This window comes from Panulirus ornatus, chromosome 66 (assembly GCF_036320965.1).
Source record: "Panulirus ornatus isolate Po-2019 chromosome 66, ASM3632096v1, whole genome shotgun sequence".
Lineage (NCBI taxonomy): Eukaryota > Metazoa > Arthropoda > Malacostraca > Decapoda > Palinuridae > Panulirus > Panulirus ornatus.
In genome coordinates, this window is record NC_092289.1 from 21,876,001 (window position 1) to 22,020,179 (window position 144,179).

General features: G+C 46.3%; 3 protein-coding genes across 4 annotated transcripts in view; 1 reads left to right on the top strand and 2 right to left on the bottom strand.

Moving 5' to 3' along the window:
- Nucleotides 1-30,650: 30,650 nt before the first annotated feature.
- LOC139746726 (disintegrin and metalloproteinase domain-containing protein 33-like) lies at nucleotides 30,651-45,026 on the bottom strand. The gene is made up of 17 exons (XM_071658212.1): nucleotides 44,170-45,026; nucleotides 43,840-44,015; nucleotides 43,608-43,684; nucleotides 43,165-43,201; nucleotides 41,518-41,606; nucleotides 40,935-41,056; nucleotides 40,609-40,703; nucleotides 39,773-39,943; nucleotides 38,934-39,109; nucleotides 38,374-38,430; nucleotides 37,964-38,128; nucleotides 37,200-37,470; nucleotides 36,759-36,899; nucleotides 36,064-36,236; nucleotides 35,029-35,212; nucleotides 33,631-33,817; nucleotides 30,651-33,517 (listed from the first exon to the last, which is right to left on the bottom strand). The coding sequence occupies exons 1-17, from the start codon at nucleotides 44,645-44,647 to the stop codon at nucleotides 32,244-32,246; spliced, it is 3,873 nt and encodes a 1,290-aa protein (XP_071514313.1). The 5' UTR covers nucleotides 44,648-45,026; the 3' UTR covers nucleotides 30,651-32,243.
- A 4,820-nt stretch (nucleotides 45,027-49,846) lies between these two features.
- LOC139746725 (uncharacterized) lies at nucleotides 49,847-72,711 on the bottom strand. Of its 2 annotated transcripts, none has more exons than XM_071658211.1 (13): nucleotides 72,624-72,711; nucleotides 63,439-63,880; nucleotides 60,586-60,770; nucleotides 59,295-59,450; nucleotides 58,709-58,884; nucleotides 58,189-58,245; nucleotides 57,296-57,475; nucleotides 53,864-54,131; nucleotides 53,541-53,681; nucleotides 52,962-53,137; nucleotides 52,536-52,719; nucleotides 51,813-51,999; nucleotides 49,847-51,340 (listed from the first exon to the last, which is right to left on the bottom strand). In XM_071658211.1, the coding sequence occupies exons 2-13, from the start codon at nucleotides 63,812-63,814 to the stop codon at nucleotides 49,986-49,988; spliced, it is 3,441 nt and encodes a 1,146-aa protein (XP_071514312.1). In that variant the 5' UTR covers nucleotides 63,815-63,880; nucleotides 72,624-72,711; the 3' UTR covers nucleotides 49,847-49,985. The 2 variants fall into 2 exon arrangements, with proteins under 2 accessions (XP_071514312.1, XP_071514311.1); XM_071658210.1 differs by having other exon boundaries at nucleotides 53,864-54,134.
- Nucleotides 72,712-112,005: 39,294 nt separating this feature from the next.
- Nucleotides 112,006-144,179, top strand: part of LOC139746747 (protein Wnt-16-like) — a 187,208-nt gene continuing 155,034 nt past the window's right edge. The window contains exon 1 of the mRNA XM_071658250.1: nucleotides 112,006-112,520. Coding sequence (XP_071514351.1) covers nucleotides 112,414-112,520 — 107 coding nt within the window. The 5' untranslated portion in view covers nucleotides 112,006-112,413. The remainder of the gene's footprint in view (nucleotides 112,521-144,179) is intronic.

A 144,179-nucleotide genomic window follows, 5' to 3' on the forward strand; every position in this document is an offset into this window, starting at 1 on the left:
GGGGAGAGGGTGGCAGCATCGAACAATCATACTCCACTCTCACCAACTTGCCCACTGCTTTCCCATGTGTCTCCCCAAAGTCAAAGAATAAGCTGAAGCTTTTACGCAAGTGCGCTCACGAAAAGACCACAAATTATATATATATATATATATATATATATATATATATATATATATATATATATATATATATATATATATATATATATATATATAAAGAATTGCATATCTTTCTACAAAACGTGAGTCTTTCAATTGCTTTCATAATGAACAGAAGGAACATGAATGAGACAGAATGGTAGGTTGAGAGTCGACATTACCGTTAATAAAATGCTGATCTCGCCACGCTGGAAAGGGCCGATACAGAGCGTTTGAGAATCCTCACAAGCCAGGCAATAAAACTGTCGAGGTCAAAAGTTACGTTCGTCTTTTACAGTCCTTCTTCTTCATAAATCATGTGTAAACACGGACATACGGCGAGCTACCACGGCCAAAGTGATCTTAGCACCTCCAGTGTGTGTGTGTGTGTGTGTGTGGGCGTGGTCACATTCAGCAAAGGGTGGGGCCGTGGGCGTGGTCACAGGCGGGAGAAGGCGGAGCAAGAATATGATCAAATCATGTGCGTAAATCATCGATGGACACACTGTGGTGTACAGAGAGAGAGAGAAGAGAAGAGAAGAGAAGAGAAGAGAAGAGAAGAGAAGAGAAGAGAAGAGAGAGAGAGAGAGAGAGAGAGAGAGAGAGAGAGAGAGAGAGAGAGAGAGAGAGAGAGAGAGAGAGAGAGAGAGAGAGAGAGAGAGAGAGAGAGGTGTTACCATAACACAGAGCAAGCGTCATAACTCTTGTAAGAATACAGTCATCTGCCCGAGCGTCCGGGAGATGGAACACGTCACATAAATCAGCCAAACTCCGGCCTAAGGACACGACGAGGCTCCATTACCACCACGTACATACCAGCGGCTCACCTCCCTCCTCCTCCTCCTCCATCCACAGCCCAGCGAACCAGACACAGATCCATCGTAGGGACGGAGGTGGGGACTTCCTCTCACACACACACACACACACACCTATAGCTTTACTGATACATACTTAATAAGCTACACACACACACACCTATAGCTTTACTGATACATACTTAATAAGCTAAGACTGTGAAACGCTTACACACTAAGTGTTCGCTGGGTATACACACAGTATACCACTATACTGCAAACGTATAATTCATACGTCTGTAAATCTACCAGATGATTCATAGTACCTGGGTGACGTACAATGTATGGGGAGGTGAAGAATGATATCAAGATGGTATGATCCAACTTCCTTCGTCAACAGACTAGTATGTTGCGTGTCTTCCTAAGCTGCTGATGGTGGGAGACCCGTCGCTTCTATGTTGCCTTATGAGCCGTGTGTTGCGCGGACAACTGTAAAGTCAGAGCAACACACAGCAGCAGCTGCCTCCGTATAAGGCGACGGCAGAAGCCAACAATCGCTGGTAATGGAGGTGCAGATAGACCCATGCCTTTTACAGCATGGCAGGGGAGTCAACAGTCATAAATCAATCAGAACCCTGGGCAGGTAACAGAGGCAGCAGCCCTGCAGGGTGAGGATACGGTTTAGAGTTGGCCTGGGTCACACCGGCAACACCAACGGAGGCAAACATCACCCACGGTAAAGAGCTGTGATCCTTCCCTCACTGACCTGCTCTCCAATATTCCACTCTTCTAGCCTCCATACCACGCATGATGGAGCTATAGAGCGTATAACATAACGTTCTACGAGTAATCACACGTGAACAAATACCCCAACATCGAAGTTACCGATGAATGTCTGTAACGTAATCTAAAACCATCGGGCACCTGATTAAAGAAGAGTAGCAGTGCGATAGATATGGCAGGAACCTGAATGAAAACAATGAACAATTCTTAGGTTAGCCAAGGTCCAAAACAAACACACACACACACACACACACACACACAGTATCTAGCACACTCTTCAGTAAAACCTCCAATATATCTACCTTCTATTTCTCAACTATACTTTCCCCCCTGTCCAAACCCTTCCTTTTCTCCCAGAAGAAAAGCAAAAATAAGCATTACGAAGACTTCAATTTCATGGTGGGTGTGGCGGCAGCAGCACTGGAGCAATATGCTGTGAAATGGAAAAACCATAACAGCACTGTAGTGAGACTGGAAAACACAGCACCTCAGTAATGTACTGTGAACAGCAGGCGGCTGACACTGCCTCACAGCGACGACTGGGGTACCAAGCCAGGAGTGTCAAACAGTCCAGCATTGAACACAGGGCCCTCCAGAGGCCTTGTATATCCCACTAAACGGACGCCCACCTTCCTATCCCATCACTGGGATATGGGTATAATGTCACCAACCTCCATCCTCCTGGACACCATGATCGCCTCCAAAATACTGATGTTTTGGAGGCAATACTCAAAGGGGTTGTTTTGGTCCCAGTGGGCTCTCATCCGGGGGTCCCACCTGTCAGGACTCCGGCTGTGGGTTCCAAGGTCTTCCCAGGCGACCCAATGACTTCAAAGTTGCGTCAGGGTATCCGAAATCCTGGTATGGATCAGAGCTTGGTCTGCAGGTGTTCTTTCTCTCTCTCTCTCTCTCTCTCTCTCTCTCTCTCTCTCTCTCTCTCTCTCTCTCTCTCTCTCTCTCTCTCTCTCCACCACCATGACCTTCAGACAGCGTAACGCGACAGCACCGCACTAAGAACTACAGGGGAACGTCAGTGTGATGTTGCTGACTAGTACGTAATGTACAACTGACAGTAAAACACGTTTGATATAAAGAAACACATTTTCCCAGACTGGATGACGGCCTGGACCAGTGGTGAAGGCAAAGGATTGCCTTCCCCAGATCTGTATGACGGGCGGCCAGTGTTGTTTTTGTCTGTGTTTGGCGAGTCTAAAGCAAACAGGAACGTGTGTGTCAAACAGACAGATGTTTGTTCTTGTCATGCGGCTGGTGGGATGTGATTGATGCCTCAAGCCGAGCGGAGAGGCGATCTTGCTGTGTACTGTGTGAGACGTGTGTTCCACACGCCTACTCAGCAACACACACTGTGTGAGACGTGTGTTCCACACCCGTAATGAGCAACACACGGTGTGAGACGTGTTTCTCCTGCATACTGTGTAACATACAGCGAGTGAGACGTGTTTTTCATGCACACTGTGTAACATACAGTGAGTGCGACCTCGATCCTGTAGTCCCGAACTTTGACCTTGTGACTACTTCAAACATCCTGGCATTCTTCGGTACAGCGTAAGGTTGGTTGCAGGTAGATATGCGAGCAAATGGGCAGATAACATAAAGCTCAGCGGAGGCGGAGGTACGAGTGACTGTTGAGTCTGGGGTTCAGGCTGGCCGCCTAAGGAACCTCGAGCCCCACCTTCCTGGCGACTGATTTTCCCAGCGAAGGAATTCGTCCGTTGGTGTGAACTCTTTGCCCGAGACCACGAGTACTCGCTATGGCATTGGTGATCCAACCATTAAGGTGCTCTGTGCATTCCCCATGAAGTGTTTATTGCCTGCAGATGTTTCGCTATGTGGCTGTAGACGTGACTGCCTTGCGGATGCCGATAATACCGGCCTCACCTTTGCGGCGGAGAGGGGGGAAAAAAAAGGTTGTGTACATATTGCACGTGTGAAGCATCTCTGGCATTGTTTATAGTGGGCGTTCGTCTGTCTGGTACGTTTTCCCACACGGCTTCAGCATAACAAGTAGTCCTCTGTCTTCTTCAGCCAACCCGAACATTGATTGTGGTGTACGTTGCACTCGTCAGCCCTTGGCTTCTGGCTCACAACCAGTGATTCTGTTCCCTCCTTCCCAGAAGTGTTTGACATTACGGTAAAAACAATATGTGTTATGATGATCCTTAAGAGTAGATTCTAATTCCAGGACGGGAGGGTCAGACTACCCTGGAGGAACAAATGTGAGACTTCAGGATGGACAAAGGTGATCAGATCTGGCCAACTTGCCGGAAACAGACTCGAGGAACATAGCTAGAGAGCTCTTCAACCACAACAGCCAAGGCTCTCCTCCTAACGGAATGAATGTTGAGGTGGGATCGACTGGGTAATGTGCCACACACACACACACACAGACACACACACACATATATATATATATATATATATATATATATATATATATATATATATATATATATATATATAACCTGGCGTGTGGCAAGATATGGTCTGCGACAGGATGGACCTGCAGACTTTATTATGCCACCTTTATCTTGCTCGTGTACCTTGTGTGTGTCTCTCTCCTCCGTCCTAGTCTTGACCAAGCCCCGCCACCTACCTGCAGTCTAGATGTCCCTTCACAAGGCAACACCTTCCCCGACGTCCTTCCTTCCTCACACACAACCACACGGCGAACCTGTCTGGCTTTCCTCAAACAACTTTGCGTCTGTGTGTCGAGCGGTGGAGGCCAGCCTCGCCACCAGTCATGTCGGAAGGGGTGTGTACAGTTTCAAGCAGCTTTTACTACACGTCTCTGGTTTACCGATAAGTTATCTCTGGAGGGTGAGTTTGTCCCGTCCAGTGGGCCAGGTTGTGCAGGCCACGTCGTGGGTGTGGTATACGGCCCGTCCGTCTCGTCTGTCTGTTTGTCAGAATCATTTCTCATGTATAATGTCAGCTGCTCAGGGTCAAAGGTCACGGCGTTAAATAAGAGTACGGCTAGAATATTAAAGTTGCTTAGTTGTACCGCATCCACGGACGCCCAGAACAATGGCGGTGCAAGTTAGGTATGGTTATTGTAGTGGGGAAAGTAGGAGGGAAGAAAATAATGCACATCGTCGGAACCCAGCGAACAGCTGATCGAATCAGCTGATTGCCATGACGTCAGGAGGAGGAGGAGGAGGGGGGAGGGGGGGGGACCTTTCATACAATAGTTACACAGATGACAGGTTAAGGTAAGAGATCTGTGACTTGGAATAACAACCATTACAAGAGCTTTTGGATATAGTTGATCTTTTTTGAGGACAACGGAACGACCCTTAGGTATAATGGACTGGCCTCTGACCTGAACCTTAAAGGTCACGCAGAAGGTAGCGCCATCGTACCAAAAAGGTCGTAACGTCACGCTCAAGGGCTGTGCGACACAATCAAGGTCGTGCTCTAGCGTCGTACCGTCCACGATAACACAGAGGACAACCACTGCGCAGGTTCTCTTTGGCTCTCCCAGCAACACTGGCTTACCCAGCAGTCAGGCACGACTCTCGCTCTGGGTTCCTGCCCCTTGCCACGACCTGCAGGAGACTCTCCCGTTCAGAAATGTCCATTAATAAGGTCACGTTCTCATACCCGAGATAACTCGGGTCACCTCATGGTTTCTCTCTCTCTCTCTCTCTCTCTCTCTCTCTCTCTCTCTCTCTCTCTCTCTCTCTCTCTCTCTCTCTCTCTCTCTATATATATATATATATATATATATACACACACACCTCGTTAGAGTGAAGTCTCTTCCTTCCATGAAGGAGAGAGGTCGCGGAGCTGGAAGAGACTGATGGAAGAAGTCTGGTCGTTGAAGGAGGGTAAACTGGTCGTGTAATGGAAGGATTCGTCGTAAAACGGGGAAAAGCCGTGATCTAGGGAGGGGGACAACAGGCAGGAGCCGTGGTCTACGGAGGGGGACAACAGCCAGGAGCCTTGGTCTAGGGAGAGGAAGCAACGGGCACTTTGTCCAATAATAAACTCGTAACATTTTCCACTTACTTGTTTCCTCATCTGCTGTGATCCCTTATTTTGTGAGGCCTAGAGTAGGCTGTAAGAGGCTGGGGTATACTGAGAGGCCTGGAGTATGCTGTGAGAGGCTGGGGTATACCGAGAGGCCTGGAGTATGCTGTGAGAAGCTTTGGTGCATGTAGTAAGAATGCTAGGGTATACCGTGAGAGGTTGTGGGTATGCTGTGAAGAGCTGGGGGTATGCTATAAAAGGACTGAAGGTCTTGGAGGCGTACAAAAGGAGAGGGATGTCGAAAGTCTTTGGTGTTGCTGAGGGGGCGTGGGACGCTGAGGGTTCTGGGAGCGTGGTGAGGGGGCGATCTTGGGGTCAGACGGTGGGGATGGAAGACGGCTCTGCGTCGTATCTGGCACTAACGACCCCATCTTGAGTGTTCATGCCCCATCTGTCGTTACATCCCCCATCCCCTACCTACTCCATCCCTGCAAATCATCGTAATCCTTCTAATCCTTATCCTCTGTACTCCACATAATCCCTGAATGCGTCATCGGCTTTTTCCTCTAACAACGGCATTAGTTACGCTTCCTTTTTATGCAAATTATTTCCGGCATTTCAGCGGCATCGCCCGGACTTCCTCCGAGCCAAACATATAATCCTGTTGGTCTGGTCGAGGGGGGTCGGTCGGGGTGACGCCTCATTCTCCTCTCATCATCAAAAACTTTGATACTGGGAACGATATAAACTTTCTTGTCCAGTCGTCTTTTCTACAGATATTTCCGACCTTTCTGCTACAATGAGATCTTCCGAGTCGAGTGGTTTTACTCGTGTAAATTCAGCGAGTCGAACATCTCAATCAAACACTTCAGACTTCGAACTCCAACCTCAGAACTGAAGCAGACGAACCGCCGCGAGAACCTTGTGTTGGTGGTGGTACATACACAGATAACGACAGCAGCAGCAGCAGCAGCAGTGAAGGCAACAGAAATGGCGATGGCAAGTAGACTGTGCCAATAACAGTACAGGAAGCGGCAACAGCAACGGGTAGCGCCAGCAACGGGGACCAGAGGGGGGCCGTTTGTAGTGTGGGGTCCCGACCCTCACACATCGATATTAATCACATCGTAGAGTCGTCCAACAACAAAATGGGACCCGTGACGAATCTGATTTGACGATTTGCCGGCCAATCGTGTATAGTAACACATCCGGCCAATAGTCTACCGGGAGACATCCACCCTAGGCTCGTCGGCCAATAGGACCCCTCGGGACACCCTCGGTGGGCACCGTAGCGCGAAGTTTGAATGCGTTTCACCGTAGGGGGAGGAATTTGTTGATGTGGAGGGGAACGATTATACGTGGTCGAGGCTCAGGATGAATGGTAACACCAGGGCGCCAGCCACGTCCCCTATCCTCCGTCCAACTAGTGAATAATGATTATTGTCATCCTCGAGACGTTTACTTCCACGGTCTCCACGTCCGTGGCTAGTTCATGCGAGAGAAGAAACACTCGCACTGAGCAGGAAGTTTATGAGAGAGAGAGAGAGAGAGAGAGAGAGAGAGAGAGAGAGAGAGAGAGAGAGAGAGAGAGAGGGAGAGAGAGAGAGAGAGAGAGAGAGAGAGTCTCTGCGAATGTTCAGGTCTTAGCCACCGGGAACAGAGGTGTAATGTTCCCGTCCACGAAGACCACTCCCTTGGGCTGGTGCCTGGCAGGTTTAGCAGGGGGGGTTGCCGCTGGCTCCTGGGGAGGGCAGGGGGCAGCAGGAGGGGAGGTGTCGCTGGCCAGGTCCTGAGGGGAACATGTCGGCGTCAGCGTCGCTTCCCCTCGCCCGACGACAACATGGCCTCCTCTCTTCCCTCTCTCTGACCCCAACATTCTGTCTCACTAACTCTCTTTCTTTCTCTACGTCACTTCAACTATCAAGTTCTCTGTCTCTCAAGCTCTTAAAACAAATCATTAAAATACATGAAGCCGTTTATCTGTCTATTTCCCTATCTAGTTATCTCCTTGCCGTCTCTATCTCACAAGCCGTCTTTGCTATCATTATTTTTTTTGTATGTAAATGATTCATCGCGTCTGATGAGTCTCTTTAGACTAAATGACATATGCCAAATATTTACTAATTTCTATATTTCGTATTTCATACACTTTTTACTTTCTCACATTCTTATTTTTCTTTTTTGTATTCATGCGATTACTTTCATGACCACAAGTTTTCTCCGTTGTAATCTGTATTGTCAAAACCCACACACACAAACACGCCCACAAAATCCTTCCTGATTCCTCGTCTTCAGTGTTCTCCACATTCAGTGACAGGCTTGGCACCATGGCCGACCGCCTTGCTTCAGAAGATCTACAGAGACACACACACATAAAGATCTTCGCTAAGTCATAGTTTATCATCAACATGTCGGTAAGTAACGTGGACCTGTGTCTACCTCATCATCCTGCCTTTACATCATAATGTGCTTTATCATCTCAGTCCTGGACTCATTGTCTGAAGTTCCTCTCTTTTCCCTCCCGTCCAGCCATCTCTCTCTCTCTCTCTCTCTCTCTCTCTCTCTCTCTCTCTCTCTTCCTCTCAATTATTCATGAACATCTTATCCGACTGTGCCTCAGATAACAGTTATCTTCGGCAGGGCGTGGCTGCCGCGGCTCTACCCCTAATCAGGAGGCAAGGAAGCAGGCCCCGGCTCACCCTCTACCAAATAATACATAAAAAGCGCTCACCTGACGACACACACACACACACACACACACTAGACCCCTACACTGGCGTGTGTGATTCCACCACCACCCTGAAGGTCAGCTCATGTATGGTTCTTGGCGGGGATGCTCTGAGTGTTCTGTTTATCGACCTATTGCTCTCTCACTGCACGTCGGCTTCACATATCCACGTTCCTCTGGATCTTTGAAGTCTGTTATTGAGAACATCTTCTCTTTATATTAATGTTGTGTCATAAACGTATATAGTGATTAAAAAAAGAGTAATCCAGTGCAGCGCGTATCTCAATGACTGATTAGCATGAGAGATAACAGGCGTGGGTGAGGGAGGTCATGCTGGGGGTGTGGGTGATGGGGAGCCCATGTTAGGGGTGTGGTTGTTTGGGAGGGAAGGGAGAGGGTCGTAGTGAGGGAATGGCGTAAGAGCGAAGGGCAGAAAACAGGAGGGGGAACAATTACAGGGAGAGCCGGGAAGGGGAGATGGGAGGGGAAGGGGGAGACTGAGAGCTGGGAGGCTAGGAATAAAGAGACTAATATAAGCTGGGCGACAACCGTGAGCAGTGGACATGGAGCCTCACAGACCACTACCAGCCCTCTATTCCCCTCCCAGACCCCTTACTATTACTTCTCCTCTCTCCTTCCAGACCCCTTACAGGCCACTATCATCCCTCTGCTTCCCTCACACACCACTGCTATCCTCCTCTCCTCAGAGACCCCCAACACACCACTATCAGTCCTCTCCTCTGATCCTCCCTTTCTTTTACTTCTTTTTTTCACGTTCTTCTTGTCTATTACTCATTCTCACAGACCTTCACCATCTTTTGTCTCGTAATCGTATCTTTATATCTGTTCGGCCTTTGTATGCATCACGCCCTCCTCTCTCTCTCTCTCTCTCTCTCTCTCTCTCTCTCTCTCTCTCTCTCTCTCTCTCTCTCTCTCTCTCTCTCTCTCTCTTCCTTCATTTATTCCCTCACTTCACTGCTTCTAGTACTCTCTCCTCATTCTGACCTCGCTCAGCTCCCCTTCCATTCCCTCCTGAGGTCAGGGAGAGTCAGGACTCCCTCCTCTCCCGACACTCTCACAGCCTGAGGGACCTTAGCCGAGCTAGCGAGGCACTCTGGGACTTGTGGGTTTGTTTACTCGTGACCTGTCGTCCGGCCGGCTGGCATCTGTGAGCCTGCGAGAGCCAAAGATTATTTCCTGGTTTATAGCTATTGCTTCCAGGATACTCTCAGGCTCTCTGGGGAGCCCCGGATTATTATTAATCTTCCGTCGTGGCCCCTTCGTCATCTTATTAATCTTTAATCCGGCAAGACTCAGAAAAATAGGTTTTCCAGTTAATGTTCAATTTCTGCAAAGTCAACCGGAGTTATCTTAAGTCTCATTCCACAAATGATAATCTTTCTTTTTTTTTTGTGACGGCCATTAGAAGTTTTTGGGCCGAGCCTGAGAAAAGTTGGGACCTGCTCACGTTTGTAAGTTGGTTGGCATTAACCTCAATATCTTACGTTCGCTCGTCCATAAAGTATAAAGAAGAACTTGTATACTTTGGAGAGAAAAGTTTTACCAACGCCAGCGGAGCTTTTTTTTTTTTTTCCCCGTTCTCATGACCCGGTTTCTTTCCTGCTGAAGAAGTGGTCCAGGATCCACGACTTCTGGAAACCGCTAGAGACCGGGTTCAGCAGGGTTTCTTGACATATCCCATCCATCCCCACCCCCATCAGGCATGTGTTCAATCCTGGGGCCATTTCCTGAGGGCAGGAAATTTTTCATAAGGTGCTCAGAACACCTCGGCCAGGCAGGGAGGAGAGGGTCGTGAAGGTTCCTCGTAAGGATGATGCCACCATGGTATTCCTCCCTAAGGCCGGATTCCTTTAAGTGGCTCCTCCCTTAAAGAGTGGGTCACTTAAGGACGTTCCTCCCTTAGAATGTGTTCCCTTTAAGAAGTTCCTTCCTCAGTTACAGTCAGTTCCGTTACGGGGTGTTCCTGCTTAGCCGTGGGTTCCCTTAGGGGAGTGATGGAGATCCTGTATGTGTGTATAGGAGTGCGTATTGAGTTAGGAAGTGGGGCGTATAGTGGGGTGGGAGTTGTTGTACCAAGTGGGCGAGGAAAGGAACTGTCATTCAGGATTGAGAATAAGATCTGAGAATTATAGAGAGGAGCTTCGGGACAGACTGTGGAGCAGCTATATGACATAGTTTTTGGAGTGAGAGGAGTTGAGAATTACGTACATCTGAAGAACAGTTTTTGGAGAGGAGTGAGAGGTGTTGAGAAGTACCTTTGAAGAACATATTTTTGGAGAGGAGTGAGGGGTTAAGTACCTTCGGAGAACAGCGTCTGGTGAGACAAATTTAACTTTTGCTTTGAGTAACGAGACGCCAACTTAAAATGAATTTTACTTCGAATAGAAAGCTGTACTTATGGACAGTGTTTAGGAACGCCATTCCTGAAGAAGCCTTTTGTTTGGGTTAGCACGGCCCGTCGTGACGTAATTCGCCCGAAACACCGTGTCATTCTTTCCTTCCCTTCTCCAGTGAGACTTTGCTTCACTCCTCACATGTATCATACTCCTCTCTGAGAAAAATGTACCCACGTTATTCTATCTTTTCCTCCGTCGGGGCATGACAGAGGATGCCTCATCTTTAATACCCTCTCGGCATGGTAATTTATGCTAAGTGTATGCATTGTTTGGACATACACCATGCCTTATCTCACCTTATTTATGTTGAGGAGGGCCTGGGAGGGTGGTGGGGAATGATGGGGTGATGGGTGGGTTGGGGGCAAGGGGGTTCTGAGGTTGGGGGTAAGGATGGAGGTGGAGACATGATCAACTTAACAACTGTCATCGGTAGTTGGTTTATCTTCATAGGCAAAATGACTAGTTGACATATCATAAAAAAGAGATAACCAGCGGTCATATTTTAACAAAAACAAAAACAAAATAAATAAAAACATAGGTATACCTCCACAACCAAAAGAATCAGTAGATACATAAATCTTCAATACAAGAGAAGTGATCACCCTCCTCCAATCTTCACTACAGCCTTGATAATCTCATCTTCACTACAGCCCTGATAAACACACACACACACACACACACACACACACACCCACATATATATATATATATATATAATATATATATATATATATATATATATATATATATATATATATATATATATATATATTATATATATATCGTAAGCCAGTTGAGGTCGTCTAAGAAATCCAAACGTCCCAAAACCATCCAAACAATCCGTCTAAATTGACGAAAGTGTACCAGCAACAGACGACCATTCTCCTCCCCCTACCCGGCCATTGGCGCGCGAAATTGAAAAATAGCAGAGGATTGAAAGGGCTTCCTTGTCGTATTGGAGGGAACTATGGCCGCGGAAAACGAGCTCGACATCCCAAACCGTAAAGACTTGCGGTCCTCATACCCATGACAGGAGTACCGACTGTAAGGTGTGGCTGGGTGTAATACAGAATTGGCCCCAAAGGGGGTGAGTTGGTGGCCATGGTAAGATGGGCGTGTCCGGTACGATGCAGGCTGTGTGTGTGTGTGTGTGTGTGTGTGTGTGTGTGTGTGTAGTGCCACTCCCCGTGATGACGTTTAATGCAATCTTCTACAACCAGTGGGGCGGAAGGGACGAGATGGAACCGAACGAGCTGTCTCATGACACTGTCTGTTACCATTATCTGCATGGTCCATAGTAACCCCGCCCAGGTCACCCTCTACATGCAGAGGCGACGCACTTGGGCGCCCGCGGTGTTGTTATCTGCTCTGCCAACCAGTGAGTGGTGTGTAGAGTTAGCTCTTAGAGGGTGGACGAGAGAGAGAGAGAGAGAGAGAGAGAGAGAGAGAGAGAGAGAGAGAGAGAGAGAGAGAGAGAGAGATCTTATCTTCACCGAGACATAACGATACATTCATAAATTATCTTTTCTTGATGAAAGTTTTTCCATCATACAATCTGGGAATTTATTTCTATAGAATTTATGTCAATATTCTAATGCTATTCTCATACATCTGATCAGTACGATGGCTAGCTCAATATTGTCGAGGTATACCTCCATGAGCTATACAAAATAAGGACTTTGATGGAAGCATACATACTTTCCTTGCATACCAGAGCAATATCAAGCTTCGAGAGGAATCTTGTTGAGGAAGACTTCGATAAAGACCATACAACGAGACTGTGATGATAAATGTACACGAAAAATATCACGAGTCTGTATTAAAGAAGATGTTCCGCTGTCTCCCCCCGCCCTCCTGTGTACAGCACCGTTGGCTTAACATTATCTGCCTCGTTAGGACGCACCCGCGGGGCCTCCAGCCCTTTGCTGGGACCTAAACGTCTGCCACCTGCTGGGGGGAACAGCTCCTCCGGCCACTCTAATACAAACCTACATTATATATATATATATATGTATATATATATATATATATATATATATATATATATATATATATATATATATATATATATATATATATATATATATATATATATATATATCCATACATATATGTACAATTCTTATTGTAGAACCCCAGGGCCTCTTTAATGGACCCCTTGTAACTTCAAGGCTGCGCTAAAGTCAGGAGCAGGGTAAAGATGGACTCCTACGGGACATACAATTCCTCTACCATACAGTATTCCCTGTGATCATCTTCCTTTTCATCTCTTTTCCTCGAGTGTCACTCGTGTCCCTCCCGCGCCAGCACCAACTTGCGCTCCGTCACTAAGCCCGCCGTCTTGTACCACTTCATCAAGTCGCGCCTGAGAGCCAACCATTTCCTTACCCCAACCAGACGCTGTCTGAGTTCTACCTGGCACAAGATCCTGCACTCTGTACCTTCCTCAGCAGATGGGAAGTGACGGGAGATATGATTACGGGGAGTTATCCCTTTAAAGCCAAGGCTGTCGTCGCTTTGTGACCCAAGCTTTGATAGACACCCGCGAGACGCGGGCTAACGCACTAAGAGGTTCCTCTCATCCCACGTCATGAGCTAACTGGGTGTAGTTTAATTCTGAGTGCGTCTTCACGCGTCCCAATGCACAGCCCCGTCTTCATCACGGCAGTGAATGAACAAGTGGCGCCACTCATAAACGTCCAATAAACAATGGTTTGTTCCTCCCAGGCGCCCTTAAGCACGACCTTTCGTGGGCCTGTCATTATGTTGGCAGTGTAGAGGGCCCGCCAACACCTGGCGAGGCCCCTCGCCTCTTATACAGCTAGGTTATGCAAGCCATCCTTCACACCCGGGGGCACACGTCAAATGAGCTCTGTATGTGGTAAGTGAATTAGCTAATGCTGTTAAGGCACAAGGATCAGCCGAGATCCGGTGACCACAGATGAGCGATCCTTTCTTGACCACGACCCAATCAGGATCCGATTCTTCTTTATACTGATAGTAATGGAATCATATAACCTTTGTTAACGTTGACCGTGGGTTACCTGATCACTGCTGACACTGATCTGAGGATCAGATGATCAGTGCAGACAGCAACCTGAGGATGAGCTAGCTGGTCAATGCTGACACTGATCCGAGGGTAAGCTGATATTTCCTGACACAGACAGACTCAAATGACGCCAAAATGAAGAGAGCGATAGACGCAAGGAGTGCGAAAGGAACGGAACGGAGAGAATAAAAACGTAGAAGAGAAGAGGGAAGAGAAAGAGCGAGCATAAAAGGCAAAGAAGGAAAGGAAGTCAAACAGAACTTAAACAACCTAATATAAAACAGAAAAGAAACGAGGGTTTCTTTCTCGATTGTCCCCGAACACACAGCGCCCCAAGCTGCCACTGAGCCACGGGAGCCGAGTCCCGAGACAACCAGGGTTCCACGACATCCCATAAAAAAAAAAAGCATCCGAAGACTGGGTTCCTTCACGAAGACCCTGAGAGCCGGAGTCTCAGAGAGGGACATCTGTGAACGAGGGGCCCTGGGCAACGACCGCGGACGGACCCACAAAGGGCATCACCCAGACAAAAGAACCTCAAGTCGAGACGCACAATATTACGGAGCCATTGGAAAAGATGCCTCTATATGGATACGCAGGGACCTCTTTGGTCAAGGACTCGCGAGGAACGAATCGTTTCCGAGGCCTCCCTCCCAAAAGAGGGATCCTCAGCCAAGGGATCCCAGGAAAAAGCTCTCAACAAGACCTCTAAAAGTGGGATACCCTGCCACGGGATCCCACAGAAAAAGATCCCAGACAAAAGTGATGAAGACTCGCAGGTGAAGACTCCAGGAAAAAGAAAATCCACGGAAAATATCCTCTCCCCACTGACCTAAAATACCCCAGAGACGGTCCTACAGGCACTAATCTATGAATTATCGATACCCTGATAATGACCTCTTGGCTGGAGTTCTAAGGACCACTTGACGAGGAACCTTACACAAGATCCTAACAAATGAACCCTCAGCGAAGGACCCTAGGTAAGGGGTTCCCCTGGAGGATCCTAGAGAAAAAGGGTTCCCCAGAGGACCCTCCCATACATTGGTTCCCCTAGAGAAGGGTTCCCCCAGATAATGATTCCTCCAGAGGACCCCATATAATGGCTCCCAAAGAAAGGGAGGTCCAGGCAAAGTTCCCCAGACAGATATCCTGAACAAAGGACATTCCATCTCGCTTTCCTGCCACGCCAAGATATTTCACCGTCCACAAGTCAGGCAAAATATTACACATTCCTCAAAATTTCTGTGGGTTTTGGGAATGCGTGTGGCAAGATGCTTCATTCGCTTTGCTATTCTGACATAAATTTTAGGAGGTATGTATCTATTCGGTCTCTTTCATGCTTTTCAAATTGTTGATGATTTTAGGGGGAACACTTTCCACGACAGTACAGAAACTACGAATATTTATCCATCTGGAATGGTGGATAAAGTTCTTTGGCTATGTTCTCTCGTATGTGTGTGTGTGTGTGTGTGTGTGTGTGTGTGTGTGTGTGTGTGTGTGTGTGTGTGTGTGTGTGTGTGTGCGTGTGTGTGTGTGTGTGTCACAGTCCAACTACAAATTAGAAAACGCTGCCTAGGACATCAGACTGTCACCACAACAGATCGCCAAGTACAGACATATAAACAAATTATGATATACAGCGACACCACAGTTTCTCCTCAACAGGCGTTAACTTCAACGTGAGTTGAGTGAAAATAAACTACAGGATTACAGAACGTAGCTCTGGGATAAATTGACCATCGTGTAAGTAAGAACATATGGCTTTAAATCGATTCAAATCTTTGAACAACTGGATGAAAAGAAGTGAAACACGGAAACAGGACCCATGAGTTCATCTTTAATTAATCCCTTTTTGTCTGTCCAAGGGTACAGTCACGGACGAAAGTCCGTCTCGAGGCCAGGACTTAAATGAACTAAAAAACGAGGGACACCAAAGATATAGCAAGGAGGAAAAGTAGCCCACGAACCATGGAGGAAGTGGACATCATGCTTTTTAAAAAGGGTCAGTCAGGTGGTAGGTGCTAAGATGGACATGAGGAGGTAAACAGCTCTAAGAGCTTAGCGGTGTAGGGAAATGGTCAAGTCCTAGCTAATGAGAAGGTAAGGAGTTCCAAAGCTTAGCGGCGTAAGGAAAGAAACAGACACGACCATTACATCTGTCATAAGAATTTGTATTCAGGTTATAAGGGCACTTCAGAATATCTTTATTTTCAATGAAAAATGGGAGCCGATCTATTCTCAAATACACGATAAACTATAGTGTACGTATCACTGTCATTTTTTCCTCCATCGTATTTTCTTAATTGCAGTTTCTACTAACCGGGTAATATCTTCACCATTTCTATGTAAACAACGGAAAGGAGCAATATCACGTATAGTAAAGGATGCGAGTAGTGCTCCAGTGGTGCCTACAGTGATGCTCCAGTGGTGCCCCCAGTAGTGCTCCAGTGTTGCCTGCAGTGATACTCCGGTGGTGCCCGCAGTGGTATTCCAGTGATGCCCGCAGTGGTATTCCAGTGGTGCCCGCAGTGGTGTACTCCAGTGGTGCCCGCAGTGGGGCTCCATTGATGCCTGCATGATACTCAAGTGGTTCGCCCCAGTGACGCACCAGTCGCGTTCCAGTGGTGCTCCAGTCGCGTTCCAGCGGTGCCTCTGGCCAAGAATATACTACTCAATTACCATTTGTCGTCTCTCACATTTCCAGGATCCAGCGATGATGCACGGCCCCTGCACCCATCCCGACATCAGCTCCATTAGGGCCAGAACTTACCCCACCCAAACTTCCATCCCACAGAATTAGGGCAATATGACCCTAATTCCGCCCCCTCCGAAGGAGAGATTAGTGCCCTCTCTCAATGGCATAAAATCCTTTCTTCAGGGCTAATTTGTTACTGCACTATTATATGTGAGCAGCCATGGCAGGCAACATCAATTAAAAGCTCCGCGAGATGGAAAACGAAGATATTGGACGTCGTAAATCAGGGGCGGCAAGAGACGGTCGAGCAAGGCGGTCGGAACGCGATCCCGTCCGGCTGTAACTGGGATCAAAACCCCTCGCCCGACGAGACCAGAGAGGATCCGAAAGGGGGGAAGACCTCGTCGTTTATAGAGACATACGATACTTGGGGGACTCAATCGTTTATAGAAACACAGACCAAGTTAAGGGGATCAGGAGCAGATCCAGTCGTTTATAGATATTGATGATGTAAAGAAACTCTTTTTGTTTTATGAGATAAACAGGGTGGAATCCCCTCGCTGGGAGAAATGTAATAGCCACTGTTGTTAACATTAAAGGTTGATGCCGTTAGCATCGAGAGTGGACGTTATCTAGATCAGAAAATGCGACGTTTGTATCAACTCACGACAAATGTGCGAAACTAAGTTTGTACAGTGAATAACGAGTTACGGAAGCCAACCCGTTTCTTAACGAAAAAAAAAGAAGATAACCTATTAAACTATGACGAGGAGACAGTGTGTGAAATAATCCTGAATCTCGAAGCGGTTGAATCAATTACATTCTCACACTGCGCTGGGGTAAGTCCTTTGTTTAAAATTTTTGATACTCTCAACGGATTCTGAAATATGAGAGAGAGAGAGAGAGAGAGAGAGAGAGAGAGAGAGAGAGAGAGAGAGCGTGTGGGGGGGGGGGGGGATGGACGGGTGTGACGTGTTCTTAGTGTTCTCAAGAAGCTCCTCCCCCCGCAGTGTTCTACGCCTGAGCCTCGGTGTTCCGACCGCTGAACACGGAGCCTTAGCGGACAATAGCCGGGTGAGGGGGAGGTGGCGGCCGGCACCCAGGACGTGGAAGAAGGAGTGTGTGGTGAATCGGTGATGGGGTGCGGCTGATCGGGCCGGCATGGGCCCCTCCAGGCTCGTGATGGATCTCTCTCCCTCCATCCCTCCCTCAGGAGGTCTGTCTGTCTGCGTGCTACGCCCTCGGATCTCTCAACCCCGGCCATCACAACTACCCCTCCTCACCAGCGTTCTCCAGGAGTTAAAAGCGAGGAGGACAGTATCTCTGCAGGAGTGACCACCTCCTCCATCTTCTTCCATGAGGAAAAATGGGAAGAGAGGACGGTAGTGCAGCCAAGGTCGGCAGGAGGATCATGGGAGTTACCACCCCTCATCGCACGGAGGCAGACGTAATATCTCTTACCATCCGTTTTCTTGATCATATTTCCACGTCCAACACTGAACAAGACAACGCCCTTTTCAATTTCTTTTTCGGGCAAGACTGACCTGAAACCTGGTAAAGATTGGACCTGGGCTTCAGTACTGAATATTTCTCAGTGGGAGACAGACCTCAGTCAGTCAGCCAAGAGTTACCAGTCAACCTGGTGACAGTCAGTTACGATCTGGAGACAGTTCACAGTTACGAGTGTCGCCCAGAAGATACGGGACAAAAGTAACATATAACTCGTCACACAAGCAGGAGTCATATATATGCCAGTCAGATAACAGTCAGAAGTTACATGACACTCACGAGACACAGTCTAGTTCACAGCAACATACCAATCGGAAGAGAAGGATATGAGCCAATCAGAAGAAACTCATAAATGACTGGCGAGACGAGAGATGGTTTAAAGGCCAATCATGAGACACGAAAGCCAATACAGAAGCACAAACCCATCAGGTGAACACAGTGTGAAACACGAGCCAATCAGATGATAATCCGGAGTGGCAGTCTGAACTGTTCCTGGCTCAATAATTTAGAAAATCATACAATTAGCGATTATCAGCAGCTGGACGACCTGTGCCTACTTAGTGACAAGGTTTTAACTCAACGAGTCACTAACAGGAAAGATGAATACAGTCAAATCTTATACATCCACTGATATTTTGCATTTGTAAAGAAAAATAATTACATAAATTAGAAGACGGCAAGACACTAATTCTACTATAAAAAGGCATCAGGTAACATTCAAGGTCATTCATATAAACTGGCATCAGATAACATTCAAGGTCATTTATATAAACGGCATCAGATAACATTCAAGGTCATTTATACAAACGGTGTCGTTCATTACAATACACGCAGCCCCGTCACCACAGAAGTGCATTGGTCGTTGTCGGGAAAGCAAGAGAACGGTAATTAACCCTCAGTCTACCGTCCTCCTCATTCCTAGGTACGAATCTTGTGGGAATATACTCCTTAATGATGCCTCCAGACCTCCCCCTCGACGGTAGGCCCAGCTGTCGTGCGCCTCCGGTAATTACGGGTGATCGTAGCGACACCTGTGTTTTGTAGCCAGCACGCCATTACCGCCCGCGGGAAGCTGCCGACGCGGGTGGCCTCTGTCGACGGGTCACGCAACCAGACGAGCCCGCCCGAGGGACAGCCACACTCCAACATAAAACTGGCCAATCACATGCATATATATATATATATATATATATATATATATATATATATATATATATATATATATATATAATAAATATTTTTTTTTCAAACTATTTGCCATTTCCCGCGTTAACGAGGTAGCGTTAAGAACAGAGGACTGGGCCTTTGGGGGAATATCCTCACCTAGCCCCCTTCTCTGTTCCTTCTTTTGGAAAATTGAAAAAAAAAATCGAGAGGGGAGGATTTCCAGCCCCCTGCTCCCTCCCATTTTAGTCGCCTTCTACGACACGCAGGGAATACGTGAGAAGTATTCTTTCTCCCCTATCCCCAGGGATATATATATATATATATATATATATATATATATATATATAAACTATATCAATTCCGTTATATCTACCACAAGAAATCTGTTTTCTCATCGACAGTTTGTTTCTAATGCATTTGTTACACTGCCCATAAAAAAAAATAAATGATGTAACGTATAGTACAAATCCTGGATAGAGCGCCAAGGTACAGCCACGACCAACCGTAAAATAGATGCGGTGAATTAGATCGATCGCTGAGGTCAATAACAGGTCAGCTGGAGGATACGTTATCTTATCTATCAAATCAATCAAGGACGACTGACAATACGACTGGGAATATGACTGGGAATATGACTGGGAATACGACTGGGAATACGACTGGGAATACGACTGGGAATACGACTGACAATACGACTGGGAATACGATTTGTATTACGACCGGTAATACGACTGGCAATACGACTGACAATTAGGAGAACTGTAATTGTCATTAACTTATTGCACTGATTTAGTCCAGCACGAACCGTAATCCTGATCATGAAAGCAACAAGAGTACAGAAAAATACGTAATAGGAACAATTTACATTTACGATGCCATCCCTAAAGGCTACGAATTCTGCGGACATCATTAGGCCTAGGAATGAAATCGTTTGGCTCTAGATATAGATTCCCAATCAAAATGAACCACAGCACGAGCGGCCATGGGCTGGAATAGGATGTCATTCATAGAGAAAAGGTCAGCAGTTTTCAGATGAAGACCATTTCCTATCTCCTGCCTAGCATCTCTTCGCCAGCACATAGCAACCCATTGTTTACACATTTCTCTCTTTCTTCTTCTTTCTCTTTTCGCAAAATCTCGTCGTAAGTACTCTCTCTCTCTCTCTCTCTCTATCTCTCTCTCTCTCTCTCTCCCTCGTGAAAAGGGCAATACGATCTATACGTCAACCCGTCCTCAACTTTCTATCCATCACGACTCAACTCCGTCGGACTTGACAGAAAAACAAACTTTATTATGCAAATGTTACATATCTTTTTAAGGACCATGAGTCCCATAGGGCCATCTCTCCCTTATGGCATGGCGAAGTTATACTATCCCTTATGATGTAGTTACAGAAGGCGTGGACTGGAGTGTCACTTGAGATGTGACATATGACCTTCTAGCTGGCGTCAAGTAACCGAGGTTGCATGAAATGTTGGTTGGTCGATGTTGTATGAGTTTACTGGACATATCCAGCCTTATAGTACTCCAGTATAACCTACACAGCTGTGACAAGGTATATCCAATTCTATAGTATACCGTTATAAGAAAACTGCTCAACGCTACACATCATCTTCAGAAATATACTTGTCTGATTTTCATATATTGTGACTGGACATGTTATGTTGCTGGTATAACCAACACGTGAAACACAACCTGGAACTTAATTCCTGTGTTATAACCAACATATCCTACTACATAATGTCTTTCCTGGCTACCACAGTTGCTGTTCCTGGTCTAACCAAATCGCGGGATAACGAAGCTTAATATCATATCCACACACGTACACACACACACACACACACACACACACACACACACACATATATATATATATATATATATATATATATATATATATATATATATATATATATATATATATATATATATATATGCTGAATTACACACACACACACACACACACACACACACACACACACACACGTATATTATCGACAAAGCTTCTGCAAAGGTCAAGCTTGACCTTTGAATGACGACTGTGTTGACCTGAGCAGAAGATGGGTGCCAGATACTGTTTTCCTCACCTACGTATGAACATACCAGATGCTGGAAAACATCTTGACCAACATGACGCTCAGGTAATTAAAGGACAAAGGTAACAGGTTAATGAGTGGAATTGGCCATTTGCTCAAATAATGACCTCCCCCCATCTGACCTGACCCGGGCAAATGACCAATTAAACAGACACAAAGTCAAGTCTTTAAGGTACTCTCGTCCGGTTGCCAGATGACTCTGAACCACAGGGGCAAGAAGAAACTAGGCCACGAAGGCGGTACGTGCAACTTTCAACTTCTCTTCTACCATAAAACTCTCCTTACGACGTGTGTCACATGTTATAAGTGGTTGTCTCTCGTGGGAAGAGGAATTCCCCAATGCTTTCTCAAGTCGCTAAGTACGAGTTTATAGAACTCGTGGATGTGAGAATCGATCTTATTGGTGTGACCAGTCAATACAACTCTTGAAACAGGTGAGGATTTTTGAGAGAGAGAGAGAGAGAGAGAGAGAGAGAGAGAGAGAGAGAGAGAGAGAGAGAGAGAGAGAGAGAGAGAGAGAGAGAACTCCTGTGGCCTTGAGGAAGCGCTACAGTCATACGCAGGGAAATGATAGACTCCTTTGTAGGAATATGTACCTCTATACGACTGTACTACCGTCAGAGATGATATATGTATATATATATATATATATATATATATATATATATATATATATATATATATATATATATATATATATATATAACCTATCATTACCCAATTTCGTTTCTTAAAGTTACTTAGACAAGAAGCTCTTGTTTTTCCGTAAGAGTAAAGTTCTGCATACATCAACCAACATCAACCAAATGCCATGACAGTACTCTCAATACTAACAAATTCACCTTCATCAAAGTAGGGACAGCTGTGTGATGAGCAACCACTGTGTGCAGTAATACCCCACAGCATCTGCTGAAGCTGTTCAGCAAGATGTCTCGAACATCATCTGCAGTCTATTTATGAGAAAAAAAAAATCGAGTAAAATGATTATTTTTAAAATCGAGTTACATCATAGGTTCTGCTGCCAGAGGTATAATGTTCTGTTGTCTGAAGTACACTGTTCTCTTGCCTTATGTACACAATGTTCCGTAAACTGGAGTACAATGTTCTGCTGACCGAAGTACGATGTTCTACTGCCTACGGTATAATGTCTGCTGCCTGAGGTACGGTGTTCTCTTGTCTAGGGTCATAACGTTATGCTTGCTTGAGGTACAACGCCGCGGTGGTTCTGGGTATCCTACCCAACCAAGAGTAGGGTGTCCAGGGGCAGGGCAAGTCAGGTCACGGCTCATTAACCTGTCCTAACTCGAGGAGGGCGAGGGGAGGGGGGGGGGGCTATCGCGCCAGCCTCAAGTCCGACTCATTGAGACAAAGGACAAGGTCCCAGCGCGGAGACGACCCACACCCCACCTTCACCCACTACCTTGGTCCACATCGTAACTTAGAAAAGGGACACAGAAGGGGGGGGGGGGGAGACCCGTTGATGGTTAACAGGCCCAAGTGATAAGAAACAACAACAACAACAACAACAATGTAGCAACGGGGACAACGGTCTGTTGAGAGTTGGGCGACGTCTGGGGAATGATCCGAGAGGTCGCAGACTCAAAGACTCTTACCCAGAGGCGTGGCCAGGGCCACTTACACACACACACACACACACACACACACACACACACACACACACACACACACCGTCAGCGGTGCAAGAAGGTCCCCGTGTGGAGGAGGTGGGTGCGCTAGCGGGACATACAAAGACCCCGGCGGCGGCGGAGGAGGAGGGACAGAGCCCAGGACCCCCCGACCATTACCATGCAGGGCGCGCCTCCCCGCAACCCTCGTTAATTCGATGACACAAGTTCGCCGGGTGTGGAGGAGTTAACAATCATGCCATTTAGCTCGTTACCGGTGTCTGGTGGGGTTGTTTGAGATGCTCAGGGGAGCAGCGGAGCGTTGAATCACGCTCTCTGGGGCCCAAGGCATGCCGACACGCCTGCAGGAGCCGGGAGGTTCCTACGAGTAAGAGATCGGAGTCCTGCCACGAAGCGGTAGGATCTGAGGGAGCGGGGATGCTCTTACTGCGAGGGTGGGGCTGTGTGTGTGTGTGTGTGTGTGTGTGTGTGTGTGTGTGTGTGTGTGTGTGTGTCACGGGGAGAGTGTATGGCATTCGTGTTGTTCAAGTCAACCGTATGTGAGTATCTTATGAGTAAATCTACACACACACACACACACACACACACACACACACACACACACACACACACACACGAGTGTAAGAGTCCCTGTACTTACAGTACAAACAGGTAATTAAGTAATTACACACACACAAACACAGATGCTTGCAAGCACATAAAAGTTCAACAAATGTGCATATGAATGCATGCATGTGTGTGTGTGTGTGTGTGTGTGTGTGTGTGTGTGTGTGTGTGTGTGTGTGTGTGTGTGTGTGTGTGTGTGTATGCATCAGGACTACCGATGACCTGAGATGCTTGGCTAAGTGATCTCGTGGACGGCCGGGAAGGTAGTTATCAAGCGCACCTGATCCCATTAATTAAGGCAGCCGGCCAGGTGCTCCTCTTGGTCCAGACGAGCGTGAGAGACACTGGGTCACACCCGGAACCTTATCGAAGGTGAGTTTTGAGAAGCTCATATCACCTTGCCTAACCTCACCTGGCTTAACCTAGCTTTTAACATACTCTCACCTGGCTTAACCTAGCTTTTAACATAACTTCACCTGGCTTAACCTAGCTTTTAACATAACTTCACCTGGTTTAACCTAGCTTTTAACATAACCTCACCTGACTTAACCTAACTTTTAACATAATCTCACCTGCCTTAACCTAGCTTTTAACATAACCTCACCTGACAACCTAACTTTTAACATAACCTCACCTGCCTTAACCTAGCTTTTAACATAACCTCACCTGCCTTAATCTAGCTCTTAACCTGATCTGGCTTAACCTAGAATATCCTTAATCCAACCTTGCTTTATCTAAGCCACCCTAACTAAACCTGGTTTCACTTAGGCTGGCCTACCCTAACCTGGTTTATCATGAGCTAGCCTAACTTAACCTGGTTTAAACCTATCAAGCTTACGGTGACCTGGCTTACTCTACCTTAACCTACGTGGAAGACCTAGGCTGCCCTTCCTCACCTAACCTAACCTAAACATAAAATATAACCTCACTATCCATGCAACACACCTGATGCATAAATACAACATGTCTCTTCCAGTGTACATTTGTTCGACACCCTGAACATGCATCATAAGGAGAGAAAGAATATGGCACTTTGGTCTGAGTTCGTCAGTAATCAGAAGTAACCAAGGTTCCTAGTACATCAGCCCTGAGGTACCCAATCATTATGACTAACAGTTCCGCTAATCCTGGGGGAAGAAGAGGAAAAATAAAAGTAATTCACATCCTGGAGAGAGTCCAAGCGTACGTGAAATTCTGAGTTACCGTTATTTATTGGGAGCGAGCGGATACAATCATGGGAACCTACATGTGGGAAGGACTTGGGAGGGCTGATGGCAAAGCACCAAGCTTGTCATCATAGCACCACCATGTCGATAGGGCTATAAACCAGGTAAACTAAATTCTCCAACCGTTAAGTCCATGGTTCAGGACCACCACTTTGGTCAACCCTGCTGGAGGTGGTGAACAGATCTGCCAGAGGAGGTCTAGAGGAGGGCAGGGGGGATACCCTCTTGCCCATACTAGAGGAGCGAAGGAGACAATGGGTGACGTGATCAGTTTCAAGCTCTTAAAGCGATCCCATAACGATAGCGTATAAGTCATCCAAAAAAAGAGGAATACTTCAGCTTGTGGACATAACTGAACAAGGGTCGAAGAAAATATGTGAAGAAATAATTGGACATGACCATTATACCGTACACACGAAACAAACTAAACGAAGGAACGGTGGGTATGGAACATGACAGAGTTCGTAATACTGTCGAGGAGGAAAGTCTAATGAGGGGAGTAACGATCGCAAACCACCCCCACCAAGTGATCACACAGACACACACACACACACACACACACACACACACACACACACACACACACACACACACACGAGAGAGAAAAAAAAATATATGAAAATACACTTTCCAATCAGGCACAATAACTTTGTGACCCATAGTGAGAAGAATTAGCAACATGATTCTTAGGAATTCTTCAAAACAATACGTTCTCAACTGACCACTTTATCAGTGCCCTTAACAACTTGCAACTTACCTGAGTCCCGGCGTTCAGGTCCCCGTCCACTGTGACCTGCAAGACGAGGTTGACCTCCGGTGGTGCCCACCTGTTGCCCCAACAAACTGCCAGCTCAAGTTTGTTCCAGCGGAGACCTGCCGAGCGAACAGGTTTGGGGTTAGTAAGAGCACCTACGTTTCTCTCCACTAGCTCGTCGTAAATACATGCAACCCGATGGGACCGTACCAGACGTCCACATGACAATGTTACAACAGCAAAATACGTGAAAAGGATTAATTTAGGTTATTTGCCCTGCTATCCTATTTATCTCACCCTCTGCCCCACCAGCCTTTCTATCTTTCTATACCACAAGAAGTTTCAAGATTTGTCCTGGTAAAATACCACAATGAATCTAAGAATTGCTCTAGTAGAAAACCTGCTACGATAAGGAAAAGTCTTTATGAAGATTGATCACCTATTTTCCAACGAGTACTGATATTTCACAAAGGCTCGACCCGTCCTTGTTGCCTGTTACGGTAGGGGTAATACCTGCTCTTGTCTCCACCACTGGCTATCACCCTTCCTTCTTTCCACCGGGTGAGATGTTTTCCTGGTTATTCTGTTCTCCTAAATCTTCCTAGGTATCCTTCCGTTGTCTGTCGGCTTACCGGTTCTCATTTCTGTGAGTTCATTCTACACAGGCTTTGAATTAAGGTTCCAATAATTCGTCTATTCTATCATAGACTCCATCTATCTCTTCATCTAAGTGGAACTCTAAGTCATTTTACTCTATTCATCATTTTACTCACTCTGAAACTCTTCTTGTCAGATAAGAACTTTAATAGCCCTACTGCACTAAACACAGATTCACATTCCCAATAATATTAGGTATTTGTAGAAAGCCTATATCAACAGATCACTGGGAAAAATCATATTTCATACAAGTTTTCTCGGATAGTCTGCTGTTAGATTCTCCAGAAGGATCTGAAGATATATCAGTTTGAATATGTGTATGCATTTGTTTATTTCTAACTGAACCTAAACGCTGAAGGCATTCCTTTGGATGGGGAGAAAGACTACTGTCCGTATACCTCCTGTCGTATAAATCGATTGAGTGAGGCGGTAGCAAGGGTTGGGAATCCTCCCCTCCTGTAGTATCATTTTCCAAAAGTATGAACAGGACAAGGATCCACGCGAGGATCTTTCCTCGAGGGCTCAGACGACTGTTTCTGACACTACCTAGCTGCGACGGGAGAGGCGAGCAGGCACTGAAGAAAACAAGGAATGCACCAAGACGGTAAAACTACAGAATTCCCAAACCAAACGATGACATACAGCAGAAGCACCTGGAACCAAGTACATAATAGTGAAAGCACAGGGAGAATTCAGACTCAGCGAAGGAGAAAACCATAACCCAAGATGGCCTCAAGAGCAGAGTATTAAACATCTTAATCGGCATCGGGAGGTCGCCGGCCACCCTGCTGGATCCCAGAGAGCAAGCGTCCACCCTACAAATCACCCACTATCACTGCTGCCATCTCGCGGTACCTACTGCTACCACTGCTACTCGCCGGAGACCACAGCTCAGATTACACCCTCACCCCCTTTAGTTCAGGGCTACGGTAAGGACCGGCCAGCATGATGGTGTAAACAAGGCTGTTAATTAGGGTATGAGTGTAACGTACTTAAGGACAAAGGCCGCGGCTCGAGTGGCTGCGTGTACACGTACATGCTCTTGGCTTAAGGAGTGTCCTGTAAACAGAAACCTAAAGAAAAGTCTATCCATATTCATAAATAGAAAACCCTAAGTTGACACCATATCAACAAAAATCATCACACTCACCTCTGTAGATAGTGAGAATTACAGTAGAAAAAAAAAGCTACTCACGAAATCCTATAGAAGAATTGACATTACGAGAAGAATATCATTAAGTGTCACAAGAGATGTCCTTCACAGCAAGAAATTACTAGATGACGAGAGACAGACTTGCTGACACGGAACCTAACACTGATGATAACAGCGACTACATTTCTCAGATAACATGTAAAACAACCGATGCTAAAACATCACAGCAGTACTGTGATAGTTGTTGAGGACCCCCAGCTGACGTAGGTGATAAGCATGACCGAAGTAAAGGAAAGGAAATTAAAAAAAAGTGAAACTGAAAAATGTGCAAACAAGAGTTAACACCTAGAAGTATGGCGTATGTAAAGACTAAATGTAGTCTAGCTCATTCGCTTACTTTTAACGAGGGGAAGAGTAGAATCAACAATCCTGATAAGGAAAGTGTAAGGTGGTTTTGGAATTATTTCAACAGCCTGCATTACAGTCCTGACAAGAGCATCTGACTGTAATCGTATGCCATTGGGTTTACAATATAGTAGTAATACTGGACGTGACAAAGGCTAGTGCTTGAAAGTTAAATGATGCCAACCAAAATAATGAAACTAATTAAGAGCCAAGCTAATCGGTGACTCCAAAAGTTAACCTAACCTAGGTGTTCCTGCACTTACGTTTCAGTAAAGCAACAAGGGTATCCATTAATTGTGGTTATAAAGAAATCTACTATTAAATAACAAAAACGAAATACGATATCAAAATATTCTTTATCATTTATCAGGCCTAGTCTGGTTTGAGAACTTAACGCAAGCGCTTTCATTTACTGTTTTCCCTGAGAAGTTATAAATATGCTCGTTCTAAAGTCATCAGACTCAATTTAAACTAAAAGCATCAATATTCGCGAGCAAATATAGTCTGTTTCACTCCGCTCTATCACTTAACGTCATGTTAACTGCGGAAGACACCACCAAATTATTTCAAGGTCATCCAAAACAAATACATCCTCGCTTCAACCTCACCTGCCTTTACCCTAACTTTACGGGTCAGATCAAAGGCCAAGGTTAGGTTCCTTATCAATAACAGGAAAATATACAGACATTACTTGTTGAGTTAAATATCTTCCTACATCCTCGACACTACTGGCATTTGACCAAAGCAATGGGGTCCAGGTCAAATACCAGAGTCGGGATGCTGAGTTAGAAACACATGTAGCTGAAATGAAAATAAACAGCACAAACAATACTTCCTATCTAAGCGCGGAGACATTACAAAACAGCAAATGAGTAAGTAGTGTTTTTCATGCTTATCAGAGAGATATAACCAGCAAATCACGGAACCACTTCTGAGAGATTTCGTCTACAGCTTGCAATTCTGTGTAGTAAGGTCAGCAGTCATTTCCAACATCCTAAGCTTTCTTAGTTCAACATTTACTTCATTTGTAATGTCTTTAAGCTATCAGAATCAGCTAAAATCTAAACAAACTGTACATCCATCTTATATTACATGTTTGATTTCTTACGCTATGTTGATTCTTAGCAACGTATGGCTACTTTTTTCTGTATGATCCGTTTTTGTTGTAGAACAGCCATGTGCTGAATGCATTTGGCAGACAGATTATACGAATATTGTTTCATTCATAAGAATCACAGAATGACCACCAGATAATAAAAAGGGAGAACAAACTCGCCAACATACCTGCTCCCTCCACCAAATCCCTCCAATTGATATTCTGGCAAGTCCGATGTCTGCAAAGTTTGTGTATCTTCTACGGGGTCACAAGTTTCCACGCGTTATCTTATTATCTTTATCTTTCTATTTACCTATCTATTACGGTGTACAACATGATGATTAGAAGAAAATTCCGTATGTATTAAAACGAACTTGATTATCATAATCAGTAATGACTATAACATAGTGGTAATGTCTACCGAATTCAAAGCGCTAAGCTTATAGCGACAGTCCAGGAAATATTGCATAAATCAATGAATTAAATATATGAATAAAGGATTCGCTTGATGAAATTATTGACGATGATCTATTTCTTACGATATCCCAGTTCCTAATAGAATATGTTGATTTAAGAAACAACCGAACTGTTAAATCGTCGAAGGCAGCAATTATGCAGCAATGGACTATTCCAAACGTGAAACAAGGTAGTTGGGAAGATGGTATATAACATATAAAAGATTATAAAGAAAGCATCGGCTAATCGGCCTGACAGCCAAGAATGAATAGCCGCTTCACTCTTCGGGGGAGCTTGTTACCCCTGCTGCTCAAAGAGGCAAGTGATGCGCATCGTCGTTATGATTCGCTGCATGACATTTTGTCTCTCTGCGTGGTTAAAGTAATAGCAGTTTTCACCCCTCTCTCGCGTATGTATAAAGTGAATGATGTTGAAAGAACCCTGGGGGAGAACAACAGTGGAGGCGTCGACGGACCTCGATGCTCTCATGTTGGTGATGCTTGGCGTCGCTTGGGAGTTAGTAAACAAAGCAAGACGAGTTAGTTAGGAAAAAATCTTCACGCAATCTTTATAGGTATGTATGTTCAGGGATATTTGAGTCCTCTTAGGCTAAGAAGTGAAATGTGAATTTACATACGACTGCATACAGCAGTCTAAGCTATAAACAGTGATATTTGTAATAAGGATCACGGGATTGTACATATTCTGAAGGGAGATTTGTTTGTTACAGGCCAGAGTGAGGAACGAGGACGAGAGGCTCGCCAAGTGGTATCAGGTAACTGATATACTTATCATTGAATTGTATGTAAAACCCACATATTAAGGGAGATCATGTCTTATAAGTAAGAAGTAGAAATCTGTGATAGAAATAGGAAACTGTAAATGAAAGCAACGAGGTCGAGGCTAGTAATGGTTAAGGGCTGCCCTCCACTGGTGTCTGACTCTGGGTGATTGTAGGGTGCAATTAAGTGATACTCATTGTATAAGGTGCTTGAATGAATATCGGCATTTAAAGGTGCCTCGTTATTATCCGGATTTTGCTCTGTGATATCTCCCAGCTCCCTTATATATATATATATATATATATATACACGAACATAGTGCATAGAAACGCGCACCTTCGCAGAACATACAAACCTCCAACAGCCAGGATCGAACCAGGGACCCCTGTGCAAAAGGCGGGAGTGCTAACCGCTAGGCTATGGGCCAACAACACCAGCAATTCATACAAAGTTTAGGGCTTGTGATAATATAGGTGAGGGTTCTAGGCGAATGATATTAGACCGTGTGTAATAGGTTTTAATTGTGAGTGAAGACGTGGACGGAGATGTTCATTCAGTTTGATAAAGGTTAGAATTAGGCAAAAAATGTTTTTATGCGAGATGAAGACACTGTCCACAAATTAAATGAGGCTAAATGCACTTGATCCACTCCATGTAAATGGAAATCAAAGTTGATAGATAGAATGACTGAATACTGGATGTTGACATCTTATCAAGAAGACAATTCGGACATTGAGCAATCATGTTCCAGTACTGTGTCAACTGGTGAGCTCCTCTCACAAGTTGATAGCTTCATTAGCATGTTGAAGTCAGAGGTTGGCCTCATCCCATGGCGTTTCATCTTCATCACTCTGCATCCTGTTTAATTTCATTCAGCTTTAATCTGATCACTGCTGGAGCGCGGTTGCAGGTCTGTAAGTTGTCGCAGTCTTAGATATCACTTCTCTGGCAAGATTAGGACCATCCACAAACATAATTTTGGAATTATTCGAGTCCCTGCAAATGATCCACAAAGGTCAGGTGTAGCAGCTGGATGTTGCATATTACCTCTGCTCAGTTCGTAAAGGCTACATCCTTACGAGTCCTTTGTTCCTCTATGTTTAGGTAATTCTCGACGCACACATACCCTAGTCGGGACTGTTTTTGTTCGTGGTACTCGACACATTGTCTCTGTCACCTTTTCGAGAAAAAGCTACATCATCTGCTCTGTTCTGATCCCTCGGCACCTATCGTTCCTCCATCGACTCCTTAAGCTACATCTCAAGTAGACTCTTGGGTGTTTCTGCGCTCATACCATCTTGACCTTGAGACTTATCAGAATATCAATGATTTCCACCCTTTTTTCCATCCCATTTAATAAACGATGACAGTCGTATGTTTTCTACAGACAACACACTGTCGAACTTAGCGTTTACCTCCTCACAAATGTCTTCGTTTTTCAGTTCAACAACGATTTTTTCCCAGACGCCAGTTTGATTATTCGTCTTTTCCTGTTAATATCCTCCCAACAGATCTACGTATCGGTTTAGGATTTTCATCTTTGTCCACAATGCTCTGTATTTCATAGAAATTTTCTTGCATTGCCTTTCTCGTCATATTGCTCTAGTTCCTCAGCTTTATATATTACAGACTGTGTTCGGTGATGAACCTGAAACAGTAATTCACCTAACATTTATTTTTTGTATGACTATCCTTACAAGCGAAAGATCAATTTAACTGGCATAAAGGAAAACCTCATAAATTAAGTTCAGTTTTGATTGTGCGCCTAGATCATAACAACTCATTTCACACTCAATTTCCTGCAAGCTAAGTTTTCGTAGTCAAACATAATCTCATAAATAATTTCTTACCAGAAGATACACATATTCATCAACAGTACATCATCATTTGGTATCTTGAAAGTATCACTTATATGACTAGAAAATGCTTCAGCAGTCTTCCACAGCTTTGACTTTAAAGTATAGCGTTCGAAACAGTTCAAAGTTCTCAGTTTCTTAAAATCCACCGATAAGCAGATGTTTATTCACTTACACTAGCAGTAAGGAGCAGACAAAGCAAATTGATCACTGGTGCACCGTCAAACTCCCGTACAGATCTTAATAACCGGCCTCAAATTTTTTAGCCATGTTTTTCACAGTTTTCCTCTTGGCTGCCGCTCCAGAGGGCGCGGCAGCAGCAGTATTGGTTGATCCCGTGGCGTGTCCTCCTCCCCGTGGCTGAGTGTTTTCCGGCGTCGTCTGACTGGCCTCGAGGGAATGCGTCTGTCGTTTACTTTTTGGTGTTGTTGTTTGTTTCCCTGCGACTCTTTTGTCCTGCTGAGGTGGAATGTTTGTCTTCGGGGGTCCAGTGGTGTGGTTTTTCTTGGACTCCTTGATTGGTGGGGGAGGCGGCTTGTCTACAGGAGGCAAAACCTTGGGATGCGAAGGAGGGTTTTGGAATGGTATCATTGGTTTCCTTGTTGGCTGGTCGGCAGACTCCTTTACAGCATCCGAAGGGTCTTGACTGTAATTGCTGGATTGAACACTTTTTTTGTAGCTGGAGTTACTTGAATCCTTGATTCTTTCCTTGAAATACACCTTATGAGTGTTTTCCAGTTCAGGGGAACTCTGTAGGTTGCTGTCACTCTTGCAAGGCTTAGGGGCGCTCGGTGGTAGCGGCGGGACCCTACCTGATCGGCTGCTGGCGCTAGGTGTGGCGTCGACTGTGATGGAGCGTCGGAAGGCAGCGCTCATGTATCCTGGGGGAGGCGTACCCTTCCTGGAGCTGCGGTTCCCAGCCAGAGGATCCACAACAATCCGACTGAGAGGCATCGACTTCTTACTACTAGAAGACTTCGATCGTCGACTGTTTTCCTCTGAAGCTTTTCTTGAGGAACGAAAGTCAAACCTATTGAAGGTGCTGATCAAGCTGGTCATAGACATTTGTGAAGTCACGGGTTCCTTCGTAACACCTTCCTCAAAATCAACATCGCAACCAGAATCCGCTGAAATAGATTGGAAATAAGTTGGACGATTGAGTTCCAGCGAGGATTTCTGATGACCAATGTCTGAGGAAATGGTCCGAGGAGGGTAGTCCTTAAAATCGACATCCCTTTGAGGAAGCATCTTGTCTGTTTCCTTTTCCTGACCAGTTTTCCCCTGCACGTTCTCTTGTTTGTCGGGTGGGTCGATGGCGACCATCCACCTGGTGGCTTTGGTCATGAGTGGGCAGCAGCAGGCGTCCATGCAGGTGACGCAGCAGGGCAGAGTGGAGCTTCGCCCTTTCCGTTCCCACCATCCCCGCAGTTGGTCCCACAAGCAACACATGAGGACAGCGATGGCCAGCAGCACCATGGACAAGAAGAACAGGGCATCGAGGAACGGATGTACATCTGGAAAAAAAAGAAAAGAAAAATATATTTTCTCCCTCACTCAGTTTTACACTACAGTCTGTTTTCAGAAAAGTTTAGATCACTACTGTAAAGTTCAGTTTAGCGGGACCTACTTCGCGGTCGTCTCATGGGTCCACTATCGACAGATCCTCCCGGACCATAGCGGGAGCAGTCTGGAGGGGCGTAACCAGCGTCGCAGTGGCAGTGGCCGAGGCTGTTGCAGATCCCTCGGCCAGAGCATCCGTCGCGACAGTGCCCGCCAGGAGGTGGTATCTCCATGCACCTCTGGTTCACACACATCTGGAGTATGAAATTATACTTTAGTGTTTAACCTGCTGTAGAAAATAGGAGGGTGAAGCAAGGAGTAGTGACATCCTGTAGCCGAGGCACTACCATGTACACAAGAGACTTTACTTGACGTGAGTTTGTGTGGTGTAATGTTTTGCGTCACGACCTACGAGTCATAAGTACCTATGTTCGAGTCCCAGATAGAGAGGCCGGCTCACAGATTACTCACTTGTCCTCTCCTCTGGGTTTCATTAATATATGTCCTACTGTGATCTTGGGATACGCTCATACACACCAGATCTCTAGAAAAAAGAAACTGTTTATCATCGTAGTTAGCTGGTGAACCAGTAGATCATGCCTGATATTATCCTGCTGACATATACTGACGGAACCCCGGTCAGCGGTGAGGCCGATGCGACTCATACCAGTGGTCCAGCTTCAGCCAATGTGAACTTTGTAGGATTCTCATGGCAGTGAGATATACAGTGCTCATGCCCTTGAGTGCCTCATGGTCAGGAAGGCTAACCGCTATGCAAGGGGAGTCCACAGAGGTTACACCGAGTTTCACCTTCGGCAAGACTGTATGATCACTTCAGAAGAGTTCGTAATTTCCCTGCAACTGATCATAGCGTAACCCTGGAGCTGAAGAACTCGCCATAAAAGGGATCCTTGGAGTTATGTAATTAGAATCATATGTATGATATTCGGGCACACCGGCTGTGACCAACATCTCGCCATAAGGACACAAATATGTTCAGTGAAGACTGGAACATTATTAGTTTAGACTGACAACTGGACGGGTTGTTAGGAGAGGAAATTATCCAAACTGTATGAAGCATAAGAACCAAAGAACGCATCTAACAGAAGTCAAGATGGACGTAAGAAACAGAAGGTAGATTCTAAGATATCTCTATCTCATTCGCATCATATGGTGACCTGAGGTCACACCTCATACATAGAAACATGAATAGACTCGTTTCATAGTCTTACGCGACCTTGAGAAGAATTCTGTCTCTTAGTCATATTTCAGTTTACTGTCTCGAAGATATGGAGTCTCTTCTGACTTGGAAAGAGTCATCCTTAACGTCGCCACGTCTGTACTGGTCAGCAAGTGCGCGGGAGTCACTGTCATGCTCACATCAGAAGCAGCGGGAAAAGCTTCGTGGTCACCAGTCGTAAGTTTGATACGGGTGTCCCTCACACTCTCGAGGAGCACCACGTACCTTGTTTTCCGTACACGCTGCACCGTTGGGAGAGAGCCAGAAGCTGCTTGGGATGGCGGTGGAGGCCAAGATGTAGCTGCAGGAGGCCTTGGAGGAGAAATAGGTCCTGTATCTGAAGTCCCCACTGAGCCTCGGTGTTGTCGCCTGCAGCCTCAGGCAGTGAAGGGTGCCACATAATGAGTCCCTGTGGAGGAGTAGGAGAGTATCAGGGGCGGCACAGCGGTGACGGTGGGAATCATGAATGAAATTATACTGATCTGCTGCTTCATCATCTGTGTCATGGTTGATACATGAATATTCTGAAAAAGAACAGGCTGAAATTTTAGGCCAAGACTTAGAAAAATAAATCAGATACGTCTGAATTTTACCCATATAATAATCCTCAAGGAATTTATATCATTGGAAGGTATGTAGCTGACAGACAGGTAAAACCAGACTCTATACCATGTTACGCCTTCACGTATCACCAGCAGGAAGCCAAACACCACATTCGTACAGTTACATGAATCTCCAATCATCTGGACTGAGGTCATCTTCAAATCCAGGCCATCACGGGCATATGACTGTATACAAGAAATCGAGAGGAATGGATAAGGAACACGAAAAGTTTTGAGGAGAAGGAAAAAGGAAAAATGTCATTTGAAAAGGATTAGGTCGCTGGTGACGGGAGGAACGTGAGGAGGGGGACAAAAGCTGCTAAGCTTAGCGGTTCGTGGGATGGCATCACGACCACCAGTCCGCGAAGGGATTGCTATCTTCCATAACAGCTTTATTACTGGACGACGTTATAATCACATATGCATTGAGTGGTCCACATGTATGGGCCACACACTTGTGAGAGACCCATGCTTGCCTTCAGATAACATTGGTTATAATGAACCGAGAAATTATCGTCTCACCTCGACATTGACAATTGTAGAGAGTTCACCAAAGCGAGACGATACTGCTTCAGTGTTAACAGAGATATGACTCCACGTATCAACCTTCTAACGGGATACCCGGTCCCTTGGCAGAGCGCCTCCTGCGCGCACTAACCTGGCATGGCAAGGCGAGAGGATGGTCCCATCGGCAAAACCACAGTTTCCCTCGGACCCTCTTTCCGTGTTGATGCTGGTGAAGCAGCTGGGGTCTGCGGCCGTGGTCATCAAACCCCATACTTCCTGGCATCGTCCCTCATGGCTGCCACACTCGCCTCTGTAGCAGTGGCCCTGAAGAGAAAATGTTTATGATATTTTCCAACCCAAAGACACTGGTCTGTTTTATCACGCATGACAATCCAAAGACACTAGTCCTTGTGTCACACCTCACCAGCTTCGTATGACACATCATCCCTTGGTATAATCAACTGATCACACATCATCGTTGGAATTACCTTGATGATCTCGACACTTTGTTATAGATTTCACTGGTGATAAACGGAAATATCCTTGCGAACGTTATCATGATGAGATCTGTGAGGCAGAGTGTGACATATTCATATTTCATAAGAATAAGCAAACCAAATAAGCAAGTGTAGCGTGTTAAGACGCAGAGAAGGATCGCAAGCCATCCATCTCCCGTGCAGGTGACACGTGAATTGTAAAAGCCTCACAGCCATCTGTCCAGGACTTGACTTCTTTGCATGAGAGACTCGGGGCAGGAATCCAGGACTTGCAGTGAGCCAGTACATACCTGTGCTTCATGGTACATCGAGGCAGCGCCCAGGACGCAGTCACTGGTTGAGGACCTACCTTCCCTTCCCTGCAGGACGTTCCATCTCTCTTGTAGACGTCGTCGGGGCAGTACTCGCTTTCTCCGGTGCAGTACTCGGGAAGGTCACAGCTGCCGCGAGGCGCCCGACATTCTCTTCCTCCTGGTTCGATCTGACACGTCTGTCGCAAGAACACAACACAGTGGACCTCTGAGTAAGGCACAAGTCCAGACAGCTGGAAACATTCTCATACATTTGTTATGCTACACCCGGGGAAAGATTTCACATTTAAAAATATGTTCTAATGAATTAGTCTACTTTCCCGTAAGATGTCATGCCAATGTTACTCTCTCTCTCTCTCTCTCTCTCTCTCTCTCTCTCTCTCTCTCTCTCTCTCTCTCTCTCTCTCTTACTGGCTCACATTCTATGTAATTAGACTTCCTACCACCGCGTCAGCATCACCTTTCCCCTGACGACCCACCTCGGTATTGCAGCAGGCGCCATTGGCGCAGGAGGCGTTGGCGGCCAGCTTGCAGGTACTGGCCAGGCAGCAGGGGTTGTCGCAGTATTCCGGAGGGCCACAGTCGCACTGCTCGCCGGCCTCGTGGTCCACCACACCGTCGCCACAGCTGTTGCCGGGGAAGGACTGTGTCGGCACGTTCTTCAGGCAGTCGAAATCGTTAGATTCAAAGCCAGTTATCAATTCCCGCTTGCTGCAGGAGCTCCAGCCGATGTTGGGGTTGTAGAGTGGGCTGCGGGACGACATGACATTACTACAACGGTCCAGTTAGGTCGAGAGGTCGATCGTCACACGAATGGATAGACAAGGTAGAAGACTTGTGATAATATTATCTGCTCTTGTGTTTACTCATGTGTCTCCCTCAGTACTAACGTTGTGACCTGCCAGACGTACGACACTAACATCTGTACAGGTGTTGCCCGTGTGTGTCTTGTGGTTATGGTGGAGTTTGTTGTTCTCGTGAGATCGTTATGGTGTACATTGACGCATGGGGAGGATTACGGAGGGAAAGCAGTCTGCATGTATACTGCTCCAAGTGACTTTGCTAACGGCGCTGAGGTTGGGGCGCCTCACTAACCGTGTCCTGGTCCTGTTGCCCCACTGCCCTCCTGACTCACCTTCCGGTGCCACTAACGTGTCTCCTCCCAGGCGCCACTGACGCACCGACTCACCTTCCAGTGGTACTAACGTGTCTCCTCCCAGGCGCCACTGACGCACTGACTCACCTTCCAGTGGTACTCATGATGCAACTGCGAGTATCACACTGGCACTTGTCGTCCTGACTGTCGTGGTGCATGCCCAGGTTGTGTCCCATCTCGTGCGCCATTGTCTGAGACACCACGCCCACCTCATTGTCCTTGTCCTGGATCACGGCCACCGAGCTCCGCTCGCTGGAGGGGGAAGACAAGTGCGGGTAACTCCTACTGACGTAGAAAGCAAGATTTTTTCTTTTTAAATTTAGAGTATGGCCTCCGCCTGCCTTCAAGTACATCCCAAAGGTGCCTATGGTGCTAGACTGTTGCGTTTATGATACTGGACCTTGACTCTACAGGGAAAACATAGGCGGACATTTCCCCTGGCCATCAGGGTACCCTGACACAAGTTTAGTCATGAGAAACACACACGAGGCACGAACCTGCACATGCCGGAGACTGTGGCGTAACCCACGGTGATGCCTTCGAAGTCCACAACCCTGTCGAGGTTTATGATAATGTTATATATATATATATATATCAGCATTAACTGAATTTTGTCACAAATATATAGATATGCCAATAACTATGGAGTCTGTGTATACATGTCAACATAGACTGGAGGGTATTTTCTTGGTTCCTGTGTTAAGGGATGATGATGTCAATTGGACAACGGTTGCCACAGTGAGCAGGAGTTTGCTTAATCTTCAACAATCTGCTCACAGTACCCTGAGAGGTCTTTTCCCCCCTACCGCGAGAGGAAGCAGCTTCTCTTTTCCTCCCTGCCCTAAGGAACGTGGCTTCCTCTTACCCATAAGATAACGTTTCCCTAAATTCATCTTGCCCCAGGAACCTCACCACCCCGTGAGCTACACCTCCATCCTATGTCCGTACGCGCCTTCTGCCCTCTTTCCACCCATCTCCCAGCCTCCCTCCCTACCACTATCCCTGGGCCAAGCACGTTCAGGACAGGTCAAGCCAGGTCAGGACGCGAGGCACTCACGTCAGGAGCACAGTGTTGTCGTGGGGCAGGTTAGGGCGTTCCTTCAACAGCTTCTGCCTGTATGGGCGGAGGTTCTCCAGGGTCTGCTTATAGTCTGGGAGCACCAACACCTGGTCTGTCGTCTTCCACACCTCCACGTGGCTTAGCACCACGACCACGCCCAGTGGACGGTAGATCTGTAACTTGGCACGAGGACAGATTATGCACTGTACCAAAGCCAGTGGAGGATACAGGAGTGACCGTGGTACAGGGAATCAGTGTAGGTGCTGAAAACACGTGACATTTCAAGCCTCCAAAATTATCAGTTGTAAGACATTCATCAACACTACGTAGTTAACCTTCCCTAAAAACACAGGAGAAAAAAAACTCCTGAGGGTATCACTAATCTCATAACTTAAAGGTTTTAAAATGACAAGATGTCTTACGTTATCTGGGCTCTCCTGAGGAAGATATAGAGCTATGAAGGGTCTCTCGAAGCTTGAAAGAGTGCTGTTTTCAAAGAGGACCTCTCTCTCTCTCTCTCTCTCTCTCTCTCTCTCTCTCTCTCTCTCTCTCTCTCTCTCTCTCTCTCTCTCTCTCTCTCTCTCTCTCTCTCTCTCTCTCGAGACCCTACTTTACACCATCCATCCTCCTGTCTTAAAAAAACAGATGATCCAAGCCTATACAAGTGATCGTACGAGTGTGTGTGTGCATGCCTCTTTTTCCGTCAGTGACGCTTGCTCTAAGCACATGTGCGTGTGTGTTCCAGAGAGAGAGAGAGAGAGAGAGAGAGAGAGAGAGAGAGAGAGAGAGAGAGAGAGAGAGAGAGAGAGAGAGAAATGTGAGTACGTTGTGCTCACCGCGTTGACGATGTTGACGATGGCTCTGCAGCGGGCCCAAGTGCGGTCTCCGTGCTTGCGGTAGTAGCTCCGGTCCGCCACAAGGACCAGCTCCACGAATCTGGTGGTGCTCAGTGTCCACAGTCGACCACCGCGCAGCAGCGCCGCCGCCGCCGCCCCTCTGCGACGACCCTGCCGACGCGACACGCATCCAGATTCCAGAAGTTTTATTCTCTAGTGAAAACAGCACGACTGGCTGGCTCTCCCAGAGGCCCGGGAACCCAGGGAGGGTGCGGGGGGGATGGGGTCGTAGGAGGAGGGGAAGAGAATAGAGTGGGAGGAACCGGAAGTAGTTGAAAGAGATTAGGATGAGGATGAGGGACACAGGATGATGGTAAGACGGCCATGGATGAGGAAGGTGGGTGAAGACCCTCGTAAGGATCAGGAAACCTTATCAAGGCCAGACTGTGGATGGTCGTGAGGAAGACTAGGGAGCAGTGGCACACACGACCCAGCTAAGAAGGACTCATGTGATCGACATTAGTACATCGGCTCTCTATGTCCTTGTGGCAACAGTGTCTCGTCCAGAGGACTCCCAGACAGTAGATCTGTGACACTTGCATGTCTAAACATAAGACGGTGTTTAAAAGAAAATTGTGTTACGTTACGTTACTTGGATGAAGTGAAAAACATAGTCGTGTGCAAGAGTAGAAGGCTACGATATGCTAACTGTTTTTAGATATGAAACGATAGAAATATCATCTTTAAAGTTTAAATAAAAACAGGCGTGAGTTCTAAGCACGCTTAGACAGCCAGAGGAGAGCCATGGGTCAGAGGAAGAAAGTGTGCAAAAGTACCTTGCGGGTAGCGGTCGCAAGCCTTCGTCTGCCACTCCCGCTGCTGCTGACGTCTGGAACATCGCTGGTCTGGTTCAGGCTAGACTCCGTCACTCCTGGCGGGAACCTTAAGTTACTACTGAAGGTGCTGAATTGTCATTATTGTGACCATTATTATCATAATCATTACTCATCTCTGGGGACAAGGGAAGAAGAATACTACCCACGTAGCTCATGCGTGTCGTTAAAGGCGTCTGAAAGGGGCGTGAGCGGGGAACTGGAAATTTTTCCCATAATGATGAACGATAATGAAAGTTCACAGAAGACCATTAAGAACTGAAACCTACCACAGGCTCCGGGCGGGTCCTGAAGGAGGCTGGCGGAGAAGACCCGATGGGGTTCCTCGAGCGTCGAGGCTCCTTCGGCGGGTTCCACCAGCAGCTCCTGGTTCCCGACCACTACCACGCCCCTGTGGAAGGCATGACGTATGTAGGGGCGTCTTCCTATCGTCAACCTCACCAAAACCGCAAAGATTATAAAGGTCATTCAAAAGCATGTGCTTATTGCCCGACTAACTTTTATAGCTATTAAACGGTGAATCTGAAAACATAATTTCAGATTGGATAGATATAGTTAAAATGAAAGACATTGAGGATTAAAAGGTTAAGATTGAATATATAAGCAAACATTGCCAGACATTTGCTGGGCACAATGTTACCTTAGACACTCATATCACACCTCAAGATATGTATTTAAAAAGACACAGACATATAGACAGCACAGACTTACAGACAGCATAAGAAAAGAGACACACCTCAGGAGCTCACTCCCGTACCATCACAGACAGACAGACACACATTACCAGCCGTACAGATCAACACCCACATGTGCTAGAATCCTGGGCAGATAGGTCGGGGAAGTTGGGCTCACCTGACGCCGTTGCAGACGGAAAGGGCCGCCCAGGACCCTGCCACACTCCTGACCTTGCCCTGGTACTCGCACACCGTCACTAGCCCCTCCTGCAGCAGCCACAGATGTGGGGGGAAAATTGATGGAATCATTGTGAAATTTTTTTTTTCCTAATGTTGTTGGACGTGATTTTAATGACACGTGAGACTTATCAGTTCTTTGTGTATCCTGACAATAAAACAATAAGTCGCCATTACACAACAACACTAGAGGGACGAGATGCTTGATATTTGAAAATATCTCTGCTGAATATAACACAAAATAGGATTAAAAAAAATGAAACATTACAATTTGATGGAAACAAATCAAAATATTTCACATTTTGTCACATCTCACATGTTACAACAGGTCACCACCTCGCTTGACAATGTATTCTGGTAATTTGTTTTCCATTCTCGAATATCATACTTAGACTACATTTCTATGTTGTGGCTGGTCTTTCTTCAGCTGTTATACAGTTTTCGAAAAGAATAACGACTCGTATACCTGGACACATAGTTCGAAAATAACACGCTACGGTCTTGTGTCTTGTGCGCGTGATGAATACATTGCTCTAAATTGCGTCTTGGAACGCTACATCTTCCTCCTTGTCCAGGGGTGGTGAGTCGCCTTTTGTTTATTGTGTCACTGGCGTCACATGACTGAGCAGCAGCCATCAAAATAAACAGCGTACCTCACCAGGCGAGGAGGTGGTGTATTATGGTCAGCAGCCACGTCTCATGGGGTCCTAGTTCTCTTGGGAATAAACTTTTGAAACCTGAACTTGAGTTCAGGAGTTTCTCTCAAAGAGAATTGAATATTTTTCTTTCGAACATTTCGAAAGTCCGGTGACACTAGATTTGTTACTCCTTTTTCATATCTGATGACAGACGCTTCATCTTTGATTAGGCCAGAGCTTTTACTCTGTCAACAGTCCCAAGTGAGCAAAGATATATTTATATAGTCACGTCTTCGTTATCGCCCAGTTGAACATGAGCGTCTTGTGGTGTGTCATCCCCGTGGCAGACGTCATCTCCATGTCTGGACTGAAAAGGTTAGTGATAAGGCGGGAAAAGTAGGGTGAACGTGGGGTGTCCGCCACACTGGTAGCAGGGCTAAGGTTAACTAGCCAGGGGATCTAGATAGCCAGAAAGTTTGGCTGGTAATTGAACGTTCGTTTGGTGTGTGTGTGTGTGTGTGTGTGTGTGTGTGTGTGTGTGTGTGTGTGTGTGTGAGTCAGAATGCTAACTCGAGTCTGATATACAATGATAGCCATCCAGTGATGTGATACAAAGTCATCGATCACTAGTTCACTATGACTCCGTGTCGACCTTAAGACCAGGACTGTCTAGCGTTCCAGTACCAAATACAGATGAAAAGATCTGATCTTAAGATTCAGTGCAAAAGTAATAATGATTCACTTCTCAGGAGTCACTTAAGAATCCTAGATTCTCTGATCATTTACAATGGTAATTTGTTTTGAGAAAACAAACCCAATAAGCATCGTGTTGTGTTCTGTAGATTTACTTAAACCAGATTATTTACGTCTTCGTTTATCTTTAGGAACTTTACAAAAAGTGTGGTTGGTCTTGTGAACAGGGTGTTGGCACTTCCCAAGCAAGACGTTACCTTCTCTGGTTCCTCGTAGGTAGCAGCTAGAAGGTCCCTGGGAAGAGAGAGAACAGTGTTAGCAAGTTGCTACTCCTCACTGTATGGAGGGAATAAGATTGATTAATCTAACTTCAGTCTTGAGGGTTAACCAATACATGGTGAGTTTATGGTGAAGAGGTAATGGACGAAGGAGTAGCATTAATCATATCAAGATATTGGTCAGTATCATAATCTACAGAAACAATGAGGAATATGATATCTGCATCTGTAGGAATAAGGAATATGAGAAGTTACTTTGGGAAAAGAGCAAATGGGAAAGGCTGTTAGTAGGGGTTGATGGAACAAATAGCAGTCACGTTGAGGACACTGGAATAGGAACAGTTGTCTGAGACACTTGGAAAAGAGGACATACGGGAGAGTAAAACTAGGATGTGCTAGGCTGAAGCAGTAAGAACACTGACCTGGTGGGATGGAGGTCGAGCATTAGATGTTGCTCCTGCACACGGAACTCTATCGTCAGCAATGTCCCCCAACTCTCCTGGGACACAACGAAAGGATATATCATCGTCACTACAGTATCTATAGATTCAAACCAACACCTAAGCAACCAGTTAAACTTAAGGAGACAAAGCATGATATACATATATTGTATTCTTTTTTTCAACGGTAGGAAACGGTGATGAATTAGCGTACCGGACGTTTGGAAGGCGGGTTGTGGGTGTTCCTCTGGTCAAAGGCCATGTCCCCGTGGCCAGTTGAACGTACGTTCCCCTGGTCCGAGGAGTGTGTGTCCTCCTGGACACGGTGATGTTGCCAGGTGACGACGGGAACGGCCGTGATGTTGACAGCCACCGTGTCCAGAAACCATCCTAGGAGACAATAGTTGATGAAATCAGTGGCAAGAAAGTGGGCAATATATGTTTTGGTATAGCTATCGAGAAGATGTGGTAGAATAACTAGTCAGACTCTTAGACAGTGATAAGACTTTGGATATTTCGAGTGAACGTGTGACTGTTGGCTTACCTAAGCTGTGTGTCTCATGGTGAGTCATTGTGGTGGTGGTTTCGTCTCTTTGGTCGTCGTTTGTTCTAACTCTCTCAGCTCTGTCCTTCAATCGATCTTTGCTGTATTTCTTTGTCGCGTCGTTTACAGTGACATTCCATCCATCATCATTATCAATAGCATTTACTTCCTTCTTCCTCGTAGATTCATCTCTTCTCATCTTGGTTGCTCGGTCAGTCTCTCTGTCACTACCATGTAAGTGTTGCTGGCTACCAACCATAACTCCTCCGTCAATTGTTCGCTTATAGTCTCCAGTACCTCTGCTAGCATTCCATAATGCCTGAACACCTGACCCTCCTGTAGGAGGGGAGGTCGAGGTCGTATGGCGTTGGTGGTGGTCTGGAAGCATCCAGGTTGTGTCCAGGAGTCCAAGAAACAGGAGAGGCACCAGCATCATCCTGGCAGACGCCGCTGTGGAAAGTCGGTATAGGTTCGCCATGGTCGCTGGGTCCTGTGCTTACACTCACATAACGTTACATGTCCAGGACAGTCTCCTTCTATGTTCACTTTTTCTAATTCTATTTCTTAAAGTCCACTGGAAATCAAATGATCTAAACACTTTAAAGGTCCAGAAACAGCGTTTGAGGAGTCAGGCTCCTACTATCACAGTCTCGTCGAAGTACTTCATCAGTTTTCTTTTTTTCTTTCTTTATGGCAGATGATGAGGACCAGTAACTACTCTCAAACACTGATATCCACAGCTCACCAGCACCACCACAGCACGACCTGCAGGACCTCAACACCCACAGACGCACATGGACTGGAAGAACGTGAGCGACGCAGAAGGAGGAGAAAGGGGCGGACCCGAGCACTAGCACTCTGACACTGGCACTGACGCAGCGCTCGGACGTCTTGTCTTACTAGTATCGTAACCAACATCCGGCACACCGAGGTACGTCACCACCGCCGCCACCTGACGACCGCTGAGACCATCAGCTGTACAGTTTGAGGTAGGATTCTTGTTTACGTACGACAGTACGACCATTGAGCGTGACGATAACACGAACGGACGACCCCTGGCGCACAGCTGTAGGACCCTTGAGCACGACGGTACGACCCTGGCGCACAGCTGTAGGACCCTTGAGCACGACGGTACGACCCTGGCGCACAGCTGTAGGACCCTTGAGCACGACGGTACGACCTATAGGCACAAAAGTACAACCCTTGAGCGCGATGGTACGACTGTTGGGTATGATGGTCGTCAGAGAATAGGTCTACAATACCCAAGGATCGTAACGACGTGCCCAAGGGCTGCGCCATCGTGCTCAAGGGCAGTACCGTGGCAGTCAGTGTGCTCACGGATACAGAGCTCCAAGGTGGGAGTTTAGGGAAACTGTACGTAAACAAGAAATGATGTAAGAAGGAAAAATAACCTATCCATGGATCAGTAGATATATGTGCGGTATGATTAAACGATAGTTGAGTTATGGGGGGTTAAACCTTAGCGTTATCTTTTCCTTGATTAAAGTGGGTCTGAATCATACAGGAGGTCCGTGTTGTCATACCGGACTTGTGTTTCCTAATTCAAGTACTGATAGGAATCCCTCACGAAGCTTTTTGAGATTCTCTTATCTCTATACCGGGGTGAAAACTGTCGCTCTCTCTCTCTCTCTCTCTCTCTCTCTCTCTCTCTCTCTCTCTCTCTCTCTCTCTCTCTCTCTCTCTCTCTCTCTCTCTCTCTCTCTCTCTCTCTCTCACATAGTACTGTAAAACCGCTTGATGGAAGCTATGGGGATATAGAAGTTGCAGAGATGGCGAAATGTTTTGAAATAGAGGCATGACGCATGACACACACACACACACACACACACACACACGAGTGTAGAACTTCCTCCTCATGTTGTACAAATAGGTAATTACGAACACACCTACACACATATGACTTGAGAGAAGGGATGGACTTCTACCTGACTATCTTTGCAATAGTACTACCACCGCTACTCCTATACTACTACTACTACTACTACCACTACTACTACTACTACTACTACTACTACTACTACTACTACTACTACTACTACTACTACTACTACTACGCTACTACTACTACTAGTAATAATGATAATAATAATAATAATTTTGTTAATCATTATGTTAATAATGATAATGATAGAACATGTTTGATATCCATTATATCAAATTTGCTTCTTAATCGCTACGTCACCGTCCGTGCAGACTTACATCTTGCCTTCACATATTCCCTGGTCTGGTTCATGCTGGCACCGCCGCTGCCCACCCATGGGAGTTCATGATGTCGCTGCACGTTGCCATGGAGGGGAGGATTATGGCTACCACACACAGTTGTAATGTGACAGTGGAGTGAGCCAGAGGACCGGATGCATCATTATCATGTGCTGGGAACGGTGGGTCACACTTGAGGGATTTACGTTTGGTCCTGTTTCTCGAACCGACGTTAGTTTGTGTACACACGGGGTCTCAGACTACGTGAACACAAGTACGTGTAGTACGTGGTGATGGTTGAGACTGTAAGCACGTGGTTACTTGATACACTATGGAATCTATGACGGTTTTAAGATTCTTGGCGAAGATCCCTCCCGTACAAGCGATAATGATCCTTGATAGTGATACACTTTCTCCAACCCTCTGAGAGAAAGGATTATATTAGACATGTGAATATTGAGAACGAAAAACATTTACACGTTATACTAAAACTTTGAGAAGAGAGATGGAATGAGGTGTGTGATAATCCTAACTCAGTAACAGGTGCAACGGATGTTGAACACTTGATGGCCGTGTTTGAGCCGTGGTGATAAAGTATACGAGCTCAGGGTCGCCACTGTAAGCACTATGTAGGGTAGCCTGCCTTGTGATGAATATGGGTGTTACCGGACCCCCACCTGCCTCTGGTTACGCTGCGAAGTGGCGAGCTTGTATCGCTGGAAGGATAGTCTCTTCAAAGTGCTTCTCCTTCCAAAGGGATCCCTCATTTCCCTGCTACTGGGAGTAGCTCAGCCTTAGGCTGGAAAGGACTCCTAGGTAACAAAAGGACTCTTTTAAGAAAGGAGTTCTGAGGTAAAATAGACACATACATGTACGTCTGTGTGTGTAACTGTATGATTACATAATACAGAACACGCGAGTGGTATACTAATGTATCCCATTAATGCTCACGAACCTTTTTATGAGAAAGGAGATTCATATTGATCCAGTGTCTCTACTAGACACTTTGCTACAGGGTAGAGACAGCAAGGATAATTATTATATATATTACACATGTAATGTTTATTATTTAGTACATATACAGGGTCATATATAGAGCCTCACGTACCGCTTACACACAGTGTGAGAGGTTGTGAGACTAATTTAATCACTGCCATATGAGACATCACTTTCTGAGTAAACACACACATGATCAAACTGATTTACTTACCCCTGGCGTCAGCGGAACTGGGAGAAAAAAATAAATAAATCACCAGCGAACTTATCATTTATCCGCCTGTAGTGCCCAAAATACACTCATGAAAACATGTGTCTTGATATATCAGCGTACTGATATATGATAATGACAGGAAAAGTCTCACAAGCTCATATTTCTTATCACTAATCATAAAGAGTATGTTTTGAGCAGTATCCTAATGCAAAATTGATGAGTATCTGGTATAGGCTATATATATATATATATATATATATATATATATATATATATATATATATATATATATATATATATATATATATATATATATATTTATTTATTTATATATATGTTCTGACGGTGCGCCTTCATATGCACTTTGTTCGTATTCATATACCTCCGCGTTGTGCAGTTAGGTTCGGTAAAATGCTATCTGCTGGCTGTGTGAACCTGATGGGAAATGACTGGTGTAGACCCCGTTGCTCACCAACGTAAGACGAAGGGTATTCGAGTACATAGTATTCGAATAGTCATTTTCTATTAGGGGCGATCATAGCCTAGCGGTAGCGCTCCCACCTGTTGCACAGGGGTCCCGGGTTCGATCCTGGCTGTAGGAGGTTTGTAAGTTCTATGAAAGTGCGCGTTCATATGCACTTTGTTCATATATATATATATATATATATATATATATATATATATATATATATATATATATACGCACGTCTTAGTATATGGTTTTATATGCGTTTGTGTATGTATGTGTGTCTGTGTGTTTGGCACACCGAAAGTATCTAATAAGTCTTGCCCTTTGAGCTTATTTGACATAGATATACGCTATACGTCCTATGAGAATCATGCCACTGAGTATTCGTATCATACTCACTCCCAAACATCATACCCCCACCCCCCCACCCTAATATCATACCCTGCCCCTAAATCAAACCCCCCAACTTCCCGCCGAGGTCAGAGGTCAATAAAGAGGACATAAAACCACAGTATATACATCAAGAACTTAAAATGTTAGAGAAAATGGATATCTATACATTCACCTGTCTTCAAACTCTGATTATGATGAATGACTTTTAGTGCAGTGTTACAACTATGCATGTCGGGAAATACCTGGGTCTCCACTAACTAGAGAACTGATGCACCTGAAAACGGTATGTATGCATTACAGATTTCCGTTTTCACGTCTCACTAGCGAAGATGTGGATTACGCAGTTGTTGGCGTCCCTCAAGGAGGTCATTCCTTGTTGTGGTACCTTTCGTGTTTTGACATTTCTGCCAATTCCTACCGATGGTAAGTTTGGAATGCTGGTCGTACGGATGAGCTACTTGTCTACCCAAAGTCGAGGTGAAATAAGACAGATTGATTACAGGATCGTGTTGGACGAGGGTCGACCAGCCAACAGCCTGATTATAGCGAGGGGTAGTTAGTGGAATAAAGAGATATTAATCATAGACATTAATCCCTTCGTATGCATTATGCTCTGCGTACTATAGATCTACAAAAACATATATTGTGACGCACACAACAATGGCTCTGTCAATAGCCCTCTTTGGCTTAGCTAAAGGGTAAGGAAAATACAGGAAATACATATAGGACTTATACACATCAAGTTTTTGAAGAAGACGTCTCTAGGAAGGACGTCGTGCGTGAATGGACTTCACAAACTCTTATTCTTGAAATATCTGGGATGACTTTGTCATCCCGTGACCCCACAACGCTTATGGAACCACCTGAATGTGAAGGTCGCTTAGCAAAAAAGTCGAGATCCGAGATCAGAATTTTGCTGAGTAATTCATGTGGCAGCCGTGTGGGAGAGACCGTGCCTCAACTTGACAGCGGGAGTGAAAGCGTCTTAACCTGACGGCAGTGGTGGAGATCACAAGAATTTTGACGTTGCTCTTGAAACAAAAAAAAAAAAGAAATCCTTAACTTGTAAGTACCATTGGCAGCGTCTATCCAAGACGCTCATTCTTTGGCTTCATTACACAGACTAACTAATAAATAGATGTGTTGACACATGTATCACTGTAATGTTATGGTCGCTGCTGACCGACTCATGACTACGTGCATAATGATAAGAAACACAAGGATTATAAAGCTGACTTGGAGAACAGTGTGTCTTGCAGCGGGTCTGCATCACTTAGCTATCGTCCTCAGCGAGAGGGAACTATAGCTCAGATACTGTAGGTCACCTGTGGTGATGCCATAGGTTTTGGCTTAATATATCATTCTCCTGGAAACTTGAGAACATTGTGTATATGACTAGAAAATATTTTGAGATTGCCCCTCACCTTCTGAGTCCCAGAAATCCGATGCCTGGAGGTTTCAGAGTCTGTTATTAAGGAGTTATCAACCTGACGATCTATGCCTCACCAAACTCCTTCATGAATATCAATTCATGGCCTCAAATTTCTGAGTGATGCTCTTCACATTTTTCTTCGGGTTATCGCGGGTGGTGGCCGTAGTCTTGACCGGATCTTTCTCCTTTTGGCCGCCTCCTGAATGCCGGTTTGTCTTGAGGGACTTGATTGATTTACCGTTTGTCGCTGGACCTTTTCCAGTGAAGGCGGTGTTGCTGTGTTGAGGCACAATATTTGTTGTGGGAGATCCACTGGCGTTGCTCGACCGAGACTGTTTCGATGGCGGGGGAGGTGGCGACTCTTTAGGAGGAGAGACTTTCAGCGGCGAGAGGGATTTGCGGTGTGGCATCATTGGTCTCTTAGTCGGCTGGTTTACAGGTTCTTTCTTGATATCAGGAGGACTGTGTCTGTTGACTCCATTACTTTTTCTCTTTCCGGAGTTATGTGAGTTGCCGTTCCTCGTTTCGGCCGGAGTGACTGGATTCTTTTTCGCTTTGGAGACGTTCTTTAGGTTGTCCTCACTCTTGTGAGGCTTGAGGTTTGCTGGTGGTGGCTGTGGGAGCCCTGACCACCGAACTTTGGCGCTGGGTGTGGCGTCGACGGTGACGGAGCGTCGGAAGGCTGGTCTCATGTGGTCTGGGGGAGGCGTACCCTGTCTGGAGCTGCGGTTCCCAGCCAGAGGATCTACAACAAACCGACTCAAAGGCATGGACTTCTGGCTGCCGAAAGTCCTCGGTGGTTGATTATCTTTCTCTGGCGAATCCCTTTGGGTCGTGGTGCCAATTCTCCTCAGCGTACTGATAAGGCTTCTCATAGACATGTGGAGCGACGACCGTATGCTGGAGGTGCCGTCCTCTCCGTCTGAGACACAGCCCGAGTCAACCGACATGGACTGGAAATACTTCGGACGGTCGAGGACTTCCACAGATTTGTGATGAAGGACGGGTGACGAGGAAGGCAGGTGGACTTTCCTTCGGAGATCAGGAGAGTTCTTTGGAGTGACTGTGATCACATCCGTCACCAACTTCTCGTCAGCCACACCCCACGAGTTGGTCTGCGGTTCTTGCTTTATATCGACATCGACGGCGCAAAGCATGGCCTCGTCCGCTCCTCCTTCCAAGTCCACCGGATGAAACTCCTTCTTGGAATCCTGCTTCTTCTTTCGGGACGAGCCGACCGTGATGACCCAGTGGGTTGCCTTGTTCACGACTGGGCAACAACAGGCGTCGAGGCAGGTGACGCAACACGGCAATATCGGGGATACATAGCTACGTCCTCGTCGCTTCCACCAGCTCCGCAGGTAACCCCACACGCAGCAGATGACAACGAGGAGAGCCAGCAATGACACCAGCAGCACCCACCCCGTTGTAATGATATGGGTGTTGTCTGGAAGGAAAACGAAAGATATTGAAATGATTTCACCATGATCACCCTTCATGATCTTTGCTAGAATACTGGACCTGCCATGATAGCCACGATGGGGTAGGTCAGTCAGAATAGTTCTTTACGTTTATGATTGACTTCCATGTCACATAGACAACTTAGTAAAGCATTAGGACGTCTCCAGCTGATACAGGGTAACTCATGTTGCTCAGTAAAACTCCAATAACTAATCATAAATTGTAATTTTATGGTAAAACGAAAGTGAAGGTAGAAAAGCTAACTTTGTTGAGTGAATGCAACACGTTAGCTAGTTATCTGACGAAGTATAAACTAAATAATATAGATATAAGTATAAACTAAAAAAATATTCCAGTTCATAAGAGACATAATCTATTCACTCGCAAATGTTGGCTTTTCTAGTTAACATTTATCAGGATCCCCCCCACTCTTTTTGAGCTTCCGTCTCATGACTCACCTGTAACACCAATCATTACCCCGCTGTCGATGGAGCCCCCAAGCCCAGGGCGGGAGCAATTTGGAGGGGCGTAACCAGCGTCGCAGTGGCAGTGGCCGAGGCTGTTGCAGACCCCTCGGCCAGAGCATCCGTCGCGACAGTGCCCGCCAGGAGGTGGTACTTCCACGCACCTCTGGTTCACACACATCTGGCGGGGGAGGAGGGAGGTGTTGCTCAGGGTGGTGATGTAAGCCTCGATAATTAGGCAGATAGATAGATAGATAGATAGAGAGAGAGAGATAGATAGAGAGAGATAGATAGATAGATAGATAGATAGATAGATAGAGAGAGAGAGAGAGAGAGAGAGAGAGAGAGAGAGAGAGAGAGAGAGAGAGAGAGAGAGTAATAAGCGTGGAGAAGCAAGTAGGTAAAAGAGGTCGAAGATATGAAAAAAAAAAATCAAAGGATTTCATCCCAAATATTACGTGGGGTATTGTGTTCCCTCATGTGTTTAGCAGCAGACACAAGGACGTGTGATGAGTTATGTAACCAAACGTATGACGTAAGAAGGCATACCTCGGGGTAGAGTGTTGGGGCTATTTTTGTTTCCTACTCTAAACATTGATTGTTTCCAAGGTACAGCACGTGTCCTTCCCTCCTCTCTCTCTCTCTCTCTCTCTCTCTCTCTCTCTCTCTCTCTCTCTCTCTCTCTCTCTCTCTCTCTCTCTCATAAATGTCGCTTACCTTGCCCTGGCCGCAGGTTGCGCCGTCGGGGGAGAGCCAGTCTTTGCTGGGATACTTAGAGGAGGCGGTGATGAAGGCGCAGGAGTGAGGGCCCACCTGCTTCGTCCCGTTGTAGTGGTGAGCGTGGAAGCTCGTCGCCTGCACGGAGGGCGGCAGGCAGTGCAGGGTCCCGCACCGGCTGGACCTGCGGGGCAATGTGGGGTGACTATGAGAGGAAGAACACCAGGGTAACTGTGAGGAGACACGCACACCATAGCTTCGTGAGGCAGGAGGATCGGAATGGGTGGTGTGGGGTGGTGAAGATGGTAGAGACCGAGTGGTGAGTGGTCAGTGAAAGAGATCCAGGCATTCGCGTACTGAATAATAATGCATGATAATGATTATATCATCTTTTAGTGAATAGGCTTTGATGTGCGCGGAACGTACTCGGGAGTGCAACGCAGCAGCTGGTCTAAATTGCGGTATTTGCCACAGTTGCCTTCTCCGGTGCCCTCTGTGTTGAGGTCGGAGTAGCAGGTTGGGGATGCCTCGGTAGCTTCAGGCCCCCACACGTATTGGCACCGCCCCTCGTGGCTCGCACATTCGCCTCGATAACAGCGGCCCTGGTGGTGGCGGAGAGAAGGAAGCAACATCATTATCATCATCAACGAGACTCACACTGATATCTTCAGGAAGTGTCCAAATACAAGGAAAAAATCTGATACCTATGTGTAGTGGACCTGAGTTAGATTCTTATAGGATAGATAAGAGACAAGGAACATTGTAGTGGTGCGACATTTTTAGTCAAATGAGCCCCTACGGGAAATACCAGAACACCGCTTCGGTACAGAACCAAACGAGTTCCTGCAGAACACCGGGGCACTAATTCAGAACACAGGAACACTGAAAACACAACCATGTTCTCTGAAGGAGGCGTCGCAGCGGTGACCCAAGACATGACCCGGAGAACAGAACTCACCCCACCATGAGGGTTCTTCCAACATAAACCCTGGGATCAGCACTCACCTTTCCTTCCCTGCATGGGGTCCCGTCTATCTTGGAGAGGTCTGTAGGGCAGTACTCGGAGTGGCCGGAGCAGTACTCGGGTAGGTCACAGTCGTCCAGCGGCAGCCGACACACCGTCCCTACAGCCTGGGGCTGGCACGTCTGTCGAACACAACATCCACGTGTATAACACTTCCCCAGCAGGCAGTAAGACCACACATCTCTACCAACCTTACATATAGCATTTAAACTTAGTTCTTCAGACATGTCTGAGCTGAGGTATAGCCTCTAGATGCTCTCTTTCCTTGCTTAGGCTTTGAACTGCTTCGGAGAAAATGACCCACCTCGGTGTCACAGCAGGAGCCAGAGGCGCAGGAGGCGTTGGCGGCCAGCTTGCAGGTACTGGCCAGGCAGCAGGGGTTGTCGCAGTATTCCGGAGGGCCACAGTCGCACTGCTCGCCGGCCTCGTGGTCCACCACACCGTCGCCACAGCTGTTGCCGGGGAAGGACTGTGTCGGCACGTTCTTCAGGCAGTCCAGAGCTGAGGTCTTGAGCATTCTCTTGAGGAATCCCCTACTGCACGAGCTCCACTCAGAGCTGGGATCGTACTCGCTGCTGTGGACGGTTATAACTAACTTAATCTGAATGCTATCATGTTGTAACTAACTCTTAATCTGAATGCTATCATGTTGTAACTAACTCTTAATCTGAATGCTATCATGTTGTAACTAACTCTTAATCTGAATGCTATCATGTTATAACTAACTCTTAATCTGAATGCTATCATGTTATAGCTAACTCTTAATCTGAATGCTATCATGTTTATCAGTGGCTGTGTGAAGGTTCAATCGTCTATCTCTGGTTGTGTGCTTGTTAACAAGTCTATCGCTGGCACTATGAATGATAAAGCTATACTCTTTCCCTAATCTTACAGCCGCTGTGTAGACAAGACAGCAACATACTGAAGAACTCTTAGAAAACGAGCACCTTTCAGCACGGAACGATTATAATTCAACTTCTTAAAAATTTCTCAGTGGGCCTCCTCACTCACAACAGTGTTATTTGATCTCGCTTCATATTGTAGTCCAGCTTTACATAGTCATAAGTAGAATTTCAGAAAATGGTGCGATATTTTCAACTGATTCTCAACTTGTTCAGTGAATTCTAAGAGAAAATGTAAAGCTCCTAGTAAAAGTGCCTCCTTTGTTCACCACTGGTTAGAGTTCGCTAACGTGACGTGGTGTTCAGATAATACAGTCGTCGCTGTTTCTTTCATTTTCACATTCATTTCACAAATCATGAAAAATCTTTTTAGGAAAGAGTGTCTCGTGTGTGGATATTATCCAAACTTGAAGCATCATAACCTAAAGTGTTTGGTTAAGGTGGGCGTCGTCATATCAGTTTCTTTCCTTCGCGAGGAAATAATCACTTTAATTTTCTTTGCTAGACCAGTAAACAGAAAGCTGTTTCTCGCTTATTTGTCCACGAAATGCAATTCATTTATTCCTGTTAATTTTAGACGGAGCCGTATCATCCCTCACTTTCAGAGTAATCCTATATTCGGTCAAATTAACTCAGTCTGCACAATTAACTGAAAGGCATCAGATAACTAGTACAATATAGATACGGTTTCTTTATTATTTCTCATTATTATGGTTTTCATTGATACATACATGGAGAAAGCACTGAATATCAAACTTGCAGTTCTTCATTTCCTAGTGGAAATGCAATCTAATTCTTAATCATGCATGGGTCATAAAATGGTAAAGATCTTGCCAAGGTTTTCTAAGTTGTAGCATTAGTTAATACTGTATCATTCTTTAAACGGCAGAATTTTTCAGAAATAACCTTCTCAGATACACTCTATCTTCGAATATTTTCAGTCTTCTCATATCTATGAATAGATACATGTGGTGTTGCAACGCATCACACTCTTATCAAAATTAGATGTAAGAGCAGCGTAGAATTACTACTTGGTAATTGACAATTACACCAGATCCAGCGACAAGTGGCATCTCCCATCCCAAGTGTAGGAAAATATGTACGTTAGACAAAGTGTGAAAACGAATCCTGAAAAAAATTTCTTTCATTAAATTCATGCTTAAAAAATCAATAAAAAATATTAAGACTAATTATTTTTATAAAATTTACAATATGATTTAAGGAAAAATCTGTTAAAAAATCTTTGTTGACGCAATCGCCATTAAAGATCTGTTAAATCTTTGTTGATGTCGCCATTTAAATGTGCTTTAACACAGAGTGAAGTGGTGTAACTTTTGATTTTCCGCAGTCTGCAGGCTTTTTCTGGGTTGTACAGTGACCTTAGCAGCTCTCCTTTTGTATGAGGTTAGTAAGAATAATATATGAACGTTCTATCATCACACAAGTATATATTAACCCAAGAATTCGTGATTGATATGGGTGGTCCAAATTTCATAGCGTCTCAATGAACGAAGCGACTAATGTTCGTAATTCAAACGTATTATTGCTTTCAAAGTGGTAATACAGTCAGGATATGATCCAAGGATTTTTCAGTTATGAACTAGTATGTGTACAGCTCATTATCATGCTGATGCTGTGTTAGGAAGTCGCCATTGCCTTCGTTTACATTGTGTCCTGGTTAGACAGAGATGTGAACTGTTTTAACGACATTTTCAAAGTTGTATTGCCATGATTTCCCCTTTGCAATTATGAATAAACATTTGTTTGAGTTATAGAAACTTATAAGCTAGGACTTTCTTGGGATATTTTTTGCATTCTGTTCAATTATATTTGATTTCATTATTGTTCAACACTCTCATTGTAATATTTAGTGTTTGAATACAACATATGGTAATTATTTACTTTGTAATTTTTTGTGAATTTGTCGACATGTGGAAAGTTATTTCACTTATCAAGAGACGTCTGTGTTCGTGACGGGAATTTGAAAAAAACGAAAGATATTAAATGAAGGCAAGTTAAGCGTGTCGTGTCTGGAAATGATGGCTAGGAAATACGATTCAAGGAAATTATGGGAACCTGTATCTGATATCCCTAGCAGACGTAACCAAACCTAGCCTAATCTAACCAGCCTAATCAAATTAAACCTAAACTAACCAACTTAACTAATATGTACTTTAACTTGCAATTTCTAAGGAGCGATACCTAAGTCGGTAGTGGACGATAATTCAAAAGTTCATATTGTCGTCATTTCCCAGACAAAGTTGCGAAACTATTCGAAGTGTAAAGCAAATCTTGTTATTTATCATCTTGTTGTACTGTTAATAAAACTTGAAAAGAAAATTAAAATAGCTATCAGTTAAATTCGTGACAAAAAAACATAATTCATAACAAACTATAAAAGTTATTCGTGCTGGAAAGCCTATTATTCATAGAAACTCGGTATATAACTTTTCTATCCTATTTTTTGTTCCTCTTCTCGTTAATTACAACAAGATTGCTCTGGGAAAAAGTTGACACAAGTGTTTATAAAGTGGTGCGAGGAAAGTGGATGATTACTGGTATTTTCATCATTATTCCAGATACCTTGTTTTGTATTTCATAAGGTTGGCCGGTTTGGAGGCTTTGATTGTCAGTTAGTTGGTAATTTATGTTTTAGGTTTATCGACTGCTAGGGTCATTAAAGCCGTTAATATCAAGAAATAACAACCAGTTGTGGGGATTCATCGATTTCAGTTTTCACATCGATATTTTTGATTTGCCACAATGTTGAGAACTTAAAAAGAGTCCTTAGATTCTTAGGGTATTTGGGATGTGAATGGTAGGGTGGTACTAACCTGACTGAAGCTTGCATGACACAAGTCTTGGTGGAACAGGAGCACGGGTGACCTAGGATGGTGCTAGCATTCTCGTCATGCTTCATGCCCAGGTTGTGACCCATCTCGTGGGCCAAGATGTACCCCACCGTCGCCGGGTCTTCCTTCACGTCCTGCACCACGCTCACCGACAGGCGTTCACTGACGAGACAGACGCCAGTGAGTTCAATAAGTTAAGCTCATTGTGAGGCTGCAGTGTGATGGATGTTTGTGGTATAGTGATGTAATAAAGTGATACAAGGATACAGTAATTATATATATATATATATATATATATATATATATATATATATATATATATATATATATATATATATTTTTTTTTTTTTTTTTTTTTTTTTTCATACTATTCGCCATATCCCGCGTTAGCGAGGTAGCGTTAAGAACAGAGGACTGAGCCTTTGAGGGAATATCCTCACTTGGCCCCCTTCTCTGTTCCTTCTTTTGGAAAATTAAAAACGAGAGGGTATATGTTTTATATGTTTTATACCTATGACAGTGATGGGTACCGTATGTATAGGGTTGTGATGCCATTCGCAGATAAGTTGGTATAAGACATGATGGTGCGGTATTGATAAAAATCAGGCTTTGGTGATGGAGATGTGGTGCTGTGATACAATGATAAAGATGTTCGGTGATGTGATTCGATGCTGTGAAGTCTAATCCATGTTAATATTATCTTGTGTTAAAGATGATGATTTAACCCATCGCTCTAAGTCATATTAATACGACATTATCCACATAGCACAGCGACGGTAGAAGTGTCAGACTGATGTAGCAGAAGTATGATTTCTTAGGAAATGATAATAATTATAGAAACTGGAAAGAAAGGTCTGAAGAGGTTGTGTTCTTACTCGCACATGGTTCCGGTGTAAGCCATTCCCACATGGTCTGCTTTCATCTGCACCCGTCTGGAACAGAAGATAAAGTCATTAGCAAAACATGCCTCATGTTGGGAATGATTAAACTACCAAGAAATCACACCAGACAGGGGAACATTGTTCGTGGTAATGGTCAGGATACGGAAAAATTACAAATTACTGCTGAGGATATATATATATATATATATATGATTACTCCAAGACCATTTTCTATGAAAGAGTTCTGATGTGACTCATGACCTTTCTAAAGACGGCGCTACGTTCTGCAGAAGGGAAATGCAGACTCCAACAGAGTGAGAAATTCTTTAACGAGACTGGACTGCTTATGATGCAGCTACACGAGAAGTTACTTTTACTCGCGGTGTAACCTCGAGCAGGCGGAGTTTGATAACACACATATCATGGGGCTTCACGAGTGTAGACCTCCCTCCCAGTACAATGAAAATAGGTAAATACACTTTGGTGATTCCAAATGGGAAATTGTGGGACTCACGTGAGGAGGACGGTGTTATCATTGGCGAGACGACGTTCATCCTTCTTCAGCCTCTCACGGTAGTCTCTCAGGGGCTCCAAGTCTTTCAGGAGGTCGCTACTGACCCTGAACTTGTCGCCGTCTCTCCATACCTTCACCTCCGTCAGTATCACCACCACGCCTACTCGGTTCAGGATCTGTGGAGGACAGAAGGAGTTTAGCTAAGGTGACGAGGAAGATGGAAGGAGTGAGGTGCCTTGTGTTCATGCAGGAGGTCTGGGGTGAGGCTGAAGGTGGAGTGAGGAGATACAGGGAGACGTAAAGGTTTTCAGAAATAGGAGGTAAACTAACCATAACCGACATATTTGTTTCCTGGCAAACCGTTCACCTCTCCTCGTCCGAGTTTTGGATTACATGCCTTGTACAGTATCCAGTCTGAAGATGCACTCATTACCATCTGAAGATGTACTGCGCGAGACGCATCATACCCACGTACATTATCGAGGCTGTCAGCCTTCGAACCAGCTGGGACGGCCTTAGTGGGAAGAGCTCAGACATGACAAGTGTGTCACTACCTGAAGAGAGACGACAGGAGATGGCGACTCACCGCGTTGGCAACATTGACGACCTCCCTGACGCGGTTCTGGACGGCGGGCCCGCTGCTGTATTTCCGCCACATGCTCCAGTCCGCCAGCACCACCAGCTCCACGAAGAGCGTCCGCTTGTCCGTCCACAGGGGTCCGTGTAGCGCCCCGCGCCGCACCTGCAGGCCGGGAGGAGCACAGGGGTCAGATCATGGGTTGTTGGTCGTAGTACATGGAGGGACATGATTGTCCAGGACGAGCTTATCTGCTCACTTCATCAACCGCTTTACTTACCAGCTCATGCTTGTGATGGTCCAAAGGGAGGGTGTATGGGGCGGATATCTGGGTAAGAAGCTGAGGGAGAAGTAAGTGTGGCCAAGTGGGAGGGAAGGATTGGTGGGTTAGTACGTGGGTAGGTTAGGTAGCTAGGCCACCTACTACAGTAGGTGGGGAGAAGAGGTGGCAAGACAGGTGTGGAGAACAGGTGATTGAGGCGAGGTAAACGAAAGTGGGGAATCACAAGTCATTATACTTCACACAGACTTGACCTTACACACACACACACACACACACACACACACACACACAATTACCGTTGGTGGCGTTGTTACTGCTTGTTTACCTCTGAATTACACTCGAACGTGCGTTGAAAGTGCATAAAATGTTCTCGTTTTTACATATGGAAGTTCCAACACTGTGCAAACCCAGGAAACTCGTACATTGGTTGTTTGAATGAGAGGAGTAAGGCACTTGTGGTTGGTGGCAGTCCAGACCCCACGTGGGACCACAGTGATGTAGTATGTTCTGTATGGATGAACACAACTTGTACTTCTAGTATCTCGTTCTGTAGCTTCGCAGGAGTCACATGGCTACAGTAACCGCATACCTACAGGCGGAGGGAGTCCTGGTCAGGTAGTGACGGTATGACCTTGTGTGTGTGTGTGTGTGTGTGTGTGTGTGTGTGTGTGATCTTAAAGCTTATTAGTATACACACACACACACACACACACACACACACACACACACACACACACACACACACACACACACTTGCATGTACTCTTGGCGTGTTCAGCAGGGAGCCACACTCACCAAATATGGTAGGTGGGAGAGCACACAGCAAGCACTGTCCAGGAAGGTAGACGCCTCACCAAGCACCAGGGTTGTCTGAGGGGACGTCTGGTGATGTCATGTGGTGAATCACCCACGCCTTCCTCCTCACCTCCCCCCCCCCTGGCTGCACAGACATGGCTCAAGCCTTCACCACCCCCACACCCACACCCACCACCACCACCACCCACTATCAGCACCTACCCTGTGGGACTGGTGCCCGGCCCACTGCTCCAGTTCACTTGATACAGGGGAGTCCAGTTCCTCGCGTGCCGCCCGTTGGTATGGTGTGTGTGTGACCGAGGGGTCAAGGTCCTTGCTTCCTGCCTTGGTGACTGCCCCATGACTCGCCAGGGTCACCACAGGCGCCGTGCCGTTCATCCTAGACCCTGGGGACATGTGTACAATGTATACCATACATGGCGGCTGTGAATTCACAAGAGAGAATACAGGATTGTATGTATTTTCAAGAGACTTCGGCCTTCCAAGCTGTTACCTTCAAGGCCAGCATGGTTGATTCATTGTACTGCAAGGATGGGGAAAAGATGATAGATGATTTTGAGTTATATATAAATTTTCGTGATTTTTGTCCACCTAATTATTTTGAAAACTTTGAATGAAATTCAGTGATTTGATGTTACACCTTTGAAGACTTTGAAATTTTCCTTGGCTAATTATTATCATTGTTATTATCGCGCTTGTTATTATCATTAGCATGTAAAAGATCTTTTAATTTACCCTTCTCTAATTACTGCTCGGCACCAGGCCAACAGAGAGACCACAAGATCCATTCTATGTTATGACCGGTTGATGTAATCTGGCGTGACCCAATTCGGCATTACTACAAATATCTACATACATGTTATCCATGCGGAAGTGATCATGCAAAGTCTGTGCATCCCTCGACATGACGAAGATCACAATTCCATGCTCAGGCAGGTAAGAGCAGAGGACACGAGAGATGATGCTAGTATTTACTGACTGGCAACGTTTCGTTTGTTAACAGTGGATTTTATTTTCAGCTGAACAAGACCTAAAAACGAGTGGGAGGGTTGGCTGCCAGGGGCCATATTGTATGGTGAGAGTATGGATGGTCTGAGAATTGTCACGAACACTTGAACGGGAGTTTATATGAGTGTTCAAGATGAATCACCTGGTGGGTATTGAAAGCCTCGTCGACCTTGGCATTGGAGAGGTCTAATCAACCAACCAACCGTCGTCGCCGCTTTCATTATTCTAGATAGAAATTTTACCTTGAAGTTATGCACACGAGCGTCATCCTTCTCCCTATCTCATCCCACATGCGTGAACTTTTGCAAGTGTGATGACGTCTGCCGCATCTGGTAACACTTAACCAAGGCGACCGACCGACCCTGGGATGACCAGCAGCAAGTCTTAAGGTTTTGCTTTTCGTTCCTACTGGCTCAGCTCAGGTCTGTTCCCCTCACCCCCATCCTCTGCTTCATGTTCTCACGAGATATGCGTAAAACCTCCTCTCACGGTAATCCCTCCCTGCTCGTAGGTACGACGTAGGTACTCTATTTAAAGAAGCATACGTCATATTTTTGTTTACAGATTTAGTGTCTAAAATAGACGCGACACCGTGAAGGTCTAACGCAAAGTTCAGGGTTGTGTTTGGGTGATAAGAGAGGTCGTCTGCCACTCGGAGGGTACATTGGCAAGTGGACCTCAAATTTGCATCGATTTTACTTTGTGGATACCGTCGTGAGTCGACATGGATGGATTTTTCTCTGAGGGACACACTATTTTTGGTGTATGATTCCCTTCAAATCGGGGTCCTGGTCTGTGTATATACCAGACTCCTGTCAGTTGAGAGCTACGTTGCTCCTGGCCGTAAACTGTCTGACTGACTGACAATACATGAAGTGGCTCGCTTTAGCCCAAAGCTTTTTATTGTCTTCCTGCTTTTCTTCTGTTTTCCAAATACATTCTACTGATCTTCCAAGACCACCTGAGGAAGAGTACTTCTAAATTCCTCCTCGCCCCCTCTAAACCCCCGGCCGTACAGTCTGCCGTCAAGAAAGTTATATATAGCTTTACCCCCGTCTGCCTAGCCTGGCCTGGCCTGGCCTGGCCTCGGCTCCTGCCGTCTGTAGTCCCTAAGGCAGGGGTCACCATCCACACCCGTCTGATCGGTTGCTACTTTTGGTCATCGACATTGTTTGATGGTAATCTTAAGACTGGATATCAGTTAGCAACTCACAGGCATATTATGCTGCTTTTTATGGCTCTTAGATATCGGAAGCATGAATTCGTTTTTTTTTTTTCATCCTCGGGTCAAGAAATTAGATACAGTGAGCTGGTAATGGATGATTAGAGCTTACTTCTCCAGTGGAGTTCATGGGAACGGATTTCATGTGAAGATGAAATTTCCAGTTTAACAATTACGTATGTTGCACACATAAACTACTGTTGAAACCCTCACCAGCCAGTGCTTAGCTGCCACATGAAAGCCTATCTCCAGTGATAGACTAAGATGTCAACATCTGCCCCCAGATGTGTGATGTTTCAACAATTGGTATTGAGCCAAATGCGTGAGGTATTGCTGTTGTGTTTGCTTATTCTGTGTTAGGTTAAAGTACTTGAGGTAGCCGAGAAAGTCGTGTGGGGAACTGGCCCGGGGTTCGGAGATACGTACAGTCATTCAAATTTTCTTTGGGGAAACTTTGATGTGTAAAAGGGAAGGCAGTTGACGCGGTTCCATGAAAGAAGTGTGAACGCAGTGCTCATGAAAGAAGGGATCCATGCCAAGGGTGAACGCAGTGTTCAAAAAGTCTAAGCGTTAGAAGGAAGAGCACTGATCTCATCTCATCATGGTGTGAAGTGAGTTGCTTGTGTGTATGACATGACCCAGACATAGGTTTGACGACACTAACATCTTATTATATGTACTCAACATGTCGTAGCTATGACGTGTGCAGCGTCGCCTCGACCTAAGGGGTCTTGTTTGATAATAACCCAGTCGACGGCAGCCTTGCTAAGGCATGACTGCCACTAGTATAATGTGTGGAGCAAGAGCACAGTCCAGAGTCTTACCTGATGTGTTGCTGTGTTCCGACAGATGTCGTCCTCCACGTTGTTCCGACCTCTGTGTTCCCTTCGTCAGCACCTTCCCCTTTGTCCTCTCCGTAACGGAGGCTTCTGCTGCCTGATCACTGTTGACTGCCAGGAGCGGGTCCCCTGGCGTGGTGCCGACTCCCTCCCTCAGGAAGGTCTGGTGGTCGGCCGGGCCGGGGTGGACCTCGTACCCACCGTGAGGAGTGTGGTATCGGTGGTGGCTGGGTGTCAGGAGGGTGGGGGATGACGTCACTCGCTGTAGCAGGCATAACAAGAGCGCCAGTGTCCGCCACACTGGTGCTGCTGCTGGCGACGCTGAGGGTCGGCGAACGGCTGCTCCGTGACGCGGGGGCATGGCGCTGCTACTGCTGCTGCCGGTGGTACTGCTGGCGTGGGCGGCTGTGGTGGTTAGTGGTGGTTCCTGTCGGTGTGCCAGTATGTATAATCACTCCCATTATCATAGTCATCATACCAGTGAATACCGTCACTTGATTATTGGAACAGCATCGTAGAGAGAGAGAGAGAGAGAGAGAGAGAGAGAGAGAGAGAGAGAGAGAGAGAGAGAGAGAGAGAGAGAGAGCTGCTAACACTGTTCCACAGTGGAGACTGATTAAAGATCAAAAGCTACAGAAAGACATGTGGACGGTGCACCACTTCCCTTAATGGAGACATTACCAGTAGTGGAAGGGACCAAAGGTTACATACAGGTTTGAGGAACATTGTTGAAATTGGCTGATGTGTGGGTGATTAACTTGCCAGTTGGACTGGACCCTTACCTGAACATGCAGATGATGCTAAGGTCATGAATGAAGCAAAGAATGAAATTGCATCAACATAACAAGTATACCCGGACAACGGAGACGCCTGGTGGGGGGGTGGGGAAATATGGTGAGTGGGGGGTAGAATGGGGGTGAACGCTGAGAAAGGATGGTGGGGTGGAAATTGCTAAGCCTGCCTCTAAATAACTACAAGTCTTGTTTAGACGTCGAAATTTCTTTTCTTCCGAACTGTTGCTCCGTTTACGCAAGGGGATTGATCCGTCCTTGTATGGAGTACTGCTCTCGTATCTGGGATGGTTTTAGCTCTGCATCCTTACTTGACAGAGTTTAACGAAAATGGTCCGACTTACAAACTCTCCCAGGCTGACTTCAAAATTTGACCCCCTTGCTCAACGCCGCAATGTTGGTTTACTTCCCCGCTTCTGTAGGTATTACTTTAGTTTTTGCTCCCGAGAGCTGGCTGCTTGTGTACCCCCACCACTAGCTAAACCAAGCGATACTCGACAAGCTGCTGCGTTACATGATTACTGTGTGGCCGCTGGCAACTGAGGTTGGGCGGCGTTTTGATAACTGTTACTTTCTGTACACGTCGAAGCCTTGGAAACTCTCTACCTTCTCGTGCGTTTCCCAATAACTATAACCTGGCACATTTTGAAAGACAGGTCGTTCACTTCCTCCAAAATTCGTAGATACTTTTCCTTGTTTAGTCGTCTTCTCTTTCACAATCCTCTCTATATATCACTTAAGGCCCAGCCTCGAGGTGGACTTCTGATTGTGACCGCAGTGTCCAAAATGTGTATAAAAAAAGTTAGAGAAGGATTGACCTCTTAGGCAGATGATAGGATTTCTGTTTACTATGAAAACAGAATGTGATATGAGAAAGACCTCTGGCCTTTGTGTGTAAGAGGGTAATTCTGGAGTCTCGTCTCGGCGTGGGCTGACTCACTCGAGGCACCTAAACAAATCATCAACAGCTCCTTATAAGCTTCAGGCAAACCAGGGCGAACACACGAACGTACATTCATAGTGTGTGTGTGTGTGTGTGTGTGTGTTAGCCCGACACTCAACATGTAATTAAGGTAGAAATTTGTTTGAGATACAAGGAAGTACGACTGTAGTATAAGAGTAGCGGATGAATGGTATAAACTTAAGTAACGAATAGTGAATGGACAGCATTCCCAAGTTTGAAAAGTTGTATACGTTAGAGGGAGTTAAAGAAATGGGATCCCACGAGTGCAGAACTTACTCCCCATACACTCAGATAGGTAATTGCTATTATATAAAGACAGCGTGGGACACAATCGTATGTACACGCAGCATTGGACACCGTCTGATACAACTAAGGACACAGATTGAGACACAGCTTAACGCGGAAAAACAACACGCAGGAACCTCATTGGATCGTCAGGAACACAGCACGTAGGAGCCTAACGCAGCATACGGCACAGCAAACCAGGGGACGAATCAGGCTTAAACAAGCACGGACCATAGAACTCGACAGCACAGAATACAGCTTGACACGGCACGTATAAAAGCCTCACACAGCACAGGTCACAGCCTCACTTGGCACGGGTAACAACCACTCACGACATAGATCACAGCCTCAGACAGCACGGAACACAGCCTCACACAGCACGGGACAAGCAGAGACTGGTCTGTTCCTCCAACAGGACATCGCAACAGCTATCGACAATTTCCTGTTGAGTCCGGAAATGTTTGACAACAACAGCATCTTACACCAGAGGAGGAGCTAAGTGTCTTGCATATTATTTTACGTAATCAAGGAGCCAGGGTGGCGATCAACAACGAACTCACTAATTACAACGAAGGTACAGTTTTATAAGTCTCTCGTGTTTGATGATCTAACATGATTAGATATATGGCACCCGGGAATCAGCTTTCAAATCCCAGATTTAGAAGCTAAAAGCTAATGTGAGAGAGAGGGACAGTTTAGGCTTTACAATGGTTGAGATGGTCCAGGGGCTTTGAATAACACTTCTGTCACCTCTCAAGTCGGAGGGTATGGCGAATGCTCGGTGGATGGTCGCATTTTAAAAATTACTGCGAGTTTGCCTTCTTATGGAACGGTCATACGAGTGCCATACCAGATTAGTGCCTTCGGAGAGGTCACTTCAGTACACGTGACCCTTGACCATATACCATACAGTTGCAACAAATGGCAGGATGGAATATGCACAGGATAGTACCGACAGAAAACGTTGGAGATAACGTGTTACTTTACATTACTAACCTTGGCATGCGAAGGCTTATTCTAGGGTGATGACCAACCCTGAAAGAAAATGGGATGCCCAGGGAAATGGATAGCAAGCCTAATTTTGGTTAAATAATGATTTATAACTACTAAAAGATCCCAGAACTGTCCTTTGCTCCCATGAATTATGATAATCAAGATTTGATCCAGTTAATAAGTGTTGCATAAGCTGGAAGAAGAACTCAGTACTCTGAGGTTGTAGAGGTGTTCGGTGCTTGCTTTTCTCTATAATGTCAGGACTCCTTCGACATTATCTTTTTTTCCACAGCGCCTCTGTGAAAGCGCCATGACGCGCACGGCCGTGGCCGCGCAGATGCGCGAGCAGGAAGAGTATATTTATTTACATTGGTAAGTGCTGGGCGCACGATTCACATTGCCTGGGTGCAGAGGGCCTGATGCCGACCTCCCTCCCTACCTACCTAGACAGCGTACCTCAGATGTTCATTTATATGTGCGATGAGTGTTGTGAGGGGGAACAATAAGGATACGTCATATGGAAATAACTGCATCAGTTTCTAAAGCGTCAGTTGATTCAGAAAAAAATGGTGGACAGTCATGTACTACTAGATTTTATCAGTAATTCACTGGGATATTTAGAACCTAGCATGGATAGATTTAGTTTTAAAAACGATTAAAGTCCCACAGAGGCACGGAACTATATGTTAACAGAACCACACAGCTAAATTAAGATTTGATGACTGTGGTGACAGTATCATAAAAAGGGAATCACGTATCTTATGATAACTGTCTCTGAAGATTTAATGCATCACTGAAGAAGCGTTAGCCTCCAAAAGCCATGCAAAAAGCGGCTTCGCTCACTCAGTCTCGTGCCTTTTGTTCACGCTATACACACTACAAGATCATAGGTGCTCTGGTGTGGGCGTTTGAGAGGCGTGATGTGCAGGGGTTTGCCCTGCGTTGCTTAAGAGAAGTGGGGAGAGAGGGGAATCATCCTTCTGGCTCGGGAACGCCAGCAACTCTCTGGATTCCCCAGGTGCCCAAACCAAGTGGTTTGTTGACATCATCCTTTGTCGAGGTCCGTGGAACTCCGGATGTTGCTCTCTCTCTCTCTCTCTCTCTCTCTCTCTCTCTCTCTCTCTCTCTCTCTCTCTCTCTCTCTCTCTCTCTCTCTCCTGTGCTGCGGTGTACGTCCGTGAGCGCAACGCTGGCTCAGGACGAGTTCCGGAAGCCCTTGCGCTACTCGCGTGCGCGCGGGCGGGCGATCTCGCATTGCCATCTGACGGAGAGAATTTACGAACTAAGAGAACCTTGTGATTCACGCATTCTCGTGACGGATACAGATTGAACACGTATGGGATTATGAGGTAATGAGAGGCACAGGATCATCTTGGTTAAAGCATGTTATTTTTTGTCATTATAGCACGAGTGGACATATAATTATGGATTCTGGCTTGGCGACCCATTGTAAAAAGCCAAAATGGCCCGTTTCATTTGGACCAGGTAGGAAACAACATGACGTGTGTGTTTTCTGTATATGGATAGATTATTTATCAACCTGTTTCATTTGTTTATGGAATTGTAGTTGAATATTGTATCAAGCTGTTTTCTTAGCTATCAAGCTGTTGTCTTGGCTATCAAGATGATGTCTTAGCTATCAAGCTGTTGTCTCGACTATCAAGCTGTTGTCTTGGCTATCAAGATGATGTCTTAGCTATCAAGCTGTTGTCTCGACTATCAAGCTGTTGTCTTGGCTATCAAGCTGTTGTCTTGGCTATCAAGCTGTTTTCTTAGCTATCAAGCTGTTGTCTCGACTATCAAGCTGTTGTCTTGGCTATCAAGCTGTTTTCTTAGCTATCAAGCTGTTGTCTCGGCTATCAAGCTATTGTCTCGGCTATCAAGCTGTTTCTTAGCTATCTAGCTGTTGTCTTGGCTATCAAGCAGTTGTTTTATCTGGGCGTGGTCCTCTGTAGGTGTTGTCTTATACCGTAACAGGTGTGGGATGGTGGTCAGTACAGTGAGTGGCATGATGTCTAGTAACGTTGCCGACGCGTTTGACCACAGACCATCGCTGGATCGTCACGCGCCCATCGCTTTCTTGTGTTCGACCCAGACGGCCGGCTAGCCGGGCGACGGTGGCACCGCCGATATGCCTCTGTCTCTCTGCCAACTATCCGGTCTTTGTTATTTCCACAGCTCTGGGCCTCAGTACAGCCACTCCCATTCCACGTAAAGCAAGCAGAGGAAATCCTGATGGAAGCAGAAGGCACTCGAAATGAAAAATGTATTGGACGATATTTTCATGACGCTTACACATTTGCCACTCCGTGATCGCATTCCGTCAGTTGCTGTAGTACCACACTTCCTACACCACTCTTCCGTCAGTTGCTGTAGTACCACACTTCCCTACACCACTCTTCCGTCAGTTGCTGTAGTACCACACTTCCTACACCACTCTTCCGTCAGTTGCTGTAGTACCACACTTCCTACACCACTCTTCCGTCAGTTGCTGTAGTACCACACTTCCTACACCACTCTTCCGTCAGTTGCTGTAGTACCACACTTCCTACACCACTCTTCCGTCAGTTGCTGTAGTACCACACTTCCTACACCACTCTTCCGTCAGTTGCTGTAGTACCACACTTCCCTACACCACTCTTCCGTCAGTTGCTGTAGTACCACACTTCCTACACCACTCTTCCGTCAGTTGCTGTAGTACCACACTTCCCTACACCACTCTTCCGTCAGTTGCTGTAGTACCACACTTCCTACACCACTCTTCCGTCAGTTGCTGTAGTACCACACTTCCTACACCACTCTTCCGTCAGTTGCTGTAGTACCACACTTCCCTACACCACTCTTCCGTCAGTTGCTGTAGTACCACACTTCCTACACCACTCTTCCGTCAGTTGCTGTAGTACCACACTTCCTACACCACTCTTCCGTCAGTTGCTGTAGTACCACACTTCCTACACCACTCTTCCGTCAGTTGCTGTAGTACCACACTTCCCTACACCACTCTTCCGTCAGTTGCTGTAGTACCACACTTCCCTACACCACTCTTCCGTCAGTTGCTGTAGTACCACACTTCCTACACCACTCTTCCGTCAGTTGCTGTAGTACCACACTTCCTACACCACTCTTCCGTCAGTTGCTGTAGTACCACACTTCCTACACCACTCTTCCGTCAGTTGCTGTAGTACCACACTTCCCTACACCACTCTTCCGTCAGTTGCTGTAGTACCACACTTCCTACACCACTCTTCCGTCAGTTGCTGTAGTACCACACTTCCTACACCACTCTTCCGTCAGTTGCTGTAGTACCACACTTCCCTACACCACTCTTCCGTCAGTTGCTGTAGTACCACACTTCCCTACACCACTCTTCCGTCAGTTGCTGTAGTACCACACTTCCTACACCACTCTTCCGTCAGTTGCTGTAGTACCACACTTCCCTACACCACTCTTCCGTCAGTTGCTGTAGTACCACACTTCCTACACCACTCTTCCGTCAGTTGCTGTAGTACCACACTTCCCTACACCACTCTTCCGTCAGTTGCTGTAGTACCACACTTCCCTACACCACTCTTCCGTCAGTTGCTGTAGTACCACACTTCCCTACACCACTCTTCCGTCAGTTGCTGTAGTACCACACTTCCCTACACCACTCTTCCGTCAGTTGCTGTAGTACCACACTTCCCTACACCACTCTTCCGTCAGTTGCTGTAGTACCACACTTCCCTACACCACTCTTCCGTCAGTTGCTGTAGTACCACACTTCCCTACACCACTCTTCCGTCAGTTGCTGTAGTACCACACTTCCTACACCACTCTTCCGTCAGTTGCTGTAGTACCACACTTCCTACACCACTCTTCCGTCAGTTGCTGTAGTACCACACTTCCTACACCACTCTTCCGTCAGTTGCTGTAGTACCACACTTCCTACACCACTCTTCCGTCAGTTGCTGTAGTACCACACTTCCTACACCACTCTTCCGTCAGTTGCTGTAGTACCACACTTCCTACACCACTCTTCCGTCAGTTGCTGTAGTACCACACTTCCTACACCACTCTTCCGTCAGTTGCTGTAGTACCACACTTCCTACACCACTCTTCCGTCAGTTGCTGTAGTACCACACTTCCTACACCACTCTTCCGTCAGTTGCTGTAGTACCACACTTCCTACACCACTCTTCCGTCAGTTGCTGTAGTACCACACTTCCTACACCACTCTTCCGTCAGTTGCTGTAGTACCACACTTCCTACACCACTCTTCCGTCAGTTGCTGTAGTACCACACTTCCCTACACCACTCTTCCGTCAGTTGCTGTAGTACCACACTTCCTACACCACTCTTCCGTCAGTTGCTGTAGTACCACACTTCCCTACACCACTCTTCCGTCAGTTGCTGTAGTACCACACTTCCTACACCACTCTTCCGTCAGTTGCTGTAGTACCACACTTCCCTACACCACTCTTCCGTCAGTTGCTGTAGTACCACACTTCCTACACCACTCTTCCGTCAGTTGCTGTAGTACCACACTTCCTACACCACTCTTCCGTCAGTTGCTGTAGTACCACACTTCCTACACCACTCTTCCGTCAGTTGCTGTAGTACCACACTTCCTACACCACTCTTCCGTCAGTTGCTGTAGTACCACACTTCCTACACCACTCTTCCGTCAGTTGCTGTAGTACCACACTTCCCTACACCACTCTTCCGTCAGTTGCTGTAGTACCACACTTCCTACACCACTCTTCCGTCAGTTGCTGTAGTACCACACTTCCTACACCACTCTTCCGTCAGTTGCTGTAGTACCACACTTCCCTACACCACTCTTCCGTCAGTTGCTGTAGTACCACACTTCCCTACACCACTCTTCCGTCAGTTGCTGTAGTACCACACTTCCTACACCACTCTTCCGTCAGTTGCTGTAGTACCACACTTCCCTACACCACTCTTCCGTCAGTTGCTGTAGTACCACACTTCCTACACCACTCTTCCGTCAGTTGCTGTAGTACCACACTTCCCTACACCACTCTTCCGTCAGTTGCTGTAGTACCACACTTCCTACACCACTCTTCCGTCAGTTGCTGTAGTACCACACTTCCTACACCACTCTTCCGTCAGTTGCTGTAGTACCACACTTCCTACACCACTCTTCCGTCAGTTGCTGTAGTACCACACTTCCTACACCACTCTTCCGTCAGTTGCTGTAGTACCACACTTCCTACACCACTCTTCCGTCAGTTGCTGTAGTACCACACTTCCTACACCACTCTTCCGTCAGTTGCTGTAGTACCACACTTCCTACACCACTCTTCCGTCAGTTGCTGTAGTACCACACTTCCTACACCACTCTTCCGTCAGTTGCTGTAGTACCACACTTCCCTACACCACTCTTCCGTCAGTTGCTGTAGTACCACACTTCCTACACCACTCTTCCGTCAGTTGCTGTAGTACCACACTTCCTACACCACTCTTCCGTCAGTTGCTGTAGTACCACACTTCCCTACACCACTCTTCCGTCAGTTGCTGTAGTACCACACTTCCTACACCACTCTTCCGTCAGTTGCTGTAGTACCACACTTCCTACACCACTCTTCCGTCAGTTGCTGTAGTACCACACTTCCTACACCACTCTTCCGTCAGTTGCTGTAGTACCACACTTCCTACACCACTCTTCCGTCAGTTGCTGTAGTACCACACTTCCTACACCACTCTTCCGTCAGTTGCTGTAGTACCACACACCACTCCCGTCACTTGCTGTAGTACCACACTTCCCTACACCACTCTTCCGTCACTTGCTGCAGTACCACACACCACTCCCGTCACTTGCTGTAGTACCACACTTCCCTACACCACTCTTCCGTCAGTTGCTGTAGTACCACACTTCCCTACACCACTCTTCCGTCAGTTGCTGTAGTACCACACTTCCCTACACCACTCTTCCGTCAGTTGCTGTAGTACCACACTTCACTACACCACTCCCTTCACTTGCTGTAGTACCACACTTCACTTTAACCCTCCATTCAGTTGCTGTAACGGCCCACTTCACTACGCCACACTATTCGCTTCGTACTGTACATCAGCCAGTACTCCAGTGTACATTATCACACTCGCTCAGTACATTATTCTCATGATAATACACTGACCTTCAGCACTGCACTGTCCACAGCGACCCTGGCCAGGTAGCAGGCTCCGTCACCTTTCGACTGACGCGTGGCACACCGTTAACAGCCAGGCTGGTGCCGCTGGAAATGTCCCCAGGCGTCCGAAGCCGGGAAATCCTGGCTGATAAGGTCCCTCTCTAGCTACGCTTAGGAGGCATGGACCCCCACACCGCTGGTTCAAGGTGTGAGTCGGGCCCGCCCCGTGGATAAGAGGTGACTAACGGAAGGATCAGAGGCGATTTACGTGATAGACTTGAGTGACCGGGAGAGGCTGTGTTGTTGTGGGTTATCAAACTGACGAGACGTGTAGGAAATATGATGAATAAAATGTGAATATCACGAGGTTTGGACGCAGTGAGGATGAGCTGTGGGGACACCAAGGACGCACGTCCTCGACTACACACACACACACACACACACACACACACACACACACACACACACACACACACACACACACACACATATACCTTTATAGCAGTCGTACCATTAAAGATAGCAGAGACAGCGCCGGAATTAGAAATGTGAAATCATTTTATTTTCACATTGACAGTATCAGCAGATCTTAGTTTCGTTGTTGAAGCTTTTCCTCTTTGGTAACTTGTGACGCATCACAGAAAGTAGATCCCAAGTCAGGATCTCATCAAACTCCCATTTCGACAGGCAGACCTCGCACTGAGGGCAAGGCAACTATTCCGGTCGTCCCTTGGATGAGTTCCTGCTGCCTCGTGTGTTGCTGTTTGCTGTCATCCGAGTAAAATGGCTGAGATTCTCCGAGGCCATCACCATACCACGTCTGGCAGGCAGGTAGGTAAGTACTGACATATAATTCCTGGTCTTATCTTCTGACTCACTCTTACAGCCTCATATTTTCAGACCAGGACACGTGAGGGACGACAGAGGCACACTAAGTGGTACAGACACGTCGTAGGGATGTCCTATAGTGTCATACTCGGGCGTCCTGATTCCCTGCGGAGAGAATATGTCTCAAAGATGGTGACGCCCTACGTGGCAGACTGTGGGCGAGGATGCAGGGTGGAGCCACTGGGGGAAAATGTGGAGTGGGAGTCATAGGGAAAGGTGGTGGAGGAGGAGCATGGCAGGCTGTGGGCGAGGATGCGGGGTGGAGCCACTGGGGGAAGATGTGGAGTGGGAGTCATGGGAAAGGTGGACGAGGAGTGGACTTTCAGGAGCGGGTTTTAAGAAAGGGAAGAGTTGTGAAATAGCGATTCATGGTATTAAGGAAACTGTGATGGTGAAACAAGTACGGGAAGAAAGGGGAGAGGTGTGGTGTTAATGGGTCATGTATAGGGGAAGGTACAACGTGTGTGTGTGTGTGTGTGTGTGTGTGGCAGGTATAGGGGTGTTTATGGAGCCCGGGTATGGGTGGGTGGTGACGCCTCTCACCACCCAAGGTGTTGGCATGTCCCGGGCCCAAGATGGCCGCAGGTACGAGCGGCCGGGGTCTCGGAGACTCCCAGCTTCTCCGACGTCAATTAAACTAATTTATCCTTGGCTCCTCATTATCCGGAATTACTTTATGGCCGGTTATTAACCGGGAGTCGTCAGGTCCACATTCTCCGCCTCTCTAAAGCTTTCTCAGAGCTCTTGTTTGGGGTCAACGCATGAAACGCAAATGTCTGTGTACTGAAGGGCAATTAACTAATGGGGATCCCTGATAGCCTCCTGCCTTGTTTGGTATGCATGGGCCAACAGGTTTTCTCTGGATGGAAATGCCTCTAAAAAAAAAAAAAGAAAAGAGTCAAGAGAAAAATCTCTCGAGTTTATAATTCCGCAATCAAACGTAATCAGATGTAATGGGGACAGTTCTGACGTGTCTAGAAAGATTAGATGACAGTGATACATAGGGACGAAATCCTGGGCGGCCATTCCTTGTGCCCATCTCGGCTTCCAGCCTCCAGACCAAATCTCAGTACCTTCTACGTCTTCTTCTCTCCCCCTGTCTTCTACAAAACCTTATTTTTATTCTGTTTTATCAGTTCCAAGCTTCGTAAGTGCCTGAGAAGCGATCTCTCCCCGCTTTTCTATATTTGAATGTGTTATTGTCGGTTTGAACTAACGCAGTTATGGCGCACATGAGCAGGATAGGCATCAGGCGAGCCGATGGTCCATGACGAAGTTGTCGGCGGCCACAATCTTATCTGTGGCAGAGGCAGGATAGTTAAGCAGAAGGTTCCTCCCTACACCCACCACTCCCTCCGGCTCAACAGCAGGCAGGAGATGAGCTGGGTCGTAAGACCATTTTTTTTTTTTTCTTGAGAAAGTTGAGAAAGTTTACAGCCATGGAAATTGTGGAGGAATGATAATAGCTGGGATTGATAATGATCACCTGGGATGGAAGATCGGGGACGGAGGTTGAAGATAGAGCAGAACGAAGGAGACAAGTAGGAGATGATGTTCTAAAGTGCCACAGAAAATGTGGATGTGTACTGTATATCTTGAAGGTGGAACTGTGGTCAAGAGTTAGTAGATCGAGAGGAACATACAGTATTTTGTATTCATTTTCACTCTGTGAATTTCAGCATTCAGTTTAGTCTTTGGAATAGAAAGTTGTAGATAAATGGAACATTGTCTTCCTCCTCCTCACCGTCTCCAGACGCTGTCTTGTGGTTCCCGGTGTGTCCCAGACGGCGCCTGACCAGAATGCATCAGGACTTTGATATGGGATGTGGGATGTTATTATCTGAGGTTGATGTGTATACGGGTTGAGGAACTGGTCACGAAATGTGGCTAGTCTGTTACGATTACTCTGATCTCCATGCAAAGTCGACCGTTGTATGACTGGATTTATTTAATGATCAGTCGATTTATTGAGTTATTCAATACTTTGCTTTATATTTGCCTGACTTTTGGCTCTGCTTTGTGTGGTCTTTATACCACACAAGAATCTCATCCGTGTGAATGAGTCAGTGATTTATAATCGTCGTTTATCACACTTTCTTTTCAGACTCCTCTCAGGAGTTTCGTCTTGTGCAGCACAACGCCTCACACTCATCCTTGTGTTGTGTGCCCACCTCCTGCGAGGCGTTGTACCTGCGGATATCAGTCTTCCAGGAAGGTATGTAATATTTTGGGTTGGTTGATCCATGACTCTTGTGGGCCAACCAGTAGCCGACCCTTTTGACACGTATCATCAGCTCAAACTTTATTTGAACACATTTGCTTACGGTATTTAGGTAGGTAGGTAGGTAGGTAGAGAGAGAGAGAGAGAGAGAGAGAGAGAGAGAGAGAGAGAGAGAGAGAGAGAGAGAGAGAGAGAGAGAGAGAGAGAGACTTCATGAATGCGGGCCCGAGTCGCGTCCTTGGGCCTACCTGAACTCCCACAATGATATCTTATCTTCCCCCCCCCCCCCCTACCCCCTCCCTCCAGCCCACTGCACTCAATGACGTGGTGTGACGCGCCCGTGACGTGATACTGACGTGGTAATGGACTCCCAGGTGGCCATGATTGGCACATGTCGTACCGTAATAGACGGGATTGGTAGATTTCTTTTTTTCTTTGACCACGTTCCTTCGTGTGGGGTGACGGGTTAGTTGGTTGTGTAGGGGAGGATGCGTCGTAGGTATGTGGGTCGCCCGGAGGACGTAGCCAGCTTCCTGTGCGCTGCAGACGCTCCATACAAGAGATTTCCGGCGCGGTAAAGTAAAACTCAATAGTTTAATGAGAATCACTTTGTACTTTGGCTCCAAATACTTGTCAAGTCTCCCGATAGTGTGTATGTGTACACACGTTAAGTGACTGTTACACTTCACATCTGGTAGATAATAGATGTGAAGCGGGATAGTTTGTTAACACACACACACACACACACACACACACACACACACACACACACACACACACTCTCTCTCTGTGGTTCGTCCACTAAACCCTACGGATGTGACCACGCCTGTTTCGCTGGGGTTGGGTGGAGTACACTCAGCAGGTCGCGGGGAACATACTGATTATTGTGTTGTATGTCTTTTGATGTATTTCAATTTTGATTAACCTATTGTAACGTAATCTTATACATAATGTATTTACTTATTTATTTGATGATTTATTAATTCATCTTTATTTTTATTATTATTCTCTGTGGAGTTAAAACGTTTGTCCACGAGTTTGTATCCATGACCACGAGTGGAATCATCACTTAACACACCTCGCTCTTCGCCAGTGGTGCTCGTAAATGAATACTTGTAAGCTCTCGTGAGATGAAGTCACATCACATCAGGCCTTCAACACACGGGGAGCCGTGATGTGGCACAGTCAGGGAGGGGAACTGAGGGGACGCCAGTGGTTTGCATGAATCGGTTTTCTTTATGTAATACTGAGGAGGAGGAGGAGGTTGGCTTGGTGTGTCTGGCTGAAGTTAGGTCGAAGAAGGTTAGGGATATGTGGGTTTTTGAAATAGAGTTTCATAGGCTGGTTCTCAGGGCTGGTCATAAGGGGTATTCTCAGGGCTGGTTGTGAGGGATGGTTTCCGGTGCTGGTCATTAGGGATCCCACCCAACTACCTCACACTAAGTGATCGTATACTTAAAATGATCGATCGGTGGCCCTTAGGAACGTGTGTGTGTGTGTTGTGTGTGTCAGTGTGTGTGTGTGTGTTAGATTACTCTTGTATGCATATAGGGAGGATCTTTTATGCTTGAAGGGCCCCCATGTCGAAACCTGTCTTATCTATGATATATTCTTTTTTGTTTAGGCTGGTTACTTCATCAGCCAGACGTCTCTCCCTTCTTCGCCGCATTACAATTAAGTGGATGATTGTCAAACACCATTTATATGTTAACATTACAATTAAGTGGATGATTGTCTTAACACCATTTATATGTGAACAATGCTGGGGAAATTGCTAGGTCATATTGTAGGTTTTTCCACGTCTTGAGAACACTTATTTCTCTCGTAGGATCAGCACTATGGACAAACATACTTAAATAGCCGAGTTCCAGCAAGTCATATATATAGATGAAGAACAGAGTCGGGCCCAACACTGTGTCCTACGGAACACCACCGGATGAATTTCCCCAGTATATAATGTCTGTGGCAGCTTGCCTTCCCTTCTGTCAAGGTGATTTTTCGATCCACCGAAGGAACCCTACACTTATCTTGACCTCGATTATTATCTTTATTTTTTTGGCATCTGTTGAGAGTTGGTTCCAGACGCCTTCTGTCCTTCTTGTAACACATATATTCAGTTCGTGAGATCAGCTTAGCGATTGCATGTGTGTGCATGTTTGTTAGAATATGTATGTATGTATATACTATTACGTATGCTTTTGTGTATGTCTCTCTGTCTGTTTGTATGTACGTTCCTTCTTTTAGTATCTAATGTGCATATGTATGTTTTGGTTGTGTGAGTACATAAGAGAATACTAATTTTCCCTGTGTTCAGCCATACTCCATTTTTTCGCGTTTGAATTTATGAATGCATCTGTGTACGTGTGTGTGTGTGTGTGTGTGTGTGTGTGTGTGTGTGTGTGTGTGTGTGTGTGTGTATGGTGCGTCTCTCCCTGCCCCTAGGAAGAACCCCCAGGCAGCGGCAGAGCCTCATATTAGTTGTAAATACACACGTTAGTTCCACATTCCCCAGACTTCACAGTCCGACCGCCTGCCATTACACGCGTCGGGATCCGTTCACCTGTGTTGCTGACTAGGACTTCGGCATCGATGTAAATCACGTGGATTCTTTTCTTTTCATGATTTAAAATTGGCCGTAAGTCTGTCGCTAATATCTATCATTTTTTCAGATATTTTCAAAGTAGTTATCTAGGACATGGTGTAAGTAATTGAATCATATTTTTAGATTACCGAGAGAGGTTTAGAACACATTAGACCCACCACAATGCATTACGGAGGTGGTGTTGTGGCCATATTCTCAGTCCAGGTAGAGTTTGATATTTAAGATTAATCCCCATATAACTCGTGTCTGACTCATCGGAGACCTGAGAAGTGAACACGTTTAATATCAGTTATCCGTCCATTTAGACTCAACAACCAGAGATAATTCCCATTATAGATAATATTGCCGAAAAAAAGAGAAGTGGAAATTATTAGCTACTGATTCCGACGCGTCTCTGCTGCGTCGCCCGACGAGGCCTTGTGGGTGGGTCGTGCAGGAGTTGGCGTCGTCCACATCACGGTAAGTGTGACCGGGGCGCAACGGGCAGCTCCTATACCCATTATGTTCTCGTTTTGTTGATAGATGAAGACTCCTCCTCCTCCTCCTCCTCCTCCGGGAGTTTACACCGTGTCAGGGGTGGGGGGGTAAAATTCAGCCTGCCATTCATTCGGTTGGCGGCTTTTGACGCCAGTCGCCTTCGTTGGCGAACGACGCTGTACCGTTCGTATAACAATGATCAGACAGGATTTCTCCTGTTGCCTTCATATTTAGGTACGAGTAATTCATTTTCATAATATCATTTCAACGCTGAATAATTTTTTTTTTTCTTCTTCTTCAGCGAGAAAGATGACCTCCTAGCGAGACTGTCATCCCAGAATTTTTGTCCGATGTTTTTCGCTCTGGAACTGACGGTTTAAGATGGCGTGGTTCCTCCTGACCCTCGAGTGTGCAAGTCGGCCTTTGAGCGGGAAACTCAACGACGTAACAAAGGAACTTTTGTGACGTATAGTGTCCGTCTGTGTGACGTACAGCCCAGAGGGGGAGTGGAACTTTTCGAACCCTCCGTGGATCAAGAGAAGAATTTTTACCGTCATTTCTGTTGTGTCGTGTTTCGCAATATTCACCGAAATGTTACACGCAGCTTGACGATGAATTTTGGTAAACTTAGAGTAAAGGAAAGCTGGTTTCGTCAGATAGTCGGTGAAGACGGAAGGAACGTGAGCCTCCGTGGCATAGTCGTCAGCGTCGCTTGCTGTGACTCAGGAGGGACCGTGTTCGAACTCTCGACTCGGTAAAGCAGGTACAGCAGGCAGGTTTCTACTTCAGCGCCTCACTACAGCTGTCTATCCACGGGGCACAAGCTGCATTATCAGCTCACTTCCCTGCTCAGACGCTGAAGGAACCTGAGCGGTTACCATCTGAAACCACGATTTTAAGATTTTGTGTTTCAATGATACGTATTTTTCCCTTAATTAAGTAAGCCTTGGGAAGAGGGGATAATAGAGTAGAGAGAATATTTTAGAAGGTTTCGTAAAAAGAATTTTTGTCTTAACAACCCATCATTACGTTCTCTGAGGGTATGGACCCCTCTACTTCTGTTCCTACGATAATATACCCATAGGATACAAGAAAAATACGTTCACACACACACACACACACACACACATGCAAATGCATGTGCGTATGTACTAATATCTACATACGAAGTCTGTTGGAAATGCTGAACTGAAAACTTTTGATTTTCGTAGTTCCACGAATTCTCTGTCTAACAGGGGTGCAAGAATTGTTCTCAGGTAGCGCTATGTGCGTCGACAGGTTTATTTCCACTTAAGAAGAAAGTCAGTATAATTAGTAGAAATGTGGAGTCGTGCGCCAGAAGGTTGCTCGCTGGAATAATGCATCGCCTCGTAGGTTTGTCGTGCGAGTGTTCACAGTCCGGTCCCCCTCTGTTCCCAGGATGGCCTCGGGCAGGTCTTGAAAGATTAAGGCGGAGTCAGGAGTGTTGGAGGGGCTGGCTGAGGATATCTCGGAAAAGACACGGGTGATAATATCTAGAGATATAAAGTTAAACCATCTGGTAGTCTTAAGTTATACGCCAATCAACTTTCTGGACAAGTCACTTCTGTAAATCTCTGTAAATGCGCGCGTGATGAATTGATTATTCATGGTTTTTCGATTGTAAGCAAATGTGAATTTAGTTCTATATATATATATGTATATATATATATATATATATATATATATATATATATATATATATATATATATATATATATATATATATATATATATATATATCATCTCGCTTTTATAGATAGATATAGAAAATTGCTCTCTCTCTCTCTCTCTCTCTCTCTCTCTCTCTCTCTCTCTCTCTCTCTCTCTCTCTCTCTATCTATCTATCTATCTATCTCTATCTCTGTATATATATAAAGAAGTCACAGTGGCTGGAGTCCAGAATTGGGCCCAGGAATCCGTGATGCCTTTGGGAACTTTTAAAAAGAATGGCTAAGTACCGACCTTTCCCGTGACACAGGCTGGGAGTTATTAATGTGACCTTTATGGTCCTTCCTCAGGAGCAGCGGGGAGGAAGGGGCAGCTAACGAGGAGCTGGGGATGGTGGGGGGCTGAAAGCTAACGAGATGTTGGGGGGAAAGTTAAACGAGACGGGAGACAGAAGTCGATGAATGAACGAGTTGGGGTTTAGAGGTTAACGAGAGACTGATGCCTAACGACACTGAACGAGTAAACGATTGAGTACAAGCTGATGAGTTAGAATTCGAAGCTAAAAAGAGAAGGAAGCTCAAGTCTTGTGAGGGAGTAAGTCGGAGGTTAACGTGAATCGACTCTGATTGTGGGCTGACGCAACGCAACGATCACGTGTGGTTTACGCAGAGTGACGGAGCGTAATGGGCAGTGACGCAGTGACCTACGGTGACGGAGAGTGTTGCTGGCTCCGTACGACGCAGAGACGAATACTGAGGATGCCTGACGCAGAGCTGCACCGACGTAGCGCGGGCGACGCGTCGTGACGTCCGCTGAAGACCCTTGCGCCTCTCCCTCCTCCTCTCTCATGGGTGTTTTTTCCAGTCCGTGAGATCAGGAATTACAGAGCCAGACGTGACGATCTAATTAGACGTTGGTGTGAGAAAGGTCATCCGTCTGCCACTGAGGATGGATCAGCTTGACCTCTGACCTCCCCTTTACCTCAACCCACCTCTCACCTACCTCTCCCTTCCCTGCCTCTACAACCCACGTTACTACACCAAACTACACTACCCTCGCTAGCATCATCCCCTACCCCGTTTTCTACTAAGTACACAGCCATCTAAGTTCTAGATTGAACTGAATAGAAAAGGAGATTTGTTTTGTATCTTGTCGATATTCAGAGTTCTAGTCCTAAAGGCGTGGGAAACAATGTCTCAATAACACTTCTACCGGTGCGCTCTGAGGTAAGGAAATGAATTATGAACCTCCTCCTACGTGCACCTTCACCCCTCTCACGTGCACTTTAACCCCCCTCCGTGCACTTTAACCCCCTCCCCGCCATGCACTTTGACGAAGGGAAGAATATTCATCTGATTGGTTGGCTCTCTCTCTACCTCCGTACACTTTGAGAAGGAAAGTATATGCCTCCATCCTCCCTGCACCCTCCTAACTGGAGTCGTGTTTCTACTGACATGTTACACTCTCACACACACACACACACACTCACACACACACACACACACACACACACACACACACACACACACACACACACACGAAGGCGACGACAAGAGTTTCTTCAAGCATTACCCTGGGCACCGCGTTTTCGTCACAAAAACTCTCTCTTTTCTCGCCACAGAGCAGTTGGTTTAAGGGTAACCCACGACATAACAACATTACTTTCCTGTGCTGATAACTAAAGTACCGACTCTGTTGTGTATTTATTTCTATAATTATATAGAATTTAATCCTCGAGTCGTAAATTAGAAGGCAAGTTCATGAATGCATCCGTCGAGTCTATACATTAAGCTAAATCAATAAGAACTGACGTAGAATCTAAGTTGAGCTTTAACGGGTATAGAAGCCTCTACCCCGGACGACCTTAGCATCGAAACCCTTATCTTCCAGACACATAGGATCGAAGTGGCATCATCCCTGGAATCAGATTCCTTTCTTCCAGCGCGGCCGAGGCTCATCCATCAGCCCGAGGCCCGACGCTGTTGTTCAACCCGACAGATGTAGTCGTCCCTGCCGACCTATAAGCTGTCAAAATAACAGATCACCGAGCAGGGGTAATTGTCTTTTCACTGTAGAGATAATCCACTAATTACGGCAGAAGACCCCATAAAACGTGTCTGGATAGGCAGCAAGAAATCCATCACCACGATAATTACCGCTTGTTTAGCTCGGTCTTTGTTCCTGTTGTCTGCCGTTGTTTATGGCTGGTGTGTTGAAAGCCAAAAGTTGCATTTATCTGAACAGCTTTACGATCAGGGATGATTTTGCTGGTTATCCACAAGGACACACTTGACTGTGAGGAAAAAAAGTTTTGATCATCCGCGTCTTATGATCACCATAATATGATTTGCATAATGTTTTCCCCTTAGTGTTTTGTTACCTATTTTCCCCGATTCTCAAAAAGAAGAAAAAAAAGGGCGTTATTTTCTACGTTGATTTCTATGTCAGTAAAAAATATGTAATCATTTTCATATTATATTTTTCCTCGTTTTCTCATCTTAACAAGAATGTATCGTGGATCACTTGTGTAGAACCTAAAACAAGAAGAATCTAAGACTCGCCACCTTCATGGGTAGATGAACATGACCTCATATTTCTGAGGGTTTAAGACCATATTTATATGTCTGGTCTGCAGTCCAATCTCATCGACAATCTCTCGCGAATTAACGCTGAATTTATAATGTGTTCTTGACTTTAACGAAGAAAGATCGACGATATCTGCAGAAATAAGCGTATTTCTTGAAGCCCCGGATCATTCATTACCGGGGAATAATAACTTGACCAAGACAAGTGACATGAATTGCACAGGTGATGTGATGTGATGCGATGTGAGGTGAGGTTAGGTGATGTGATTGTGATGCGATGTGAGGTGAGGTGATGTGATTGTGATTCGATGTGAGGTGAGGTGATGCGATGTGATGTGAGGTGAGGTGATGCGATGTGATGTGAGGTGATGTGATGTGATGCGAGGTGAGGTGATGCTTGATGGCCGTCTTGAGGGGAAGTTCTGAGTGAATAGAGAGAACAGTGGATGATGCGGTCGTACATATAGCTCACTGGAGGTTGTGGTATGGTCCAAAAGTCCAGTGTTTTACAACATGTAGAGAGACTGCCGACCTCTGCAGGTCGTCAGGGGCGTCGGCCACACAACTCCCACACTGATCCCCTTCGTCAGGGTAGTGGTGCCACGCCCGTGCTGGGGTTCGGGTCGGGGGATACTCCGCCGGGATACATAACATGTCATTCATCAGGTCGTCTCTTATTGCGGCGAGGGACACCACCTGGGATTCTGGTCGTGTCTGTCGGGTCTGGCGGAGGGAAGGATGCTGTCCTGTTGGTCCTCCGGGGCCTTTTTGCCTGGCACGGGCCATTGTCCTGTGTCAGGCCCCTCGCGTCTGGTGAAAGTAGTAGAGGGCTGAGGGAGGAACAGGCACTAGGCAGGATAGGGTCTCTCCTACAGTGGGATCATACAGTGTGTGTGTGTGTGTGTGTGTGTGTGTGTGTATGTGCTTCTCATTCTGCCTATATATAGTCCTTGAAGATATTGTTGAAATCGTAAGTTAGTTATATGTATTCTTGAGTCTATCTTCCTTTCCTCTTTGTTCTCGACACCAAAATCCGTAACACAAGAGGGATTGTTTTTGTTGTTGTTTTTAGTTTCCACTGGGGCTCCAGTCAGGGACAAAAGTGCGCGTCAAGGCCGAAACTTAACTGAAATATTGAAGGGTTGATGAAAGGGAAGATTGAAAGGATTTGGCTTCTGACTTAGGCCCTAAGGATCAAGTTAAAGGCTGCGTCATCATTATACCCTACGGTCGTTTTGCTTTACTTCTGTTATGACATCTAGAAAGTGATAATGCAAGAGGGTTGGATTTATAGCCTCTCCAACCTCACTTCCCCACAATGCCCCCGAGTCTTTGTTGCCTAACAAGCCGCGCAGCAGATACGTAGTATATATATATATATATATATATATATATATATATATATATATATATATATAGATAGATAGATAGATAGATAGATAGATAGATAGAGAGAGAGAGAGAGAGAGAGAGAGAGAGAGAGAGAGAGAGAGAGAGAGAGAGAGAGAGAGTAGTGATCGCATGTAAAAAAGAAATTCAGTTCACACATCTGAGGAAGGACAGGCACCCGTAAGCCAGCACTACATACCTTCAAGTCACGTGTGGACAGCCGCAGCGGCCGGACACAACATGAACCTCAGCCGACTGCAGCAGGACATCGCGTGACCTTAATAACCCCAGAGGGTTATGAGCCCAGACAGGCTGTCATGGGGGACGAGATCCACCTAATCAAATACTAATTAGGTCACCCGTTCTCGAATTCTGGTCATTGCAGCGCAACTGTTCTCTAGCAGATGGACTTTGACGTGAATCAATGGAATGCATCTAAGGAATTCCTGAAAAGACAGGCTTTCATGAGATATCTTTGTGGATTATGATTTCGATAATGATCTCAGAAGATGGTTCAAGATACTTTATGTTTTGAGTAGGGCGTTTGATGCCTGGAGGCACTGGAACTTCACTATTCCAAAAGCTACTACAGGCTGAAATGTTTGATATTGTTGTCTTTTAAGGCCCCAAGAACTTCTTTTGGTTTGGACGGCTTCCTCTCCGAGGGAAAACATGCAAATGGATTTCTTTCTGTGATCTGTGTGTGTGAAGGTTGAATGACTTGATAATTGCTCTTCTTCGAGGCTGTCTCTGAAAAGTTGCTGATTTGTGTTGTATTTTCAGTACTGTGATGATTAAGGGTATTGCATTATATTGTATTATGTGTACCATAGGTGTTTGGTAGTTTACGTGTACCATGCGTGGGCGTTGTATTGGTTTATGTGTACCATAGTTCAGATGCCAGGCCATCCTTCCTAATTGTCTCAGCGTCGCGCTCAAAGGTCGTACCGTCGTGCTTAAGGGTCGTACCGTCGTGCATAAGGGAGGGTGTTGTCGTGCCCACGGATCGTACCGTCGTGCTCACGGATCGTACCGTCGTGCTCACTTGTTAATATATTTTCCCTAAGGCAAGATATATGCGCATATCTTGTAATAATACCTTCGAATATCCTGGTCACGTGAGGAGACAGAGAGTCCTTTCTATCCTTACTATACAGTAAAACTGTTTACGTCTTCCAGGCCCTCCCTCTCCTGAGGCCTACACGTTGTTTACACATTTACACCAGCATAGACTCTCAGCAAACAAGTCTGTCTTGTTTACGCACTCCGGCCAGAGTAGGGAGAGAAAATTGTGGAGCAGATACTGTAGACGAGGGGATTTATGCTGTTGTAATCGCCTTTTGTGGGATTTGTGTGAAATTTGATGTAGGAAGAGCAGTGTGCAACAGTCGTGACTGTATAGAATAGTGGATGCAACAGATGTACGGGAGATACGATCTTTTGTTAGTAACTGATCACTACTTTTGCCCCAGCAGATTTGAGGAAAAGTTGCACGAATATCTCTCTTGATTCATACATACATATTCCCTGTCATTTCTATCTCTTTCTCTTTATTGTTGTATCTATATCTTTTCTTTTTCTTATATCTACCTTCCCCTAGTGTGTGCGTTACCTGATAATCATAGTTCGTCTGAATCTTGCGTTCACTCAGACGTTGAATTCAGTTTGTATTGATAATTCATAACTGGGCGAAACTGCCGAACCATCCCGAGCTGCTCAGTGAGAGAGACTGAACTAATGAAACTATTTTGAGCCATTCAGAGTAACCCAGACAGCGAGACTGTGAACCAATGAACTAATTCTGAACCGTTTCGAAGAGTGCAGTGAGTGTGACAGCGAACCAAAAACATAATTCCAAATCGTCCCGAGAACGTCAGTAAACTAGACTTTGAGCCAGTGAAACTTCCGAACCGTTCCGAGCAGCCCAGTGAGCGAGACAGTGAACCCGACACGTCCAGTCTGCGTACCTTCACATGCGCATTTTTAGTTCCACATTTTTTTTACCTGCTCGTAATATCAGGGAGAGTGAGGGGTAATGACCAGGTGAGGGCGAGCTAAACGATTTCTAATTCCTACGTAGAAGTTACCGATGACTGGTGGCCGCTTAACTGGCCCTCTCGTAAATGACTGTGCAAGTTTCGGAGCCCCTCAGCGAACCGTAATGACCTGGACTACCGCTGAGACGGTCCGGCTTGGCTGCGTTATTAATGAAGGAATTCAGTCACCTGTGAACACACACACACACACACACACACATACACACTGTCCAAGAGTTGAAGATGGTACTACACCCAGCCGCCATACAAAAGATTTTCAAGAGAAACTTGATTTGAAAAGAATATTCGTGGACAACGCAGGCGATAATCCATAAAAATATTGTCCATGAATTCAAGATGAGTAAATCGTCGGGTAAAGACCAGCTAGTCAGGGTGAGGGATTCTCAGGGATGAGATGGTGAGGATGTACGACACAGGAGCCTGAAGATGTATCACATAAGAGACTGGTGAAGATGAACCACATTAGACACTGGTAAAGATATACAACACACGAGACTGGTTAAGATATAGTACATAGGAGGGTGGTGACGATGCACCTCACAGAAGCCTGGTTAAAGAGGGCCGATCTTCGGGAAGGAGGAAGGAACAGGCCGCTACGATGGTTGGAAATTGACCTCAGTGGAGAGGAACAAAGGATGCGTGTCAGCGACGCCTTCTCATAAGGGGTTGGGGGTCATCAGTGGCGTTCCACAGAGCTCAGTCCTGGGATCACTGGCCTCCATGATCTCTGTAAATGACGAGCCACGGGGATCGAACTCGCACCTGACTATGTTTGCGGATGATGCCAGGGTCGTGAGGGGGAACAAAGAGTTTGGTGGGTTGCGTCAGCTTAAAAAAGGAGACTTACGATATATGGTTGAAATCCATCCCAAATGGATGTAAAGTAACGAAGATTTGACCTCGTTGAAAGGTCTCAACACAGGTGTTGCCTAGCAGGAAATAATCTCCAGGAGTTCATTGACAGAGGGAGTTTCGAGTCCACAGTATACAGAACTTATTGCCAGAGACTCGTCTTAGAATTGTAAAGGGTACAGACTGTCTTCTGACAGATATAAAGTCATTCAGGGACGTGGATGAGGAAATATCCAGCAAACTGTTCACATCGTATGTTTGGCCAGAACTAGAATATGTCTCAAGACTGCCTCGAGGCACAGTATCCCGCCTCCGGCAGGTATGAGAAAGTACGTGATCATTCGAAGCTGCTTAGAGGATGTGGGTCAGTATCAGAGGACTTCGTCTGTCTCCTTCTAGGCCTCGAGTCCGTCATGTGACATGTAATGGCGTCACATGACCTCTTCCCCCCATCCCATCCCCCTACCCAGAACATCACGCCCCCATCACCACAGCTCTGGGTGACGTAACTCCTTCAGTGGGTCATCACAGTACTTGTACAAGTCGTGCTGGGGGGATTTGGGCTCCAACAGGTGGCCCTAAGTCAACACAAAGTCGACGTGGGACTTTACGAAGTCGTTGGGCGGCTCGATGAGTCGTGATGAGTTAAGACCCTCCATCCCCTCCTCCTCCGCGTCCTTGTGCACTTATCACGGGAGTGTAGCGTTCTATACTCACTTCAAAACTAATTTCCAGCATCTGTTCCCCATGGCCTCCGCTAGACCGTGGGTAGAACCCCGCCTGGACCACTGAGACGAGATGGTCGAAGTGTGGTTTTAGTATTCTGTGCACGGCGGAACGCGATACCATTACACCTCGAGCAGAAGGGTCATACATTTATCTAGTTGGGAAATTAATAACTGGAGAGACTTACATACAGTGACCTAACCTCAAGGATCTGTGTGGTCCTGCTCTCTGAAGTTTGCCATCGTACACGGTAGATGGCGCCTGGCTTAAGCTCCCAAATCTTGAAGGGTGTTAATGCACTGATGAGTGAGAGTCTTGTTAACGTTCAGCAAATTGAAGTAGAATGTGACTGAACCGATGGGAATGTAAACTCTCGAGCTGCCCGCTGGGAAGAGGGTGAGCTGGGTGGCTGGGCAGTTATGGGGATGACAGATCTCACTGGGGAAAAAAAATATCTGCACTGGTGTGATTTTTTTTTTTTCGGGCTGACAGAATTCGCGTCTTATGGCAAAAGGTTATTTCTTTACGTTATTTTTTTTTTTTTTTGTCTCAGAACGAAAGGGTTGAGAAACTCATGCAAACTAATGAGGGCCTCATTACGCTGTAATAAGGATAATCAGCTGTGATGGGAATATTACTATATTATTTAAGGACTAGTGTGTCTAATCTCATTTCAAGGAAACTCTCTCTCTCTCTGCCGGGTTTCAGAGGAGCTGGAAAATACCTGTTACTCGATGTACTCTGTGCTTAAGTCTCTCTCTCTCTCTCTCTCTCTCTCTCTCTCTCTCTCTCTCTCTCTCTCTCTCTCTCTCTCTCTCTCTCTCTCTCTCTCTCATCGAAATATTTTTGTTACAGGCTCTCACATGTCCTGCTATATACCATCTTCTTCTTTGCACAAACGATTTACTGCGAATCACCAGTTGCGGACAACAACAGCTTAACGCTATTCTTATATTCCATTTTAGACCGCTTTTAACGACGAGGCTCGAGAAGCAAGTGTAGCGTCTACACCGTAAACGGTGTTCCCATCGCCGCACCACAGTTGTTGGTAAGCTGACCATTGGCACTTCTCCATAGTTACCTGAACTACAGGCAGGTAAGAAACCCTCGTAGACTTAACCAGGCAAATTTCCTCCTCATGTAATCAGGCATTGAGTGTATGTCTCTGATCCAGAAGAAAATGACAATGGTGAAGCCAGGCAAAAAAGGTCCTTATGGTTAACTCTGGCAAGGAGACCTTGTAGTCAGGCGAAGCCTTCTCGTCAGACCCAGGGGAAGGAAGGATTGTCTTCAGGTAAGTCAGCACTCACTAAGACTGAGGCCGACCACATCACAACACAAGGGACGAGCTTTCTCTTCCTCAGACCAGGTGAGGGAACCTCCTGGCCAAACACGCTAAGCCAGGCCAAGGGTGTGTGTGTGTGTGTGTGTGTGTGTGTGTGTGTGTGTGTGTGTGTGTGTGTGTGTGTGTGTGTGTACTTCACCTCTCCCTGCACCACACACACACACACACACACACACACCGAGGGCGGGTTTGTGTGATGCCAGGCGGACTTGTGGGGGTAATCCAAACATATCGGTGGTGGAGTGTTTGCTCCTCGCCAGCCTCACTCCCCTCCCTTCATCCCTCCCTCCCCCGTAAGTACAAAAACACTCTCAAACCGATTCTGATACTACACCTGAGGACCATATAAGTGGACTCAAGCACCGTAATGGCCGGCTGGCTAACAGACAAGAGGACGAGCGGGTCAGAAGTCTTATGTATTGACGAGGTTCCGCAAGGGGATCAGCTTGCGGTCTCCTTCTTTCCTTTGTCGTTGCAGCCTTGAGTGGCTGCTCCAAGTTACTGGTGTTTAAGAGTAATTACGAGCCGACGACCGTAGCATATCAACGAGGCACTGCGAAGAAGCCTTGATTAAATCTCCAATTAAAAATAGTCAATTACAGCGAAGTGTCATAGGAAAATGGACGATAGGGCATCATTGGCTTTATATAACTTTGGTTTAGTTTAATCTCGGTCGCTTTTGACGGCGAAAGATGTGCTCATTCCCAGTGTAGGTCTCGCCCACGAGTCCTTCAGTGGAAAGTGTAACTAACTGGCCTCTCCAAGGGTCGAACTTCGATGTAATGATTGTTAAAGCTTGTTCAGGCGTCTGAAAAGGTAGTTGGACATTAGGGTTGGAGTCCAATACAACGGCTCTTTGAGGGAACGATTTAATGATGATGATATCAGTGTCTTTTCTCGTGCTTCCATCAACTGATTAAAGAAGTATATGAACATATCTTTTTTGATCCGTGATTGTGTTTTCATTAATTCAAGTTCACCAAAGTGGACAGATTTTATGATTATATGTTCATAAGTTGAACTAGGGTATCTTTGTTCTGATCATGTTGTGATTTCCATGTTCAATATATATTATATATATATATATATATATATATATATATATATATATATATATATATATATTCTTTTTTTTTTTATACTTTGTCGCTGTCTCCCGCGTTTGCGAGGTAGCGCAAGGAAACAGACGAAAGAAATGGCCCAACCCCCCCCCATACACATGTATATACACACGTCCACACACGCAAATATACATACCTACACAGCTTTCCATGGTTTACCCCAGACGCTTCACCTGCCCTGATTCAATCCACTGACAGCACGTTAGCCCCGGTATACCACATCGCTCCAATTCACTCTATTCCTTGCCCTCCTTTCACCCTCCTGCATGTTCAGGCCCCGATCACACAAAATCTTTTTCAGTCCATCTTTCCACCTCCAATTTGGTCTCCCTCTTCTCCTTGTTCCCTCCACCTCCGACACATATATCCTCTTGGTCAATCTTTCCTCACTCATCCTCTCCATGTGCCCAAACCACTTCAAAATACCCTCTTCTGCTCTCTCAACCACGCTCTTTTTATTTCCACACATCTCTCTTACCCTTACGTTACTCACTCGATCAAACCACCTCACACCACACATTGTCCTCAAACATCTCATTTCCAGCACATCCATCCTCCTGCGCACAACTCTATCCATAGCCCACGCCTCGCAACCATACAACATTGTTGGAACCACTATTCCTTCAAACATACCCATTTTTGCTTTCCGAGATAATGTTCTCGACTTCCACACATTCTTCAAGGCCCCCAGAATTTTCGCCCCCCTCCCCCACCCTATGATATATATATATATATATATATATATATATATATATATATATATATATATATACGTTTCATTGATTAGTTACAAAAGTAAATTTTGCGTTGGATTTTCTAAAGGGACTTCGTTGTAAACGGACAGACCTGTTATAAAGGATAGAGTTGTAACGGTGATTCATAGTTTTGTAATTACTGAAACACACACACACACACACACACACACACACACACACACACACACACACACACACACACACACAGCAGCAGCAGCAGCAGCAGCAGCAGCAGCAGCATTACCTCGTCTTGTGGCGTAATCCAGGCCGATTGTAGTATCCCCCGCCATTTACCTATTAACACCTGCTCAGATGGCCGGGCCGAAGCTCTCCTTCCCCCGCTGACCTGGAACTATTAAAGACCTAACACAGGCAGGCCCTAAACCAACAAAAACCAAAATAAAACTTTATTACGGTCTTATTCCCAGCGGGAGAGAGAAGAATCGCCATCCGCGCTCTGCACCCACACACACACACACACACACACACACACACACACCTGCTGGGTTGCGGAGCATCCTTTCCATAGTAAAGTCACCTCAAATAAAGTATATATATATATATATATATATATATATATATATATATATATATATATATATATATATATATATATATATATATATATATATATATGTATATGGTTGCGAATTATATAAAGCCAAGGTCTTGGAGGATGTCTGAATGAGGCTTAGGAAGGATGGAAGGGAGTGAGGAGAGTGTTTGGTGTGATGGGCCCCAGTGTTGTGGTCGACAATTATCACAACCCTGCCACACCAGCCCAGCCCAGCCTCCCCGCGCCACCAAGCCCTGGTCCAGGCCAGGACTTAGGCAGTAAAAGAAAGACAGAACAGAGGAAAAAAAGATAAGTGTGTGAGAAATGGAAAAAGAAAAGAGATCAGAAACAGTTTATTGGCTTGCTGTTTTGTAGGTACACTTGGGCCTAACATTATCCCACAATTTAAAGCACTAGGCCCATGAATGCGAATTACCATTTGGGCGAAAACCCTGATGTGTAAGGAAGGAAATGTACCCTAACGACACTGGTAATCAAGTATCATAATGCTTGATGGAGGACATGGAAGAAAGGAGCTCTGTGGCGTTGCGGTTAGCGTTGCCGACCATGACGCATTCATTTGGGCAGCCGGGGGTCGGGTCTTCATAGTTTCGAATCCTGGTCGCGGCGGTTTCGGTCCGCAGTCAACCCAGCTGTTCATCCTCACGTAAGGGGCTGGCTAATGAATAAGGTCTTGCTCAGTGCATTCAGTTGCCAATGCCGTCTCAGCTAACACACAGACACACACACACACACACAAACAAAAAATACATGGTGTATAACTCTGCCACTGAGCGTTGGAAGAACTTGAACGTCATGCTATCTGTCTATCCGTCTATTTGTCTATCTGTCCATCTATCTTCACAAAGTCCCTCCTCGGCTGTATACGTTGGATTAAGTACACAGCCTCTGCAATCAGTCTTTCACATAATGTGGCCTCGAATTTGATGAATTAGCTGCGTGGTCTGGAAATCCAGACACAGTGGTTCCAGAGAAATGGAAAACGGTTATGCACAGGTCGAGATGAAGTGGGATTCATTTCTTCTGTTCAAGTTTCTGAATTCAATAGAGATTTGATGCTTTTGACTGACAGAGATACGGAGTTGGGTAAGCTTTACGACATGGATCCTACATGTTGTACAACGAAGCATTTGGACGACTGATTGAACAAGTAAAGCCAGACCTTCATATCCAGGAATATCCCATATCATGAGTTGGGAACATAATGCGAATCAGAACCACAATAACATGACGATGTAGCAGTGGAAAATGCACGATATTGATCTCCGGAAATGTTGAAGCGTTAAACCCCAGAGCTCGGCGGCACGATCCCTGGGCACGACGGAACGACCTTTGAGCACGACGGTACGATCATTAAGCACGGTGGTCTGACCACTGGGTATGATATCCTGTCCATCGACCTAAATCCTTGAGGGTCGTCCCGTCGTGCTCAAGGGGTCGAACCATGACGCTCAAGAGGTGTTACCGTCGTGTACAAGAGTCGTTCACCAGAAGCTAATGATAGTTGAGTGAAACCATCGCACTCTACCAAAGGTGGCGGCTGCCAGTGGCCCTACGTCAGCAGAACAGCGAACAAAACACCAATTGATTTTGAGTTTCCGAAGACGAGGCTGTGAAGGGACGCTGTTCTGGACGAGTTATTATGTATATTGGGGATAAAGAAATCCAGTTATATGATTTGGTTATTACCATCAGTGTGGACAATGGCCGCTTGGTAGAATAACGAGAGAGAGAGAGAGAGAGAGAGAGAGAGAGAGAGAGAGAGAGAGAGAGAGAGAGAGAGAGAGAGAGAGAGTGTGTGTGTGTGTGTCCGGCCAGAGAACCCATGTCCATAGCGATGGTCGCAATTTGCATTATGACCCAGGGGTTGGGTCTTAATATGTGCGAAATGAATCTATTACCCCCAGCCTTATGTAACAGCATTTCCCAGCACTAAAACCGAGAGAGAGAGAGAGAGAGAGAGAGAGAGAGAGAGAGAGAGAGAGAGAGAGAGAGAGAGAGAGAGAGAGAGAGAGAGAGAGAGAGATAACTGCTTCTATCAAGAACTGCCTTTGTATTCCTTGCCACAGGAAGATCGTATAAAAGTCTGCAGACTGTACGTATGTAAATATTCCTCCTCCCAAAAAAGGAAGATTGTAAATTTGCTGTGTGAGGAGGTGGCCAGCGCCTGGTGCCGGGGTTACCGAGGAAATTAATGAGAAAAGATTGTAAAAGCAGTTTGGAAAATGTTACATGCATTCAAAGATCGCACTAAAGGTGTGAAAAGGGGCAGAATATATATATATATATATATATATATATATATATATATATATATATATATATATATATATATATATATATATATATATATATATACACACACACACACACACACACACTAGAAGTCCTTTTCCAGGGGTTCCATCAGGTGCAAGGCTGTGCTACATTCATTAGCAGGGACAGGATGGACTCCTGTGAAGCGAGAAGTTCTTTGACGAGATTGTTTTCTCTTTCGCCGACTAACGGTGATGCAGCCTCGCTAAAGGTGACTTTTAATTCGCTGTGTAAACTCAAGCAGACGGAGTCTTGTAAACACTTTATGATGTCTCCCGCCCGATGGACGTGGCCGGCTTCCTGAGCGCTGCTGGAGTCCCCATAAAGATGGAAGTGACTCCTGTGGCAGGAAGTATATATAACAATCGGAAAACGAATAACGAAAAAAATGCTACAAAGGGGTCGAACCTATGAGCCTTGATTTAGGTCGTGTTCAGGTAGAGCCGGGGTTGGTATGCGTCGGCAAACTCTGTCTAACCTGACTGTTTGCTGGGGAGGAAGCTGGCCTGGCGGCTAGGCCAGGGGAGGATCGGTTGGGTGGTTGGCCTGGTGGAGGATAACGTGGGTTCTGGGGTAGATGGGGCTAGAATTGGCTTGGCTGGGGGAGGGTTTACTTGGGGGTGTGTGGAAGAAATCCACCCGCACGGATGACACATTCCTTCACCTAATATGAATCTTCAAGTCTAACCCACATTTTATCACGACCGATCAAACTCTAGCTTTAAGATAGCTCCTCTATAGCTTCTAGATACGTCCATCATCCCATGCTTAGCTTAAAGCCCGCTTCCCACTCTCCACCACGGCATCAGAAGTGGCATGTAGGCAACCACTCCGGCGGGAACTCCCAGCATCCGCCTGGTCGTCCATTCCTGCCCCTTCGATACCCGCGTCAAGTTTGCCCAGCCCAACCTTGGCCATCCCGTCCCCCTCCTTGGCGGAGGAGGGTAAGGTGGCCCTAACTCTTACTCAGGTATAAGGGTGAGTAATTTGAGAGTAAGGGGCATGATTTTCGGCCCCATGGTTGAGGGTAAATAAGCCCAGTCGTGTGGTGTTTGTCCTGGTCATTAGCTTGTGGACTCCTCTAGTCCGCGGCGCATGCGCTACGGAGCTTGGCAGGTCGTGCTGGTGCGTTTCGCTGGTCGTCTTGCTGGCTGGTCGCACGGACGCGTCTCGCTGGTCTGTCTTACAAGTTGGTGTTGTTAACGCAGTCCTGCACGTCACTCACGCCGATGACTCATACCAGGCACGTACTGGCTGTTCCCAGTGTCACTCTTGAATGATCGTGCTAACAGGTCGTTCAGGTGACATCAAGGACCGTGAATGCTGAGAGAGAGAGAGAGAGAGAGAGAGAGAGAGAGAGAGAGAGAGAGAGAGAGAGAGAGAGAGAGAGAGAGAGAGAGAGAGAGAGAGAGAACGGTTTTAGGATTACTTGGAACACCTGAGGAAGGTGTTCAGTTCTCTTCAGCTGATGGTTAATTACTCATGTCGATGGCCTTAATGACAGAGGGAGACGAATGACTCGTGAGCCTGACTACCCAGCCAACTAACAGGGTGACATGACCGTCCACAGTCCAGCCCGGGCCAGGGACATGACCGTCCACAGTCCAGCCCGGGCCAGGGACATGACCGTCCACAGGCCAGCCCGGGCCAGGGACATGACCCAGTGGAAGACTGGTCGTGAGATGAGTCACCTGTGGCTCAGCTTCTTTCGTATCTCGTGTTGCTCTCGGTTGCTTGGGTCCGCCTGACGCCTCGTAACACCACCAGCGGCTTCCTTACGTCACACCCTGACGTCACGGTGTAGAGCAGTGGAAGTAGTTACAAAGACTACTATGGTGGAAGACTAGCGTCCTACTGTTCGTCGAAGGCCCGCGCGCGTTGCTACAGCAGTAGCTCTTGAAGAAAGACTCTGGAAAGAGATATGTCTATTAATTTCTAAGTTTAGTTCATTCAGGCTCTTTTTTTTTTTTCGTCTTTTTCAACAGTCGAGGAAGCGAGAGTTTATTTAACTCTTTGAGTACGACGCCACAACTCTTGAGTATGATGTTCCCCTGGCGTTTGACCTGAAGGTTAGGTCTAAAGCCAGGGGCTTTTAGGTCCTGAATGGTCAATCAGGGCGAAGGTATGGGCCATCATGGCCAAGGGTCGCACCGTCGTGTGCTCAAGGATTGCGCCGATCGTGATCAAGGGTCGTACCACCGTGTGCTCAGGGGTCGTACCATCGTGTGCTCAAGGATTGCGCCCATCGTGATCAAGGGTGGTAGCGTCGTGAGCTTGAAGGGATTAAAGACAAAAATGAGTGCGATCATCATCCCTGGCTGGAGATGTGAGAGGGCAGCATTACCCTCCCGCTCAGAGCTGCTGGGAGATCCTGGCTGGCCACTAAGATGGTTGTCAGGGTTGAGTGGTCATGCTGAGCCTGGTCCATTACCTCACCCCCCTGGCATGCATTCAGGGCTTTGCCAGGTGCGGTAAGAAAGGCACCCAGGTTCGAGCCCTGGTGTTTATGATGGTTATAAAGTTGTACAGGGAACAGAGGAACGAGTCTGGTGGTTAGGATTATTAAAACCTTGACGGCCGTTCTTACCTAATACGGACTTGGAATCATTGGAAATATGTTTTTTTTTGATACATTGATTCTCGTATACGAGTTGTAGGATTCTTGTCCGCCTTGATGTTAAATAGTTCGTAATAAATTATACATTTCTGTAATGATCGGAATTCAGTTTACTTATGAAAGAAATTCCTTTTTTCTTTCTTTGATATTGACAGTAGCAGACCTCAGTGCAGAAAGCTCTTTCGCCAAAGATACACAAACTGTTACGATATATATATATATATATATATATATATATATATATATATATATATATATATATATATATATATATATATATATATATATATATATATATTATCTTATATATTTTAATGTATTTCCAGGTGACATGAGGGGCCTGTTCCTTTCTCCTTGCGATATTAAACATATTGTTATGAGAACATTTATAAGAAGATATATATTTATCTAAAGCCCGTTGCATACGAGCCTGGATTACTTGCACAGTTTTTTTCTTTCATTCTTTTATTACACGTCGCATGCAACAGTGACTTTGCAAGGCTGATATTAAAAACTTTCACTGTTCAGATCAATATATATATATATATATATATATATATATATATATATATATATATATATATATATATATATATATATATATATATATAGATCAATATATATGTATATATATTTTTTTTCAGTCAATTTGTTCATTGATATAGTCAGTAATGGCACCAAGTGTCGTGTATATATTCTTGTAATTTGCTTTTTCTATGCTTGTAATTTGTATTTGTACTGGCTCCGTTGTACCGGTCAGGGTAGATAACATTTTATAAAGCAATATATCGTCAACTTGTACATACGAATTTCACGTTTGGTCTTTCAATGATTTTGATTCAGTTCAAATAACGTTGGCTCTGTGGGTCACATCATACCCCACCCCATCACCAGGCCCACTCACCCCACCCCATCATCACCATGCCCACATATCCCACCCCATCACCAGGCCCACGCACCCCACCCCATCATCACCAGGCCCACGTACCCCTCCCCAGCAGGCACACACAGGAAGCCGTACATCTCGCTCCAGCTCTGGATTGAAGATGTTATCAAGTGAAACACAAACTTCCTTATCTGTGTACCTGGCCCGGATGGTGTCCACTCCGGTTGCACACCCTGACCAGCGGGGCTGGTTGAATTGCACATCCTGACCAGCTAGGCTGGTTGAATTGCGCACCCTGACCAGCTAGACTGGTTGAATTGCACATCCTGACCAGCGGGGCTGGTTGAATTGCGCACCCTGACCAGCTAGACTGGTTGAATTGCGCATCCTGACCAGCTAGACTGGTTGAATTGCACACACAGAGCAGCGGGGTTGGTTGAATTGCACATCCTGACCAGCTAGGCCGTTTGAATTGCATATTCTGACCAGCTAGGCTGGTTGAATTGCACACCTAGAGCAGCGGTGTTGGTTGAATTGCACACCCTGACCAGCGGGGCTGGTTGAATTGCACATTCTGACCAGCTAGGCTGGTTGAATTGCACACCCTGACCAGCGGGGCTGGTTGAATTGCACATTCTGACCAGCTAGGCTGGTTGAATTGCACACCCTGACCAGCGGGGCTGGTTGAATTGCACACCCTGACCAGCTGGGGCTGATCAGGGATGACGTCGCCTGTGTTGGCGCAAGGCTGGGCCTGCCTGCCTGCCTGGCGGTAGGAGTGGGCTGGTCAGCCAGTATCGTCGGCTGGTCTGCATATGCGCCGCGCGTCGCCCGCGCGGAATTCGACGCACGCTGGACTGTCTAGCCTTAGATTCTCCGTTGATGTGATCACGCGGGAGTGACTGTATGATGCTCCTGTGGCTGATGCTTCAGAAGAGAGTTTACTGCTCTGTATAGAGAGTTTAGAGTTCTCCAAGAGTTATTCTACCTCTTGTCTTTTTATAATCATTTATTCTTGTTATCTGTGTCTGCTGAATATTTTGTGTTGTCAAGTGTGATTTCTTGTCTGTCTCTGTCTGTTTTTCTCTATTTTTTTCGGCCCCCTTTTTTTCAACCCCTTTCTGTCTCACTCTGCCTCTTTTTATCCGTTCTTTTCATTCATTACTCTTTCTTATCCCTGTCTCCCTCTTTCTCTCCCCCCAAGTGAACCCCATGGCCCCATTTGAGTGGACCCAAGGTTTGCCTAAGAAATTTACTGTAGAAAAATGTTTATGTATCTTTATCCTACCGTCCTTTTTTTCCCCAGTATACCATCACCTTCGGTAGATAATTATGTTGTTCATGTCATGTTTTAATGTGGTTTTTGTCTCCTGCGTATCTTATCTTTCTCACAGTCATGGTATTTAATTCATTTATATTCTCTATGTTTTATATCTTATAGTTTGTGTATTTGGTGAATTTATATACTCTATTTCATATATTTTACATATCTTATATTTTATGTATTTGGTGAATTCATACACTATATTATATATATATATATATATATATATATATATATATATATATATATATATATTTTTTTTTTTTTTTTTTTCATACGATTCGCCATTTCCCGCGTTTGCGAGGTAGCGTTAAGAACAGAGGACTGGGCCTTAGAGGGAAAATCCTCACCTGGCCCCCTTCTCTGTTCCTTCTCTTGGAAAATTAAAAAAAAACACGAGAGGGGAGGATTTCCAGCCACCCGCTCCCTCCCCTTTTAGTAGCCCTCTACGACACGCAGGGAATACGTGGGAAGTATTCTTTCTCCCCTATCCCCAGGAATATATATATATATATATATATATATATATATATATATATATATATATATATATATATATATATATATATATATATATATATATATATATAATGTACTTAGTTAATCCATTTTCAATATATTGTATGTTTTTCAAAATTGAGGTGTTGGTTGATTTAAATTCTATGTATTCACATGTATCACATTGAAGGTATTTGGTTCGTGGTAATATACAATACATATTAAGATCAGTAACATACTTGACAGAAGACAACACATAGATAATACGAGATGCATGAAAGAATAGTAATTGAGAGAGAAGAAAACTGATAGATAAAAGGTAAGAGGGACAAGAAGAAGGGAGAAAACAAAGAGGAAACAGGAAGAAAAAGAAAACGTAAGAACAAGAAAACGAATGAGAGAAAAGGAGAAAGAAAATAGGAATCGGGAAAAATGAAAACGAAAGAAGAAGAGTATGAGACGTTGGCCCACCACGTCGGCCAACATGATGAGAAGTGAGGGCGGGATGAGTCTGGGTCCAGCAGGAACCTGATCAGGGGCGACATGATCTTATCAGGCTCCCGGGGCCCGCTCATCCGGACGCACACCCTCCACAAACACGGAAAATGTCAGGTGTCCGTAACGCACGGACAGGAGAAACGAGAAAATCTCATGACCATCATTTTCATCAATGCTCCTTCGCTGCTTCCCACGTAGCAAGGTGGCGCTAGTAACAGGGGAAAACGATATCTTTTTCTCACATAAGCATTGGTTCAGCCCAGCCAGGCACGTCACCCCCCATATACCACAAAGATACTTCGCTGTAACCTTATGCAGGCCTCACACCTCCTTGCATGTTCAGTCTATTGGCTGTGTTTGTCCCGTAGTGATATGTATGTAGTCCCTTCCTTGGTGAAAACGTCTCTCTCTCTCTCTCTCTCTCTCTCTCTCTCTCTCTCTCTCTCTCTCTCTCTCTCGCGCGCGCGCGCGCGCGCTCAGTCTGGACCCACAACCAATTTCACAACTCCCGTCCCTCCTTCGACAGTGCCCCTCGTTAACCAGTGTAACGATTTTTCCTCGTCTCAATATCAAAGATTTAATCTCAATTTTCCGCTTTCTGATTTTCTAAGTCACTGTCTCTCTCTCTCGCTTTCCCTCCCTCCCTTTCTTATCTGATTTTCCTCTCTCTCTCTCTCTCTCTCTCTCTCTCTCTCTCTCTCTCTCTCTCTCTCTCTCTCTCTCTCTCTCTCTCTCTCTCTCTCTCTCTCTCTCTCTCCTCCTGTGCTGCGGGCCCCCTCGGTAATGTCACATAGGATGGTCATTTTGAAATCTCTGCATATCATCTCATCAGTTTCCCCCCCCCCCCCCCCCTCTCTCTCTCTCTCTCTCTCTCTCTCTCTCTCTCTCTCTCTCTCTCTCTCTCTCTCTCTCTCTCTCTCGGGTCTTTCACGTACTCGGACCCTTCTCTTATTATGCCGCTTCCTGGGTTCTCTTTATGTGACCGACTTAATCTGCCGGTCTCCTGCCTCCCTAGCTTTGTTCATTCATTCGTGCCTTCGTACATTCATTCATGCATTCGTTCATTCATTCCTTCATTCATACATTCATTAATTCATTCTCTCTCCCATCCCTGTCTTGGCAGAATCTCCTGTTAGGTAAGTTTCTCTCTCTCTCTCTCTCTCTCTCTCTCTCTCTCTCTCTCTCTCTCTCTCTCTCTCTCTCTCTCTCTCTCTCTCTCTCTCTCTCTCTGTCCATCTGCCTCTTCATTCATTCTTTCTGTTTTCATTCACTCCGAGCCCTCATCGGAAGCCCCAGCAGAGCGATGTTATCAGAGGAATTACCAGTGGGTATCAGGCTAAGGGAAAGGGGCCTTAAGGGGTGTGTAGGGGGAAGGAAAGGGGCGTCGGCCTAAGGGGGTAGGATGGAGTGGGGAGAGGGGGGGGGGATGTCGCTGGCATAGGAACAGAAATACAATATTGGTGTGACGGCGTTGCGTAATATGGGGGGGGGGTCCATACACGAGAGAGAGAGAGAGAGAGAGAGAGAGAGAGAGAGAGAGAGAGAGAGAGAGAGAGAGAGAGAGAGAGAGATAGAATATGGCAGCCGAAACACTGTTAAGTATCTTTATTATTCTAGCTGTGTGTCCCACATGATTTTTCTCCATACGGAACAGTATCCCCGTCATACCGGTACAGTTTGAGGAATCACAGTAATAGATACTACACATTATGACCGGTTTGCCGCCCATACACCCACCGACCATCTCTGACAGACTTGTGGCACTTCACAGACCAACACAACAGACGAACGGTATGCAGATCCACCAACACAGACGTCACTTTTCAGCGCAGACGGGTATGGCAGACATTATAATCCCCTTTCAGAAGAGGACGAGAGAACACGGGTGTATAATCATCGTCTCTGCGCAGACAGGATAAGAGACACAGATCTATAACCCCCTCTCAACTGAGAGAGAGATGAGACAGGGTAGCAGACAGGGACAACGAACTGTGAGAGTTGTGTACGTAGTCAAGTATCGTGAGGCCAGTCCTCCTCAGCCGTTGATAGTGCTGGTCCCCGGAGTGGTCGCTGAATGGCCTCCATTAGTGCTTGTTGGATATTCTACAGTGTCCCCTCTACTACGAGGGGGGCCCACCCACCCTACGCCTCACATATATGTGCACATTCTTCATTCACTGAGCCTCTTAATGTAAAGCCTCAGAGGCTAGCTACTGTAGTGGCTATTTGTATGTGTGTGTGTGTGTGTGTGTGTGTGTAGATAGATATGCATGTATGAGTGTCTAAATGTATGCTTGTGCTTGTATTTGTATATCCCATATGCTTGCGTTAGCCCTTCGAAGTGCAAGTAAGGATAAGTGGCACTTAATTTGATGTAAGTGGTGCTTGGTTTAAGTACCCCGCTTTTTAAACTCACTTGTGTAGCAGTGAGTGTATTATAAACTTATCTGATTCTCCCTCAAACCTACCCATATGTCGTCGTTAACATACGCATTTACGCCCTCAAACCTACCCACATGTTGTCGTTAATATACGCATTTACGCTTTCCAACTTACCCACATGCTGTCATTAACATACGCATTTACGCGCTCCAACCTACACATGCGTCGGCCTCATTCAACAGAGTGGCGACCACCTCTCTTATCTTGTGAAGAGGAAGCTGGCCTCACGCACAGACCGGACGCGGTGGATGTGTCTGGCACTATCTTGACTCCTCCTAGCATTATCTTGGTCCGAGGGTTGAGTGCACCGTCTCGATGTGATTTGTTTGTGAAGTGATCAGGACTGACGGAGGAGCTGAGGTGGGCTAGACTTCGAGACGGGACTTCCTGGAGGCTGGAGGGTCAGAAGGAGTGCCTCTGGAAGTGAGGGACTTGGAGGCTGGAGGGTTGGAAGTAGTGCCTTCGGACGTGGAGGCTGGAGGGTCAGATGGGGCGCTTCTGGAAGTGAGGAATCATGGTAGATAAAGCGAGTGATAAGGCTGTCGTGTGTCTTTGTGCTTTATCTTTTAATATCTTGTCTACCATCGTGGTGGAGTGTATATCAAGTCTCTGTGACGGTTGTTAGCGTTGTGGTCGTGACTGAGGGTTTGTGTGTGGTGATTGTGTTCATGGTTTGTGGCGGCTGTTTGATGGTTGCTCTGGGCTTGTTTGCGGTGGCGTGCAGTGTCGTAAAAACTGGAAGTTATTTGCGCTTTACATCAGTGAATCATTTTCAGATTTTGGCCTTGTTTGTGTAGCTCGTATGTTTGCTTGTGATCTCTCATGTTTCTTGTTACCTGTGTCCCTGAATGATCCTTGTTGGTTCTTAGATCTGACTGTTAATTTCCAGAGCCACAACGTCAGTTCAAAAGACATCTATTTTTTTTCTTTTACTTAATCGTCGCCCCAAATTCCCAGCTTACAGGGACAGCCTCACTGTCACACAGATAGGTATAGACAGCTCCACAGATTGAAGGTAAAAGGTGACTTACACGTTGCATCCGAGTTTCGAACACCTGATCTTGGACGGTCGCACTGATGGACAGCCACAGAGACATCCGCACAGCCCCACGCATTATGCGATCAGACAGAAAGAGACAGATGAGACGGACGACGTACACTCTGCACCCAACTTTCGTACACCTGATCTCTGGAGGCCAAGGGGGACACACACACACACACACACACACACACACACACACACACACACACTGTGATAAGCATCAGCAACAGGTTTGTCTGGTCATCCGACACCTTCACAAGGCGTCAAAAGGTCTTGTTTCCAGCACGTCCCTGGGGGATCATATCGTGAGAGAGGGAAGCAATATCTGTGTGAGGACGGAGGTCACAAGGCGAGGAAGAAGGAAGCACAGGAGGAGAGGGACTGCAACGCCCTACTGGGACGTAGGTCTCCATACAATGTTTTACGAGTCATCATTTTTTTTTTTAACCTCTAAAACCATTATTCATTTTAATGTGTCTAGACCGAGCATTTCAGTGATAGCATGGGCGAAGGGCATATGACCAGGCCCAGTTTTTAATGACAGTTGTTCTCAGCATAGTATATTTTTTTTTTCCGTGTAGGCCTATGGCGTTTCATTGTAATGTATGTTTGATACGCTTACTCGCAGATGAATGGTAGGCCTACTACTACACACGGGCTTCCTCGTGTGTCTTAATGGCACGCCATTATCAGAGTGTTGGCACGCAGGAACAGTCAAGTAAAAACGTCATGTTCAGCAACTTTTCTTCCTATCGTGACAATACACAAATTGTTCAACGGAGAGCTGAACCTCTTGGCCTGCTTCAAAATTTAGAAATATAGATGTAGAAAATGGGGAGTAATTTTAGGTAGAAAAAAAAAGGTAGAAAGCTGATGATGTGGTGTTCCGTGTGTACGTGAGGTCGGGACAGTTCAGGTTAAAAGAAGGCAACGGGTGGGGTGCCCCAGGGATTAATCTTGGGATCATCTTTATTATCATGGTAACCGACGTGGCAGGGGTAAGCCCATTGCCCCAGACGATGCCAGGATGTTTGAGGTATAATAAATGTGTCTTTATTATGGTAAAGATGTACGTACGTAGATTTGAGCATTGATGATCAGTTAAGCGAATGAGAATAAAAGGTGAGGTTGATCGAAGCTCCCCAGGTGTTGGTCGCCCCAACTCCTGAAGGTGGGAAGGGTAATATAAGGAGAAGGAAAAAAGAGCCACTGGTCCGTTCCTGTGTGCGTTCCACTGTATTCCTTTGTTATTGACAAATCGTGTGTCAGGTGGGTCATAGCGATGGCTGACTGTGGGCTGCCCGAGGTCACTAGATGTCACGTTCCTCACCGTTTTGTGGAGAATACTGCGCGTGACGGCCATTACTGCCTTGTTACCGTAACCACAAGTTGGATGGTATCGTCGTTACGTTAACTGCGTCACGTCGCATCATAGTTGTCGTGTACTCATTTTCTACGTCTATCGTAGTTCTATATCATTAAGCATTTAGATAATGTACGTTAATCTATTCATTTATCAATTATTGATTTTCTTTTCGTCCGTTGGTTATCTCGCTGTGTTCCCATTTACGTGAGGTGCGTTAACGGGCACTGCTCCTCCCTCATCACTGTCGCACGTTCCTGTCTTATTACCCAGGTTGTTGCAGTGAGCGAAGACTTCATCACTGTTGCTGACGCTCCTCAACTTCTCGCGTAGCGCAGTTAACGGATACGGTTAACGCCTGGATCACGACTGAGTGAACCCTCGAGTAAGACCGTATGATGGGCGGTGTGGCCTCTGGTATTTAATCTGATCCCTTATGGGTCAGAGTCAGAGGCTACGGCTTGATTATACCTAAGGGTCGTGGTGCGTCATGTCCACAGGTGGTACCGTTATGCTCAAGGGTCGTACCGTTGTGTTCAAGGATCGTACCCTAGTGCAGAAGTGTTGCACCTTCATGCATAAGGATCGTACCCTAGTGCTTAAACGTTGTACCTTCGTGCTCGAAGGTCGTGCCATTTGAAGGGCAGTACCGTCGTGCTCAAGGGTATAAGGTTACACCATTTCCCAGTTGTATACAACTTACTTAGAAGAGATACTTAAGAGATAGTTTACTCGCCCATTCACTTATTAGCGATGGTCACCTTTGCTCGGACGGACCTGCCTGGGTTAATTCGTAAACGGAGCAGGATCAAGACACCGAGAGGTCAGTCTCTTAGGGTTGGGTATCACCGTACTTGGTCCTGGATACGACTTATGATGGCCAGTGAGAATGGGCACTCTGGGAGGAGGATGGTTGGTAGGGTGTGTGAGGTCCGGGGAAGTCTCCTCAGCCGTGTGACTGGTGGGGATGTGGTAGTGGTTGTCGAAGGATGTGGAGGGTAAGGGACTCTGGCGGGTGAAAGGGAGGGGGTTTGTGGTGGTTGAAGGGGAGGAGGTGTGGTGGGTGAAAGAGAAGAGGGGGTTGTGGTGGTAGTTGGGGTGAAGGAGCTGGGGTTAGTGGTGGAGGAGAATGGAGTCGTGGTGGTGGAGGGAGGTTGAAAGCCGGTGGAGGATGAGAGGGGTGGGGGAGATAACACGTGGTGGGGACAGGAAGGGTGGTACAGCCTCCGGAACAACCTACTAACGAGACCAAAGTGAGAGCAGCGGGGCATGACGGGTGCCCTCTCCCTCACCCCTCTCACCATCCCTCCCTCCCCCTCACTCACATGTGCTCTCTGGATACCCTCATTCCCCCCAGAATCCGGGGTGTAGCTCATGTGAGAGTGTCTGGGTTACCTCACTCCCCCAGAAGCCGGGGTGTAGCTCATGTGAGAGTGTCTGGGCTACCTCACTCCCCCAGAAGCCGGGGTGTAGCTCACATGCGAGACAGTGTCAGACCAACATGGGGAAAGTGGACGTGGCCAGTCATATTAAGCCCCCAGCGCAGCTGATGCTGTGCGTTACGCCCGTCACTCATGCTTCACGTCACTCCCCAGGCTCACACCACACCCCCAGCACCGCTATTATGCGACTACATATCAACACCCTCCCCAGGACCTCTACTGTCAAGACTCTACCCCAGTGCTACTCCCATCAACATCCTCTTTCATTATCCTTCCCATATTCCTCTGTAGATATACTGTAATGATCTTTGTACTCCTCCAGTCATCACTTACACCATCATTCACTACAAGAGAACATGAGGTACTTATTAAGTGATGGTGTCGGTCAGGATCAAATGATTAGGCAAAACCTGATAAGCTGTCAGTTAAGTCTGTCGAATTTTCGGTTCGGGTTGATGACTCAGAACCTAGACAGTGAGGCTTCAGAATGTTAGTAGACACAGGGTTTAATATTGACCTTTGGACTCTGTAAATACTTATTTACATTAAAAGTAGGTCGATATAGATCAATCACGCTTATAGGAGGTTGATATAATCATTTACCCTTATAGAATGGTATGTTTAAATGTCTCAAGAGGAATGAAACACTTTGTATCAGTTTGTGCGATGCTTCTATATATCAAATGTTATTTCGGATCTTTGTTGGGTAATTAGTATTTCTCAAGGTCAGCCAGGGTCAGACGATACTGGCAAGATGAAGGCAGGCGGGAGGTGTATCATTGAAGGTCAAGGGTAATTAGCACTAACTAATCATCCTGTCATTAGCATTCTGATGGCCAGTCTCGTACGTGTCTGGAAATGGCGATGATCAGATCCCAGTCATGTCGCTGCTGGTGAGTCCAGGGGTGGCAGGCAGGCAGGCTTATTACTGCATGACGCGACCGTGTTGATAGCGCTGGGAGGCAGGCCGCAGTGCATGGCATGTCATGACAGCGCAGGGCCACGGTAACGAGACGGGGAAGCAGGACTGAAGAGCTTCCCTGACCTCTTCACAGAAAACAGTGATCACATAAACCCTCATCTTCCCTCACACAGACACTGCATCTCCCAGACATTCCACCGGGCTTTAGGGCTCCGCTAATATGGTGGTGGGCGGGTCGACGGGCCACAACCCTGGCTACGTGCACCTACGGTGAGGGAAGATATCGGTTGTGGTTGCACCTCCAGGGACGGCCACTCCCTTAGGCTCCTGCCATGTGACTCGAACTTGAAATTTTGCCCAGGGTATTGGTTGGTCGGTTCCCTCGGCTGTGGGTCTGTCGACTGTGTGGGTCAGCTTCGGTCGAAAAATCCTCAACCCCTTCTCAGGTGTTCATGATAATGCTACGACCATACATATCCCTGAAATCAAGGGAGGTGAGTGGAAATCTTGGAGGTAAGATGAAGTTCTCGCTCCTCAGCGTTTGTGTGGTCGCTGGCGAGATCCGTCGGCGGGGATTCGTTGTGTGAGGGATTGATCAGTAGGCTTCGTCTTGTTCAAGTGTCACTCGGTCAGTAGACCAAAGTTTGAGAGGTAACGATTGAGTTTGGTGATCAGCAGTTCCGTCTGGTCGAGCACCCCTCCGATTGACTGACGCTTCGTCGAAATGGATCCAGTCGGCACTGGGTCCTCCTCTGATTGATCGGTTGGTAGCGACCCACTCCAATACGGCCCTGTCAACAACTCTCCTGCAAGCATCAGTCCGATCCTCAGTAATCTTACATGGAAATATCAGAAAGATATTATGATGACACAGTCCAAGGTGTAGTTGGAGAGGACGACAGTGTAGTGTGTAGTTGGAGAGGGCAATAGTGTAGCATATGATTGGAGGGAACGACAGTGTAGTGTATGGTTGGAGGGGACAAATGTGGTGTGCAGCTGGGAGGATGGGAGGGGGACACTGTGGTGTGTCGTCAGCTCAGAGCACCGTAAGATATTTTTGACGGCCGACAGGAAATGATATTCATAAAACCATTTTCTGATGACCGCACTCGACCCCCGTGGCCTCACCCATTCGCGGCCACACCCAGCACACTGTCGACCCCGTGGCCTCACCCACACGGGGCCACACCCAGCATACACTGACCTGGACCCATTACCTTTTGATCCCAGAGCTACGGGGAAGGCCGCCCGGTTGGTCGGTCGGGCGGTCGGCCGCTCGGGGGTACGGAGGAAGAAGGGGGCACTACAAAACTCCACGGACGTATTGGAACTCATTTCGCTCGGTCCGATAGCGCGGCCAGTCATTGCCATTAGCTAATTAACGGCGTTAGCTTTGACTTGCTGGGTTTAAAAGCGTAGCACACGGCTGGTAAGTGTCAGGGCCGCGCCCGGGTCTCTATTGGCTGGCATATGGTTGGTTAGTGAGGCAGGTTGAGGACATACAGACGGACGCACAGGCAGACAGACAGATTTCATATTGGATGTGACTGGAGCAGAGAGAGAGAGAGAGAGAGAGAGAGAGAGAGAGAGAGAGAGAGAGAGAGAGAGGAATCAGTCATATGAATGCACAATGGCGATTAAAAAAACGGGAATATAGACATAGACAGAGGAACAGCCAGAAACAGAAAAGGCCACAGAAAATGATAACTTCAGATGGTAAAGAAGTCTTCGCATCCCAGACAAGGACAGGAAATTTGTCTTATTACATTTAAAGGTCAAAGTTATTCTTAGGTTAGGCGGGGCGATGGGGAAGGTCACGTAAGGTCATCTCTCTTGGTCTGGCAATATGTAAGGTCGTGACGGGTCATCCCTCTAGCTCTAGCGATGCGACGTATTAAGGTCCTCCAAGGTCGAGCACTTAGCCCGGCCACACCTGTCAACGTAAGGTCACGCAGGGTCGTCCTGTGAGGACTTTCTCCTCTTCCGTCATGTGGCAAGTGTCATGAGAACTGGTTTGCGTCGTGGCTAATGGAATGATGGGTCGTCAACTCCAAGGTTGTTGGACGACTTGAGTTTAAGGGGTGTGTGTGAGGGGAAGGTCGCAGCTGGTGCTGACGATACGTGGCAAGTCGTGCTGCTGACGTCAAGTGCTTCTGCCACCTGCTGACGCAGCACGTGTTCATGGTACGTGCGGACCTGCTGACGCAGCACGTGGTCATGGTACGTGCTGACGCTGGACGTTGTAGTGATGGATGCTGACAACACGTGGCATGACGAGATGTGCTGACTGGTAATTGTGTGAGGCGGCCAGATGTGTCAAGACGACGTGAACTCCAAGTCTTTTAAGTCACTTTCTTTTTTCAGCGATGAATAGTTGGTGTTGTTAGTGGTGTTAGGGTAGGTTAGGTTAGGTGAGGCTACCTCTGTGTGAGCGATGGTCAGAGACCGCGTGAACAGCAACTGTGAATAGGCTTTCGCGTTATCCAAGTCTTTTATTTTGGTATTTATTGTCCCGCACGTGCATAGCCACTTTTGGCGAGGTTTACATTTTCTTTTGGTTCGTGATAATGCAGGAGGGGAGGATGTCCAAACCCGCTTCTCCCTCCATTCTTAGTGGACACGCAGGGAATATCATTCTTCTCCCTCGAACCCGGGGATTTATAAGTGATAATTCTACCTTATAAATGTAGCCCATACGTCACCTAGATATTGGCTACGTGCACCAGAAGCGACAGGCTTGGATGCTGCGTTATACAGATCATCAGTGTGTCACCTACAAGTGAAGTCTTCTTCATGCGTGACGTGTCTGATATTTGCAATGTGGATGTCGTTAACCTTTGATGACGATAGACTTGACAGTGAAGGGGAGAGAGAGAGAGAGAGAGAGAGAGAGAGAGAGAGAGAGAGAGAGAGAGAGAGAGAGAGAGAGAGAGAGGCCCTCAGAGACGTCAAACTTTTGAGCTGGACGGCAAGACCGTTGCTTATGACGGCTCGAACCTTGACCTTACCCTTTTGAGGGGTCAAGGCCAAAGGTCACGCCATCATTCCTAAGGGTCGTACCGTCGTGCTCAGGTCGTACTGTCGTGTCCGGGTCGTATCCGTCGTCGTGTTCAAGGTGTCGGTTCGTGGTGTTGGAGAATCGCACCTGAAAGTGCAGATAACGAGTTAGAACTTGCTCGTAATTTACAACGTAAGAGATCTTGAGCTGTGTCTCTCCCACTGCAAGGCTGTGTTGTTGTGCATGTACAGATGTTGGCCAACTTGTCGTATTAGATTAAGGTTTCGCTGTCCTGGTTGGGTGTTGTCTGGGTCGCCTCACGCAAAGGCCCGAGAGCCCCAGGAATGCTAATGGGTTTATAGAAGTATGAGCTTATCTTCTGATTAACACCTGTGTGGTGGACACTGGCATTTTGGACGTGCTCCTGCACACACACACACACACACACACACACACACACACACACGAATGTGGAACTCCCTCTCCGTCCTGTACAAAGAGCGAATTATACATATGCTATTTATAATATATATATATCCTTATCTTTTTCTACATATTCGCCATTTTCCGCGTTCGCGAGGTAGCGTCAAAAACAAGTGACTGAGCCTTCGGAGTGTAAAATCCTCATTTGGCCCGTGTCTCCGTTCCCTCTTTTGGAAAAGTAAAACAGGAGGGAAGGATTTTGAGCCCTCTTCTCCCGCCCCTTTTAGTTGCCTTCAACATGCTGAGCCCTCTTCTCCCGCCCCTTGTAGTTGCCTTCTACGACACGCTGCAGATGACGTGGGCAGTATTCTTTCTTCCTCATCCTCAGGAGTGATGCTTAACCTAACAATACTTCACGTAAGAGATTCATTTCATTCTGACAAATATATTGTGAATTTTGAATCGAGTTAGTGTTGTAGCAAATAGCTTATTCAGGGGTCAGGTCACATCACGACCGCCTGTGGCTCCTCAGTACCACATACGAAATCGGTAGAAGAAAAAGGTACATCTACGCCATCACAAACAGTGTCGGTCCAAGCAGCAGGACAGCTACGCCGTTACAAACAGTGCCGGTCCAAGCAGCAGGACAGCTACGCCGTCACAAACACCCACAGGCCAAACATCGTCGTAAACACGTCACCAGCACCTGCCCTCAGAATCCCCGATAAAATTCCTATCAAAGTTTTCCTCCGTTTCCGATACAATTTCTCGCCTTGTTTATATATCTGTTTACCATCGGGTTTTTGTGTGGGTGATGCGATGTTTATGTCTGGAATGGGTGTGTTCCAGGGCCGGCCAGTGGGCAGCTGGGGAATCAGACACACGCACAGACTGTTGACAGTTCCAGAATGAGGGGGGAGGAGAAGGCTGCAAGGACAGAGGAAGGGGGATGGTCCAGACCAGTTGCAGTTGACTGGGATGCGATGATGATATGTCTGGAAGAGGATGATGCTGTGATTTCCAGGAGACTCGTGCTTTGTACGTCCATAAGGACGGAATAAGACTTGGTAGATGGGAGATCAATCACATTCTGGAAAAAGAAAAGCAAAAATAATGTTATCAGCAGCCATGATGCATGCTTGCCCTTGCCCGTGTAGTGAATATGTGAGGTAAACATGTATCTTGAAAAGACACATAAGAGATCGGTTCCTTAGGGAGATCAGGCTGACCAATCAGGGCGGGGTGTTGGAATTAGCGGTCCAATCGGGGCGCGCGGTGGGCGGAGCGTAGCCAGATGACAAAGCAGACCGCCACCTCAGTTCCGTGACTACCTCAGAGTGTAGAAGGTGTTGGACGGGAGACCTCCGTCCCAGGACCGCTCGGAACCCTCGCTGAAATTTCTCGCACATCGGATTGTCACGTGGTCCCGCCTACCCCGTTACCGTCGAGTGTCGAGCCTCGTTCGCCAGAGCTCGTTAGTGGTGGTTTGTGCCGTTCGGTGACGAGTGTAAAATGCTGGAAACCTTTCCGAATCGACAATTGAAATCACTGAAATGCTCCGTAATGTGACCCTTGTACGCTTCCATGGCGGGCCGTCTCACCCAGGTACACTCGCGAAAATAAAAGAACCTGGAGACACGCGGCTGGCACTGGCAGTGCCTTGGTGACGGTGAGTGTTCCTCGGGCGGCACCAGCAAGTACCACGAGACGTGAAGCAGCCCAGCCAGGGAGGCCGTGGGACATGGGGCGGCAGCGAGGGCGTCCACGGCCCTGCCTGGCCGCCTGGGACTGGTGGCTCCTCCTGCTGCTGCTCCTCCGGCTAGGGATGGTCCACGCCGGCAACTGGATGTGAGTAGTCTCTTAACCACTACCACCTCCACACTGACTGACTGACCTCCAGTGCTGCGGCTGGGGTATACCACGATATCACGGGGTGATCACTGGGGTAGAGGAATGCCAGGGGTTGTGGTAGAGGACTGCCAGGGGTTGTCATTGTGGCAGAGGACTGCCAGGGGTTGTCATTGTGGCAGAGGACTGCCAGGGGTTGTCACTGTGGTAGAGGACTGTCAGGAGTTGTCATTGTGGCAGAGGACTGCCAGGGGTTGTCATTGTGGCAGAGGACTACCAGGGTTACCACTGGAGGACCAGTTGGGTCATCTCTGACGTACTACCAGGGTCATGACGGATGCTACCAGGGTCATCTCTGGCATAGTACCAGGGTCATCGCTGGTATAAGAACGGGGTAATCAGCTCAGCATCATTAGAGGTTGTAAGTCGTGGAATCGCGAGACGGTTCACTTTTACTGAGTGCCAGTTGATAGTTATCTGTCTGCCGTCAGCAGTGCCAGCTGAAGGTTATCGCTCCACCGTCAGCACTGCCACCTGTAGGCTTTCACTGCAACACTAGCAGTGCCAGTGAGGGTTATTGCTTCACCGTCAATACTGCCACCTGTAGGTTACCACGGGAATACAGACAGTGCCAACTGAGGATTATCACTGTAACGCTGACAGTGCCAGCTGAAGGTTTTTCACTGCACCATCAACAGTGCCAGCTGAAGGTTATCACCGAATCATCAACAGTGCCAGCTGAAGGTTTTCTCTGCTCCAGTAGCAGTGTCAAATTTAGGTTTTCACTGCACCACTGACAGTGCTAGTCTTCACAAGGTTCCAAAAATTAGCACTTGTCCAGTCCTACAGTGCCTCACCTGTCAGCCAGTCACCTCCTGTGGAACGAGGGTCATTAGCTAACGAAATACAAACTACCTTACCACCTCATTTAAGAGTTTATTTGTCATTGTAATCACAGAGTAATTTTTTTCTACCTTTCCTCATTCACAAAGGAAACTTAAAATTAGCCCTTAATGAGGTCAGATGGAAATAGGTGCAAAAGAGAGAGGTAACGATGAAATAGGTAGTTCGTGAAGCGGTAGTTAAAGAACTAGAAGCGGAAATACTATTTATTGCTTGGCAAGGCGGAACTGTTCATTGAGAACTAGGTTATTAAACAGTTTTTGGTAGTTATCATCTAGGCAACAGAAGATATCTCAAGATGCGTAAACGGGTAAAGATTTGAGCGTAGGAATTGCTGGGTGACGGCGCAACAGGATCTAAACAGGGGCGAGGTAACAGGCAATGGGCGACTGACGTCCCCAACAGTGACACCAGTGACTCCCGTCCATGGTAACTGTGCCCGTAAAAAAATAATGGTCAGACTCGAGGGAGAAAAAAATGTATTTGAATCATTTGCAATTGTGAATGAAATGAAAATTAAGAAAAATCGCTCGCAAAACCATATACGTATGGCTATATATATATATATATATATATATATATATATATATATATATATATAGATAGATAGATAGATAGATAGATAGATAGATAATAGATAGATAGATAGAGAGAGAGAGAGAGAGAGAGAGAGAGAGAGAGAGAGAGAGAGAATGGTTACGGAGAATTGCGTCGTGATGTTTCTAGTTATGCATTCGTGTGTGTTGTGATGTGAGCACGTAATTGAGGACGTAATGTACTGTTATGTTGGATTCATTTAAATGAACTTCACCAGTAGCAATAATACTTCGGCTTCCGTTATTACATTTATATATATTGTCGTGATTACTTGTAATTAGTAAACTCGTATTACCATAATTCCGAATTCAATAATACACGAGGAATACAACGAAGATAGAATATCTGTTTATTTAATGAAACTGTTAAAAAGGTTCGATATATGATACTTAGTGTCGAGTATTGTCAGTATTAGGTGATGGTTTTGTGTGTGTGTGTGTGTGTGTGTGTGTGTGTGTGTGTGTGTGTTGATGATTGTTACGGTGGTGTCCAGCACCAAGTCTTGTCTTAAACCCCGCACTTCAGTAACCGACTAATCTCTCACAATGGAACCTCTTGATCAACCGGACTGTTTGTTGCTGCTGGCCAGTACCTGTTATCAGGTCTCCCCGAGTTGGACAGGTACAGTTGTGAGGAAACTCGCCAGATGGTTGACTGCAGAACACCTCAGGTCTTTCCCTGATGTCCCGTACATCCATCCTGGTCTTATGTGGGTACGTGCCAGACGTGTGGTGCTCACGTTGATGCTGTGTTTTCGTAATGGTTCCCGCTGTATCAGTATCTCCGTGGGTTACATGTATTGATGCTGCCCCCGCCTGGTGGTCCAGCGGGAAATGATCTGTTTTCCTCAGGTGAGCAACTAAGTCCTCCAGTGTTTTCTGTGTCTGTGTTAAGCGTGCTTCTCTCGTGTCTTCTCTCTTATGGATACAGGTTTTGAGCTTTTAGTCCCTGTCAGTAATTAGATGTTTTACAGGATCGATGCTGGAGGTAAACTGTCTGTGGACCTTTTTTTTTTTTTTTTTTGGTTGGTTAAGATCTTTGGGCCTCAATGATGCTGGAACACAACAGTATTTCCGATCAGAGGAGAATCACTTTGGTTAGGGTCATCTTTGCTCTTCTTACCCGTATCATCTTATCTTGAGATGTCTCAGAAGCCAACCTCTCGTATCATACGCAGGTTCAACCGTTCCGTCGCATCGGCACGAGAACACGTTGGTATTTTTTCATTGGTGTTGCTTTCAGTGTCGGGTATGAGTGTGAGGAACAGCAGGGGAGAAAGCAGCTGGCCTTAGGAAGCACAACTCTCACCGATGAAGGTGGTGGATGTCTTAGCGATGACGCCCGAGGAGGTGCTGTGTGTTACGAAATTATAGACACAGCGTCGTAATTTTGCCGGTGATTCCCTTTGTGTGCATTTCCTATGCCATTCCTCCATGTCTAAATTTCTCAAAGGCCTTGGCAAATAACATCATTATTTATTTCCACTCTCCTCAGCCGGCTCGTGTGATCGTATCATAATGGTCGAGCACTTGTGAAGGAAAGCAATCGTCCAGCTCCCAAATCCGTCCTGTTTGATCCTGCCAGAAATATATCTTCATTATATCTGCACAATCTTACCCCTGTTGAGATTGATGGTACAAGACTCGTGGCTCCGTCTGTGGTGCTCGGCGAATCGTTTGCCATCAAGATCTCGGTCGTGTCGGGTGTATAAAGACCTGCGTTTCTGGCTCCTCCCTTTTAACAATACTTAATACCGACGATAAAGAGGCGCCGCAGTGAACAGTCGTGGCCTGGGGTTGAAATTATCAGGTCAGAAGTCAAACCAGACTAACGAGAGAAGACGAAAGTGATTATTTAAATGTTTGATGATGCGATAAATCCAAAGCCGATATATATATATATATATATATATATATATATATATATATATATATATATATATATATATATATATATATATATATATATATATATATATATTTTCATATAGAGATTTCATTATAGAGGCTGATGAGGCAATTGGTCATGAAAGGTAAAAAAAAAAAAAATTCATTGTAAAAACTAAAAGAAAAGCAGTTCTTAAAAACTAAGAGAAAGGCCATCGGACCCTGAGCGACGCCAAGCCTGGACAAAGGCGGCATGTTCGACCTTTTATTGGTAGGATGGAGTGGCGTGTGTCCAGGCCAGGATTATCGTGGTCACTGGTCTGATGGGTCCGTATATCAGACTGGCAATCAGATGGTTTCTATCAATAAACCTTCTTGTCATCTGGTCAGGCGACCGCTCCGGGGTATAGCATTACCAGCTGGCTAAATTAGAACGCCATTACGTAGGAAATTAGACAACTCCCTCGAAGACAGATTAGAAGAGTATACAAAAAATTTAGATGACAATAATGGTAGAGTGTAAGAGACGCAGAAGAACTTGTCTCATGATGTGGTTTGTGTTTGCTGTATGTATTTATTGGCTGCCGCATGTATGAATGACGCTCGATTGAAGTGGCCAGGCGAGGTTGTGGCCACAACGGGATGTTATGATGCCGTGGCGGAGCAGTGGGCCACCTCGGTGGCTGGTGACGCAGCCAAGGAGTCTTTGGTTCGAATCCCGTTCATGCGCTCTTGTGTGAACCTGAAGTAGGGAAAGAAGAGAGAGAGAGAGAGAGAGAGAGAGAGAGAGAGAGAGAGAGAGAGAGAGAGAGAGAGAGAGAGAGAGAGAGAGAGAGAGAGAAGACTTTTGCTTCCCGACTACCATGCGTGGTATACACTACGGATCATATGTAATATTCTTAGCAACATTTTTTTTGTATGTCCAGCGTCGTGTATGTAAAAAAAAAAAAAAAAGGAGAAAGAAAGAAAAAACACGACAGTAGCGTGATGACACGACATGTCAAGCTGTGGCGTGTCGTGTCCACGACATTCGTATGACAATTTTCACGACGTTTCGCTTCCCAGCGACATGTGGGAAAGTTGTGGTGTGTGTGTATGTGTGGTAGGAAGGTGTAGGTGTACTGTGTGGTTATCTTATGGTGGTAGGAGTGGTTCAGGAGGAAGGTTGATGTGGTTGTGTCAGCAAGAGTATGGTTGGTATGGTGCTGTCAGTCTAGGAAGCACGGTCTGGCCGGTTTGATGTCAGTCAGCTACAGTCTGGTCGATGTGGTGCTTTCAGTCTGGTCGATGTGGTGCTTTCAGTCTGGTCGATGTGGTGCTGTCAGTCTGGTCGATGTGGTGCTTTCAGTCTGGTCGATGTGGTGCTGTCAGTTTGGTCGATGTGGTGCTTTCAGTCTGGTCGATGTGGTGCTGTCAGTTTGGTCGATGTGGTTCTGTCAGTCTGTCCATCACAGTCTGGTGGATGTGGTGCTGTCAGTCTGTCAACCACAGCCGGTCGATGTGGTGCTGTCAGTCTGTCAACCACAGCCGGTCGATGTGGTGCTGTCAGTCTGTCAACCACAGCCGGTCGATGTGGTGCTGTCAGTCTGTCAGCTACAGTCTGGTCGGTTTGGGATCAGTCGTCAAGCACACTGGTCGATGTCTTTTATTGCATCTCATTTCTCCTGCTGGTGTTCCATGATATTCGTAACATTGGCGACGAACAATTTGAGGCTCAACATTGTTGCATTTTTTCCCTCTTACTGCATTCATGGCTTCGTAATCAATAAGCAGCATTTAGAAAAAATTTCATGTCTGTTTCGTTAACAAGGAATAATGGAAGGTAGATTTTTTGGAGGCATTCCTTCGGGGATGTTCCATGTGTGGGTTGTGACATATCCTCCTGTTTTGCAGTGGGTACTTCCCGTCGTTCCCATGGGGTACTTTCAGGCGATTCCAGTGGGTGCTTTCATTCGTTCCAAGTGGGTACTCTCAACTCGTCCCAATGGATTGGATCAGTCGATCCCAGTAGGTGCTTTCAGTCATTCCCGTCGGTGGTTTTAGTCCTTTCCAGTGGATGTTTTCAGTCGTTCCCAGTGGATGTTTTCAGTCCTTTCCAGTGGGTGTTATCAGTCGTTCCCAGTGAATGTTTTTCAGTCCTTTCCAGTAGATGTTTTCAGTCGTTCTCAGTGGATGTTTTCAGTCCTTTCCAGTGGGTGTTATCAGTCGTTCCCAGTGGATGTTTTCAGTCCTTTCCAGTAGATGTTTTCAGTCGTTCCTAGTGGATGTTTTCAGTCCTTTCCAGTAGATGTTTTCACTCCAGCAGGACTGATGTTTTATTCTTTGACGGAGTTTGTGCGGACCGTGATTGACGTTTGCATATTTACAGTCTCGACCATTTGGCCCGCTTTGAGGGGTGACCTGAGTGGGGGTCGGTAAAATACACATATTAGCTCACGTGATTTATATTTGTGAACACATCTAGCTGGAGCCGATGGAAGACCTGCTAACGTAACTGTGGAAGTTTATTATTTATACCTGGGGAATACTTGTGACTTAGACATGTACACGTTTGTAATGTATACTTGGGAATACCAGTAACTTATCTTTGATCATCTGTAACTTGTTCTTGGGGACACCTGTAACATACCTGTGGCCCAACCTGAGATCATCAATGATTTATAAAGTACTCAAGGGACTTCTGTGTGAACACCTGCAACTTAAAGTCAGGAACACCTGCAACTTACTCTTGTTAGTTACACCTGTAGATACGTGTGACTTATTTTCAGGAAACACTTGTAATACACATTTAGATGAAGTCTGTATATCATACGTTGAAACACTTGTAACCTTACGCATATACAAACCTTTGACTCCAGCCATGGAACCTTTGTCTGCTTCTCCAGTGCCTTTGAAACCCCTTCTACACCAATTATTTATAAGTGTATTTGTACTTCAGTTTTATAAGTACCTACACCTTATAAATTCATACCATATGCCTGGCTGAGACTCGTAGCCACGAACAAATATTTATCAGATACCCCTTTAAGTATACCATTATATCTGCTAATGCGTTACGTGAACTTGTGACACATCTGTAGTTCGTATCAGCTCAGAAATACCGGGAACTTGAAGCAGCAAGTACCACTTGATTGGCTTGGGAGTGTACACCGTGCGGTGACTGAAGGTTTGTATATGATTCTTGGTGTATGGTGTTCTGCATAGTTGTGTGGTGCCTGTTTTTGCGAAGGTCCTTGCTGCAGACACTTGGTGTGTGTGTGTGTGTGTGTGTGTGTGTGTGAGTGTGTAGTAGTAGTAGTAGTAGTAGTAGTAGTAGTAGTAGGGTCGGGACGAAGGGACTCCTCGGGAGTCCTACATAGGACCCTCCTTATAGGCAGTTGGGTTGTGTTGTCTGTTCAGGACGCAGGGGGTTCTCCGAGGTTATAGTAGGAGGTTCCTCTGCCACATCGCCATACCTGAGTGCCTGGTCATGTGTTTGACACAACTCGGTCTTTATGTGCATCCTTCGGTGTCCTGGCTTCTCGGTTCTCTAGTGATAAAATGCCGATTTTCCGGGCGAATTTCCATGTCAGTGTTTATCACCACCATCTGTCGTGTTCTAAGTTTCATGTCTCATACTGTCGGATATACCTTTTCGATATACCCTCATGGGTTATAAAGACCTTTGCTGTCGGGTATACCATACCAGAGTTCTCCCTCTCACGATGCGTCATACCCAACCGATCCTCGGGGTCTCGTGGTAACGGGTAGTTCCCTCCCTCCCAACCTCCACATCAGTGGCAATCACGGGTAGTTCCCTCCCTCCCTCCACATCAGGGGCAGTCATGGGAAGTTCCCTCCCTCCACATCAGAGATAGTAACGGGTACTTTCCTCCCTTTTTCTCCACCGTTGGCAGTAACAGAGGGAATACCCTCCCTCCCGTTCTAATAAGTGACCTTAAGGAGACTAAACGTAAGACTTCTAATCATACAAAATTATGGTAATGTGTAATTGTAATTATTATTGTAATTGATTGTTTCGGGATTCTATTTTCAACGCGCGTCTCACAACAACACCCGCGTTATCTCTTGTTGATCCAATGAACTGTTGCTGGCCTTCGACGGGATCCGATTTCAGTCCAAAGTTAAAGACTCTGACGTGGATGGTACTATCAGATGGTTCCTACTTTGTTTTTGTTTATTTTAAAGGGTAAACAAGAAAACGAGTTGACTTCGAGTTCCATGACCCTGGAAATGAACATGTTAAAGTGTTTCAGTCGGTGGTATTGTAGGCTGGAGATGGAACCTGCATGTACAGAATGCAAAACATAAGTCTCGATGTTGATTCACTTTTCTTTTGGATAAAGTTTAGCGGAAGTCAACTTCAGACGACTCTTGGCTCCGACAGACATCGGATCATTCCCGGATATTCACGATCAAATTTCTACGAGCCCTAGCCAGAATATTCTTGAATATCTAGTCTCAAAATCCCAGCCACCATTGCCGGAATACTCTTGAATGTCTATGGTCAAAATCCTACAGCTCCAAGCCGGAAAGTTCTTAATGTTTATGCCGAAAATACGACCGATATTTGTTAGAATATTTTTTGGACAACCGTGAAAATTCCACTGATCCTCGCTGGAATATTCTTGAATATTTACGATCAGATACCCACCGACATTTGCCAGAATATGCTTCACTGTTCACAATGAAAATCCTATCGACCCAAACCAGAATAATCCCAAATATTTCCAGTCAAATTCCCAGAGACCCTTGCCAGAATATTTTTGAATATTCATCATAAAAATCCAATCGACCTATGGCCGAATATCCTTGAATATTAATGACCAAATCCCACCAATCCTCGCCAGAATAGTTGTAATCAAAATCCCACCGACCCTCGCCAGAATATTCGTGAATATTTCCCATGAAAATCCTTTCTCTACTTAAGTCATGCGTGGACCATGCACTCCCTGTTCTGGGTGAAGAAGATATAGATAACTTCCCGCGTACAACGAGGGTTTATCAGCAAGTCTCTGTGTTCCTCCCGCTCACCCAGGCTATTTCGGGAAGAAAGAGAGGAAAAAAAAAGTACATAAATCGAACGCGGTTTTTGTAGAATGAGAGATGATGAGAGGAAGTGACGAGACGTAGTGAAGGGAAGCTCAGAACATGAGGAGAGAGAGAGAGAGAGAAGGGAACTTCGGGCGTCGTATACTTGACAGATTCGAACCGGTGCACAAAAACCGAAGCAGTCTCATCTTGTGCGAGAGATTCGAACCGCCTCATACACACTGAGGGAGTTTCATCTTAAGATATTTTAGCTACTTCACAAAGGTTGCTTTACTTTGATCCCTTGATGGACACGGACCGCTTCACAAAGATTGCAGGGGTTGTAGCTCTTGGCTGATTCGAGCCGCTTCAGGCAGTGCAGAAGTTTCATCACCTCCCGACGGATACGAACCGCTTCAGAAAGATTGCATGAGGTTCATATGATGAATTCGAAGCATTTTGATAAGTCTGCATGAGTTACATATGACGGATTCGACTCACTGCTCAAAGTCTGCACGAGTTTCATACGATGGATTCGAACCGGTGCTCAAAGATTTCACAATTCTCGTTTCCGTCATGGGAGCTGGGCGAATCACGAGAGCTCCCGGCCCTCCCTCCAGACACCTGTGCTCGTGTATTTTTGCAGATTCTTTTTTTTTCTCTCCTGAAGCGAAAAATGCTCGGAGGAGGAGGAGGAGGAGGAAGCAAAGGAGGGGAGACGCGGCCGTCTGGTGAGTTGAGGAAGTTGGGGGAGGTATTTAGCCAAGACCACCTCGGCTGGAGACAGTGAGGAAGGGACTGACTGATTTAAGAACTGAGCCAACATCCGCGGAAGGGCCAATCAAGACTTGTTCTCCATGTATCAGTCTCTATATCTGCCCATCATCAGGTCTCCGTATACTGTTCTACCTATGGAAACATGTATCACTTAGTCTACATATTCAGTTTACCTACCTCTCTACATATCATTGGGTGTACCCACTTCTCATTCTGTCTGCTTCCCTTTATCTGTGTCCATACATCGTCTATCCATTCCTCTATCTATCTGCCTGCCATAGCTTGCACAAACTAGCGGGGCGCGTGCGTGCGTACGTGGGTAGGTAGGCACCAGGTGATAATCTTCATCCTTACAGCTCTGCTTGAAGCCCACCTGAACCTCACTTTTGTTGGGCTAGACCTGACGTGTGGAAATATGAAAAAATAACAGGCGAATTAGATTTTGTTATCTTTCATTTGCAACGTGTGAGGTGCCTCTGTAACACTGGCCTGTGCCATAGGTGGTGGAGAACAGGATGGAGACAGTAGCGGACGGACGCGGAGGCCCGTGGACGGGGTTTGGTCTCACCGTCAGCCACGATGATCAGCACGTGAAGCTTGTTCCTTCGTCAGACGGCTCTTTCCCCTGTCGACCCAGCCTGGTAGTAGAGGTTCGGGTGCGGGTTGTGAGAGGGGGCAGCGCTGGTGGTGGTGGCGGTGGTGGTGGTTTTAGGGGAACTGGTTGTGCTTATTGGGTGGATTGGTGACGATGATGGTGGTGGGGTCAAGGATTCGGGGTTGGTGTGGTAGAAGAGCTGGTGGTAGTGAGGTTTGGGGGGGTGGTAGTGGTGGTGTTAGCCGGGGTTGATGGCTGATAGATTAGCAATGCATCTTGCTCTCATTTATCACTCTGTTTATCCCCGGAATAACCTCTGGGGCACGTCACTTGGGGTACGAGCACTGGAGAGAATGATGACCCTTTCCTCTTCTTGGCTCCAGACGTCTGTGACTGACTTCTGTGGGCGATCCTCGTCATTGGGGCTTCCCTCTGTGGTGAGGTGTGCTTACATTAAGCATGTGATGATTGAGCTACGACTGTAATGAACATATGTACTCATTGACTACCTCCCTGTACACAATCCCAGCATTACACAGGAGTACATCACGAACATAATTACAGCATTACACAAAATGTACACCTCAAGCACCCTCACAACCTAATCCTGGCACAATACACACACCTCGCAGTCCTTCGCCAGCATTACAGAAGTACAACCCACCGTACATGCTGTGTACATGGTGGAGTACAGTGACGGACGGAGGGGAGGAGGAGGAGGAGGAGGAGGAGGAGGAGGAGCGTCGTTTTACCCAAGGAGGAGGAGGAGGTGGTGGTGGTGGTGGGTGCGGGTTGCTGCTCCTCACCGGCCGGACGGAAGAGCAGATCAAATTGCTCATTATGTTGGTTGTGATCATTGCCATGGTAACATCCCCAGCTTACCTCCGCCCACAGACTGAGCACCATTATGCTTCCCCCCCCACTTACGTCCCCTATCCCCAACAACCCCCTCCCCCTCTATCCTTCTTCCCCCTTCCCCTCGTCTCCCCACGTAGATATATATACAATGAGCCTCCGCCAGATGGCAGCTCATTCTTTTGTCCTCTGGCTTCCAGTGGGGTGCAGAATCGGAGGCGTATTTTCGAAGCTCACTCGATGATAATGGATAACCAAATTATGTGATGTGTATATTCTCAAGCTTATTATTATTGTTGTTGTTATTGTCTTGTAGTTATGTTTTTATTATGGTTTTGTAAATATTTTATTTGGTCGAGGGTTTGTTTGGGTCTGAGTCAGGTTATTTCTCTGTTGGTTTAAAAGTTTTGGGGAATTTTTTTTTTAACGGTTGAACATGACTTTTTCCCCCAAGCATTTTTATATCTTGTTTTTTTTTTTATTTTTCTGCTTGGTTGCACACCAAGTATGCTACTGTTATAGCCTTTGATTAAAAATCTGATTCATTTTGTTGACCATGTATAATTGTTACTAGTTTTTATAGATTATATTTTGTTTACGAAAAGATTGTTCATTGTGAGTAGTATTATTGCTGTTAATGCGGGGAAAAGGAAAAAAAATTACTGCCAACGTATATACATGTATAGCGAAGAAGGCGACTAAGAGAGGCGGGAGCGCGGGGCTGGCTGGGAATCCTCCTCCCCTCCTGTATCATCACTTTTTAAAAGTAGGGGCAGAAGATGGCGTGAAGCGAGGAATTTTTTCCTTGAAGACTCAGTTCCTGGCACTTCCCTGCTAGGGCGGGAAAGACAACCATTGAAAAATATATGTTTATTAATCAGAATTTTAGGATATTGATGCTGAAGAGGGAAATTCTTAAAGGAAAAAAGATACATCCTTTTTTTTCAATCTATTTTGCGTGGAGTTTATGAGGTAATGGATGCGTCTTGTGGGCCATAGGTTAGGAACTGAGGCACGAGTTGAATGGGTGGATTATTTTCTGACATCACATTCATCGTGAGATAGTTGAGAGGGACGTAGGGGTAACTGTGTGGGTCGTGTGGCCGAGGGTGCGACCATACAATTCTCCACGGTCAGGTGGGGGAAGAGAGAGAGAGAGAGAGAGAGAGAGAGAGAGAGAGAGAGAGAGAGAGTCATATGTTCGTATTGTTAGGGCGAGGATGAAGTTCCTGTTGGCTTCTGATTTAAAGAGCGATCGTGTGCCTCCCCTAGTGGTGTTACCAGTGCTGGGTTTATGTTTTTCTTTTTTTCTTTTACTCTTGTAAAGTTTTCCGAGGCTTCAGCTGTGGTAGAGGCTCATTTCTTGGCTGGATCTCTTGAGGCATACACGGTGGAGATGGTATGGCGAGTGCTCGTACAGCTGAGGTACGGGATCTGTGTTGCCGCTACACACAGCTCACAAGAACTCCAGCGATCAAGATTGCTGGAAGTGACCGCTGGAGCATTCACCAGTAATAATGATAATAATAATAATAATGATAATAATAATAATAATGATAATGATAATAATAATAATAATAATAATAATAATAATATAATAATGATAATTATAATAATAATGATAATAATAGTAATAATGATGATAATAATAATAATATTGATGATAATGATAATGGTGATAATAATGATTTAGACCAAAGTCTCTCTCTCTCTCAGCATTGCCATTACTGTGGTCATTACGGGTATGGAAGGTACAAAGTCTTATAGCCCAGGCTGGATCTTGCCTTCTTTAGCGAGTAATGGCTCCTGCCGCATCATCCGATTACTAATATACCAATCCTCTTACTCTCTCTCTCTCTCTCTCTCTCTCTCTCTCTCTCTCTCTCTCTCTCTCTCTCTCTCTCTCTCTCTCTCTCTCTCGTCGCACAGACTGATACAACAGACTACTTGTCTGTGTACATACTTGTCTCTCTGCACTGGTCCCGAGGAACTGGTTTAAAGAGGTGCACTGAGAGAGAGAGAGAGAGAGAGAGAGAGAGAGAGAGAGAGAGAGAGAGAGAGAGAGAGAGAGAGAGAGAGAGAGTTTGCATGTGCTGGTGTCCGCACATTGATTGTTAGGTCACTGGCTGTAGTTTATCTCTCCCTCTCACGCAGGGAAGGTATGCTGTTAGCGTCGTGTAATAATTACCTGTTTGTACTGTACAGGGTTAGTGTGTGTGTGTGTGTGTGTGTGTGTGTGTGTGTGTGTGTGTGTGGGGGGGGGGGGGGGAGCTGCACGCTCGCGGGGTTCCATCTGTTGAACCCTCTCTACTGTCAGACGAGTTTATAGACCAGTGTATGCTGTCAGCATTCACAGGTTCGTCATTCAGTCTATCCCATTCATCCGCTGCTCATACTATAAATGCACATTTCTTCTCATCTTTTTCATATGTTTCTTGTTAAGATTCATGTTATGGTGTGTGGTGGGTGTGTCGCTGCATCTTTGGAAGAAGTGTGTTACTGCCGGCACCTTAAAACTGGTTGAGAAACTTAAGGTACTGTGATCAAGTCATCCCCAACTCTTCTTTAATCTATGGTGTGTGTGTGTGTGTGTGTGTGTGTGTGTGTGTGTGTGTGTGTGTTCAGAGGAACAACCTTTCCCGTTCTTGTGTTCGGGTCGTAACGACGTTGTTAAGGATCTGCTCAAGGGCTTAAAGGAAAACCTATTCTGGGAGTCTTTCTTGAACCATTGCTTGCAATTTCTGGAAACAAGTTGTTGACAAGCATATGAGGTGAAAGGATGGTAGTTTGAACAGGAAAATGGACGAAGTACACAACGGGGTCAACGGCTGAGGTTGTAAGCAGTATCGCAGACAACGGTTGAAGTAGAAAAAAATGGAGAAAATATTACAAGGAGCCCCCCCCCTCTCCCACTATAACAGTTATTGACTCATACAAATCATGAACAACAGCTGGAGAGTTATAGCATCGGTACGTCATGAAACGATGGGTCAAAACAACCGATGATGAATGAACAGGAGAACACGTAATGAGTGAACGCAACGGCACGACAACAGATCATGTGGTAAAGATCTTGAGAATATTTCTAAAAGTGGAAGACACACTTGTAGTCGATCAGGTAAACAAAACAACGAGGCAAACACCTTGCTTTTACGATAAAAGCAAGTAAACAACAGATGATGATATCATCTCTTGTTTACCTAAAGCTTCCTTGTACTGGACTCGAGGAACAGCAACAAGGGGGAAGCCTTTAGTGTGTCCATGGACATAGAACATATACCATACACAAGTGTGTTCCCGGAGGGTCATGCACAGGACCTAACCTCAGCAGTCACAGGAGTAGCAACAACTTGGTAAATCACGCACGGAAAGACACTACCTCCTGGCGATATATGCTAGGGTCTGTGTCGAGCACACACAAAAAAAAACACGCAAGATAAACTCGAGTCAATGGCATGTCGTAAAGATTCAATTGCCACTCTGCACCGCCATTAATCACCGGCTGAAAAAAGCATAGATTCTATTATGGCCTGGCTAATGACAAGGCCGAGGATCGTAAAAATTACATCAAGTATGAAGGATCTGTAATCAATGGCTGGGGACTCGGTCATATCGGCGAGGGTGCTTGTGAGGGCTCCGGGCTGACTCTGGTTCATATCCTCGATGATTTCTTTTCTCCCTTTTTTTTTTTCCTAGGTGGGCCTCCGCTATCGGAGTGGGTGGTTTCAGAACTTGAGCTACGTTATCACGGGAGTTTAGGGGGCGCCAAATAGCGTGACTGGATATCATCAGCGGGGTCGCTTGACTTCTGCAAGTGAAGTCCCTCAGACGCTACTGTAAGATGTATGATACAGGTCATCGCCTACTGTATCCACAGCTAATGATGTCTGAAGAAAGACTCGTTCATGACTGTTGTCGTCGTCAGTCAGTCAGTCGTTGTGTCGTCACGTAGTCAGCAGGAGTCGTCGCTGAAAGAGGAAGTTCGCTGCAGACCTGAACGCCGCCTCGCGAACCAGCAGCATTGAAACATCGCCTCTGAGGACATGTATAGAGTTGGTTGAGGGTGATGAAGAAATAACCAGGAGGAGGAGGAGAAGGAGAAGAAGGAGGAGGAAAGGGAGGAGGAGAAGGAGGAGGAGGAGAAGGAGGAGGAGGAGGAGGAGGAGGAGTGGTTTGCGGGTGAAGGATTGAAGTGTCACGCCCCAACCAGGGGGTCTAGTAGACTCATACGTCATGCCTTAACTAGTAAGCCCAGTACGTACGTCGTGCCCCATCTAGGAAGCCGAATAGGTATATCATAATTTCCCAAAAGGTTTGACCTCTGTTTGACCTCTAGATAAGTTGGGAACCTAGGGGGTCATTTGTAGTGGTTTGACCTCTAGATAAGTTGGGAACCTAGGGGGTCATTTGTGGTGGCTTGACCCCACCGCTCGCCGGCTGCTGTTGCTGCTGCAGTTGGTTCATCTCGTGTGTTATGGTTCTCTCTTGGTACTGGGGGACCCCCGACGTCAGAGGCTTTTGCTGATTGGTGGGGAAGGATGACGTTAGGGGCTTCTATTGGGTATAGAGGAGCTATGACGTCAGAGGTTCTCGCTGATTGAATGGGACCGATGACGTTAAGGACTCTCACTGGTTGGGATGGAACTATGACGTGAGAGGCTTTCGCTAGTTGGTTAAGGCGGATGACTTCAGGGGCTCTGACTAAATGAGGAGGATCTGTGACATCGGAGGCATTCATTTAGTGGCGGAGGATTGAAACGTTCGGTGATTGGCTGGGATGCCTTTCATGAAATGCTATACCCTGATTGGCGGAGATCTGTTCAATCAGACTAAAGCTGGTGTGTGATCATCTCCGAGTTCAGAAATTCCCCAACATCAAGGCAGACATTTTGGCCGAGTAGTGGATGCATACATGACTTCACTCTGACATATTACATGGCGAAATCATTTCCAGATTTCTATTCATATTCCCGAGTAATTTTCGAGTGATTTATACCGTCTGTGTTGGTTGGCGTGACTCTCTATGTACACTTGCTCTAGCCTTAAAGATAACACTGTCTGGTAATTGGAACCAGTATCAGCAATTTCTAACGTTATTAACCTTAGCCTGAGTACGACCCTTGAGCTTGACGGTGCGACCTTCGAGCATGACGGGCGCTACCCTTGGGTAGTGCTGTATGATGTTTCGTGCTTCTCCTTTTACCTGGTCTTCAAGGGTCAGGTCAGAGGCCAAGTCCCTGCGCAAGAGGGTAGCATTTCATGCCCCAGCACGTCGAGTGATCTTTCCTGGCCCATCATACGCCGTTTGAGGTGATATACCTGCGCATCTAGCGATACAGATGTATCAGTCACACAAATTCCGAGACAGAACCAGGACTGTGGGATATGCTGGTGCGCTCTGGTGGTTGGGTTGCCCGGGGGCGAATAATGTATGGTGCCGGCGCTCCATCCTGCGGGACGCCAGTAACCTTAACCGAGCGGGGTCCTGCATGTGGCTCTTATATTCCTGGTCTGGTCCGCCTGTATGTTTCATGAGGCGAAATGTTAAGTATGTGTTTTTCCCAGTGTCCTCCTGCAGGTGGGTCTTTGGTGGAGAGCGTCCTGCCGCCAGGTGGCTCCTGGTGGCATTACCGTGTTGGCCGGGTGGTGGCCACCTGGTGGTGGGTGTAATTCTGGCTCTTGAGGAGTAAGGTCAAAAGTCAGGCCGTCTGGCCTTAGGGTTGTACCGTCATATCCAGGGGTCGTAACGTGTGTTCAGAGTCGTACCATTGTACACAAGGTCCGTACCGTCGTGTTTAAAGTCCGTACCGTCGTGTTGAGGGGAAGCGTACCGTCGTGTTGAGGGGAAACGTATCGTCGCGCTGAAGGGGCTCAGGCAGTGTTTCGCCTTATCGTAAGTACAGAAGCCACGGGTCAGGTAATGACGGCTGTGACCTCGGTGACCTGGCCACACGGGTGATAAGACTCAGCCATTAGATACACGCACCTGCCTAAGCGCTGATAAGGACTACAATTATGCGACTAATTATAGTCATATAAAACGATTAGCAAGTGAAACAGAGCGAGAGTGTCACGGGGGGTAAAGAATGATATATTGCGCAGGATGACTTGATCGCTTGAGGACGACAGATTAACCCTTTGAGTATAATGAAATGACCCCATGATTACGAACACTTAACACTGGAATATAAGGCCTGTAGTCGTGGTACTTAAGACGATTAGGTCGTCGTAGTCATTAGGTTGATAATGTTAGATTTACTCACAGAGGGAAAGGGAATATTAAAACACCTGGTCATAAGACAGTATGGCATCCTTCCCCAGTTGTACATGTGTCGTGTGACCTGAGGCTCGGTGGTCGCCAAGTTTAGCCGACCGACCTTTAAGAAACTGATGCTGGGGTTGGGCAGGATGATCGTCCTCCCCACATGCTTGCTGGAGGCGGAGTGAGGGAGGGAGGGAGGGGTTGTTTTCCACACCCTGAAACCCCCGTGCCTCGCCTTCTCCCTCACTCCCGAGGGACTCATTACATATGTCGTAGCGTGATGGATTCTCGGCGAGGCGCTAAGGAAATGTCACACACGTGTCTCTGCCTCATCACGAACGCCAGGGCATTGTGGAGAGAGATATATATATATTGGATTGCCACCCCGTCCCTACGTATTCCTCGTCGACCCTTAGTGGGTAGGTTTTTGTCCCTTGTTTCGGGAGGAGTTTTGATGTTTGTATTGTTGTGAGTCTTCAGTTTCATGGGAAAGAAGATAAAAGATACAGTAGGTCAGAGGTGCGGGGGGAAAAAAAGGGAAGGAGATAGGGTTATATGGTGAGGGAAGCTGTGTGGGATGGAGGAGAGGTTAAGCCTGTGAGAGGGAGTGGCTGGGAGAGGGCCAAGGTAATTGTCATCATGAGATAGGTTTAGGGAGGAGTCTTCATGCACTTATATAGAGATGTATGGTAAGTTACAACGTGTCATTTCTTCCATCTTATTCAAAGATGACACCTGGATGTCTTAAATCTTTTTTATGGTGCTTCAATTAAGAACCGGTTTATGATTTTTTCAGAGGTGCTCGTTTGTGTGTGTGTGTGTGTGTGTGTGTGTGTGTGTGTGTGTGTGTGTGTGTGTGTGTGTGTGTGTGTGTTTGTGTGTGTGTGTGTGCACCGAAACCAGAGTCTACCATCCTCAGCCAAGCCCTCCAGACTACTTCATAATTTACCTTGACTGGTTCACATGCCAAGGTTCAGGCCACTGACGGCACGTCACTTCCCCCCCATATACCACATCGCTCCAGATCTTTCTCTCAATAGTACGCAGCCCCTTACCCTCGTCAATGTGGAAGCCCCTTTATTGCATTCTCCTATTTCCTCCTTTTGTCCCTCACTCTCCTCTTTCCCCCTTTGCCTCCGACACATAGGTATCCTCTTGATCAATCCCTCTTCATTTGTCCTCTCCATCTCCCACCCTCCTCTTGCCCCTTTCATTGTCTCATAATTCCGGCTCTTGACCTCCTTCCGCTTTTTCTTATACTATTCCCAGTCACTCAGAATCCTTCACTCCAAACATTCCGCTCTTCTGTGTCACCAGCGGTTTAACTTCCTCATTATATCGCTCATTACCCTTTCCTGTGAGACCAGACCCGACATGAAAGCTATGCTCACCTAAATACAACATTTTTCCAAAGTTTTCGTCTACTTACCCTATGCCATTTTCACTTTGTTTATACTGGTGTCTCTGCACACACACACACACACACACACACACACACACACACGTCAGGACTGTGTCCACTGGGCAAATCTTACGGGAAAAAATTCCCGACCTGATGAATATAATTCCAGTGTGCTGGCGGTGCTGCTAATGACCCGCGGACTGTACTCTACGAGGCGTTCCGGCGGGCGCGCCGATAACGTACACGCCACCCTCCTCCACCACAGCACACGCCATCCTGGTCCACCACAACCCACGCCACTCTGGTCCACAACAGCCCACGCCACCCTGGTCCACCACATCCCACTCCACCCTCCTCCACCACAACGCACGCCACCCTGGTCCATCACAACCATCTCCACCCTCCTCCGCCACATCACACGACATCCTGGTCCACCACAACCCATGCCACCCTGGTCCACAACAGCCCACGCCACTGTCGTCCACCACAACCCACTCCACCCTCCTCCGCCACAACACACGTCACCCCGGTCCACCACAACCCACGTCACCCTTGTCCACCACAACCTACGCCACCCTCGTCCACCACAACCCACGCCACCCACTTCCACTACAACCCACGCCACCCTCGTCCACCACAACCCACGCCACCCTGGTCCACCACAACCCACGCCACCTTAATTGAAAGAAAAAGCGGTAATTTGGTGGGTAATGAGTCAGTGTTGCCAACGGCGGCGTCACGGAGCGCGTGTCGGCCCGTGAATTATGCAGCATAGTCAGTGTTCCGCCACCATCAATTATTGTGTGTTGACCGCTCACCACAGTGACAGGCTCTTGGGTTGACTGGATGGATGGTTGACTGATGGACTGGCTGGCTGACTGGTGGGTAGACTCGATGAAGATTGGCGTGGTTCTTTTTTTGGGTTGACTGATTGAGTGACTGTCTGGTTAAGCCACCGATTCGAGCAGCTTTTTGGTTGATTGACTGATTGATTGACTGACTTGGATGGTTGATTGGTTGGTTGTTTTGGTGGCAGTTTGGTTGTCTTTTGTCTTGGGGTTGAGTGACTGGTTCAGGTCCTGACTCTACCACCTTTTTTGGTTGACTGATTGATTGGTTGACTTCTGGCTGGTTGCTTGGGTGAGGACATGGTTGTCTGATTGACTGGATGGTTGTCTGGATAGAACTGAGTGAGTGAGTGAGTGAGTGAATGTGTAACGTGAGTGAATAAGTGAATGGCGCACTAAGTGAGGAAGTAAGCAAGTGATGAATTAAGTGAGTTAAGTGAATGAGTAAGTGAGGAAGTGAGCGAGATAGTAAGTGAGGAAGTGAGGGAATAAGTGAGTGGAGGCAGGTGAGTCGTGACAGCGGATTCCCTCACACTGTTACAGGTCACACTTGAATTATGAGGCAGGGTATGAATGCTTCAGTGTGTCTACCTCATGTTGGTGAATGTCACCAGGTGCTCGCTACTCTCCTCCCTCCTCGAACCAGAGAGAGAGAGAGAGAGAGAGAGAGAGAGAGAGAGAGAGAGAGAGAGAGAGAGAGAGGCAGGCAGCTACCTAGCCCTAGCAGCCCCCCCAACCCTAGTCCCTCTCCTTAGCCCCTCTAGTTCTTTAGTAGCCCCCGCCCCTCTCCCCCACCTCCTGGTCCTAGCCCTCAGCCAGCCCCCACCGCCGGTAGGTCACCTCGAGTCAAAGCTCCAGAATTCTTGATGGCCGTGGATTTGGGCTGCCTGTCATTTCTGATATTTGTGGGAGCAGTTTTGAGAGAGAGAGAGAGAGAGAGAGAGAGAGAGAGAGAGAGAGAGAGAGAGAGAGAGAGAGAGAGAGAGAGAGAGACTCTACCTTTCATCACAGTATTATCATGAGGACACTACAGACCTCTCCCTTCCTTATCTTCTTGCCTAGAGACACAAGAGTGCCAAGCTTTCTGTTCAAATTGCGTTATGGTTGAAATGAAACAAAAGTACATCAGTACTTATATGCTATCTGGAGCCGTCCCAAGCATCAATTTGGTTCAGAAGATTTTCACAAAGTTGCCTTAAAGAAAAACGCTTTCTATTTTCTTGAAGAAAAACGCTTTCTATTTTTGTATCATATGATAACAGGTTTTACCAATGGTAGTGTTTTTAGACGGTGGGTTATAGTACACTAGGACCTGAGGAACTAACTATTGTTACGATTATCTCATTCGTTTACTGAAGAACAGGCAAAAGGAGGCTGGATCTCTCCACCTGAGAGAGCATATTCCATCCTGGCCATCGGGGGTTTACTGGGGGAATATGAATATATTCAGAATACCTCGATTTTCTACAAATTCCATTACTGGAAACAGCTGAGGATCTTTCCCTCAGGCCATAAGAGTAAGCCAACCATCCACAGATTTCTTGGAAGGGTAAACTGGAATTGATGGTTATCTGGATTCCTCAGAGATATGAATATTTGATGCCCTGGAATGCATAATTGTGGAAACTTTTCAGGAAGAGTCTGTGTGATTGCTGGAATCTCTGGAGGAAGGTTCTGCAAGAATTCCATGAATGGGCATTTGTGAGTCTCCGGGGAATGGAAGAACGTAAGAATATCTGGAGCGAGCGATTTTTGATAACATCTGGAATAGATCATTTGAGAAGGGTCGCGTACAGAAATCTCTTGGAAATTCTGCTGCGAAGAGTGACGGGATTGACTGAAGTAGAGAGAGACACTTAAGGTACATTTGGGAATGAATGTAAGATTCCCAAGAACTGAGGGACCAGAGGCTTTTCTGGGAGGTGTTAGGCGAAGTTTCTACCATGATATAAACCGTAGATTTTTTGGGAAAATCGGGATAACGTACGGCCGTTTGGAAATAAGATTAATCTCGTGAATGCATTTCCGTAAGAGTCCCTAGATTGGAAGAGTGCGAGACTCCAGGAAGACCCTTCCCTTAATGGACGACTATAAGAGCCTTGAAATATGAGATCGTAAGAGTCTGGCTCGGACGATTAAGTGTCTTCCAGAAATGGATGTTCGCATAACTTCCTGGAACGGTTGATCACAGAGACCACTCGCTAGATTGGCTGGACTCGAATGCTACCGCTATTGATAACCAGAACCCTGTGAGGTCTCTTAGGTATGTTAAGGATATTGAAGTCCTGGCGAGTCCTTAAAAGGACGGTTAGGCGTTGAAGTAATTGGATTCTGAATGGATGTCTTAGGACTTCGGAATCTTTCTGGTACATACAAGGTCGTTGTAGGAATTCAGGTAAACACTACGAGGCTCCGGATGTACTCCAGGATACCTTTGCACTTCTCTAACGCCTTTGGAAAGTAGACGGTTCTCGCCCTGAAATACGATACGTTATTTCGTTCCATGAAGATGATCAAATTGGTCTTTTAGAGACTTTTATGTCGGTATTGGAAGTCTGGATGCCATTGGGAACCAAGTAACGTAAGGGGACCTGTTCCGCTGTGGCTTCCAGATTTCAAAGGCCCGAGTGAGAGTTTTCATACTCCTGTCTAAAGACTTGAGGTAGTATGTCTCGGGATCTTAATGAGGACACAACATGACTCTAGTTAACATATACAGCCACGACCTTTGCTTATCTCAAGTGTCTGGGAGGCAGAGGGCTCGCTGGGCACTCCGCAGGGCTAGGGAATTCCCTTTACCCCAGTAGATGGATGGGGAGCCGTGTCACCCTTCCAGTTAATTGATAATAGTGGAGGACGCAGCTTCGAGCCGGGGGAGCGGTGCTACAACGCAGTTGGGGGGGCAGAATGTTGTGTCTGCCTTGGCATGTAGATTTATTTCTGTTTCCTCTATTGTTTCCTTAGTATCCACGATTCAGAATCGAATATCTAGTTTCTCCCCCAGGTAAGGTACCAGAGCGGGTGTTTTCTCATTCCCAGGCTGCTACATATGGGACTTCAGTCCATATTGAAGGAGTATCAGACTCTCTAATACTGTGACTTTAGTGAGAGTTGGTACAGGCGATCTTTCTCAGCCACATTCTGAGAAATCTGTGCCTCAGCATCTGTCTTTCCTCACGCGGAGCCGGATTTTTGCCGTTCCATTACCCGGTAATTAAAACCTTCCATTTTTAGACCATCCCCAACACCAAATAGGGCTCCTCTAGCTGCCGCCTGCGCCATCCAAATCGTCCTCATCATCATCATTGGTTGCTCAGGTTTACCTGTGTGTTGTGGAGGGTTTCGTGCCACCAGGACAGTCAGGCAGACCTTGCTTCACTGTGATGTTTCTCATTATAAACAGGCGGAGGAGACCATCAGCTCCTGGTGGCGGCACCGTGGAGGGAGCAGACCCGTGGCTTCTCTCCTGCCTCTCTAGCTACCGTGTATAACGTGAGGGAACACTACATGTTCATCAAGCGTTCCTTACATGTTCATCAAGCGTTCCTTACATGTTCATCAAGCGTTCCTGGACTGGATGAGTTATCCCAGCGTCTGTGTGCCTTGTATCCCTGATCCACCTTGTGGTCTCCAAGTTCCTGGTCACCTAGTACTGTCGTTTTCTGGTTTTCTAGTACCGGGTCTCTCTGTTTACTGTTTTCTTGTTCTCTAGATTCATTTTAGTTCCTTCGTTTTCTTTCCTATGGGTTATTTTGTGGAGTATCTATATGTGCTGCTTTTACCTTGCTCTGAGCGTGATGTCTTCCTGAGAGAGAGAGAGAGAGAGAGAGAGAGAGAGAGAGAGAGAGAGAGAGAGAGAGAGAGAGAGAGAGAGACGTTCATGTTTAGCCACGGCCACATCAGTCGTCTTTCTCCAAGACAAATCGAAACTTTTTCATGGTTGTTTTTGTTGTTGTTGTTGTTGTTATTATTGTTGTTGATGCCGCTACGTTCAGTTACAGGTCAACCTTCTATTGGTAAAGTTGTCGCTGGGGTGGTGGGGGAGGTGGGGGTATCGGGGGATCCTTGTGGTCGTCTCTCTCCATGACTGGCCCTACCGAAAAAAAGAGGGACAGGTGGGTTCAGCTCTGGAATAACAATTAGCCTCAAGATTCCCATTCTCCTTCCTAAGCGTCCACCTCCCATACTTCAGCTGTTGTGAACGTGGCGGGTGATAGTATTGTGTTTTTATATGTATTCTATTTATTGATGTAGTACTGTATGTTGGGGAGTATTAGGGTATTGTATAAGCTTGGTCGCGGGCCAGGCTTGTGGAGGGTAGAAGGAGGGACTCGCCATCTTCGTCAGGAAATACAGTAGGTGATATATTCAGGAAATACAGTAGGTGATATATTAGCTGTATACAGGAACTTAGGATAACAGTTCTTTGATTTATTACTTATATCCGACACCAACATTGTGGCTTATCCTCGCAGTACTTGTGAGGAAGGCGTCCCGTTGTGCTCTTAGCGTAATGCAACAGTTCTATAGACCATCTATGAACTCTTCCTACCAGGTGAGTCTACGTAGTGACTCTGAGAGACTCTCTCCGACATATGATGACTCCAGATTACAGTCTGTGGTGTGTGTGTGGGTCAGCGACGACCCGCCCACACACACACACAGGACAAGTGAACATTGGGTGATCCAGGCGCACACACAAACTGGAGCTCAAATTATTTTCCGCAATGATTTTTCCTGATTTTTTTTTTCTCTTTTTGTGGAATTGTTCCGTCATATTAGAAGAGGGGATTAGTAAGATGGTAGAGACGAGGTGTGTAAATCATTTACTTGAACTAGGCTGGTACTGGAGCGATTTAAACCCGTTGATTTTGATAGTATTGGTGTAAATTGGTCGTGGTTCGAGAACTGGAAGATTTGTATTATGATTTTGCAAGAAGTTTATGAATAAGATTTTTTATTTTCTTTTCTGTATGACTCTCTGAGTGACTCGAATGGCTTTCCATGATTTGAGTCCATGCAGTGACTCATCCTAATGTGTGAGTCGAATGATTATTCCTTATTTGTGAATGGATGATAATGGATCTCACGTTGTTGGGTTCATGTTATTGTTTTCTTCGTCGAAAACAGAGGTTGGTTTGATGGCTAAGGAATTTATTGTTCGTTTGGCTCTATGAGAATGACGGTACGACCCTTGCGCATGACGTCGGTACGTCCTTGGAACATAACAGTACGACCCTTGAGTGAAACGTTACGACCCTTGAGTATGACGGTACAACGGGCCAGGTTAAATGCCAGGCCCTCATACCCAAGGGTCGTACCGTGTAGCTCATGGGGTAGAGCCGTCGTGCTGATGGGTCGTTCATGTCACGCTCAAGGGTCGTATCTCCGAGTTTAAGGGTCGTTCCCTCATAATCTTGGGGTTTACAACGCTCATTTCAAACGTCAGAGCCACAGACGCTGTCGTTAGAAGAAGAAGAAGAAGCGGGGGTGCCTCACTGTGCCATAGACACTGTAGTTAGAATCAGCTGTAGGGGTGCCCCTCTGTGCCACAGACACTGACGTTAGAAGAGCCAGCAGCAGGGGTGCCCCTCTGTGCCACAGACACTGACGTTAGAAGAACCAGCAGCAGGGGTGTCCCTCTGTGCCACAGAGAAGGAGGTTGAAAAAAAAACCCGTAGTGATAACAGAGCCAGGGAGAGTGTGCCATTCTGGCGGCATATTAGCGCCTTTATGACATTGTCTTCAGGTTGTATTAGCACCTCGTGATTGATGATACACACACACACACACACACACTCTCTCTCTCTCTCTCTCTCTCTCTCTCTCTCTCTCTCTCTCTCTCTCTCTCTCTCTCTCTCTCTCTCTCTCTCTCTCTCTCCCCTCCCTCCATCCACCCCACCACCGTCACGGTCTGCAGGAGGAGCCTTGGCCCTCTGGCACTCCATCGTCAGCAGTGTCAGGCCCCCCTGACACCCGCACCACGATTTACAACGCCAGCAGAAGCAGGCGTTATAATCTATCTTGTAAAGTGTCTGAACGGGTATTTATTCGTGGGGGACCCTTCATGAAAATATGATCCCTCTCTCTCTCTCTCTCTCTCTCTCTCTCTCTCTCTCTCTCTCTCTCTCTCTCTCTCTCTCTCTCTCTCTCTCTCTCTCTCTCTCTCTCTCTCTACCTGGGGTCTCAAAGAAGTGAGTCAAGAGAGGAGGACAGCGATGCTTGCGTCCCCCGCGTGAAGACACGTGACCCTTCGTTACTGAGCCTTCTCGCGGGTGACGCACGCAAGAAGTAGCGCTCTGTACACTTACGTAACATTGAGGGGGGGGCGGGGTCGGGATTTATTTACTCGCCGTGCATATGTAGTTTCTCGAGCGACTGTAATCCTACAGTGTCAGGTTGAAGGGCCGTCTGTCGCAGCCATGTCACGCCAGATCTCAAGTTCATGTCCACGACGCTTCATCCCATGTCCTCCCCCCTCCACTCCTCGTATGTCCCCTCCCTCTGGGTCGGGGGGGGGTTCCTCCGTGCCTCACTGTCACCACGTAGTACCACAGCCTGCGAGCCCCTTCCCCCATATTTGCCAGGGCCTTTGCCCTGTATGTAATCAAGCATCGATCAGAGACGTACCCTGATTGGCCTGTCCCTACCACACACACACACACACACACACACACACACACACACACACACACACACACACACACACACACACTTGCGGTCATTCAGTCTGCAGAGTAACTAAGGAGGAATGGTGACCCTAGTAACTGGTGGTGTTAAGGCCCGCCAGTCACACATCCCTCCAGTCAGCAGCATAACTGGGGCAGACTGGGGACCAGGCGACTGGTGGCGTTTAGTGGACAATTTATGTAATTGGAGCTGGAGTTGCCAAAGGGGATTTTTTTTTTTCTCTCTCTCTCATAAGGTCGATGGTAGTGCCCTGTTTGAATGGGATTATAGAATATCTTCTTGGCTTTTTGCCCTCAGTGGTGGTGGGTCATGCCCTAATGGCGTGTGATTCAGATTTCAGATTTCAAGAGTTTATTCTAAGGGGTTGAGAAGGTGTGTCAGCAGTGGCTGAGGAGGGTGGTTACCCCTGTGGTTCGTATGGCTAAGGGGGTGATGCCCCTTAGGGTAGGTGGGAGGTTCTACAGTAACGGTCACACTAAACCCATTTCCTCAGGGCCAGGATTGATCCAGGACCAGCCTGGCTGGCTGGGTGTCGAGAAGTTATCGTTAGGTATATCTGCTGTGGTATACTCCCACACCCACACACACACACACACACACACACACACACACACACACACACACACACACACACACACACTGCAGCACTGAGGAAGGTGTTGTAGGTACGCGAATCATGACTTCAAACTTGGCTGTGAAAACTTACCTTAATTACTTTCATAGTCAATTTGACATTCATAGTACTGATATATGTTGATACTTCGTCATTGTAGAAATACCACTTGGAAAAGGTAACACGAAATCCTGAGCGCTTTCGTGTATTCCCATTTCTTTAGAAGACTAGTAGAGGACACTACTGAGCCACTCGAACTTCGGCGCGTCCATCGGGAGGTCAGACCACCGGAGGAGTTGGATGAGGACTACCGTGGCCGCTATGTGTGTGTGTGTGTGCGTCTGTGTCTGTGTGTGTGTGTGTGCGTCTGTGTGTGTGTGTGTGTGTGTGTGTGTGTGTGTGTGTGTGTGTGTGTGTGTGTGTGTTAAAGCGATCAGTTTAACGCGACATTCTCGCCTTGTGACATTTGCTGGAGGTATATCTTATATGTCACACAGAAGCCTCCCTTATGCTTACCTCAGTGTCCTTGTCGGCACAACCCCTTATCCTGTTACCTACTGTGTTCTTGTTAGTTTTTATTGTGGTTGGCTTTGTGTCCCTCAATGTTTTTATTAATTCTTTATTCTTTTCTTGCATAGGTATACATTACATCTTGTTATCCTTTGTCTGTGTTTTTAATTGCTGTATTCGTTTTCTGTATACCTTATCTCTTTCTCAGTCTGTATTTTAGTTTGCACTTTACGATCTCTTTTGTCTGTTATTCTCCTAGTCTTTTCCTTTCTCATTATATATCTCCTTATCTCCTTTTTTATCACATTCTTTTTTAACCTCATTTGGCAACATTCTTTGCCACATCTGAGTCACTCTGCTCCTCACTGTCGTTTGTCACTTTTTCTCGCACTAAACACACTCTTTGTGGCTCTCTGTTCTTTGGCTGTGTCGTAAAGCAGTTTTTCTTCCTTTCTGAGAACTGATTTTCGACCTGAGATCCGGTTCATCCAACCGTATATGTCTTTATGACCGCCATTTTTGTAATGGTGTCTGTTCGAGTGAGTTTCGTCCCGTCACTCTCTCCCTCTCTTTCTCTCTTCTGGGAGTTCCTTCGAGGGGGAGTTCCTTTATCTGGTAACTCCATACAGGGGCTTCTTTAAGCTGTAACTCCTGCAGGGGGCAGTTCGTCCACACGGGAACTCTATTCGAGGAGGGGACATTCTCTGCCTCGTAACTTGAGGACAGATGTAAGCTTCTGTATTTGGTAAACTGAAAGAAATGTTTCCTCATCCAGTAACTCATGTGAGGGGCAGGTGGTGCCCCCGGTTCCGTAACTCATACAAGGTGAGGAGGGTTACTATATAGAGTTACTTCCCAGAATAGTAGTTCCTCGACCTGGTAACTCCTTTCACGTGGAAGAGCCTCTGTTCTGTAATTCCTGAAGGAGAGGATTTCATCACTGAGTTCCTTCCCACAGTAGTAGTTCCTGGGACCTCTGTGGCGTCCTAGCCACTCCCCCAGCCCCCTCCCTCCTACGGGCACGTCCTAAACCCCGTACATTCTCTGTAGGGGAAGTTCCCAGCCCTGTAAGTTACTGGTGGCAGAGGGCATGAGACATAATCCCCCTGTATAAGGCGGAGGCGCCCTTATAAGGTACAGGTGACCAGCGGCGTAGTGCGAATCGCTAGTCTCTAACCAACCAACTCCTCCTCCTCCTCCTCCCTCAGGCAGTTCCTGCACACACACACACACACACACACACACACACACACACACACACACACACACACACACACACACTTCACGTTTTCTGTCACCCTGCAGTTGGTCTTTAAACCCAGTGGTGTTTATGTCATACGCTGACGTGTCTGCCGTTGTTGATGTTATTTGAAAATTAGTTATATTTTTTTTTGTGTGCGTTGAGCAACTCCTCTCCAGCCTGCATCCACATCTGGACTTGTGTTCACCGTCCAGCTGGTGGGGTGTTCTAGTGGGAGGGTCGATGTTATATAGAACATTTCCTATGGTTGTATGTATTGCCATTATACACACACACACACACATATATATATATATATATATATATATATATATATATATATATATATATATATATATATATATATATATATATATATCTGGTAATGTACGAGAATGAAAACATAGACTGTATTGTTTGGTGTCAATACTTGCTCAGTAACCTGTATCAAAGCGTTGTCCTGAAACTACATAACGAGCACAACCTTTCGAAGCGCAGTTAGGAAATCACTGACGTGAGATGCGTGATCTGTATCGGTCATGGCACAACCTGTTGTCTGAAGAAGGGAGCATAGTGGTACCTTGAATTTGGTACGGTGGAAGACCATGCGGCACAGACCAAGGAAGACCATGAGGCACAGACCAAGGAAGACAGGTTTAAGGGAAGACGCATGAAATGACGGGGGAGAGAGAGAGAGAGAGAGAGAGAGAGAGAGAGAGAGAGAGAGAGAGAGAGAGAGAGAGAGAGAGAGAGAGAGACAGGAATTAACGGGGTGTAAGAATTAATGTGAATATGGGAGAGAAAGGATAGCAGGAGGGGACAGATGGAACAGAAGGTTAGTATCAGAGGGGAGAGGTAAATGGCTGCCTCCAGACCCCGTTGTGAGGGGAAGGTTAAGATCAGTTAGAGAGTCACAGATGAAGAGGGGAGGGGGGGGTTATAGCTGTGGGGGTAGACGGAGTGAGGAGTATTATAACCCAGGGGAAGGAGGGGTTGTATTAACTGAGGGGATTGACGGAATGAGGAGTATTAACCCGAGGGAAGGTGGGGTTGTATTAACTTGGGGTGTTGACGGAGTGAGGGGTTATTAACCCGAGGGAAGGTGGGGTTGTATTAAATGGGGGATATTGACGGAATGAGGGGGTATTAACCAAGAAGAGATTGTATTGACTGAGGAGAAGGACTGAGTGAGGAATATCAACCCAGAAAAGGTATTTAGTGAGGATGGGCGGAGTGAGGGAGGGGAGGTAGACAGTGAGGAATATTGACCCAGAGGGGAGGCCGTGTCTACTGAGGGGGTGTATAGGAAAAGTGAGGAATACCAGGCCAGGGGAAGGAGAGGTTTAGGGAGGCGGGTGAGATTAGCTGGGGAGAGGAGAGTGTGGCCGAGGTGCGGGAGACGTAGATGACAACCTTGTCGATACCATGTGTTGCGCCAGATTACTCCTCCTCCTCCAGCCTGATCAGTGACGTGGGGGCCTGGCCGGGCCTGGCCTGGCGTGCGCCTCTGGAATGGTAAGGAGAAGCAGGAGTGGCACATTGGTGGTCAGGCCAGGACATGACCTGGCGAGGGAGGGGCCTGGACCTGGGATGGGGGAGGAGGTAAGGGTTAGAGGCTGAGGGACCAGGGTTGTGGAAGGGAATAGGGAGAGGGAGGAGGGCGGGGGAGATCGAAGGGAGGGAACGTTGGGGAGGGAATACGTCGTGAGGATTGTGAGGGTTAGGATGGGGTGACGAAGTGGGAGAATGGTTCGTAGGGGGTGATTGCTGCTGGCTGGGGAGGAATTTCTGTATTGGGTAAGTGTGGCCAGGAAGGGGAAGTACTGGGAGAGAGCTCACCTTGGGGAGTGTAGCCTGGGGAGGTAGAGGGGTTAGTGGGGAGTGCGGGGGAGGGTGTGTGTGGCACGTTTGATTAACGAGTCCGGAGTGTAGAAATTATTCGACCTCTGCACAACATGATCTTAGGTTCGAACAAGTTTCTTGCTGGTAAGTTCAAGATTTTTTGACGTCAAGTTGGAGGAAGCGTTTCTCTGACTAACCTCACTTAGTCACTGGCAATTTTATCCAGTACGCTTATTATTATGAGCAAATCGACATTAAAGAGTCCGTAAACCAAGAGGGATTTGAACCCGGTATGAGCAGAACTGTTTATGACCCTCAGCAAAACATGATGGATGTGTGAGCACGTGCGTGCTTCCACGACACACACGAAATGAATGTTGCTTAGGCAGTCATACGAGCGAGGAGGGACCTGTTGTTTGTATCAGTTCACGGGATCATCTGCTGATACGTTTGGCCTGCCTGGAGGTGAGGTGCGGGTGGTGGCTCAGGGAGGGAGGGAGGACGGAGAGTCGTCATCCTGTTGGTCGTACGTGAAGAAATGATAGAAATGCATCAGGGAAAAGGAACATGGTTTTGTATCTGCCCGGTCGTTGGATATGTCCCAGCATCAGCGAGGAAGTTCACTATACACACACACACACACACACACACACACACACACACACACACACACACACACACACACACACACACACACACGTGTGATTAGTATTTGTGATAACTGTTTGTGTGTTACAGAGAGTGAGTTTTACACTCGTGTTTTACATATGTACCTTGACTTTACTCCTTTTTTTCATGTGTGTGTGTGTGTGTGTGTGTGTGTGTGTGTGTGTGTGTGTGTGTGTGTGTGTGTGATTTAGAAACGAGAATTCCCATTTTCTTCGTTCAGAGGGATTCTTCCCTCATTCAGCATCCACAAGTTATTGCAGTAAACGTTACCTGTACAGAGAGAGAAGGATCGTATATTCTTATTATGCACCACTCGCCGAATACCGATTTTATTTACAATCACATTAAGTCAGACGTCAAGCCGGCGTCCACGTTGGCTGAGGTTGGTCGTCGTATATCAAGGAGTGTTTACAATCTGTGGCGCTCGGTTCGAATCCCTTTGTATTCGTTTGCCCGGAACACATAGGGTTTATTTAGGACCTGTGGTGCCGATGGCGTCTTTTTTTTTTTCTTGTTGTGACTAATGACCTGCAACCATGTTATAGGCTGAGTCGTTAAAGTGATTAGTCAAACCTGATCATCGTGTTGAAAGGCATCTTGACAAACTTTGATAAGAAAACGTTTTACCTAAATCATGACCTGACTTACGGAGGGTCATGTAGCCTATGTAGGATCTGACCTACTTTCTCATCAGTTCTCCAGTCTGATTAATTTAGGTCTTGAATGAGACTGAATTTGCCATATCCTGGCTATTTGATTTTTACCAAAATTTCTTATTGGAAAATGAAAGACTTGCAGGTAAACTTACCTAGAGCTTAGATAATAATAGTAATGATAATAATAATAATAATAATAATAATAATAATAATAATAATAACAATAATAATAATAATAATAATGACAATAATGATACTCTTTCGTAGTTATGGTTTTGGAAAC

Excerpts from the sequence above, each read along its gene's own strand:
- LOC139746726 (XM_071658212.1), bottom strand. The coding sequence starts at position 44,647 with ATGGCGAACCTATACCGACTTTCCACAGCGGCGTCTGCCAGGATGATG. Across the intron at positions 43,202-43,607 it reads CTCGACCTCCATCCCACCAG|GGACCTTCTAGCTGCTACCT; the intron begins GTCAGTGTTCTT and ends CTCTCTTCCCAG. Across the intron at positions 36,900-37,199 it reads GCGCCTGCTGCAATACCGAG|ACGTGTCAGATCGAACCAGG; the intron begins GTGGGTCGTCAG and ends TTCTTGCGACAG.
- LOC139746725 (XM_071658210.1), bottom strand. The coding sequence starts at position 63,814 with ATGCCCCCGCGTCACGGAGCAGCCGTTCGCCGACCCTCAGCGTCGCCA. Across the intron at positions 60,771-63,438 it reads GGAACACAGCAACACATCAG|GGTCTAGGATGAACGGCACG; the intron begins GTAAGACTCTGG and ends ACATGTCCCCAG. Across the intron at positions 54,135-57,295 it reads GTCATGCAAGCTTCAGTCAG|CAGCGAGTACGATCCCAGCT; the intron begins GTTAGTACCACC and ends AACCGTCCACAG.